At 33.0% G+C, this 115,731-nt stretch overlaps 6 protein-coding genes, 2 long non-coding RNA genes and 1 other non-coding gene across 22 annotated transcripts; 4 read left to right on the top strand and 5 right to left on the bottom strand.

Annotated features, from left to right (window-relative positions):
- Window positions 1–3,366: 3,366 nt before the first annotated feature.
- LOC110665347 (UPF0496 protein At1g20180-like) lies at window positions 3,367–4,710 on the bottom strand. Its single transcript, XM_058138393.1, has 2 exons — window positions 4,557–4,710; window positions 3,367–4,433 (listed from the first exon to the last, which is right to left on the bottom strand). The coding sequence occupies exons 1-2, from the start codon at window positions 4,585–4,587 to the stop codon at window positions 3,367–3,369; spliced, it is 1,098 nt and encodes a 365-aa protein (XP_057994376.1). The 5' UTR covers window positions 4,588–4,710.
- Window positions 4,711–30,284: 25,574 nt separating this feature from the next.
- Window positions 30,285–30,391, top strand: LOC131175129 (small nucleolar RNA R71). The gene has a single exon (XR_009145290.1). It is a non-coding gene; the product is annotated as a small nucleolar RNA R71 (small nucleolar RNA).
- Window positions 30,392–40,796: 10,405 nt separating this feature from the next.
- Window positions 40,797–42,691, bottom strand: LOC131174501 (uncharacterized). Of its 2 annotated transcripts, XR_009144823.1 has the most exons (4): window positions 42,346–42,691; window positions 42,086–42,243; window positions 41,580–41,637; window positions 40,797–41,009 (listed from the first exon to the last, which is right to left on the bottom strand). It is a non-coding gene; the product is annotated as an uncharacterized LOC131174501 (long non-coding RNA). The 2 variants fall into 2 exon arrangements; XR_009144822.1 differs by lacking the exon at window positions 40,797–41,009 and having other exon boundaries at window positions 41,378–41,637.
- Window positions 42,692–43,511: 820 nt separating this feature from the next.
- Window positions 43,512–49,437, top strand: LOC110665375 (G-box-binding factor 4). Of its 9 annotated transcripts, XR_009144693.1 has the most exons (6): window positions 43,513–44,687; window positions 44,812–44,883; window positions 45,306–45,391; window positions 46,538–46,567; window positions 48,592–48,668; window positions 48,779–48,809. XR_009144693.1 is itself a non-coding variant. In XM_021825446.2 (5 exons), the coding sequence occupies exons 1-5, from the start codon at window positions 43,833–43,835 to the stop codon at window positions 48,801–48,803; spliced, it is 1,059 nt and encodes a 352-aa protein (XP_021681138.2). In that variant the 5' UTR covers window positions 43,513–43,832; the 3' UTR covers window positions 48,804–49,437. The 9 variants fall into 9 exon arrangements, 3 of the variants coding, with proteins under 3 accessions (XP_021681139.2, XP_021681138.2, XP_057993519.1); XR_009144695.1 differs by having other exon boundaries at window positions 45,246–45,391; window positions 48,592–49,437; XR_009144692.1 differs by having other exon boundaries at window positions 45,306–46,567; window positions 48,779–49,437.
- Window positions 49,438–52,902: 3,465 nt separating this feature from the next.
- Window positions 52,903–55,143, top strand: LOC110665376 (early nodulin-like protein 18). Its single transcript, XM_021825449.2, has 4 exons — window positions 52,903–53,215; window positions 53,349–53,464; window positions 53,755–54,171; window positions 54,774–55,143. Exons 1-4 carry the CDS (start codon window positions 53,083–53,085, stop codon window positions 54,837–54,839), a joined length of 732 nt encoding a protein of 243 aa, XP_021681141.2. The 5' UTR covers window positions 52,903–53,082; the 3' UTR covers window positions 54,840–55,143.
- Window positions 55,144–61,470: 6,327 nt separating this feature from the next.
- LOC110665394 (uncharacterized) lies at window positions 61,471–63,171 on the top strand. The gene is made up of 2 exons (XM_021825481.2): window positions 61,471–61,662; window positions 61,735–63,171. The coding sequence occupies exons 1-2, from the start codon at window positions 61,515–61,517 to the stop codon at window positions 63,159–63,161; spliced, it is 1,575 nt and encodes a 524-aa protein (XP_021681173.2). The 5' UTR covers window positions 61,471–61,514; the 3' UTR covers window positions 63,162–63,171.
- Window positions 63,172–65,031: 1,860 nt separating this feature from the next.
- Window positions 65,032–68,740, bottom strand: LOC110665377 (protein ROH1). 4 transcript variants are annotated; one of them, XM_058137710.1, is made up of 4 exons: window positions 67,256–68,740; window positions 66,603–66,667; window positions 66,256–66,374; window positions 65,032–65,425 (listed from the first exon to the last, which is right to left on the bottom strand). In XM_058137710.1, exon 1 carries the CDS (start codon window positions 68,526–68,528, stop codon window positions 67,356–67,358), a length of 1,173 nt encoding a protein of 390 aa, XP_057993693.1. In that variant the 5' UTR covers window positions 68,529–68,740; the 3' UTR covers window positions 65,032–65,425; window positions 66,256–66,374; window positions 66,603–66,667; window positions 67,256–67,355. The 4 variants fall into 4 exon arrangements, with proteins under 4 accessions (XP_057993693.1, XP_021681143.2, XP_021681142.2 ...); XM_021825451.2 differs by having other exon boundaries at window positions 65,032–66,374; XM_021825450.2 differs by having other exon boundaries at window positions 65,032–66,374; window positions 66,603–66,692.
- Window positions 68,741–78,904: 10,164 nt separating this feature from the next.
- LOC131174396 (uncharacterized) lies at window positions 78,905–84,206 on the bottom strand. The gene is made up of 2 exons (XR_009144659.1): window positions 84,033–84,206; window positions 78,905–83,911 (listed from the first exon to the last, which is right to left on the bottom strand). It is a non-coding gene; the product is annotated as an uncharacterized LOC131174396 (long non-coding RNA).
- Window positions 84,207–88,932: 4,726 nt separating this feature from the next.
- Window positions 88,933–93,525, bottom strand: LOC110651585 (tubby-like F-box protein 8). 2 transcript variants are annotated; one of them, XM_021806956.2, is made up of 6 exons: window positions 93,371–93,525; window positions 92,913–93,017; window positions 91,645–92,102; window positions 91,339–91,426; window positions 90,558–90,690; window positions 88,933–89,989 (listed from the first exon to the last, which is right to left on the bottom strand). In XM_021806956.2, exons 3-6 carry the CDS (start codon window positions 91,990–91,992, stop codon window positions 89,284–89,286), a joined length of 1,275 nt encoding a protein of 424 aa, XP_021662648.2. In that variant the 5' UTR covers window positions 91,993–92,102; window positions 92,913–93,017; window positions 93,371–93,525; the 3' UTR covers window positions 88,933–89,283. The 2 variants fall into 2 exon arrangements, with proteins under 2 accessions (XP_021662648.2, XP_021662649.2); XM_021806957.2 differs by lacking the exon at window positions 93,371–93,525 and adding an exon at window positions 93,143–93,353.
- Window positions 93,526–115,731: the final 22,206 nt, after the last annotated feature.

The raw sequence follows: 115,731 nt of genomic DNA on the forward strand, positions 1-115,731 counted from the left end.
TATTTAATCTACTCAATTCTAATCTAATTAGGAATTCCACTCAATTTAGAAATAATACTATAATAGGAGTTTTACTCTGTATAAAAAATACTCCTCTATTCAATTGAGAAATATTTTTTCTACTCAAATTAGAAACAAAAAAAGGTATCTCTTCATGTCTCACTAGGATTTAGAGTCATAAATTTAACAAATTGTATATTAGATGAAGAAACTAAAATAGTTGGATACAAAAGCTTATGATTGGATGATGATGTATGAGCCATGCATTTGGTATAAATATTTTCCTCTAATTTATTCTCTTTTCTCTCATTTCCTTCACTTTCATTTTCATTTTCTTTTTCTTTTTTCTTCCTTTTCGTTTTAACCTTATATTTTACATTTTCATTAATATATTTTTCTCCCATTTTAGTTTCTCATTTTTATTTTTTTTTTTCAAAGACTACTTCTTTTCTCTCATTATAATGTACTTATAATAATTATTAGTAATAAAACAAAGCATATTTATAATAATTAAATAATTTTAAAATGAAAAAATAATTTAAAAATAATAATAAAATTTATTATTTCATTTGATTTTTTTTAGTTTGACAATAGATTCGAGTCCATTACTAAAATAGCAATGGATTTAGTAATCCGTTGATAAATAAAATTTATTAATTTTTAAAATTTTTCTGCCATTTTATTAATAGTTTTGAAAATTCATTGCTAAATTCATTGGTATTAACAATAGATTAAAAATTTATTACTAATTGCCAACAAATTAAAAATTCATTACTAACTTATTTATCAACGACGTTTGCTAAAATCAACTCATTACGTTTTAAATCCATTCTTAAAATGGATTAGCAACGAATTTTTCAATTTTGTAATGAATTTTTCCATTGCTAAATTGTACAATTTTTATAATACTGCATGTAGGTATCTGCTATTTAAATCCTGTTATCTAAATAGATTTGGATAATAAATACATAAAGATAGTAAAATTATTATTTTTTTAAAATTCAAATTTACCTCAAATTTGATTAAATGTTCTCCGAACTCATTTCAATAGAGGTTTATCAAATTAATTATCCAGAAAAATAATAATTAACAACACACATTACTAATTTCAGAATTAAAATATGATAAAAAAAAGGTTTACTAAAGAAGACATACTTGAATGGATGAATAAGGTTTTCTCTTAAAAGAATAACAAATAAATAAAGAACGTGGTTTTAAATTTACATCTTTCTACCATTCTTTAAAAGAAATTTTCATTTTTAAAGTTTCAATTATTTTATAGAAAATAATTTATTTATGAAAAATACTTTTTTCCAAGAAAATTATTTAAACAAACAACTTTTTTTAATTTAGTTATAATATTAAAATAAAGAAAATTTATTTTTAATGTTTGAAATGCATAAAAAAGTATTTTTCTTTATTTATTTTTAATGTTTGAAATGCATGAAAAAATATTTTTTAAACTTATAATACTATAAAACATCTTTTTGATGTAATTAAAATAATAATATTATACAATGAAAGGGAAAAAGGAGCCCACACTTAGGGTCTATTTGGATGGAGTAAGGGAAGTGTAGGTAATAAAAGGGTAAGAAAGAGTAAGGGAGGGAAATGGTGAATAGGATTATAATAAAAAAAAATCACATGTTTATGAAGGGGTAAATTAATGGAAAGATAAAGAGGGGTAATGTATATTTTTTTATATTTAGAAAAAAGTGAATGAGAGTAAATTTAAGGGGGCGTATAAATAAAAATATTCATAATTCTCAATCTCTCCCTCTTTACCTCTCCTTACACCTCAAATTGGGGTGTAAGAAAAATTGATATTTAAAGGGTAAGGGAGAGTAAGACTTACCCTTACTTATTCATACCTTCCATTAACTCACTTCTTTACTTACTCCTCTTTACCTTTATCCAAGTAGACCCTTAAGGTATGAAACAAGCCCATCCAACAACCAAAACTGAACCAATCCAAGAAAACCAAAACCAAACCTATCTAATTCAACCAAATCAAATCCAACCATCCCAAATTGACCCATCTCCTTCCTAAATCCCTAGGTTATAGAGAGAGAGAGAGTCCAATCTAATCTCCATGCCATTAGGCACCTTCATGGCTTGCCTTCATCAGAAAGCTGAATAAGAGATTGAAACCAGCTATACATTGCCAACTACCATGGTTGCTTGTTTGTGATGGTTATTGGTGATAGAAAGACTATTAGTATTGTAAGAAAGAGTAAGGGAGGGAAATGGTGAATAGGATTATAATAAAAAAAAATCACATGTTTATGAAGGGGTAAATTAATGGAAAGATAAAGAGGGGTAATGTATATTTTTTTATATTTAGAAAAAAGTGAATGAGAGTAAATTTAAGGGGGCGTATAAATAAAAATATTCATAATTCTCAATCTCTCCCTCTTTACCTCTCCTTACACCTCAAATTGGGGTGTAAGAAAAATTGATATTTAAAGGGTAAGGGAGAGTAAGACTTACCCTTACTTATTCATACCTTCCATTAACTCACTTCTTTACTTACTCCTCTTTACCTTTATCCAAGTAGACCCTTAAGGTATGAAACAAGCCCATCCAACAACCAAAACTGAACCAATCCAAGAAAACCAAAACCAAACCTATCTAATTCAACCAAATCAAATCCAACCATCCCAAATTGACCCATCTCCTTCCTAAATCCCTAGGTTATAGAGAGAGAGAGAGTCCAATCTAATCTCCATGCCATTAGGCACCTTCATGGCTTGCCTTCATCAGAAAGCTGAATAAGAGATTGAAACCAGCTATACATTGCCAACTACCATGGTTGCTTGTTTGTGATGGTTATTGGTGATAGAAAGACTATTAGTATTGGAGATGGATATATATTTATATTCTATATTTGTAAATTTAATTATATTTTATTAAATTTATAAAAAATTTTAAAAATGATTTAATTTTTTATTTGATTAGAAAAATACTTTTTATTAATTAGTTTTTTAAGATCTAAACATAAAAAAATAAAGAAAATATTTTCCATCCTCATCTAAAATCTCTAAGATTTTAAATTAATATTGAGTACTTAAAAAAAAAATATATGTGCATATACTTTTGTTCAAAGGCTAGCCCAATGGAAAAGCCTATTGGGAAAGAGATCCAACACAGAAGCTTTACCTTATCTAACTCAATTGCAATATTTTTAGCCAACCAAGCCGAACTGGAAATTACTTGTGATTTATATTTAGAATTTGAGTTATATTAGAAATTCTTGAGCCAATAAATAAGAAAAATAATCAAGACTTACAAAGCTTTAAATTTAATTAATTGTATATGTACAAAACAAGCAATAGATTACAATTTTCATAAAATTCTTGCATTAAGTCACAGATGCTTTCTCAAACTTTCAATGCCTGCAGAAGTAGTCATTTCTTTAATCACTAGACCTCTTGCTCTATTAATGGTTAGAAGGCAAAGGTAAACATGTTCTTCAAGCTCCTCTACTTGCTCCCTGATCCCAATATCACTCTTGTGCAGCTCCTTCACTACTTGCAGGGAAAATTTATCTTCCCGACTCTCCAAACAGAACTGAATCATTGCCTTGTTGTCTTCAACCTCATCATGAAGCCTGGCAACAAGTCTACTCATTGTGTCAAAATCCCTGTTCAGTATATAAGTTCCCTTAGCTGCCATATCAAGTTGTTGAGCAACTTTCCTGAGAAATGTTCCACTTCTCAGGAATCTGAATCTCAGGATTTTTTTCTTCAAGCCCTTTATTGGGAAGCTGAAGACGGCTGGCCCCATTACTATAGCAGTAAGTGTGTGTGCTGCTAAAACAACAGCTGTAATTGCAATTAAGCTACAAGCTGCTGTTATACAAACCCCACTTGCCTTATGGATACAAGAAATTAGCTTCATTTCCCTAGCCAATTTCTTCCTCTTGGATTTTAAATGGTTTAATACTGATGAATACCTGTCATGAATCAGCTTGAAGTCATTCTTGTTAGGAGTAGAAAATGGATTCTTTTGGTTGATGAATGAGTTCAGCTCTGAAGCGATTAGCTTGACCTTATCGGGGGAGTGATCGTTGATTGTGCTATCAAGTACTTGTTGAATATATTGGTAGTTTGATTGGATTTGGTTTATGTTTTTGAGGAGGTGACTGCAAGTTCTTGAAGCCTCAGCACTTAAATCAAAGTAATTAAGCATAAGGCCTTTGAGTTCAGGTATTTTAGAGAAAATAGCTGATTCAAGAATTGCAGGTATAGCTTCTTGACCTGGTTCAAGAAGAACTTCAGAGAATTTCTGATGACAGAAAGATGGAAATGATGACTTGTTTACAAGTGATTGAGCTTTAGCAAAGAAATCAGTATAGGATTGTGTTCTTAATGCACTAACATACTCTTCATCGACATTCAAGCTTTCACAAGCATCTACCAGTTCTTTCCCATCTGAAAAGTGACAGGAAAATCTCCAAATTACATATTGCAAATATACAGATCTGAATTCTGATAGTTGATTATACAAGTAATGAATATTATTAACAAGAAAAGAGATGATCATGCATGACATACCTTTTCTGATCTTTCTAAACTTGGCCCACATCTCAATAAATCTGTATATAAGAAGAAGGAGGAGGTGGGTGGTGCTAGACCAAGAAATGAAAATAGCTGTCAATCACTTCCAATAGAATTAATTTTTCATAGCTAGATGGTCTCCAAGCTTCAGGTTTCGTCTTAATTTGTTCATTGATTTATGCATCTATATTGCCTTATAAAGCCCTCTAAAAGGCATTTTAAGTACTGTATTTCACGTCATCTTTTCATATATAACTCTAATCATCTAACAAAGACTCAAAGAGAGATAGAGAGGGATTAATATTACTTCTTCCAATTTGTTTGCAATTAGCCTTAAGGCCAAAATTGCTCAAGAGACCTCCTCCTCTTCAGGACCTTTATTGCAGAGGGTAGGGCTTTCGGCCTTTATATCTTTTGTCTTTATATTGTTATACCTGTAAACTTGTCCTTGTATTGTTCCTCCAGTTTGTAACTTTGCACACAGTTTTCTATTTCTTATCATATGCCTATAACAAGTGTATCATAGAGCCTAATCGATGCAAACTCTTCCGTACACTCGAATGTATACACTCAATTAATTTACAATTTTATATTAACTAAAATCATGATATATCCCATGTATAAATACAAATTGATAACTTTCTTTTAGTTGGATATACAAATATCCTGGTGTATTTTGAAAGCAATTTCTGTTTTCTTTGTATTTTTTATATGAGATTTCACTACAGCAAGTGTGGTAAATTAAGACACACAAGCTATGTATATTACTAATTTTTTTTTACGTAAACTTAATTTACTCTAAATTCAAGATACAAATATGATCGGACAATTTATGAAATGGATAATAAATTTCATTTATATGATGGAGTCCATTCTTAGAATATTTAAATTATTTCCACCATTATAATTATATTATATAATTCACACCCTAATTATAAGTAGTAGGACTTAATCATTTAGAATTAGTGCATGCACATATAGATTTTTCTGCATGATTAGTGGTGGAATATGATTTTAAAATCAATATATATGTTAAAATTTATAATAATTAGAAATTATGATTTAATATTTGAGTGTTAGTCTTATAATGTCTTTTTCAATTTTTTCTTAAAAAATTATATAAAAAACTCTTCAATAATAATAATAATAATAATAATAATAACAATAATAATAATAATAATCCCTACAAGATACTCAATCCTCTAGAGTATTAGCTAGTGTACATATGCGTGGAAAGTTGAATGACGGCTCAGGATGGATTGTATATATATATATATATATTTGAATCCTTTCTCACACATGTTTAATATTGTATAATTTCCTGGAAATTGCTTAGTTTTTATAATTTATTTTTTTTTCTTTTTTATGGTATTAAGCTATGTTTTTCTCACAAGGTTACATTGCTCTCTCATTCTACCTAAATTAAAGTAGACTTAACATTCATATAGCTCCAATTAAAATTCAAATTTAAATTTTATAATTTTAGATATGGTTTTTATACTAATAAATTAAAATTAATTAGTCTATTTAAATTTTGTTTAATAGAGAAAATTTTAATTAAGTTCAATTTTATTAATTTATTAAATTTTTTATATATATATATTTTTTTAAGTTAGGGAAGGCAAAAGAAGAAACAAAGACAAACAAAAACTTAAACATATAGGAGCCTAGCTCCCACAACATTAATTTGCATCAAGCGAAGCACCAATTTTTCTTAGAGGAGAAGATCAAATAATGAAACCAATATCAATGGACTGACCTATATGGGCAAGAACATCATCTGCAAAATTGGTTTCTTGAACGCTGTGGCTAGCCACACAATCCCACTTCCCACATGGGAGTAACCATGACGGATTGCAATAAATTATGCAATAACAATAGTGGCACAACACAATTAAATGAAAAACTTGATGTGATACAAATAACACAAAGCAAGTGTAATACTCGTGGTTAAGTAATATAACTAGCAATAAAAATAAAAGCAATAAATAAATAAATGAAACTTCTTGTAATAACAGCATTAGGTTAGACTTTTCGTTCACTTATGTATGATAATTAATCTATAGCAAATTTTATACTATGAGATGGTAGGATTCAAATGGCCAATTGTGGATTCAAATGGTCAATTGTCTTTGTTCAGGCAGAATATTCATTTAAATTAATAGTCCATATTTGGATATCAAAAATCAAGATACATAAAGAACAAGAATCCCTTGCAGTTGATTCGTCCTATTCAGTTAAGAATTAAACAGACCATACACTATTTTTAAGGGTTATTCAAGTAGCCCAATTTTAATGTGATATGAAATATCTTTTCTAAAAATCAATTATATATTCAATTGAGAAATAAATTTTAACTTCTTTATTCGAATCTTACTAGAACCATTAATCAATCAATCATACAGAAAACATAAAAAATCAAATATTGCATAACCTCATGGAAATAAAATCATTGCATTGAATTAAAATAATCAAAACATAGTTTCAAGATCCTTTTTTCACTGGCTAAAAGGGTTTACTCCAACCTTGAGATGGAAATACACAAGAAAAGAAGAAAATACATCATAAAACTCAAAGAAAATAAGAAAAATTAAACTCAAGTTGTAGATGCCTCTTCAAGCTTCAATTTGTAGAAATATTCTCCATCTTGTTCCAAACTGTGTTAGGGTCCTCCCTTTTGTGCTTAATCTCTCCAAAATATATATCTCCCTTTTTTCTTTTTTTTTTCTTTTTTTATCCATTGGAATCCTACTCTTCTTTCTTCTTTAGGCTTCCTCTTGTTGTGAAAGTCTATTATTTTTGGATAGGGAGAGTCCTAGCACAACAAGGATTCTACCCAAAATTCATCTCTGCACATGGATGGGCATACCTATTTCTACACACAGGCTTAACTGTGTGTGACTGGTAGCTTAGCACAGCAGGCTCCTATGCAAATCCCTCTTGCTCTTTCTTTATCATCAGTAGATTTTCCATGGTTATCAAGTCACAAAATGATTCTATCTAACCAAATCAATAAACCAAAATAAATTTCCTAAAATAAACCAAAAATAACCATAATTACCTACTAAAATAAAAAATACTAAAAAAAAGTTAATTATCTAAATAAAATATGCAATAATGTTAACTTAAAAAGTGCAATCAAAACACACAAAATTAAACATAAAATATGACACATCAAACCCCTTTAGTCATTTGCATAAAGCATCACAAATTAAACGGCTAGGAGAACCCTACACTCTCCAATCATCATTAACCTTTACCTAACATGCAGAAGGAAAAACCACCCATAAGCAGTCCATATAGAAGGACCAATTATAGAAGAAGTATCCAAATTATAGGTAGTAGAAGCCATTTGGAAAACTTATTCCGTTATGGTACCTACTGAAATCCAAATCCCTTCCATAACCTGTTTACATCGTCACTTCCACACAACCAAACAGTTATAGGAAAAAAAAATGAAATCCCAATCTAAGCCGCAAAATGACCAATCTTGTAACATCCTCACTTTAGCTAGACCGTACAGTCTACTGTCCCGGTGACCAATGTCGGTCCGGGCAGTTAAAATGTTTGAAATTATAAATAGACTAGAGTGAGGAGTTATCAAGTAACTAAATAATGCTCATAAAAATCAAAGAAAAATTTTAGAAATCAAATACACTAAGGTTAAACGAGCCGAAACACCAGGGATGGGTAACCCGAAAGGGAAGGGACGGTGAAGGCCGTTAGCAGCCCTAGACCAGGGAGAAAAATTATAAAATAATTATTGAGACTCCGAAGAAGGGTCATTGAGGTTCTTATGGCATTAGAATGCCAAGAAAATATTTAGAAAAATCTTTCTATCGGTACACACAATTTTGGCTCAGTAAGCCAAACGGAGGGCATTTTGGTCATTTCGTCTTCAGAGATGATTTTTGACCAATTTGTCCATTTATGTAAATGAATTATATGACATAAAATATGAATAAATGTTGTTAAAAATTTAATTGAAATTAAATAGACAAGAAATGGTGAGAAATTGAAAGAAAATGGAATAATGACATCATCATGATGTCATTAAAATTCTCCCAACCAATCCAAGGTTGACACATGGCCTAAGCTAATTTAAAAGAGACTTAATGGGCTGGAAAATGAAGAAAAAAAATCAGAAAGCTTCTCCCACCTTCCTTGCCGTCACCCACCTCTTCCATAGCTAAGCATATTCAAGCTTTTCAAAGCTTGATTCACCAATTTCTACCCAACAAAATCATAACTTAGCAACACAAAAAAGTGTTCTTACCTCTTGGCAAGTCTTTTGGGAGCAAAAAGAAAAGGAAAAGAGGAACCCTAGCAAGTGAGAAATCTCACTCCATAAAAGGTTAGTGACCAAAACCTTAAATTTCAATTCAATTTCATGTTTAAGCACTATATTGGTGATTAAATGACAAAGAAACTTGATGAAAGACATTGGTATGCCATCCATTATTTTTGGCAGCCATGGTTAGGGTTTGATGGTGTTGAGTTTAATGAAGAAAAAAGGGTATTAGGGCTGCCCATAATATGTATTTGCTAAGTAGATTGATGAAATAAAGTGAAAATGCATGATTTTGAATTGTTGAGTTAGGGTTTGAGTTGAAGAATGAGATTTGATCTTGTGATGATGGAAGTAGATTTTAATGGTCAATTAGTGACCATTTGGTTTGGTTTGAACCAGAAATGAAGTGAATTGGGTTGTGGGATTTGAGGTTGGAGTGGCTGCCTTGTGTGACCTGCAGGTTTGGCTGTGAGTCCAGCTTGTTTGGACAGCCATAACTTGAATTGTAGAGGTTCAATTGGTGTTTGGCCAATTGAACATGAAACTAGACACATAATGGTACAACTTTGATTGAGAAACCATGCCCAGAAAACCAAACCAACTTGATCAAAAGTTTGCTCTAATCCGGGTGACCTGCACTCTGCCTGGGCAAAATGACCAAATGAACAGTGTTTGGTCAATTGGCCTTAACTCAATGTAGAAAGGTCCAATTGACCTGAAATTTTACCAGCAACAAGGTGACATATAGACCAACAACTTTCATGAAGAAATCTGACCCAAATTATGACCATAACCTATTCAAATTGCTAACCAAACTTGAGTCACCAAATCTGGCAGAATCAGTTTTGCCCAGAATTTTGGAATCTGCCCAATCCGGCCAGTTATGGTATTTAGGTCATAACTTGAGCTACAAAACTCCAAATGGAGTGATTCAAAAAAGAAATTCATCTAGACAAAATAAGGAACAACTTTCATGTTGATCACTTTTCCAAAATTCTACTGCAAAGATGACTAATGGAACAGTAAAGACAAAGCATGAAAACTGAAATTTTTGTCTAATCATCATTAAGCTTAGAGATGGTATTGGCAACCAATACCAACGAGTTAAAAATGCAAAATGTGGTATGTTGATGATATTTAAACTAATTTACCTATTGCCAATGCAAAATTCAACATTTTAGTTGACCAATGAAGTGAATAGTAATCATAAAAATTCAATTTCAAAGAATTACATAAATGAAAAGTGCTAAATGCCCTAGTAGACCTAATGTGATTGGGTTGGATAGGTTGGCATGCCAATAGGGTTCTGTTAGCAGTACTGCGTATGGCTTCATGCCATTATGTATTTCATGGCTTCCCATGCCATTCTGTGACATAATAGCCTTTGGCTATGATATTGAGTTGTTATACTTGGGTTTATTCCCCGATAATTATTACAGCTTATTAGCTGTTCTGTTGCACACCAGGAGACACAATGTGACCGATGGTGTGATGGTCCGAGGTACTTAGTACCCAGTGCCAGTTTACCCGTTTGTCCAGTCCAGTTGACTAAATTAGGTTACTCGGGCAATGTTAATAAATCTTACCTAACTTAAATTGAATAACACTACAATAAATATCAGAAACTAAGTCTACCCAGAAATGTAAGCATACATTCTGCATAATTTATTTTATATTTTATTTTTTTTATATTGTCACCACTAAGCAGAATTGCTTAGCGCGTCGCTTTTGCCACGCGCAGGTACTGGAGACTTAGCTGGGGAGTCCAGCAGGCCGCATACTGGGTGAGCCATCATATCTGTACTCAGAGTTCAGAGTCACCTCACATTGCAGTGCATTTGGTAGGATATTAGGCCATCTGAGATATTTTAATATTTTGATATTTTGTATTTCGTAAACTCTTGTTATGTACATTATAAACTCATGTAATTATATTTTTGCTGTAATTATCTATGAACTGTGTTCAGAAATAAATATGAGTATTTCTCATGGAATTTGGTGTGATATGAGATGATTGTAAATTTTGAGATACTGAATTGATTTGAGAAATGGTTGAAAAATATTGGTGGTTGATTGAGATTGGGATTTTAATTATATTGGAAGTGTTTTTAAACAGGTGCAGAAGAACTGTTTTCCAAATTATAGCCGGCACTCTGCCGGATTTTCTATAAAATTTGCAGAAAAATTTAGATTTATCAAAAATTGTAAATAAAAGAATAAAAAGGGATTAATTGAAATTGAAACATGAATTGATGTTCCGACATACTGAGTGGCATAACTTGCTCGGCTACACTGTAGACGGGTAAAGGGTGTCATAAATCTAGAGACTCCAAGACATCGTGAAACAATACGAAATTAACATCCCACACAACAAAGAGATCTGAAGCATCATCAAGCAAAAGGACAAACCCAAATGTCGTAGATAAGGAACATATTATAATATGCACGCGAATTTAAGGCACACATACAAATCGCATAATCACACAGTATAGAAAAAAGAAAAAGAATAATATAGGATTTAATGTGGTTTAACTGTAATGTCTACGTTCACAGGCAAAATAAGAGAAAAAAGATTCAACTATGATGAAAAGAGCAAGATACAATCACTCAAAACTCTCAAACCCTAACCCCAGTTTGTTTCCAGAATATCTCACAACTCTACCGCAAGTAGTAGGATATTATAATATTTATATTGATCCACACCACAAGGGGCTCGGGCCTGAAGTCCACCACTAATCTCACTTTTTATCTCAATCGGGTCGCAGCATGAAACTTTCGGGTTGGGTCACAATTTGGGTCCATGAAGACATATCTAAAATTTAAGCTATAAAAAAATACAGAACAATCATTAAGGGTGTGAAGAACCATCTCTGAGAAAGAAGAACAATGAGTAAAATATATGAGGAACTTAAATTATGAACCATCCTCACTTTATTAGTGAAAAGACACTCTTGCCCTAATAACCAAAGGAAAAAAGCATACGCTAGGGAAGCAACTAGATTTTCAAACCCAACTAGAAAAGGAGTCATATACATCCAAGTAAGAGGCATCAAATAATGTTATATAACTCACTGTTAGAATTATGACTCAAAATCCTAGTGGGATTTGGAGAGACATTTTCTTAATTTGAGTGGGAGAAATATTCTTCAATAGGATAGAAGAATATTTTTTATACAGAGTAGAACTCTTATTTTAGTGTTATTATTAAATTGAGTGAGACTCCTAATTAGATTAGAATTAAGGGAATTAACGCTATAAATAGGAGAATGGTAGAAAAAGTTATTTGGCTTTCAGCTCATAGAGTGAGATTGTCACCCATTGTAGATAGGAGCTTTGCCAATTGCTGAGAATTTGGCTCTACACATTGATAAGGGATACTTACCCATTATAGTGGAGAGAGGCTTTGGCTTAAGGAGGAGTAAGGACATAGAATTCAAGAGGAAGGAATTCTTGTCCATTGGTGAGAGGGCTCTTACCCATATAATTAAAGGCTCCCTTTGTGGTGCAGTGTTATAATAGTAAATATATTAGGTTATGTCAATAGGAGACCGAGAGGGACTAACTAATATATTTACTATGAGTAGTTATGCAGTATGGGTTCTCTTAGGTGTAATTGAATTTATGGGTATTATAGCTTTGAGCTTATAATGATAATTTATTATTATTGATAGTGAAAGATGGCATACTCGTAGATGTAGCCCTATGTTAAGAGTGTGAACCACGTAAATATTAGTGTTTTGTGTATTTCCTTTATTTCTTTATAGTTTACATGCATCCGCGGTACACAACAAATAGATATCAGAGCATGGAGATGATCTTGGTGAGTTTGGTTGAAGATGTAGCTGCTACGACATGTAGAAAGTCGCTCATGCAATAATGGTGATGGTGGATAGTTGAAATTGAGGTAGAGCTCTTGATACAAAATCAAGAAAGTGGATGACATGAAGATTTTCTGAAGAAAGAAGCAAGTTACACCCAAAATGAAGATTAGAGAGATTGATGATTTGAAGGGTTCAAGCTCAAGCATGGAGATTTGACAATTGAAGGCACCCAAGAATTTTAGATATGTAATGGTTTATGGATTTTGAGTCAAGGTGAATATTGTTAGAATTATGACTCAAAATCCTAATAGGATTTAGAGAGACCTTTTTCTAATTTGAGTGGGAGAAATATTCCTCAATAGGATAGAATAATATTTTCTATACAGAATAGAACTCTTATTTTAGTGTTATTTCTAAATTGAGTGGGACTCCTAATCAGATTAAAATTGAGGAAATTAACACTATAAATAGGAGAATAGTGAAAAAAGTTATTTAGCTTTCAGCTCATAAAGTGAGATTGTCACTCATTGTAGACAGGGGCTTTGCCAATTGTTGAGGATTTGGCTGTGCTCATTGATAAGAGGTACTTACCCATTGTAATGGAGAGATGCTTTGACCTAAGGAGGAGTAACTACATAGAATTCAAGAGAAAGAGATTCTTATCCATTGGTGAGATGGCTCTTAACCATATAGTTGAAGACATCCTTTGTGGTACAGTGTTGTACTAGTAAATATATTGAGTTATGTTTAGAGGAGATTGAGTGGAATTAACTAATATATTTACTATGAGCAGTTATGTAGTATGGGTTCTCTTAGATATAATTGGGTTTATGGGTAGTATAGTTTTGAGCTTATAATGATGATTTATTATTATTGATAATGGAAGATGGCATACCCGTGGATTTAGTCCTATGTTGAGAGGGTGAACCACATAAATATTGGTATTTTTGTGTGTTTGCTTTATTTTTTTGCAGTTTACGCACTTTCGCGGTACACAACACTCACATTATAGGGAATATACACCATTAGAAGCAAAATTCCAAATGATCTTATTCTGAAGCACCTTAAATATTGAAAAAGGAACCACTTTAATAGAGGTAGCTAAAACCTTATGCAAAGAACTACGTAAAGAAGCAAACTCCCATAAGCAATTCAAAATAATAGAAGAGACTGTACAATTTAAATCAAACTGATGAATGTCAAGGTTTGGCCACACCAATACAGGGGAGGCTCCCAGCCAATCATTAAGCGTTAAACATAACTAGGGGCGAGAGAATTCAATTCAAACTAAAATAACCAATCGAGTAGAATCAAAATAAAAATTTGGTTCGATTTATAATGTAATTTAGTTCTTTTTTTAAGTTGATTTAATTGGTTCGATTTGAGTTGATTTTTAAAAAAAAATGGAAAAACCGAACTGAATTGATATATATTAAATTATTAAATACTATTAGATTTGAACTCATTGTGGCATGGTGGTTTATAGTTTGTTCGCCCTAACCTATTCTTTTTCTTCTTTCTTTGTGATGTTCTCTCTCTCACTCTCTATACACAGGCTTGCCTTTCAATCCCATTAATCCAATAATTTCCCAAACTTAGTCATATTCATTGATGATATCCTACCTACCCTTATAGCTGAAGCTAGTTTTAATTGCCCTTCTTTTTTCTAAGATGATTAATTATTGAATTTGTCTCTATATTTTAAGAATACTTGAATTCTCTGTTTCATTTTTTAGTTTCTTTCTCTTAATTCTTTTTCCCCCTTTTTTATGGCTAATATGGATCGAAATACTGTAATCATCTTTGCCTCTTCCATTAAATACTTATTTCCCTCTTGCTTGGTTACTAAATGAGATTTGCAGTCATTTAAAGCACTGTTCCATAGCTTTATGATTTCATCATTTTCTACATGGGCTTTAGTTAAGGTTTTAATCGTTGAAAATTTCAATTTGTCAGGTCTGATTGCAATGTTAATTTGAGTTTTCTTTCGAGTATTCTTTAGAGTAATTATTCATAAGATTTGTTTGATTCTATCTCACAACTAATTTTTTTGTTTTGATTTTAAGGATTGATGAGAAAAGGAAAATTGATTTTGTTTTTTCTTGGATTTGTTTGGTTGCTTGCACCTATACCACAATTGTTTTTATTGTTTTTAAAACCAAACTAAACTGAATAAATTCTATTTGATATGGTTCAATTTTCTATTTTAAAGGATTTGGTCTAATTGGTTCGGTTCGGTTGTTCAACCCTATGCATAGCCCACATCAATTTTCCAAGTAAAGAGATGTTTACTAGACAGGATAGGCAAATATCCAAACCGCCTGATGGTGAGGTTGAATAATTCAGTTCCAATTAACAAGATGCATACGACGAGCTAAAGTAGAAGAACCCTAAATAAAACTCCTGCTTACAGAATTTATTTTATCACATACTAGGGAAGCCAACCATACAGTATGCATGCTATACAAAGGAATTACAAAAAGAGTGGATTTTACTAAGGCTTTATGACTACTCGGACTCAAAATTTTAGACTTCCAACCAGTAAGATGAGATTGGAGCTTCTTAATAAGGGAGTGATAAGCCTCTTAAGCAACTCGACTTATCTCCAAAATAAGCAAAGTAACTAAGTAAGTTCCAACAGACTTCATCAAAGATATCTACAGAATCAAATGAAGTTTGTTAAAAACCCTTTTCCTAGTATTCTAAGGCATTCAAAATTTGGATTCATGAAACTAACTCTCTGACCAATAGTAACTTTGCTAAAAAGAAGCAGGTCATTAGCAAAAAATAAGTGAGATATTTTTTGACCACCACAATAAATAGAACAAGACTTCCACTTATGATGATCCACCTTTTTCTTAATCAAGTGAACAAGAAGCTCAAGGCATGAAACAAACAAATAAGCAGGTAAGGGAATCACTTACTAAAGACCCAATAAGGGAAAAACCACAGAAGAGGAGAACAGTTCAGGAGAATTAAAAGAGAAGAGGAATGGATGCAACTCATAATTAGACAAATCCATATACGAGGAAAACCAAAACAATGAAGAGTCGTCTACTCTAGGAAATCCAAATTTACCTTGTCATAAGCTTTCTCCAAATTAATTTTAACTAACATAAACCCAACTTTAGCCTTACTTTTATGAAAAGAATGCACAACCTCGCATGCAATAATGATTTTTTTTTTTTTAACATGATCTATCATGAATACAAATGTTTTGGAAAGGACTCACCAAATCATTTAGAAAAAGCCTTAGGTGGTTAACCAACACCTTAAATAAGGATCTTATAAAGCACATTACACAGACTAATAGGACAGAACTAAGAAATGGAATTAGGGTTCTATACTCTAGGAACCAAAAACAATAGGATCTATAACTCCTCCACAAAAAGCAAATTTAACAAAATGAAAAACATTATCCCCCACAACATCCCAAAATTATCAATAAAAAATGGGTTGAAAATCATTAGGGCCAGGAGCTTTATATGGCTTCATGCTAAAAACAGCCACCCATAACATCGTATAGCTGAAAGACTTGGACATTATGCTTGAAAAGAAATGGCAATGCAGCCACCTCTTGGGTAAAGAGAGATTGAAAGAATTATTACATTATATCCAAAATAACAAAATGGTCCTAACATCAAGCACCCAATGCCACAATCAATGCATTATGAGTTAGAAAGTGGAAAAAAATTTTATGCATTTATCTCCATACAAAAGTTGATCACAATGAAAATTTTGGAACCACATCATCTCTTCCTGCTAAAACACTTAATTGTGGTCTCGAGATGGACTGCGCTTCACACAGATTAGGGATTTAGAATCGAACATTGCCAGAAACCTTTGAACACCTCCAAGTCTTGCTTGAAGATGACGTTTATGTCTATAAATATCACCAAATATCTCCCTACTTCACATAATAGTAGCAAACTAAACAAAATGTATAAAGAAACAAATATCCAAACCATGATCCTAAGCTGAATGCACCATTTCTCTAAAGAGGACATCACTTTGCTTCACATATGAAAGGTCTACTAATAGAAGAAACATGCAATACCAAACAAAATAATAAAATAGTACAATTATCATAAAATTTTACTTCCTTGTATATCGTAATCTACAATAACAAAAGGAAATAAAATTTAATAATAAACTGAGTAAATTATAATTAAAATGAGTCTAGGGAAATTTTTGCCTACACTTAGTCCATCATGGACCCAAGACACAAATACGTGAAATCCATATATTTAATAGATATGTCCTACGATACATTTTGTTTTTTAGATTCATGATAAATCAATTTCAATTTGGGTTCACGATACATAATTCAATTTCAAAACTCTTAATTAAACTATTTATATACAAAAAAGAATGAATTTCCTTATTCTATATTAGCTAACTTGATTAATTTGTGTATAGAGAAAGAAATTTTGAATTTTAATTCTTATTATAATAGAATATTCATAAAATTATTTGATGAAATGAGGCTTAAACAAAAAAAAAAAATCAATAAACTATCTTTGAATTATTATTATTATTATTATTATTATTAGATAAAAAGGATTGAAAAATTGAAAGATTGAAGATTTAAATTTAACTCTATCAGATTGAGCCCTCTATAATTTAGGGTGGTAAGTGAAGCTTCAAATAGACAAAAGAATATTTCAATAATAAATAGAAGTGAAAACAACGTGAAGAGAAAAAGGCTTATGTATGGAAGAAGGTGGTGGAGTAGGCAGCTAATGCCTGATAAAACCTTCACTAGCTACCTGCCTTCATCATAACTTACGCACAAAGCAATGAAATCCAAAAATATTCAAAAAAAAAAAAGAAAAGGGAAGGTTGTTATGTGAATATAATTTATAGTTTGTAACGTCTAAGAATCTTTCAAACCCTACTTCCCTAAAATTGGTTAGGGAAATCTATCCGTCTCTCTCTTTGTTTCCACACATTGTTCATGTATTATTATTATATATACGCATACAACGCACGTCATTTCATTGGGTCCCATCTCTAAAATTTTATCAATTTGCAATTTAAAATTAAAATTATTTTTAATTTGGATTTTTTCCCATAATTCAAGTATTTTTCTTTTGTAAATTAATATTGTTTTCTTTAAAAGAATTATTTATAAAAGATGTAGTATTGTAATTATGCTAAGGATAAATTATTATTTATTTTTTATATTTTAATGAAATTAATTATTTAATTTTTATATTTTAAAAAATATATAATTTAGTATCTGTATTGTACTTTTATTAAACTGTTTAATGCATCCGTCAATTTTTTCGTTAGTCAATATTGATTAAATTATTATTTAATCTCTCTATTTTAGTAAAACTAGTTAGTTAATGCTTATATTTTGAAAAAACACATAAGTCAGTCTCTATAATTTTACTCCGTTAACTATTTAATCTTATAATTATTTTTTATACTTAAACTGCTCTAATCCTCTCCCCTTATTTCTCTCTTATCTTCCATTATTTTTCTCTCTCTATGTTTTTTCTTCTCTATATCCATATCTTTCTCCTCTTTATTTTCTCTTAGTTTTCATATGTTAACAAAAAAAATATAAGTTGTCTACTCAAAAAGGTTAATTAATTTCTGATGCGTCCCTACCGCAAGTGCACGGGTCGTACAAGTAGTATAGAAAAATATCGATCCCACGAGGAATCGTGTTAATGATTGAATTTTTGATATAAAAGTTGACTAAATCGAAGTATCTATGAAATTAAAGAAGTGAATTGATGAGTAATGGAGCGTAAAATCTATATGTGCAAAATCAATATTCTATTTAACAATGTATTGCATTAAACTAAAATTGCATCAAATTGAAATAGGCAAGTTTAAATATGGCAATATCGAAAATGGCAATCAATTAAATTCAATTGAAAATTAACAATGGTAAAAAGGCGATTCCGGGGTTCGGGATTTCATATTCGAGCTATTTTGGGATTTAAATCGGTTATCCAATTTTATGAAACTTATGGGTTTTAAAGAGATTAATTCTTAAATCCTTTGAATTCCCTTTCGAGTGAGACAAAGAGTGCCTTAATCAAACTAATCCTACTTTCGTGGAGTTAGAATTAATTAAGACCCATTAAGTTCTTTAATTAATCTGTGAATCCTCTTAATCCTTAGCCTATTTCTAGGTCTAAGTTAATTAAGTCCAATTTCTTGATTATCTATCACAAGGCCTTCTCCTTTCGGTGCTTCAACCATGGATTAAGAACATCACTTAATGGGATCCTACATTAAGCATGTCATTAAGCATACAAGAAATGAATAAAACTCATTAAGACCACAAAATATGGATTACCCAATCAAAATCCACAAAATATCTCAAATATTACAACCCTTACTCCAGAATCAAAAGTAAACTATTCACTATCCATAATGCTTACAAGATATGATGAGTTTAAATGGAAATAAAGCTTTAATCTAAGCTAAGAAGTAAGAAATTAAACACTAGAAATGTAGAAAAATGTAAGGGAAGAAAGAAATCTGCAAATCTTGGTTGAAAATGGTGTGGAAGGTGAAAGTGACTCCTCAAATTCTGCCTCTCTTCTCCTTTCCTTTTCTGCTCCTTGTCTCCTCTCTAAAATGGGAAAATGGGACTATTTATAGCATTTTTCTGACATGGAGCCCTAAAATGGTATGTTCTAGGAGGAATTAATTGAGGGAATCTTCTGCCAGCTCATTAATGAACTCTTTATGGGACTGCATAAGTGGACTGCATAAGTTATGCAGTCCCTTATGCGCTGGCCGTTCTGAGTCACTTATGCGAAACTGCATGACTTGGTGCATAGGTTATGCACAATTCCGTGAAGGTGCATAAGGGAGGCGAGAATGTGCATAAGCTATGCAGTCTCCTTATGCACATTTCGGCTGGTTCTGGAACAGTGATCTTTCTCCTTATGCAGATCTGCATAGCTTATGCGGCAAGTTATGCACAATTTGGTCAATGCATATTTCAGCTTGAAAACTTGTTTTTGACATCTTTGGCTGTAGAAGACACTCCTCAATGGCAAAATTCTCTTCAGTCCTTCAAAAACACCATTTTTCCTACAAAACAAAGTAAAAATTACAAATTAATCCAAAATCGACAATTATGAAAAACTAACTAATTTACTAATGAAATTAGCTAAAAATAACTAATAATAGAATAAAATGGCTATAAAATTAGACCTAAATGACTATGCAAAATGTATGCATCAAATACCCCCAAACTCAAGCTTTTGCTTGTCCTCAAGCAAACTTTAAAATGTGGTGCAAAGTTTTTAGGGGTGCCTTATCCAAAGAGTTATGAAAATTACCAATTGAAGTAACTTAACACACCTTCAGCTATACCAGCAATCCATATACCCATCCTTCAAAATGCAAAGAATTTAATGCTTATCCAAGTTTTCACCGCTTAGCCATCAAGTCAATTATCATTCAAAATCTCCAAACCAACCAATCAAAAGAGAGGGTCATGCTCAAAAGGAATTCTAGAACAATTAATAGTCAAAGTGTCTCTATATGGAATGATGGAATTGAATGAATAGATGAATAGTTTTCCAATCCCATAGGCAAATTCCCTACTCCTATCTCCACTAATGTAGCAAGTACTATCAAGAGATCAAAGGTCTTTTTAGGGATATAATAGGGCCATGGGATTCAAAAAGAGGCTAAGAAGAAAAATGGGTAAAAAGTATTCAAAGCATGAGAATATGTTGCAATTTTGAAACATAAGGTACACTTTATTATATCTTTTTCTCTTTTCTTTATATATATATATATATAGGAGAGAGAAATACATAATGAGGATTGTCAAGTGCTAGCATATTTTACAAGACACATAAAATGGAGGGACATTTTGATACTTTAGACTTGTATTTTGCATTTTCTTTTGATGATTGTCCCTAAAAATGCCACCCCCAAACTCATTTCTTTTAATACTTTGGGTGGATTTCTTTCATTTTGAATGACAATGGTGAAAAGCACATATACTAGCACTTTTACAAGGTGACAAGTATTTCTTCTCCCTTTTATTGTATTTTTATTTATTTATTTATTTATTTTTTATGTACCTAATATTATGAATAATTATTCTCATGAAAAGGGTTGGAGTGTTTGGTTCATTGGCTAGGTAGTAATAAGGATTTCAAGAAAAATTAGGGATAAAAAGGTTCAAAGGGGTTTGCAAGGGTAAATTTTAATTGGGAAAAAGGGCCAAAGGTTTTAAATCAAAGAATGCCTAATCATCTCTCTCTTCAAGTACAAGCTGGTATTTCGCCTTGAAAGGTTTAGAAAATTTGTTCTAGGATTGGTGAGACATCATTTGACTATTTTATATCCAATAACTCCCTCTAAACACTTTCTTCTCCAAATGACTAGTTGGGTGGCTTTTTGGCTAAGAAGATATAGGCAAGGGATAGACACTTCAAAACCTTGCACCTTTTAGGAAACTTTCAATCCACAAACCCAACTAAAGGGTGAGTCAAATCATTCTCATAGGCACATTTTCAATACTCAAGGGATTTGGCAAAAGATTTTAATGCATGATGCATGATTCCTAAAAGAGTAATGCATTAACTAAATGGAGGGAGTCTATTTGTATGCAATGTGTACAATTTCTAAGTGATGTATAATGTGTGTGTAAATGTGTTATGTATATGTATGTGTGGAAATATATGTAAAATATTTACAATATATGTAAATGAAATGGGATGAGATGTTCCTATACTCAAAATGTGAAAAATGAAGCAAAAATAAAGCAAAAATCAGAATGTGCACCCCCAAACTCAAAATTGGACATTGTCCTCAATGTCTCATGCAATGTGTTATCAAAAGTCAAAGGAAATGGTAATTACCAGGAATTGTAAAGATTAAGAGCAAAAAGAAAGAGTTACTTGGTATGTAGCAGATGAGAATTCAAGATAAAGGGATGCATAAGAAACTGCACAGGTTATGCACTAAGTCTTTGTCCAGAGCATGTGCATAGGTAAGGTGCATAAGCCATGCGGTGCTGCATAAGAGGCAATATATGTTGCATAGGCTATGCAGGACAGTTGCATAAGGGGAATACAACCTGTGCAGTGCTGCATAAGTAGCAGAAAGGGTTGCACAGGCTATGCAAAACAGTTGCATAAGGGGAATACAACCTGTGCAGTGTATACAAAAGCTGCTGCATGGGAATTGGCAAGGGGAATGTACAACCAGCAGTAGAAGTATTGAAATATATACAGAGTATGGGCAAATATGTACAAAAGGGCAATAAGTGCAATGAAAATCAAAGAAGACTAATGTAATAGCTATCTAATAAAACTTCAAGAAAAACAGAATTTAAAACAAACTAATTCAGAATAAACAAACATAATCCAAAACAAACTATAAATGTTTGAACATATTTACAAAGAAAAGGTCCTACAAGATTGAACAAAAGTAAAACAGAAGCTAATCTATGTCTATTGTTTTGCCTTTGTCCAATGATGTTGCTAAGGGGCTGGTGGCTGCTGCTGGCTGTCGAAATGATGGTGCTGGAGGAGGTGATGGAGGTGGGGGTGGCATGCCCAAAAAGATCATGAGTTGCTTCACCATCTCCTTCAGTTCTTTCTGTTTGTCCCTGGTTTCCATGACAAGGTCAAATAGTTGATCATGACGATCCTTGAGTGTATCAAGACCAGTGTCAAGCTTCCTATCCACAAAGTATATGTCATCACTAAGCCTTTCAAGATAGGTGAATAAGGCTTTAGTGTTGAATGCAGGAGGTGCTGTGGATGAGGAAGGTTCAGCTGTAGGAGGTATGGGCTGAGCAGAGGTAGCTGGAATGTCCTGAGCAGGCTGAGGGGGTGGGGTAGGTGTAGTAGGGTGCTGTGGGACTGATGTGAAAGGTTGGGTTTACGGTTGTGCAATAGGCTCTGGCCACGCAGGTGGACAGATCAAAACATGACAAATTGAACCCTATTTTGGTTAAGTGTGCAGTATCAAAATATGAAGTGTCCTCAAGTGCTGGTATTGAGTGCTCTGCAGGATTAAAACCAAAATGCTTGGCTATGACAGTGATGAGCCCACCCAAAACAATGTCACCTATGGATTTGGTGGCAATATGCAGCACATGTTCACAAAAGAAATAACCAGGAGATACCTTAACTTTGTGAAATACACACCATAACATAAATAGTTCAGATTTTCCCACAAAGAACTAGTCCCTCTCGCCCAATATGGTGCTAGCCATCACCTATGAATAAACCTAAGTGTGGTCAAGTATTTGGGATGTTTTTGATCGTCCAGCAGAGAAAGTTTGAGGTTGGTTTGTGATGATTCTCTAAAATTGGGCAGCATTCCAAATGCCCTTGTTGGCTACCTCTACTCCAATATGTGGTACTCTAAATAACCCATCAATTGCCAAAACCGAAAATGCTATGAAATTGGTCTAATGACAGCTCTCTATTTTGCCCCAAGCATCTAAATTTCATAATTGGCTTATGGTTTACATCATGCAAGTTGAGGGTAGCAGAGAATGAAGAAATAAACTCCAAAACTAGAATTGGATAAACTATCTCTTGCTTATGCACAAATTCTGTCCAACCCATACCATCAAGATATGCAACTACATTGTCAAATAAACCAAGAGATTGTAAAGCATCAGCAGATATATACCTAGTGGGTTGTACCTTCCTATCCTTAAGTCGCTTAAAAGCTGCTTTTTGAATCGTATCAGGGAGAGGCCAAGGTAGCTTTGATACAAATGAGGTTGCCGAAATTGTCTTTTTGCTGGAAGAGGGTGTAGAGGCTGGAGCTTTTGGCTTTTTGGGAGGAGGTTCCGACAATGGGGTGGGTGGGTCTTTGCGTTTGGACAGAGGAGGGGCCGAGGACATGGGTCGCACGGATTTTGACCGGATTTTGCGTTTGTATGTGGTTGGGGGAGGTGGTGGGGGCGTCGCTTGTGGAGGAGAATTGGGAGTGGGGGGTATCGTTGACAATGGCGAGACTTCGAGAGGAGAAGCTGGACGGGAATGGGGAGGTGACTCCATTGCCGATGGAGAAGATGGAAGAGATAAGGGCGGAAATGAAGAAAATCGAAGAAGAATGAGAATTAGGGCAAGTGTAGTGAGAATCGAAATGGAGAAGAAGGTGTGAGGAGGAGTTATGCCGGGATGAGGATTGTGAGAGAAAAAATGACAGTGAACAGGGTTTATCGGGGTGAAGGTGGGAAAGAGAAAGGAAAAAAAAATTGATTTAAATGGGTTTTGTAAAAGACTGCATAAGGGGAAAATGCATGTGCATAGCTTATGCAGTAGCTTATGCAAGTGTTGCCCTGTTTTGAAGTTCAGAAAAATATGTCATGCAGAAGTGCATAGGCCATGCACGCTGCTTATGCAGGTCTCGGCAACTTTTGAAATTTGGGAAGTGAAGTCATGCGGGAGTGCATAAGTTATGCACTCCCCTTATGCACCTCTCGGCAGAATTGGTTTTTCAGAGAATCAGGTCATGCAGAAGTGCATAAGTCATGCACTCTGCTTATGCACCCCTCGGCAGGTTTGGTTTTTCTGGGTTTCTGGTTATGCAGAAGTGCATAAGTCATGCACTCTGCTTATGCACCCCTCGGCAGGTTTGGAGATTCAAAGTTTTTGGTCATGCGGAAGTGCATAAGTTATGCACCCTCCTTATGCATTTCTGCAGAGAGAAAATGCAGAATTTGAAGATGTGCAAATGTGCATAAGTCATGCACTCACCTTATGCAAGTTTTGACAGATATGAAATTTGACAAAATGAGGTTATGCAGAACTGCATAGGCTATGCACTCTCCTTATGCACTTGCAATAAGGGTGAAAAATGGCAAGAATTTTGGTTATGCAGGATTGCATAAGCTATGCAGTTGCTTATGCACAATTCAACAAGATTAAGATTGCAATGTAACATGATTTGCAAGGGTGAAAAATACCCTAGAATGAAGAAATATAATTCCATGAAGTATAAACCATGAGATATTTTCACCAAAAACACATCAATATATACAAAGTTCATCAAAAATGCATCACACAAGCATGTAAAAATGGATCCTACATAAAAGACCTTTGAGAACTATGCCATTTTGAGTCAAATTCTGCAAATCAACATTTAGCACATAAAACTCCATAAAATCTGCATAAAGTTGCATCTAACCACAAATGAGAAATGAACTCTCCAAGTTTTGCCAAGAAAATGCAGCATTTCTACCTTGAATTCTACAACCCAAAGAAGCTCAAAACTGCAAAAATGTCTCACTTACCACCATATTAACATTATAAGCACAAGTATTAAAAAAAATACACACCCAACCTCACCAAGAATTTAAGTGATCTGCTGCAGATTCTATTTTTCTGCTCTGCATAAACCAGATAGCAACTTCAGCAGTTCACCAACCTTCCTCCATTGATATACATCCAACCTCACCAAAAATACAAGCCATTTGCTGCAGACACCCTTTTTGCTGCAGATTTCATTTTTCCTCTGCATGAACTAGATTGCAGCTCCTGCACAGATTATGCAGCAAAAACTTATCAGTTCTTTTGAAGGACAAAATTTTTCAAGTTAAGAATTACTTCCCCAACAGTTCACCAGCCTTTCTTCATTGAATTACATCTACAAGGGACAAGATTTAACAATGTCAAAAATTGAATTTGGGGAGATTTAAGATAAAACAAAATCAATGAAAATGAAAGTAAATTAGCAAAAGCAAAATAAAAGGACTTGGGATGCCTCCCAAGAGGGCTATTTTATAGTCCTTAGCTGGACTCTTCATGAATTTCACTGAAAAGAGGTGAGGGATTGGAGAGCTTGTAACAGCTTGCTCCTATTATTGGGTCTCCAGTTATGTAATGTTTCAATCTATGCCCATTGACCTTAAAATTCCCAGATTTTTCACTCCAAATTTCAATTGCTCCATAAGGGAAAACCTTAGAAACTCTATATGGACCAGTCCACCTTGACTTAAGTTTTCCAGGGAATAATTTCAATCTTGAGTTGAACAACAAAACTAAATCACCTTCTTTGAATTCCTTTTTCCTCAGATGCTTATCATGCCAAACTTTAGTTCTTTCTTTGTAAATACGGGCACTTTCATAAGCATCTATCCTCAATTCCTCAAGCTCATTAAGTTGTAACAACCTTTTCTCACCAGCTTGCTTAAGATCAAAATTCAAGGTTTGAATGGCCCAATATGCTCTATGTTCTAGCTCCACAGGTAAATGACAAGACTTACCATACACCAACCTAAAGGGAGTAGTTCCTATAGGGGTTTTGTAGGCAGTCCTATATGCCCATAAAGCATCATCTAGTTTGATAGGCCAATCTTTCCGAGAATTGTTCACTGTTTTCTCCCAAATATGCTTGAGCTCTCTGTTAGAAATTTCAACTTGTCCTGAAGTTTGAGGATGGTATGGGGTAGCTATCTTGTGCACTACACCATACTTCCTCATTAAGCTCTCAAATTGCTTATTACAAAAATGGGAACCCCCATCACTAATTATAGCCCTAGGAGCTCCAAATCTGCTCAAGACAAATTTCTTTAAGAATTTCACTACCACTCTAGCATCATTAGTTGGAGTTGCAATAGCTTCCACCCACTTTGACACATAGTCAACCCCAACTAAGATGTATCTATTACCATATGAAGGAGGGAATGGCCTCATAAAATCTATTCCCCAAACATCAAATAATTCCACTTCAAGAATATTATTTAGGGGCATTTGATCTCTTTTTGACAAATTTCCACTCCTTTGACATTTATCACAATCCAACACAAATTTCCTCACATCCTTAAAAAGATTTGGCCAAAAGAAACCAGCTTGCAAAATTTTACTAGCTGTCTTAGAGATTCCAAAATGACCTCCATAATCAGAAGCATGGCAATGATGCATAATACTCTGTACCTCCTCTTCAGGAATACATCTTCTAATTAGACCATCACAACATCTCCTAAAGAGTAAAGGGTCATCCCACCTATAAAATTTTACCTCATGCAAAAACTTTTTCTTTTGTTGCCATGTCATACCTAGAGGTAAAACTCCACAAGATAGATAATTCACAAAGTCTGCATACCAAGGTAGTTTAGCAACAAGAGAGAAAAGTTGTTCATCCAAGAAAAACTCATCAATAGGGATTTCATCCAATTCTTCATCATCCAATTTCAGCCTACTAAGGTTATCAGCAACTACATTTTCAGCTCCCTTCTTATCTCTAATCTCCAAATCAAATTCTTGTAACATCAGAATCCACCTAATGAGCCTAGGTTTGGCCTCCTTTTTATGGAGCAAATACCTGATGGCTGCATGATCTGAAAATATAACCACCTTTGAGTCAATAATGTAAGGTCTGAACTTTTCCAATGCAAAGACAATTGCCAAAAATTCTTTTTCAGTTGTTGCATAATTTGTTTGAGCCTCATCCAGTGTTCTACTAGCATAATAAATAGCATAAGCCTTTTTGTCCTTTCTTTGACCAAGAACAGCCCCAATTGCATAGTTGCTAGCATCACACATAATTTCAAAAGGTAGGCTCCAATCAGGTGATTGCATGATTGGTGCAGTGATAGGAGCTTGCTTCAACCTGCAAAAGGCATCCAAACACTCTTGGTCAAATACAAATGGTGTATCATTACTTAACAAATTAGACAAAGGTTTAGCTATTTTAGAAAAATCCTTGATAAAGCGTCTGTAGAACCCGGCGTGTCCTAGGAAACTTCGAATTCCCTTGACATTGGTAGGAGGAGCCATCTTCTCTATCACTTCAACTTTGGCTTTATCAACCTCTATTCCTCTGTTAGACACCAAATGTCCAAGCACTATCCCTTCCTGAACCATGAAATGACACTTTTCCCAATTTAACACAAGGTCAGTATCTGCATATCGCTGCAAAACTTTAGAAATGTTAACCAAGCATATATCAAATGAAGATCCATAAACAGAGAAATCGTCCATAAAAACCTCCATTATGTCTTCAATGAAATCTGAGAAAATTGCCATCATGCACCTTTGAAAAGTGGCTGGTGCATTACACAACCCAAATGGCATCCTTCTATAAGCAAAGGTTCCATATGGACAAGTAAAAGTGGTTTTCTCTTGATCATTTGGATGGATAGGGATTTGAAAAAAACCTGAATATCCATCTAAATAGCAAAAGTAAGAATGCCTAGCTAGTCTTTCCAACATCTGATCAATGAAGGAAAGTGGAAAATGATCTTTTCTAGTGGCAACATTTAATTTTCTGTAATCTATGCACATTCGCCAACTAGTCACTGTTCTGGTGGGAATTAATTCATTATTTTCATTTTTGACCACTGTTATTCCACCCTTTTTTGGGACAACATGTACTGGGCTCACCCAAGTACTATCTGAGATAGGGTAAATGATCCCTGCATCAAGCAACTTCAAAATTTCCTTTTTAACAACTTCTTTCATATTTGGGTTCAACCTCCTCTGATGTTCAATAGATGGCTTACAATTTTCTTCCAAAATGATTCTATGCATGCAAAAGTGTGGGCTTATTCCCTTAATGTCATCTATGGTGTATCCCAAGACTTTTCTAAATTGTCTCAACACTCTTAACAACCTATCAGCCTCTAAGGTACTCAAGTTTGCATTTACAATTACTGGATAAGTGTTATTAGTGCCAAGAAATTCATACCTGAGCTGAGAAGGAAGTTGCTTAAGTTCTACCTTAGGTGCATCTTCTTCCTTGAATGATGGTTGCTTAAATTCGACTTTTTCCTTTTGTGTGAGTTGAAAAACTGGAGCAGAAATGAATGGTGGACTTCCCTCTAAGTGTTGAGCATATGCAGCTACATGAGGGTTGTCATAGTCTATGCCTCCTCCATGAACCAAACAATTTTCAAGTGGATCTTCTGGATATTTCTTTCTGAAGTGTTCTTCAACCAGCTCATCAATGATATCAACTCTCAAGCAAGTATCAGCTTCAGAATGATGCTTTTTCATAGTGTTATTAATATTGAAAACCAATTGCTCTTCACTAACCCTAAGAGTTAATTTTTCTCCCTTGACATCAATCCATGCTCCTGCTGTAGCCAGAAAAGGCCTTTCCAAGATAATTGGAATATTAAAATCTTCCTCCATGTCCAAGATGACAAAGTCAACACGTATGTAGAACTTCCCAACCTTCAGAGGCACATTCTCTAAAATCCCTTCAGGATACTTAATTGACCTGTCAGCTAACTGAAGAGAAATGTGGGTTGGTTTAAGATCTCCCATGTTGAGCTTCTCATAAATGGAAAGGGGCATAAGGCTAACACTAGCCCCTAAATCACATAAAGCTTTTGTAGAACATGATTCCCCAATGTGGCATGGAATTGAAAAACTCCCTGGATCCTTGAGCTTTGGGGGAAGTTTCCTTTGAAGGATAGCACTACATTCTTCAGTTAAAGCTACAGTTTCATCATCTTCAAGTTTCCTCTTGTTTGAGAGAATTTCTTTCAAGAATTTTGCATAAGAGGGCATTTGTGAAAGAGCATCAACAAAAGGCACATTTATGTAAAGTTTCTTCAAAACTTCTAAGAACTTCCCAAATTGCCTATCAAGCTTGGCTTTGTGAAATCTTTGTGGGAAAGGAAGTTGTGGCTTGTAGGGTTCAGGAGGTATATATTTCTCTTCCTTCTCTTCAATTTCCTCTTTACATTTTTCTGCACTCTCTTGTTTTTCACTCTCATCAGTATTTTTCTCATTTTCTCTCTTCTCACTGTTTTCACTCTTCTCGTGTTTTTCACTCCCATCATTATGTACAACTCTCCCACTTCTTAAAGTAATAGCTTGACATTGCTCTCTTGGGTTTTCTGGTTGACTTGGCAGTTTTCCAAAAGATTTAGCACTTGAGGAAGATGCTTGTTGTGCAATCTGGTTTTCCAAAGATTCTCTATGTGATTGCATCTGTTCCAGCCTTGCTTTCATCTCTCTCATCTCCTCATCATGCTTATTTTGGTTAGCAAGAATCTGTTGCAATAAAGCTTCAGTGATGGAATTTCGTTCTTGCTGTTTTGGTGGAGGGTTCATATTTTTCTGCTGAAAATTAGGCAATGGTTGCCTATTTTGCTGATATGGAACTTGACTTTGCTGTTGTGGTTGAAAATTCTGATTTGGAACTTGACTTTGCTGATTTCCCCATGAAAAGTTGGGATGATTCCTCCAATTTGGATTGTAAGTTTGAGAATAAGAATTCCCCATTTGTTTGTTTCCATAATTACCAACATATGCTGCTTGTTCTCCATAGTCTACTCCACAGCTGGTAGTTTCCTCTGCATAAGCCACTTGTTGTGAACTTCCAGCTGATGATGATGAACTAACCAACATACTCAAATCTTCCATCTTCTTAGCAAGGACATTTGTAAGTGCATCAAACTTTGCATTAATCATGTTGAATGGGTCAAGATCACACATTCCAGCAGCTTGCCTCTTTTGAGTTGGAGCTGGTCCTCTTGGACTACTCCAAAGATGAGTATTCTTTGCAATTTTCTCCAATAGCTCATAAGCTTCATCTTCATGCTTTATAATAAATTCTCCTCCTGTTTGAGCATCAATAATTCCTCTGATTGCAGGAGTGACATTTGTGTAGAAATTCTGATTTATCATCCATTTTGGAATGGCATGATGTGGGCATAATCTCTCTAATTCCTTCCATCTCATCCATGACTCATAGAGAGTTTCATCTTCTCTTGGTCTGAAAGCTGTCATTTGATTCCTCAGCTCTTGAGTTTTTCCAGGTGGAAAATATTGTGCAAGAAATGCATCAGTGAGTTGCTCCCAATTTGTAATGGAGTTGTGAGGTAAAGAATCAAGCCAATCCAATGCTCTATCTTTCAAAGAGAATGGGAATAGCTTCAATCTTGCTGCATCATCAGACACTCCAGGTTGTTTTTGCATGTCGCAAATCATAGCAAACTTCTTCAGGTGTGTGTGTGGATTTTCAGAAGGATGTCCTCCAAATTGAGAATTTTGAATCATTTAAAGAACTCCAAAATCCATCTTGTAGCTATTTGCATCAATTCTTGGTCTTGCTATACTCTCTCTCAAGTCATCAAAACGAGGAAAAGCATGATCCATCATACTTCCCCTAAGCACGTTTGCATTAACAACTTCTTCTCCGTGGGCTTCATTTTCATTGTTTTGACCATTTCCAGCATTACCAACACCAATTCTAATTCTTTCATCAGCCATGTCTGCTTCAATTTCAATCTCTCTCAAAGCTTCCTTCCTTTTTCTGGTTTCTTTCTTGTTGGCTTTACAAAACTTTTCAATTTCAGGATTGAACAATAAGGATGTGTCACTTGAGCTTCTAGCTCTTCTCATAAAAGATTAAAAGTACCTGAAAAAGAACAAACAAACACAAAATGAAAAGATAACAAAGATAAACTATAAACAACTAAAATAATCAAAAATTCAATATTAAACAAACAACTCCCCGGCAACGGCACCAAAAACTTGATGCGTCCCTACCGCAAGTGCACGGGTCGTACAAGTAGTATAGAAAAATATAGATCCCACGAGGAGTCGTGTTAATGATTGAATTTTTGATATAAAAGTTGACTAAATCGAAGTATCTATGAAATTAAAGAAGTGAATTGATGAGTAATGGAGCGTAAAATCTATATGTGCAAAATCAATATTCTATTTAACAATGTATTGCATTAAACTAAAATTGCATCAAATTGAAATAGGCAAGTTCAAATATGGCAATATCGAAAATGGCAATCAATTAAATTCAATTGAAAATTAACAATGGTAAAAAGGCGATTCCGGAGTTCGGGATTTCATATTCGAGCTATTTTGGGATTTAAATCGGTTATCCAATTTTATGAAACTTATGGGTTTTAAGGAGATTAATTCTTAAATCCTTTGAATTCCCTTTCGAGTGAGACAAAGAGTGCCTTAATCAAACTAATCCTACTTTCGTGGAGTTAGAATTAATTAAGACCCATTAAGTTCTTTAATTAATCTGTGAATCCTCTTAATCCTTAGCCTATTTCTAGGTCTAAGTTAATTAAGTCCAATTTCTTGATTATCTATCACAAGGCCTTCTCCTTTCGTGCTTCAACCATGGATTAAGAACATCACTTAATGGGATCCTACATTAAGCATGTCATTAAGCATACAAGAAATGAATAAAACTCATTAAGACCACAAAATATGGATTACCCAATCAAAATCCACAAAATATCTCAAATATTACAACCCTTACTCCAGAATCAGAAGTAAACTATTCACTATCCATAATGCTTACAAGATATGATGAGTTTAAATGGAAATAAAGCTTTAATCTAAGCTAAGAAGTAAGAAATTAAACACTAGAAATGTAGAAAAATGTAAGAGAAGAAAGAAATCTGCAAATCTTGGTTGAAAATGGTGTGGAAGGTGAAAGTGACTCCTCAAATTCTGCCTCTCTTCTCCTTTCCTTTTCTGCTCCTTGTCTCCTCTCTAAAATGGGAAAATGGGACTATTTATAGCATTTTTCTGACATGGAGCCCTAAAATGGTATGTTTTAGGAGGAATTAATTGAGGGAATCTTCACACTCATTAATGAACTCTTTATGGGATCGCATAAGTGGATCGCATAAGTTATGCATCCCTTATGCGATTTTCAATTCTCGAGTCACTTATGCGAAATCGCATGACTTGGTGCATAGGTTATGCACAATTCCGTGAAGGTGCATAAGGGAGGCGAGAATGTGCATAAGCTATGCGATCTCCTTATGCACATTTAATTTGGGTTCGAACGATGATCTTTCTCCTTATGCAGATCTGCATAGCTTATGCGGCAAGTTATGCACAATTTGGTCAATGCATATTTCAGCTTGAAAACTTGTTTTTGACATCTTTGGCTGTAGAAGACACTCCTCAATGGCAAAATTCTCTTCAGTCCTTCAAAAACACCATTTTTCCTACAAAACAAAGTAAAAATTACAAATTAATCCAAAATCGACAATTATGAAAAACTAACTAATTTACTAATGAAATTAGCTAAAAATAACTAATAATAGAATAAAATGGCTATAAAATTAGACCTAAATGACTATGCAAAATGTATGCATCAATTTCCTTAATTAACGAAAATTATTTTTCAGTAGAAAAAATAAAAAAATAATGTTAAAAAATTAAAAATTTAAAAAAAATATATAAATTCAAATTTATTTTTCACAAGTAAAATTTCTATTTTATCCAATAGTATATTTTTCAAAACATATGGACCAACTAATTAATTTCATCAAAATAGAGAGACTAAATAGTAATATTTTTTCAAATATAGAGATCAACTAATTAGTTTCCATAAAATTGAAGGATAAAATAGTAATTTAAATGACATGAAAAATAAAAAAAAATTGACGAATAGACTCAATAATTTAACAAAAATAAATACATCAACTAAATAATATATTTTTTAAAATATATTGATCAAATAATTAATTTTATTAAAATATATAAACTAAATAATAATTTTTTTCTTATGCAAATTAAGAATGAAGAATGCCAACTATTGATTTATGGTGTGCAATTGATTAGTTTGATTTTAGATTAAATTAAAATACATTTTACAATAAATTGAGGAATTAATTACATTAAATTAAATCAAAATAAATTAAAAAATTTATCGGGTTTCTTCTCATTTCAACAACTAAACAAAAATTTCATTAATTTCTGAAAATAGAATCCAGAAAAAAAAATGATATACCATATTTGATTATTGTGATTGTCACGACCCAACCTATGGGCCGGACCGGCACTAGGACCTGGGCCAGCCTAAAGCCCCCGAGGCCCGTAGTAAGCCTAACTGTTCATTAACCCAACTCTAAGGCCCATTTGGGCCCAATTTCAAGAAACCAAACGGACAGAGTCCGGCCATAAAATGGACTTACCAACGGGGAGTTTTCGACTCACCCGACCTGTAAACACAATATATAGTCAATTGGGGAGCTCAGCTCACCCTCCACATACTCATCAACATAATAATAAATGGGAGCTCAGCTCCTTCATCCAATCCATCAAACATGCATAGCATATTAAGTTTACAGGTTCCAAAATAATAATTTAGTTTACAGACCCAAATCAAATAACATTTCTAACACATGCGAAAATTCTAAGATTTAACAAGTTTATACAAACAGTAATAATTGACCTGCGAGGGAGAAAAGCAGGTTAACCAAAATAAAATCCTCCTCAGAGTCTGAAAAAATATTGAACAGGAGTGAGCGTTCGACTCAGAGAGTAAAATATCAATTTTAACCATAATCTCTATAACTATCTAGAACTAATGCACCCTGTAGAGTGAAATGCAACATCAACAACATTTTCACATCATAACATCAAAAAGGTAATTTGGAGCACTCACACACCCTGTAGTATCAATCATAACATATGGGAGCTGATCCCCTATACAGCTCTCTTAAATCCAACCTGGTGCCAGCGAATTACTCAAGCTCGGACTTCCACTTAATAACCAAATCGAGGGTCCCAGCGAATTACTCAAGCCGTGACTACCCCTCGAAGGATCGGGTCCCAGCGAATTACTCAAGCCGTGACTGCCCCGTCCTATCCATAGTCCACACCACATCACACTCACGCCAACGCACGCACACTGCTCCAAATTACCACAACAACATCCATGGCACATCAACAGTTATGAATGCAACATAAATCGTGCCTAGAGTTTAACTACATAAATATATGCATATAAGTGATGCATGGGCATGCTGAACATATAATAATATCGAAATTACAATTAAAATTAATATTTTACTCACAGACTTGACGATGGTTACCGAGTGGCGGAGGAAGAAGGTCATCGGCTCACCTGACAATTATATTACAATTATTTAATACAATCTGACTCAATACAAACAAAGAAAAAGACCAATACGTCCTAAGTCGTGCCGAAAATCTGGCAGAGTCTCCCATATATCTAGGACCTACCCAACCTGCAAAAGAGCTCAAAACACACTTCTATATTCACAATCCATATGCCCACAACTCAATCACATCACACAGCCCCTCCTGGGCCCATCAAATCAGTCATCCATCACAATACGCAAAATTTCAATTTAGTCCTTATTATTGATCATTTTTGCAAAAACTGCCCAAACAAGCTCTAAAAATTATAAAACTTTGCCCCGCGGTCCTTAGCAATATTACTAAGCTATTGCAAAAAGAATCGTAATTTTCTAAGCTACCACGAATATTTTATGGATTTTTAATCCTATTAAGCACTAGAAAATTACGAAAAAGCAAGGTTCGGGTTTACCTTTGCCGATTCCGACTTCGGGAACGCGCTCGGGACGTCTGACAATGGGGGGCTAGCCAAAACCTCGGTCCAATTCGGAGACTTTTCCGGTAACGGGTCTGTCTGGCCCGAAATTTGCAGACCCGGTCAACTGTCGAATTTCCGCGAATCGAGGATACCTACACGAAGCCCATAACACGGGGGTTAGTACATAAATTTTTCAGAATTTTCTAAGCTCATTAAATGCTCGAAAAAACACTGCGAAGTTCCGTGGGACCCACAGAAAAACGGTGTCGAAAAATTCAAAATTTATGTCGTTGCGAAGCTCTCGACGAATGGAGCGTGCTGGTGGCCTCGGTTTTCTCGTGGGATTCACGGTTTTCGAGAAATCTAGCCCAAAAGTCGAAATGGGCTAAAATCTTCCCGAGCAAAAATCGGACAAACCGCTCGATGGATTTCGGCGTTCTTGGTGTCTATGGAAAGCTCTCGCCGAGTAGATGATTTTAGACACAAGACCCGGTCCAATTGGTGGCCGGATAGGCCGGATTTGGCCGGGGAAGTCGAAGCGGCGCGCGTGCGCAGGGGGGCATTTCGCTCGCGTTTTCCATTGCGTTTAGGGCGCGCACTGGGAGGGTCGGGCGCGCCGGCCTACCGGGGTCAAGGTGGTGGCCGTGGGGTGGGGAGGAGAGAGAAACGAGAGAGAAAAGGGAGAGGGACGACGCGCGCGGGGAAGAAAAAGGGAAGAAGGAAAAAGGCCGGTCCGATTCGACCGGTCCGATCCGGTCCGATTCGATTCGGCCGGTTTGATTCAGAATACAAAATTTTGAATTTTTACTCTGCCTCGGGACCGAAAACGAGGTCCAAAAATTCCGAAAAAATTCCAGAAAACTCAGAAAAATACATAGACTCCAAATATATTTTTAGTTTTGCCACGTGGTCTTTAAATTAATTTTTAAAAATCATTAAAGTTTATTTTTTTCGGAAAATCTAACCCGATTTTTAAAATCCGAAAAATCTCAAAAAAATTCCTAAAATTTAAATAAAATTAAAATACCAAAAATGCTCATAAAATTTAAAATTTTGTGGTGTTACATTCTTCCCCCCTTACAGAAAATTCGTCCTCGAATTTTACACAAGGCAGAATAAAACACATGATTATACATTGAACAAATAAGGGTACTTGCTACACATGTCCCGTTCTGACTCCCAGGTGCACTCTTCCACTGACTGACTCCTCCACAAAACCTTAACCATAGGGATTTGTTTGGATCTTAGCTGTCTCACTTGGTAGTCCACTATGGCTACAGGTTGCTCCTCAAATGTCAAGTTCTCTTTTAGCTCTATCACATCCGGCTGCAGTACATGAGAAGGATCGGGAATGTATTTCCTGAGCATGGAGATGTGAAACACGGGATGAACGTGAGAAAGGTTGGGTGGTAGCTCCAACCGGTAAGCAACTGCTCCAACTCTATCCGTAACCTCAAAAGGTCCAATATACCGAGGTGCCAACTTGCCCTTCTTTCCAAATCTCATGACTCCCTTCATTGGAGAAACCTTCAGGAATACATAGTCGCCCACTGCAAACTCCACATCCCTCCGTCTGGGTCCGTGCATAACTCTTCTGCTTCATCGAAAGTGTCTTGATCGTTCCTCGATTAAAGGAACTACCTCTGAAGTGTACTGCACTAGGTCTACATCATGCACCTTCGCTTCCCCCATTTCTGTCCAACACAGAGGAGACCTACATTTTCTTCCATATAATGCCTCATAGGGTGCCATCCCTATGCTGGAGTGGTAACTGTTGTTGTAGGCAAACTCCACCAAAGCTAGCTGCTCATCCCATTGACCTCCAAAATCCAAGACACTCATGCGAAGCATGTCTTCCAGTGTTTGGATTGTCCTTTCTGACCGTCCCGTCTGCGAGGGTGGAAAGCCGTCATGAAGTTCAATCAGGTGCCAAGTGCCTCCTGCAACTTTCTCCAAAACCGAGAAGTGAATCGGGCCCTCTGTCGGATATTATGGGCGGAACTCCATGCAATCGACTATTTCTCGAATGTAGAGCCGCATCTTGTACGAGTATGTAGTCTTTACAGGCAAGAAGTGAGCTGATTTGGTCAAGCGGTCTACAATTACCCATATCGAATCATATCCTCGCGTGGTACGAGGCAACCCAGTCACAAAATCCATAGTGATCATTTCCCACTTCCATTCTGGGATAGGGAGCTCTTGCAGCTTCCCTGACGGTCTCTGGTGTTCAAACTTCACCTTCTGACAAGTCAAGCACTTGGACACAAAGTCCGCTATGTCTCTCTTCATGCCATTCCACCAATAGCTATCTTTCACATCATGGTACATCTTGGTGGAACAGGTGGACACTGCATGCGATGTGTAGTGTGCCTCTCGCATGATTTCATTCCTGAGGTTGTCCACATCGGGCACACATATCCTAGAACCTTGCACTAGGGCGCCATCATTAGCAAATCCAAACTCACCACCTTCACCTTGCTGTACTCTTTTTATGATCTTCATCAATTGTTGGTCTCTGTGCTGGGAAACTCTAACTCTGTCCCTCAAGTCTGGCCTCATTGAAAAATGAGCCAACAATACCCCCTCTCCTGACAGATCTAGGATTAAACCTTGATCCATCAACTCATGTACCTCATGAATCAATGGTCTCTTCTCTACTGAAATGTGCGCCAAACTGCCAGAAGATTTTCTGCTCAAGGCATCTACCACAACATTGGCTTTTCCAGGGTGGTACTAGATGGTGCAATCATAGTCTTTCAGAAGCTCCATCCATCTCCTCTGTCTCAAGTTCAAGTCCCTCTGCTGGAAGATGTACTTCAAACTCTTATGGTCGGTGTATATCTCGCACACTTCACCATACAGGTAGTGTCTCCAGATTTTTAGTGCAAAGACTACAGCCGCCATTTCCAAATCATGGGTGGGGTAGTTCTGCTCATACCTCTTCAGCTGCCTTGAAGCATAAGCCACTACCTTTCCATTCTGCATCAAGACACACCCTAGGCCAACTCTGGAGACGTCACAATACACGGTGTATCCTTCACCACTCACAGGTAGTGTCAACACGAGGCGGTGGTTAGACACTCCTTAAGCTTCGGAAACTCACCTCACAATCATCTGTCCAAATGAATGGAACATTCTTCCGGTCAACTTAGTTAGGGAGCCGCTATCTGGAGAAATCTTGTACAAAACGCCTATAGTAGCCACTAAACCCGTAAAACTTCGCACCTCGGTGGATTGTAGGCCTAAGCCAATCGCCATGACTTCAATTTTCTTGGGATCCACTTGAATGCCATCACTAGAAACCACGTGTCCCAAGAATGAGATGCTTTCTAGCCAAAATTCACATTTTGAAAATTTGGCATATAGCTGTTGCTCCCTCAACGTCTGCAACACCATCCTCAAGTGCCACACGTGTTCTTCCTCGGTCCGAGAGTATACCAGAATGTCATCTATGAATACGATGACAAAACGGTCCAAAAATGGCTTGAACACCCTGTTCATCAAGTCCATGAAGGCTGCTGGTGCATTAGTGAGTCCAAAAGACATCACCAAGAACTCATAATGACCATATCTTGTCCTGAAAGCCGTTTTGGACACGTTCTCATCCCTGATTCTCAACTGATGGTAGCCTGATCGCAGGTCTATCTTGGAAAAGAATCTAGCTCCTTGGAGCTGATCAAACAGATCATCGATCCGAGGAAGTGGATACTTGTTCTTCACTGTCACCTTGTTCAGCTGTCTGTAGTCAATGCACAACCTCAATGACCCATCCTTCTTTCTCACAAATAAAACAGGAGCACCCCAGGGTGAAGTGCTCGGACGTATGAAACCCTTGTCCAAAAGCTCCTGTAGTTGCTCCTTCAGCTCTTTCAATTCTGCTGGTGCCATCCTGTAAGGTGGCATGGATATGGGGTTCGTACCCGGCACAACATCAATACAAAACTCTATTTCCCTTCCTGGTGGCAACCCTGGAAGCTCCTCTGGGAAGACATCCATAAATTCTCTGACAACAGGAACATTTTCCATGCTGACACCTTCTACAGATGTCTCTCTCACCAATGCCAAATACCCTTGGCATCCACGCCTCAACATTTTTCTGGCACTGATTGCTGACACCAAGTTATATGGAGCTACGCTCCTGTCACCATCAAAGCTAAACTCTTCCACACCAGGTATGTGGAAATACACCTTTTTGTTCCTGCAGTCTAAAGTGGCATAGTGAGTTGCCAACCAATCCATCCCCAAAATTACATCAAAGTCCATTACTGGTAGAGGAACCAAGTCTGCTGGGAGGATCTTTCCATCCACTAATACTGGGCTACCCAGAAAAACCATATCTACATCTATGTTGTCACTAAGTGGGGTAGCTACCGACAAAGGACATTCTAAAGTTGTAGGGTTTCTACCCAACCTCATGGCCAACACAGGGGAGACAAATGAGTGCGTAGCACCTGGATCTATCAAAACACGAGCCTCATAAGAACAGACCAAAAGAATACCTGCCACAACTGCATTTGAAGCTTGAGCATCCTGGTGGGTCAGGGTGAAAACTCGAGCTTGACCCCTACCCTGAGTGGCAGAACCTGCATCGACTTCTACCTCGACCGCCTCCAAATCCACGCCCCTTGTCCTCGGCCTGTTGGCCACATCGAATCGATCTGCCATGTTGGAAGTACTCGGATACAATCGGCGAGGAACATTTGCAATGTAACTCGTGACCCCATCTCGTGGCTCACAACATGGGGCATTCCTAGCAAAGTGACTGATTGGCCACACACAAGCATACTCGACCCCATCAAACAAGGTCCTGAATGTCCTCTTCCACACTGTGCACACGGTGCAAAGAGGATCTGAACTGCACTGAACCGCCAGACTTCGAATCGTGACCACCGCCGATCCGCACTGGTCTGAATCCTCGTGGTCTGTGTCTAAAACCACTTCTCTTGCTCCTACCCTTTCCTCTGTAATTACCCCGACCACCACTGTCCGGAGTTCTCATGGAAGGGACACTGAGAACCTCTCGCCTGCTTTTCTTTGCTCTCCCACTGTCATCCGCAGATAGCTAATCTCAATCTGTCTGCTCGATCAACCACCACATCAAAAGATCGATCCGACATCATGGCCGAGTTCACATACCTCTGTCAAGCCCCTTTAGGAACCTCTTCACCTTCATAGTTTCGTAGCTCTGCTGTAGGGGCATATCTGCTCAATTCCGTAAATTGCAGAGCATATTCATCTACAGACCTGCCATTCTGTCTTAAGGCCTCAAAGGCCCACTGCTTCTGATCTTTGAAGCTTTCTGGCGCAAACCGATTGATAAAAAGTTCCACAAACTGAGCCCATGTCAAACCCTCCATCCGGGGTAACACGTAGTCATTCATCCATTGTCTAGGCATAGGCCCCATGACATGCTGCATACACTCTATCAATCTTCTATCACCAATCAGATTTCTGCCGTCTGCAGGAATCGTAAACCGATATGCATCGTCTGACACATCATAAGTACCAGGCACCAACTTCTTAAAATTTATGATCTGTTTGTAAGGTTCCCCTCTTGGTGCGGTGGACTGCTACTGCTGTGGAGGGTGGACCATATTTGTCACGACCCAACCTATGGACCGGACCGGCACTAGGACCTGGGCCAGCCTAAAGCCCCCGAGGCCCGTAGTAAGCCTAACTGTTCATTAACCCAACTCTAAGGCCCATTTGGGCCCAATTTCAAGAAACCAAATGGACAGAGTCCGGCCATAAAATGGACTTACCAACGGGGAGTTTTCGACTCACCCGACCTGTAAACACAATATATAGTCAATTGGGGAGCTCAGCTCACCCTCCACATACTCATCAACATAATAATAAATAGGAGCTCAGCTCCTTCATCCAATCCATCAAACATGCATAGCATATTAAGTTTACAGGTCCCAAAATAATAATTTAGTTTACAGACCCAAATCAAATAACATTTCTAACACATGCGGAAATTCTAAGATTTAACAAGTTTATACAAACAGTAATAATTGACCTGCGAGGGAGAAAAGCAGGTTAACCAAAATAAAATCCTCCTGTAGCCTGAAAAAAATATTGAACAGGAGTGAGCGTTCGACTCAGAGAGTAAAATATCAATTTTAACCATAATCTTTATAACTATCTAGAACTAATGCACCCTGTAGAGTGAAATGCAACATCAACAACATTTTCACATCATAACATCAAAAAGGTAATTTGGAGCACTCACACACCCTGTAGTATCAATCATAACATATGGGAGCTGATCCCTATACGACTCTCTTAAATCCAACCCAGTGCCGAATTACTCAAGCTCGGACTTCCACTTAATAACCAAATCGAGGGTCCCAAATAATTACTCAAGCCGTGACTACCCCTCGAAGGATCGGGTCCAGAATTACTCAAGCGTGATCGCCTGGCCCTATCCATAGTCCACACCACATCACACTCACGCCAACGCACGCACACTGCTCCAAATTACCACAACAACATCCATGGCACATCAACAGTTATGAATGCAACATAAATCGTGCCTAGAGTTTAACTACATAAATATATGCATATAAGTGATGCATGGGCATGCTGAACATATAATAATATCGAAATTACAATTAAAATTAATATTTTACTCACAGACTTGACGATGGTCACTGAGGCGGCTGGGCGGAGGAAGAAGGCTGTCCCGGCTCACCTGACAATTATATTACAATTATTTAATACAATCTGACTCAATACAAACAAAGAAAAAGACCAATACGTCCTAAGTCGTGCCGAAAATCGGGCAGAGTCTCCCATATATCTAGGACCTACCCAACCTGCAAAAGAGCTCAAAACACACTTCTATATTCACAATCCATATGCCCACAACTCAATCACATCACACAGCCCCTCCTGGGCCCATCAAATCAGTCATCCATCACAATACGCAAAATTTCAATTTAGTCCTTATTATTGATCATTTTTGCAAAAACTGCCCAAACAAGCTCTAAAAATTATAAAACTTTGCCCCGCGGTCCTTAGCAATATTACTAAGCTATTGCAAAAAGAATCGTAATTTTCTAAGCTACCACGAATATTTTATGGATTTTTAATCCTATTTAAGCACTAGAAAATTACGAAAAAGCAAGGTTCGGGTTTACCTTTGCCGATTCCGACTTCGGGAACGCGCTCGGGACGTCTGACAATGGGGGGCTAGCCAAAATCTCGGTCCAATTCGGAGACTTTTCCGGTAACGGGTCTGTCTGGCCCGAAATTTACAGACCCGGTCAACTGTCGAATTTCCGCGAATCGAGGATACCTACACGAAGCCCATAACACGGGGGTTAGTACATAAATTTTTCAGAATTTTCTAAGCTCATTAAATGCTCGGAAAAACACTGCGAAGTTCCGTGGGACCCACCGAAAAACGGTGTCGGAAAAATTCGAAATTTATGTCGTTGCGAAGCTCTCGACGAATGGAGCGTGCTGGTGGCCTCGGTTTTCTCGTGGGATTCACGGTTTTCGAGAAATCTAGCCCAAAAGTCGAAATGGGCTAAAATCTTCCCGAGCAAAAATCGGACAAACCGCTCGATGGATTTCGGCGTTCTTGGTGTCTATGGAAAGCTCTCGCCGAGTAGATGATTTTGGACACAAGACCCGGTCCAATTGGTGGCCGGATCGGCCGGATTTGGCCGGGGAAGTCGAAGCGGCGCGCGCGCGCAGGGGGGCGTTTCGCGCGCGTTTTTCCGGCCGTTTGGGCGGCGGCCGGCTGGGAGGGCTAGGCGGCGCCTGGGGTCAAGTGTGGCGGTGGTGGTGTGGGGAGGAGAGAGAAACGAGAGAGAAAAGGGAGAGGGACAACGCGCGCGGGGAAGAAAAAGGGAAGAAGGAAAAAGGCCGGTCCGATTCGACCGGTCCGGTTCGATTCGGCCGGTTTGATTCAGAATACAAAATTTTGAATTTTTACTCTACCTCGGGACCGAAAACGAGGTCCAAAAATTCCGAAAAAATTCCAGAAAACTCAGAAAAATACATAGACTCCAAATATATTTTTAGTTTTGCCACGTGGTCTTTAAATTAATTTTTAAAAATCATTAAAGTTTATTTTTTTCGGAAAATCTAACCCGATTTTTAAAATCCGAAAAATCTCAAAAAAATTCCTAAAATTTAAATAAAATTAAAATACCAAAAATCCTCATAAAATTTAAAATTTTGTGGTGTTACAGTGATTTTTTTTATAAAATTAATAAATTAAAAATTTTAAAAATATTAATCAAAATTGAGTCTATTTATTGAATAACTGAATTAATAAATTAAATTCAATTGCTTTAATTTAATTTTTGGGTAATATCCAAACTGTGCTCAGCCCAACTGTTGGCTGTTGCTGCAAATCAAGAGCTGATTGAAGGGATTCTTCACGTTCAGGCTGCCATAATACCATTCGTCTATTTGGAATCCTGGCCTAAGAGGTGTGGAAGCCCATATGCCGTCCGTCACGCGAGCCGTATCACAGCAACCATATGCCGTCCGTCACGCGAGCCGTTTCTCCAATTAACCAACAAAAAACCGAGTCAAATGCTTCAATAATAATAATAATAATTAAACAAAATTTATCACGCGCCCACGCTCCCTCAACCCAGTCTCCCTGATCCCAACAGACTAGCAGAGTAACAAACCGGAAAACCCAAAATTCCGAAACCCTAGACTCAGACATGAAATAAATGTCCTAAATGTTACACACACAGAATCCAAATGCAGACCGTAGCTAGAACCTAGAAGAATATAGCAGAGTCAAAAAAAAAAAAAAAAAAAGTTCCTGGAATTGTAAATCCTAGAGAGAGAAAGTGTGTTGTGGAGAGAGAGTGAGGAGATTTAGAAGAAAATCACACTGAAACGACGTCGTCGAAGGTGATGGCGTCGTCGAAATCGAAAAGTTCGCATCTTACGTCATCATCAGCAACTGCTCGATCTCGACGTGCTTCTTCTTCTTCTTCTTCTTCTTCGGCTTTGGCTTCGGCTTCCGCTTCTGCTGCTGCTGTTGCTTCTTCTTCTTCTACAAAACCACTAACTGCTTTTTCTTCTTCTTCTGATCAAATTAAAAGCATCAATCGTAATCTGAGATTATCTTCGTCATCATCGGCGGCGTCTACAATGACCGTCGACGGCGTCTTAAGTAACTTCTACGCCACTCCCTCTGCTGAGTCCACTCTCCTCGACGCCCAAATTACTCTCATTGACACCCCTGCTCCTCTCCTTCCGGAAACACCGCCACCACAGCCGCTGCCGCCGGCGACAATTGAGACAAACCATACTAATAGTAGCAATAATCAAGAAATGAACAGTGACATTCCTCAGGCTAGTAAAACTGTGGACGATGTATGGAGGGAAATTGTGGCGGGGAGAAAGGAGATGAAGGAGGAGCCCGATGAGATGATGACGTTGGAGGATTTTCTGGCCAAGACTGGGGCGGTCGAGGTTGGGGAGGATGAGGTCAAGATGCCACCGCCGGAGAGGTTAAGTGGGGGAGTTTATGCGTTTGATCCCGTTCCACCCAGTGCATTCCAGATGTTGGATAAAGTAGAGGGGTCGATTGTTGGGTTTGGCAATGAGGTGGAGGTGGCTGCAGGAAGAGGCGGAAGTGGTGTAGGCAGGGGAAAAAGGGGAAGGACCCCTGTAATGGAACCATTAGATAGGGTGGCGCAGCAAAGACAGAGGAGGATGATCAAGAATAGGGAATCAGCTGCCAGGTCTAGAGAAAGGAAGCAGGTAAGTTGAAATATGTTTGTTTTTTGGCTACATGCTGAGCTGTGCTTTTTGTGTTCTCTTTTGATTGAATTTGGTTGCTTTTAAGGCGCATTTTCTTTCTAAATTGTGGTTTTCTGGGTTTTAGGCTTATCAAGTGGAATTGGAGTCTTTGGCAGTAAGGCTAGAGGAGGAGAATGAGCAGTTGCTGAAAGAGAAGGTAACTTCTCATTGTAATTGTTTTAGGAAAAAAAAAAAATTGGAATTTTAGGTGCGTAGAATTCTTTGCTGTAATCAGAGTATACTTCTAGTTTTGCATGGAGATAGTTAACACATTCTAGAGAACTACTTGTAGCTAAGCTATGGTATAAAATAAAATAATGATAACAATAACAAAATCAACGTCATTTTTTTAAGCACTTTCTCAGCTGGCTATTTGAAATTGGCCACTTTGCACTGTTTCAATGTTTTGCCATTATGTTGTTGTTAAAAAAAAAAAAAAAATTGTGCTGTTGATAGGGTTTTCCTATAAACATGGTCCCTTGCACAACTTTAACATGAATTAACTTGCTCTATCTGCAGTGGATCCAAGGAAATGCCTTTAACTAGTGATTTATCACTTGCTGACTTAATTACTTGTAGGCGAGCTATAGGGAAAAAATAGAGACTTTGTGATTGGTTTGGCTGCTTACTTTGAAGTGAAGTGTACCATCAATTCAAGTAATGAGGTCTGCCATCATTGTTAATATCATGTTCTTGGTGTTGTCTACCTGAAGCAGTGCATCTAATTTTGTTCTCATTGTTATCATCAGAGATGTATTAAATTAGACTAGTGTCTAATACATGCGAGTTTTAATTGTCTTTCCTAGAATGTGAAATACTTTGATTTTCTCCAACTTTTGGAGTCATTAATGAAAAAAAAAATATATAAGTAAATTAAGAATCCCTGTGCATCACTGTACATCTAAGGCCAATTGTCTTATCTTTTAGCTGCATTCGTGTGTCTATTTCAGACTGCTTAAGTTTTAGTCCTATTACTTGTTCTCTTCTACTTTGTTTTTTTAGTTCTCTGAAACAGCTTTCAAATATGTAAATGAGTAAGATTGTGTTATTCAATGTTTGTTTTATAATTGGTGTTTCAACTCAAATGCTAAGGTTGTTTAATCTGGTTTTATTTATTGCTTTTGGCAATTGGTGTTAGTTACTGTTTCCCTACCTCCTGACTCCTCTTTCCTCCTTCCTGATATCTCTTCTTAATGTTTTGATTTACTCACTTGCACAGATTCTCAGTACTCAACTCACACTGGTTATGGCATTCATATAGATGATATTCATGGCACATAGATCACTACTTTAAAGGGGAAATATCTCAAAAAGCATTTTTCCAGGGCCTAATCTTAAAAATGGTTAGGATTTCATATTGTGCTGTGGAACAACTTAGTTTCCATGTTTAGGTGCAAATGGAAAATATGGCATATAAGTATTGTTTACTTAAAAGTAATATTGTCATGGCATCAATTAGTGACAACATTGTCATAGTGCTTTTAAGTTAAACATCAACAAGTATTCGCCATATTTCATTTAGCTTGGGCTTTTGCGGGCAAGCTATTTCTTGATTCTGTTTATATTGAAAAATTGGTTGGATCAAGTAAATACAGTTGCTACACCTTTTAGTTTCTCCTACTGGATTGTATTTTTATCTTTAATTGTCAATGAGTATAAAAGAGAACATTTAATATTTTATTTAATATTATTTTATAGTCTCTCTGTCTTATATTTTCTTTACAAGTTGTAGGCATAATGATGATTTACTTTTTCTACATTTCCTGAGCAAAGTATTTTATGTGTTCTGGCCAATGAAATTTGTTGTGCAGGAAGAGAGGACCAAAGAAAGGTTCCAGCAGGTATTATTATTTTTATGTTATTTGTTTTCTGGAATTATGGACAATGCTTGCATTTGATTAGTTTAGATTTTTTGGAAAAATAATAAGAAATAAGTAAATAAATAATGAAAAGAATAACATGTTCAAGTTTATAACTAACTGAGATGGAGGAGCTAAACTACTGGATTATTAGGCATTGACCATAAAAACAAATTTACATGCATGAAAAAGGAGAAAGAAGCCTAGTATAGTCTAACTTATGGAGGATATTTTTTGCAACTTAGATTTTGTGTCTATCATAGAGGTACTAGTGATGCACTTGTTTCTAATTTAATACCCAAAAAAAATGTTTATGGTTCTCCTTGCAATAGTGTGGGCTTGGGGCTGACACTGGTGTGCAAAAGGATGTGTTTGTGTTTGTGTGTGTGTGTATGTGAAGATATGAATATATGATTATATAGAAAAAAAAAAAAAATATATATATATATATATATATATATATCAACACAATTTAAAGGCCTCTAAAATTTCATAAAAGAATAAGTATGAATGTCAATAGCTTATTTTTGAAGTGTTCAGAAATATATGGACTCTTTAGGGACATGTACTGCGACCATTCACATGTTGTAATGGAATTCTGTGACAAACTTCCTATTCTATATTAACTACAAGCATAGAGACTGTTCTAGCCCTTTCCTTTTACAAAACTGAAAGACAAATCTCACAGTGTTACATAGAAGCATAGACTATCTATTCTTTTGTAAAATTGAATTGCATTTATAAGGTCCCATTTCTTACCTTTTCTTTTTGAAAATATCTAAGAGAAAAAGGGATGGTGGGACTATCTTTTGTTTCTGATGTTGATGTACTGAACATAGAAACTAAAGGGAAGATCTAGATTTGTTTAGCAAAACAGGCCCTAATAAAATTTGCTGGTACAAGATGGAATTCATTTGGATGCCTCTTTCTGAATGAGTTTCCACCATACACGGCAAGTTTTGAGAGAGTTCCTGTGGATGGCCATCACATCTGAAAGCAAGTCCTTTGTTCATATATTTTGTTGCATAAAAGGATGAGAGCAATTAAGATTCTGAACCATGAAACTTTTATGGCTTTTATCGTTTAGGGAAGTGGAAATTAATCAGTCTAATAATTTTAAAGAGCAAAAATGAAATTTGTACTCTTTTAGCAGAATGTTGCATAGCTAACTTGGGTATAGAAAACTAAAAACCGGATTCATAAAGATGCAGGAATTAATTAAATTACTTTTAATGCTGAGCTGTTGGTTGATAGAGGTGATCTGTTTCCTTTGAAGTCCCGTTTTATATCTTGTACAAATGAAAGGAAATTTTGTAATTGAAGTCCCAACTTTCAATTATTCTTACACGAGGAACTTGGAATTGCAGTAAACAATTTTCCTTAATGAGTTTGAAGTAAGAAAAAATTTAAATGAGTTACTAGTGGAATATGTTTTAGAATCATAGGTAAAAGGGGGGGGAAAAAAAGAAAAAAAAAATGGTTCAGTTGGTACATTTGTCATGGTTTTGAGTTGAACACCCAAAACCGCCCATCGAAGAACCATGTAAAGAAAGAAAAGAATTGTACGTAAATACAAGATGTGTTACCGCATGAAGTTCTTTGAATTGTCTTGTGCATAAGATCTTCTGAGATTTCCTTGTCCACTATTTATGTTGTAAAGAGAACTGCCAACTTGTTTGTCTCTTTACAAAGTTACAAGAATAAAGTTTTAGAGATGAGTTGAACTAGAAGCAGGACTTGACAAGGGTAAAATGACCAAGTATTTGTCTCATTGTTTGTCTATAACTGTGTAACAACGCCATTTATTTAATCAGTTTCATGATATAAAATTTTGAGTAATGGAACAATTACTTAAAGATGATCACTTGTTTCTTTGTTTTAGTTTAACATGGTTCCGTGGATTTTGTCATGTCTGCAAGCATATAAAATTGATAGAGAGGAGACGAGGAAAATAGGTTAGTAAAGCATAAGCCATTAACTTGTAAGTTGTTCTTTTACCCCTGCAGCTTATGGAGAAAGTGGTGCCTGTTGTTGAGAAGAGAAGACCACCTCGAAGGCTCCGGAGAGTTCACTCCTTGCAGTGGTAAGAAAATATTTGCTCAAAGTGTGATGGAAGACAGATATCCTTTGCTGACATGGAGAGTAAATGAAAAGCAGCATTGTCAGTAAAATTTCATTTTTCTTTTAAATTAGGTATTTGAACCCAATTGTTGTCTGAGAGCAATCGTGGTTTCTGATATAAAAGGGGGGGAAAAAAGAAGGGAGGGGATTGCAACCTGAATCATGAAGGGAAAATTCTTTTGTTTAACTGAATTTAGGAAATTTCTATCATGGGAAGATGGATGGCAAAAGAGTCTAGTTATTTATCTAGTTAGCAGGTATAGCAATCCAAACCTTTGTTACTCCCAATTGCTACCGTAAAAGTGGAGGAAGAGGAAGGGAGGGCGGTGGTGCTGTGGCGCGCTGGTGTTGGGGTTGTGATAGAAGGGATTCTGGACTGGCATAGTGTATTTATGTGTTGGCAACATATGATAGCCCTGACAAAATATAGATTGGTGGATGGTGACTATTTATAGTAAAGCTCGCTCTGCATTATTTTCCTGGCAAAAATTGATCCATGTTTCTGATCACTGACATGAACTGGAGCTGTCTTGTTGGGAATCTCTCGTTCTTTGAGGCATGCGTTGATGGTGATATGATGGAAGAAATGGTCCTTTGGTAGGGCATCCTAGAAAAGTTGCTGCTTGTAATAGTTTGGGTAGTCTGCAAACTGCATGCTCAAAACATCTTGGAAAAATGACACTGCACACAATTATTCCAATAAGTGAATTGAGTTGGGCTTTTCATCGGCAGCTTTGAATTCTATAAAGGACGAGTATATGCAGAAGCATGTAAAATTCCATCAATCAATATAACTCATAATTGGCTCTCACTCTAAATTTTTTATTCAAATAAACTAAACCCACATTCCCAATAAAAAAATTATTGGGTAACTATTAGCTTGAACATTTTCCTGCCTTTTTGCTATTGAAATTTCTTCTTGTGTTTTTTAAATTCAAATAAATTTTTTTTTTTAATAATTTGAGTAGCAATTCATGAGTTACATGATATAAAATAATTCTTTTCTTTTTATGATAAATGTTTGAATGGAATCTTAAAATGTACATGAAGATCAATCAAGTAGTTTTTGGTTCTGAACAGTGTTTTCATTTAAGTATGTCCAGATCAGTTTTATGTCAAAATGAACAATGAAATCTATTTAAAGGGATTTTAATTTTCAAATGATATTAAATTAAAATTTAAATCTTTTTATAATGTAAATTAAAAATAAGAAACGGGAGCATGAAAAATCCTTAGAATTTGTGAGACTATGCATAAAATTAAGCTGTGAAGTAGGGGAAAGGGGGATGCTAATAACAAAGAGTGAAAATATGTCTTGTGATTTGTGATATAGGCATGCAGTTTAAGAAAATATTTAATGGTCGTCGAGGTCTCTCTTTTGAGGTTTTGGAAGTTGCTGCTGTTTTGTCTTTTAATGCTTGTCTCTGTGTCTCAGATCTTTTTTTGTTGACATGACAGACTTGCCCCACATCGAAAATTACAGACAAAAGCTACTCTTTGAGCACCTTATTCTAGCCTCCAATGCCCACAACCTCTCTCTCTCTCTTTTCTTTTCATACAGCTAAGGCGTTATTTGGTTAAAAAAATACTAATATTTACCGGATCCAAAGAGCTTTACTTCTTGATAGGTGACATATGTGTTTAATATATAAATTAATTTTCTTGAAAGTAATTTATTTTTAAAATGTAAAAGATAATAATTTTTATATAATAATTTAAAATGTAATAAATTAAATAATAAATAAATAAATTACACTTAATTTAAAAAATATAAATTATTAAATTTTATCTAAATAAGTTATTTTTTTTCAGATTAAATAAGATTATTTTTTACAATTCTTAGAAAATTTTTATTTATTTAGACCTTATTTAATTTAAAATACTCTGCTTGGGAAGTATACTTCCTCAAAATTATAGTTCCAAGAAACTTGCCCAAAATCAAATAAGACCTTAATTTTCCCTAAAATCAAGGTAAATATGGTAACTTTTAATTTGATTCATTAATTAAATTTAAATTTATTGATTTTAAAATAATTTATAACTTATTTTGATTTATAAAAATTTAAATTGACTTAAATTCAAATTGACTCGTAAATTTTAAATTTTTATTATGGATCCATCTGAATTATTTTATATAATTTAATCGCAATTTATACTAATTTGATCCGTCTAAATTTTAATTAAAATTAATGATTTGAAAATCTTTTTCATGGAGACTAATTCAAATTAATATGCAATTCAAAATAATTAATTCAATCTGAATTTATTTAAAAATCAATAACATCTGTATAATCCTTATATTAAAATAATTTAAATTTATCACCTTTAACTTTTTCTTTTTTACCAGAGAACCTCTAGTGATTTGATTTGCATTCCCAATTCCACAATCCAAAGTATCCAAGTTATAAATCTTTATAATAATGTTAGAATTATCATTAAGCTTAGGGTATTTTTACCAAAGTTATTAAATTTTAATTTTTTTTATAAAATTCGTTAAATTTTAATTTGATTTCATAAAAATCATTGTGAAAAAAAATTAAAAATTTTCAAGTTAATCTGCTAACTGTCAACTATTTTACAAATAAAATTACTTTATTTTATTAAATTTTTTTAAATGATACATAAAACGCATCCAGCTACCTCTCTCGCCATCAAACCCCTTCGTTTCTCTGTTTTTTCTCCATTAGCAATCACTAATTAAGTCAACAAGTTAATTTGAAAACTTTTAATTTTCGATCACGATCATTTTTACGAAATCAAATTGAAATTCAATGAGTTTTATAAAATAAATTTAAATTCAATAATTTTTATAAAAATATTTATAAAATTGAATAACTGCACGTGATAATTACCCTTCCAAAATTCGATAAACAGAGATAATGAATCACACAAATTTCAAATAATGTTGTCATAAAATAATTTACACTTTCTCTGAATTTTTCATTTATCATCATAAGACTTCTTTTTTCCTAATCATTAAAAAAAATTGAATTTTATTTTATTATAAACAAATATAAATTCTATAGAATTCAAAGTTTCAAGTGATTAAGTAAATTATTATAAAGTTAAGCCATTTAGTTGCAGTGCCTTGGCCTTGGCAACTAAGCATGCATGCAAGTTCTTCACCACAAACAAGGACTCAATTGTGACTATGTTTAACCAAATTGTATGTATCTAAGAGTCTAGAGAATGAAGAAAGTGGACCACCATTCTATTACAATTATGCCTTCCAAATCAAATTTAATAGAGAAACCCTAACTATGATTCCAATTACATAAGGTTTTTAAGGATTGATTTTTTTTTTCCTTTCTCAGTTATTTTAATATATCAATAATAAAAAGTTAATCTACTAAAAACAATGTATAAAAGATTATTAATTTCATAATATAAATTCAACATTTATTCAATAGTATTCATGAATGGTGTATCAATTTAATCTCGATTTAATTTCGATTGAATTAATAATTATTAATTTAATAAAAAAATTCACTATTAATGATGAAATGCAAGAGAAATGACACTCCTAAAAGTAAATTTTACATAAAATTAAGTAAAAATTTGAAATTAATTCACAGATGAAAAATGAGTATCCTGAGCTTATAAGCAGATAAGGATCTTTAATTTTCCCATTTGTGTCATTTCTTTCAATGAAGAATTTTTAAAATTTTCTTGATAGAAATTTTTTCTCTTCTTTACAACTTTACTTATTCCCTTAAGCATTAAAATATAAGCAATTGAGCATCATTACATTGTATAAATTAAATAATCAAATGGCTTTTTTTTTAAAGAAAGAGATTTGATGAGAGAAAGTAAATTTAGATTCCTCATCTTCCAAGAAAAAGAAAATTATATTGTGCTTTTCATAGCTAAAGGATTGCAAGCTTATAATCACAGACCTAATCATTTAATAATAATAATGCCCATCATTTTTTTTTTTTTTTTATTGAGAGCCAAACCCTCACCCAAACCAAAATCCAAAATTTCCTTCTTGATTCCATTTAATTATTCCCTCTCTTTTTTTAAAGTCTTTTGATGATGGGTTAAGATTTTCTACAAACAAAATCATTCTACCTTTTACTGTATAAAATAATAAACTAAACACAACCTCCAATGTCCCTTCTCTGTCACCCATTCAAAGCTCCTCTCCTCCCACCAAAGGCCACACACATCTGACATTTTAACAGTCTCTCCCTCTCCACTTTCTCCAAAGACCTCTCTCTCTCTCTCTCAAATATTTTTAAAAGCAAGACCTTCTTTTGCCGCTTATAATGAGTTAATGACCCATGCCCAGAGGACTAGACACCAAAGACAAGGTCTTGAAAGTCTAATAAGCTCTCTTTTAATTGATTCCCACCGCCTAATAATCTTGAACACCCATGAAGATTTCTTCCATGCTTCTCCTTCTCCTTCTGCTCTCCCTACTCTCTCAACCTTCTCACTCCACCACAATCCTTGTAGATGGTGTTTCAGAGTGGAAAAACCCCATTGTTCATGTAGGAGACTCAATCAGTTAAGTACTTTATAAAAGACCCTTCATGCTTTTTTTTTCTTTATTATTACTGATTTATTGCTTTTTCTTTCTTTGGCTACCTACCAATTACTAACATTCCTTTGCTTTGTCTTCTTCTTCATCTTCTTTCAGTTTTTAAACACAAATATCACTACAATCTCTACATTTTCCAGAGTCAAAGAGCCTTCAATCTCTGCAACTTCACTCAAGCCTCAATTCTCACCAAGCCCAACTCTACCTCCTATACGGTATCTCTCTCTCTCTCTCTCTCTCTCTCTCTCTCTCTCTCACTGTGCATCTTAGGCTAAGAGAAATGGCTTAAAAATCTTTTGATATTTATCATTATAAATTATCTCTAGGTTCTTGAATAATTGGCTCAAGTTTCTTGCTGCCTTGTGCTTCTAACTAGAATCTCTTTACAATGCCAAGAAGAGCTCTAAATTTCTTGTTTTTCCCATTTTTGTTCTCCTTCTAAAGTTTGGAACTTTTTTTGAAAATGTCTAACAAATTTTCTGGTCACGAATTAATGCAAATCAAGTGGTACCTATCACGCCCTGGTTTCTACTATTTCGGATTCAACAATGGCTCTCAGAAATCTTGCAATCAAGACTCTCAAAAACTGTTCATAAAGGTCTCTCCACAAGCATCACCACCACCAACACTACCCCCATCAGAATTCTCTCCAACAGCAACTCCAATTCCACCACCCATTTCCGGTGGTGAAGTGTCGTCTTCTCCAGCTTATCCATGGCCATTCCGTCCTCGAGAAGCAGCATCTTCACCAGCTCCAGAACCCAGTAGTGGCCCAAGCTCTTCACTAACAGTGCCAACGGTGGTGCCGGATAAAGGTGGCGGCATGCCATTTATCAATAGTAATCCAGCCGTTCCTTTGCCTACTGGTGAAGTTGATTCCGCTACCATACGCCCCTTGCCCGCCTCTGGTCATCATCAACAGGTACCTCTCCTCCCATGCACACATATATATTTCATTTTCTCTTCTTTTAGAAATTCTCTTAATTTTCTACATTATAACACAAAAATTTGATTATTGAATTATTAATATTTAATTTTTTTTATTAAAAAGTTCTTTTATAGTTTTTATAAATAAAAAATAAAATTCAACTTTGATAAAATTGAGAAATCAGCATACCATCATGTCACTAACAAATACTTCTCACATACTTGTTAAAGAAAATTATTTCATCTTTCACTTTCTTTAAAAAAAAATTTTAAGATTCAATTTTTTTTATAAACTTATATTAATAAATAAATAAATAAAACACTCCATCATAAATTAAATATCTTTTCTATATATTATACATAATTTTTTTCTTTTTTACTATTGATATCAAAATTCAAACTCAAAATTTTACGATTACGAAGACTCCAATATTATTAAATTAAAATTTAATGTTATATTATACATAATCTTTTCACAAATGACATTTCATGAAAAAGAAAGAAATATAAACAAAAAGGTTATGTTAATAATAAAAACATGTGATGAGGTAGTGGTTTTGAAAGGAAAATTGATTTGGATGGGAATTATATATGCAGGTGGCAGTGGGTTTACTTGGGGTTCACATGACTCTATTTTGTGTGGTAATGCTGGTGCTACTGTAAAAAAGAGGAGAGACAAAGGGAGGGCTGCAACTTGGTGTAAAAAGAAGAAAAAGGGAAGAATGGTTTTGAGCCAAATATGCACCAAGTACTTTGGTTAAAGAGTTCAAAGTAGCTTTAAGTATGATGATTATGATGCTATTTGGACCATACTTTTGAATCATATTTGTCACCTTTTGATCTTTTGTTTTAGCCATGCAATTGATGATTGCTACTTTTTATTTGTTCTTCCCCCACTCCTTTAATCCTCTCTGTGTATATTTGAATGGAATTTTTAAGCCCCATCACCAACTGGCTTTTAGCTAAAGTTTTTGTTCTTTGACTCATTTCACTCAATTGGTATGATTGTTAATGTAAGTGGTTTATGCCCTTAAATTATTATTTCATTCTTACGAACTTATTATAATGCCAACCGATTGATATTATCTTGAAAAGTGTTAACCCAAATGATGTATGTAAAAAAAATTTAATTTTTTGTTGAGAAAATTGAAAATTTAATCTTAAAAATTTACATTATTATTGCATTAACTCTAAAAGTAGTTTTATTGATGAGTGAGTTTGCTCTCTAATTTATTATTTAAGGTTTTTTTATAATATACATAATGGAAGTTATGTCATTCCTTAAATATAATCGGATATATGTGTGTGTATTTTTTTTTTTTTATTAACCTTTAATCTCAATGGCTTCACTGAAATAAATTACTTGCACAAAAAGAATATTATTGAATTATCTCATAATTAAACTTATTTTTATGTTTTTTAAAATAATTTTTTTAGTTAAAAAGAATTAAATTCCTTAATTTTAAACATAAAAATTGATAAAAAAAATCAATTGAATTAGATTTTTTTAAAATTCTGATTTTTAAATAGAGGAAATATGATTAATTTGTGAGATATTAACTTAAAAAAAAAAAAAGGTAAATAGATATGCAATCACATTTTTAATATTGTGTCTTTTACATCCATATTTGAAAATACCCATTGCACTTAGGCTACATTTAATAGAGTGTAATGTAATACAATGTAATCAATTACGTAATGTAAATAAAATTATAATATAATGTAATTCTTATTACATTCTTATATTTGATTGTAAAATAAAAATATAAATAATGTAATGTAATGATAATTTTTATTTTAATATTTAATTTATTTATAGTCTTAATAATAAGTGATAATTCTTGCAATGATTAGTAGTCGAGTGATAGTGGTAGTAGCTAAGTAATAGTGACAGCAGCAATAGTAATAGTTATGTTGTGATAGAGATGGCAATAGTTAAGTAGTGATTGCAGTAATCAAATGATAATGGTGCAGCGATAGTGGTTACAAGGTAGAGGTAATTATGGTAGTAGCAACGGTGATCAGGCAGTGCTGATGATGATAGTGTTAACAATAAATAAAAAAATCAAAATAAATAATTATGATTACATCTATTTTTTGTATATAATAATCATTATATTACTTTAAGTATAATTAATTACATTATATAATTACTATTTCATTACATTAAATTTTTTTTGTGTTATCAAATAACGTAATCAAATATATATAATATAATTATAATTGCATTACAGCTTTAATTACACAATATTAAATATAACCTTATATCAAGCTAAAATTTAAGATATTTTTATAGATAGATTAAATTGCACATATATCAAAACTTATAATATATTTTTTTTAAAAATAATTATAACATATCTAAAAATAGAATATTCAAATCTGAAATGGCCCAAATCTTAAACCACTCCAACCAACACAATTATTGCCAACTCAAAATGTGAATGAGTTTATTATCATTAATCATTTTTTGCTAATGGGAGAGTCAACAACAATAAGCAACTTTTGCTAGTAATAGTTTCAATACAAATACATCTAACATTAGTTAAGGTTCATTAATTAATGGAAAGTGAATCACAATACATGGAGTCATTGGATGATCCTTACTTCTATTCTCTTTTAAAATTTGATTAATATTCTTTGACCCATGTTTGCAATCATATATGGAGAAGTGGAGAATTAGTGATTTGATGTATTACATTATATAAGTACATTATGTTCTATTATGATTTTTCAAATATATTTTACATGTTAAAAATAGGAAAGTTTACATGTTAAATATAATTTTTATAACTATCTAAGTCTAATGCATTCCTATATATAAAATGCAATACGTTCATATAGTTCAAACAACTCAATCAATATTCGCATAAAAGATAATTTGAATCATACATGCACCCATGTGTCACATCAATACATATATGAAAGTTAATTCCTTATACAGCTCTCTTAATCCAATACCTGCCAGAGAAGTCAACTCAAGCCAGACTTTAGCTTAACAATCCAAGTGTGGGGGCTAGCGAAATCAACTCAAAGTCGTGCTCACTTCGATTTATTTATATATAAGAATCAGGTCCCAACAAATCAAGCTCCAGCCGTGATTACCCGTCCTACCAATATCCATATCCACACCATACTCACGCCAACACACACACATACAGCTCCAAGTTATCTTAAGGCGACATCTACAAATAAATTCAATAACATGTGCAGCAAAGGAGCATGCCTAGCATTTAACTAATTATATACATACATATAAGTGAATGCATGAGCATGCTTTGAATATAAATTAATAATATTGAAATTACAAATAAAATCAATATAAAACTCATAGACTAATCGACTCTGCAGCTAGTCTGGCTAGAAAGAGAAGAAAGATTGATCGACACGGATTACTTAGACAGACACATTAACCTCTATCAAATTTACTGACATAATAAATTAATTAATTAATTAATTTAATCAAAGAAGCAAGAATAATTTCTAAGGTTTTACAGAAATTTTGGCAGAGTCTCCCCTAAAATTGGACCTAATCCACCTGCAAGAAAAATGAAACAACAGCAACACACAAGGCCTCAAGCCCACAACAAAAATTATAATGCCCATCCGGGACCTATAAGAAGCCCAATCTAGGTCCAATTTTCCAAACTCCAGCTTGGATCCCTAACTTCTCTACAGTCCAAATAATTATTTTTAGCAGTTCAAAAATTGTAAAAAATATTCTTTTAGGTTTTTTACATCATCCTTATATTAATTAAAATTTTTTTACTTAATTTTTCTAAGCTAGAAATATTTTACAGGTTTAACCAGCTTGCTTAAATCAGAGTGAAAACTGCACAACTTGAATTAGGGACTACCTTTGCAAATTCTGCTACCTGCAACACATTCAGAACGTTTGGAAACGCTGAAAATGACTGTAAACACTATCACCTTTTGAGACAGCCTATCGAGCACCCAAATCAGCCCGAAAACTCGATTCTGAGTGCCAGTGAGCTATCACCGATCTGATCACACCTAAATAAAGCCCAAAAATTGTTACTAATTATCATAATTATTTTTAATTTATGAGAATTGAAAAGGCTCCAAAATCTCAACGTGTGATCTAGACCGTCCGATGATCGCCTTTTTCCAACCTAATATGATCGGAGCAGGGTAGGTCCCATCTTAAATATTTCATCGCGCTGATCTCAACGGTGGTCTCAGATCACCAATTCGACAATCAGATCATCTGGAAACTTGCCAAAAAGCCTTAGAGAGACCCATTTTCTCTCTCTTTGGTTCTCTCTCCTCCAACCACTATTGGAGCTGCTACTGGTCAGAAAATGAAGCCCACGGGTTACTAAAATAGTTACCACCTTCCTTTTGTCAAAATGTCACTGGAGATAGCCCGAATCGCAGCCTGAAACTCGCGCACGCTCTTTCTTCCTTCCGCGGCATTTCACGGCCAATCCTCACCATTCTTGTCTCCTGGGGTGTTGGGTGCCTAAGGCCGAAAGATGTGCTGGCCGACGTAGGTTGGTCTTTGGCCGGAGGAAAAGAGAGGGAGGGGAAAGAGATGGAAGTGGGAAGAAGGGAAAGAGAAGAGAAGGGCGGGGGGAGGGGGGGGTGACTGGGTATTTGAAAAAAAATTGAGTTTTTTTCTTTACTTTTAATTACTCTTTCAGTCCTTTAACTTTTTCAGTATAATCAAATAGGTACAAAATTTTTTTATTATATTTAAATTAAATAAAACTTTGATAATAATAATAATAATAATAATAATAATAATAATCTAAAGAAATTTAATTATTTTTACATATAATGTAGTTCAATCTTAAGCAACTCTAATTGATTTTGATAATAACAATCTTATAAATAAAAATTAAAAATAATAATAGTAATAATAACACATGTAAAATAATATTCATAAAATAATAAAAAAATATTATTAATATGAAAATACTAATTTAACACCATGAATAAAATAGTAATAAATTAATAGTCTAATTAAAAATACTTTATATATATATATATATATATATGATCAGGTTGTTACAAAGACCTTAATATTTCAGCGAGAATTTTTATAGTAATTTTTTTATAAAGTAAATTTTGCTTGATTTGCAACTATCATTGAATGTATCATTAAAGTCTAATTGAAATAAATAAATCAAAAACAAAATCAATACAGAAAACATCCTTATATCTCTTGTCATTAGGCTAACGCTCAATTTTAACAATTTCTTTGTATATATTTATTTTATTAACTAATTGTAAATAATTTTTATTATTCCAATTACATTTTATAGAAAAAAATAATAATAATGTAAAATTTATTAAATTGGTTTAATTTTCAATAACTTATATAATTTTATTGTGATAAAAAATTTTAATGTAACTATTTTTATATCAAATAAATTTATAATTTGAAATTATTAAATTCATTTTAATAATTTACTTAAAATTTTAATAAATTTACTAATAATAATTTACTTAAAATTTTAATAAGTTTACTAATTTAATTTTAATATCTTTTGCATTTTATAATTTTTAATAAAAATATTAACCTGTATTATTATATTTGTTATATTTTTATTTGATTTCTAGACGCTTCAGAAATAGAGAAAATTTTAAAACCTTGATTATTAGTGATTTTCAATGCAATGAGCAGTGTAGGTGAACATTTACATTTAGAACATGTTTGGTATTGATGATGAACTATGGTTGAGAAAGATATTTTTCTAAATATATTAATTAGAGGACATTAAAAATTAATTTTAAAACTAAATTTAATATATTCTAGTTATAAAAACTTTAAAACAATAAAATAATTTTTACGAAACTAATTTTTTTTAATAACATTTAAAATGATATATTTTTAATTTTTTTTTTTTTTACCTAGGACCTCAATGCCAAACAGGGCCTTACTCACATAAATAAATACAATGCTTTGAATAATGGATATGAATATTTATGTGCAAATTCCTTTTATTCATCTTTTTGGATTATCATAATTATATTCATCAAGTTCACCATGAGTAAGTTTCACATACAAATTATATTACAATTTATAGTTTGAATTTATGTTAATTTTTATATTTGAAGGGTTAATTACGAAATTAAATTATTATTATGATTATTATTGAAGTTTATGTTAATTTTTTTCAAAATATTTCATAAATTTTTACATTAAAAAATTTTGAGTTTTTTAGTTTATTGTTCAATATATTTCATAATTGAAAATTTTAATTTGTCAAATACTTATTTTTGTAATAAATTAATTATTTTAATATTTATTTTATTATTAATTAACATAAGAATCTAATTGTTTAATAATGATAAGTGTAATGTTTTAATATTTTTATCAAAAATTACATAATTTTTGGGAAAAATATTGAAATTGAAATTGGACCGCACATACTTTGCTTCATCTATAGTTCTTCATCCATCATGAGGTCCACAACAAAAAAAGCCCATTAGGTAAACTTGACTTGGCGCTTTTTTTTTTTTTTTAATTTAGTAATTCATTCATAATTATAGCATAATTTTTTCATTAAAAAAAATGTAAATATAAATAATTAAAAATTTATGTTCGCAGATAATCTTAGCAGAGCAGAATAATCTTATTTTTTTCATGAAACTTTTTACAATAATGTATTTTTTAAAATTTATTATTTTGTAACGGCATTGCTGATTAATGCTAAGTTGATCCATACAGCATTATTAATAAATATAACTTAAATTAGAATTTTTTTAATAAAATATTTTATTAAATAAATTAAACTTTTATAAAATTATATCACTTTCAATATAAATTAATTTCTTTTATTTTTTATATTAAAATTAAATTTTATTAATTTTAAATTTTACAAACTTGAAGATTGATTAAATGAAATTTTATTAATTTTAATCTTTTTCTAAAAGTACTTAATTTCCTGATATTTTAATTTTGTAAAATATAAATGCAATAATAAAAATATATATATTTGACTAATATATTTCACTTCGCATAAACTAAAAATTACAGAGAAATTAGATATTTATATCCCTAAAAACCTTTTTTTTCCATTTAAAAACATTTTTTTTTTATCTATAATACACGTGATGATCATGTTCCACATTACAGCATCAGTAAGAGCCGTTAGCTTCCCGCCAAGGGAAAGAAAGCAACCGACTTTTAAACTGTTTTAACAACCCTGACAATTTAATATTATGAAGCAATGAATATGTGCCTTTCTCATGTGCACACACCAAAGCCATTCCTTTTCAAATGCCTATGCTTAATTCTCAGAATCAACCCATTCTTTGTCTCAATCTCATTTATATTTTCTGAAAAAGGAAAAGGGGAAGAAGATAGCTATGGAGCTGGAATTGGGACTCAAGATCACCCACAACAAGGATGATATCACTTCTGTTACCGAGCTGCGGATTGCTAAAGATCACACTGGTCCTCTCTTCTTGTCTAGAGAAACTGAGACAAAGTTCATTCTTATTGCACATCTCAAAGGTTATTACTATTAATTCTTGTTCTTGTTCTTGTTCTTGGATATATAGTAAATCTTAAAACTATTAAATGCAGGTTTTAGAAGAGAGAATATTGACATCAAGATCAATGAAGATGGGAATCGGATTGCGGTCAGTGGGAAGAGGGCAGTCCAGGAGATGGTGTTATCTGGGTGGATTATGCACAAGAAAGATGTGGAGTTAAGGGCATTTAACAAGGTTTTTCGAATTCCTGATGGGATTGTTTTAGATCGAATCAAGGCCAAGTTCAATGATGAAGAGTCAAGCTTGACGATTATTATGCCCAAATTGGAGAAAGGAATGCGCGGGCTGAATATTGAAGAAGTGAAGGAAGAGAAGTTTGATAAGCCTCCTGAAGGAGAAAAGAAAGAGTCCAAGATTGAGCAAAAGGAAGAAATTGAGCATGTTGTGCAGAAAGAGATTGAAAGAACGAAACTTGAAATGCCACAAGTTTTAGCTGATGAAGTTCCTACTGAAGAAAAAGATAAAGAGGAACCAAAATCAGAAAGAGAAGAAGGTGATCAGGTTGTTGATAAAGGACAGATTGAGGCAACAAAAGAGGTAGCTCAAGTGTTTTCTGAAAGAGACAGTACTGGAGGGATGCTACAGGAAAAATCTGAAGAGCCAAAAATTGAAAACAAGCAAGAGGTTGAAAGGGTTGTGGAAGAAAAGTTTGTTGAAGACGAATTCAGGGAAACGCAAGATTTGGCTGAACCAGCAGTGCCTGAAAGATCTGTTAACATGAAATTACAAGAGAAACCAGAGGCTCAAAGAGAATCAAAAGAAGCCTCTCCTGAAATGGCAAAACCTCCTGCTGCAATAGCTACTCATCCAGATACTCCAACAGTGGAACCTGAAGAAGCTGAACAGGAGAAAAAGGAACCAACTGCAGCCACGGAAACTCAGAGAGAAGAGCAGCAACAGGAAATTCCAGAGGCAGAGATTGTAGAAGAAGAAAAAGTTAATGGAAAAGAAAGCGCAGAATTGACAGAAGCTGTCATGGATAAAGCAACTCAACAAGCAGAAGAGCAAAATCTGTCAACTCAATCTAAACAAGAGCAGGCAACAGAAGCAGTGGGAGATGAAATGCCAAAAGAACCAGAAAAGAAGGAACCCGATACAAAGGTTCAAGAACCATACCAACCTGTGCCTAGTCAAGAAATGAAACAACCTGAAACAATGCAGCCTGCAAACCTACCAAAGAAAAATGAAAACCAAGGACAAGAAGAAAGTCCTGGAATAGGAAGTGAAATCGAAGAAGAAGCAAGTGATCAAATAAAACAACCAGAAGGAAAAGAAGTGGAGGAGAAAGAATTGTCAGAAGTAGAGAAAAAGAAAGATCTCAGCGAAGGAGCAACTAAAACTGAGAAAGCTGTTTCAAAAGGATCTAAGCTATGTCCACCTCTTGTAGTGGCAGGGTCAGCTATCCTCGTCTCCATTATAGTGTTTGTAATTAATTATATTAGATCTAAAAGAAGATGAATTACATGTACCTACATTGTCTTTATTGATTTGCTATTATTGAAAACAATAAAATCCCACATTATTGAGTTACAATCGTTAGAGATATTAGAACTTATTCTTGGATCCTCGCTTGCAAACTTGAATGAAGTTCTTCAATGTGCTTTCAGCTTCTACTTCAGAAAGGTAAAGGAGGGACTCACAGTTTTCAAATACGGTACCGTATGAGCAAAAGAACTGTAGGTAAAAGGAAATGGAAAATTCTTACTAATGTATGCCCTATGTATATAACAAACCAATTATCTTTTGTCCATTTCGATTTTGTGTTAAGATTTTGGGACACAATGTTGAAGTGGTGAAAAAAGATGAATAGTTTGATGCATATATTTCAATCTGATATATCTCAACCTAGACTGAGAGTTAAAACTGATATATATGAATTTTAAATATTTATATCTTAAATTTATAATTAAGCAATTCTAAGCAAAAATTTCCATCAAGACAATCATTTTGTTTCAGAGGTGGGGACTTGGGCCCTCTTCAACAGGTGCCCAGTAGTGCCTCTGTATGAGTGTATTAGGCCCATGAACACTTGAGGCATCACAATTTGTGAGGGTTTATGAGAATATTTTAGCCGGCGATAGGCGCCACCATGGTCCGGTTCACATCCAATATTAGATTATTTTCTTTTCCTTTTTTTCTTTAAATTAAACCATAATTAAACTGACCAATTATTTTTTTCTCTTTTCAGATTGATCAGTTTCAGTTCAGTTCTAGTTCACGACTAAATTGATTTTTTCGAACAAATTAGAAAAAATTTTAATTATTGAATTGAGGTCAAACTAAAATCAAAATTGGAAGATTCTGTGATCTGATTCTAGATCTCTAATTTTAGAAATCAGACGGTGGTCTGGCGGTGCCAGCGTTTGAAATGGACAAAATTAGCTGGATATAAGTTGAAAAATAAAAAAGAAAGCTGAACATTTATAGATTGGGCCTGCACTATTGACCCCATAAAAGCACCTACAACGAAAAGTGGGCAACGTCTGGATAAAATAGCTGAGATAACTCCAATTTATAGGTATGTTTGGACAAATGGATGGAGAAGATAAAAGTCAGAAATTGGATCACAAATATGCAAGTTTTGATCCCCTATAAGCTTTAGACGTCTAAAAGAAAATTGGTTAAAACTTAAAAGGAAAAAACATAGAAAGGATTTGAAGGGCCTTATTAATGTTAAATAATAATGCCTATCATTTTCACAAGCAAATTGGAATGCCTAGCTACTAGCTCTGGATAAATTGACCATTCAGGATCTACATATTCTTAAAACTGTTTCGCGTACCCTATAACTTTTGGTAATTAAAGCTTATTAGTTAAGACAGCTAATTTAGAAGTTGTAAGGACGACCACAGCCACAGGCCACTGAAATGGCAGGCTCTCCAATTTCTTTGGTAGGTATGCAAGTGACCGACCTGCTCTTGTTAAAGGATGTTACATTTCACCCACCACGCCTGTGCGGCACATAAATGACAATGTAGCCATGGATTGTCAGAGAATTGTCAGAATTTATTTTCTTTTATCTAACATTGACATGAGAAAAAATAACTGGAATCAAGGCTTCCAAGTACGTTATTTTTGGACCAACTGTTTACAGTGGAGAAGCATTGTGTACCAACCACTGGCAAAACACAGGACACAGGTGACAACTACTTTTCTCCAACTTCTGCTAAGCCTTCTACAAGTGTATGCAGAGACTAAGCAGAAAAAAAAATTACATACGTACATTCATGAGCTTCAGAATCAGGACATGCAACAGAACAAATTGCTATTGCTGACAAACAAAAGAGAATAATTAACGATTACAAGCTGAACTACCAGTGGCTAGAAATTCAGCTATGAATTCTATGAATCAGTAACATTTTGCTGCATGTTAGACAGCAACAGAGAAAACCTTGTGAACCAATAAAAATTTAAAGTTACTTCCATGACCCAGTGGGAATCTATTATTACTTACATTATCCACAGAAAAGGTAAAATAAATATGGCAACAGTTTTGTCTGGAATAAACCTGGCACAATCCTGTAAATTTAACAAAACAAATTTCTACACAAAATCTTCAGATGTGCCAAGAGCATCACAGTGCACTCCTAACTTTTATAGGTTGCTTCAACAACAAAAAACGAAAAACATGAAGGACAAGCCATATGCACAGATATTCAACAAAGCATTTCCTCCCTTGTAATGATAGCACCCAACCCGCTTGTCAAGTGCATTTGCTTCCACTATTTCAGTAGGAAAGAAGATCAATTTTTCTTTTGAAAAGGGAAGCACATATTGGACAAGGATGAAGAAGAATAATGCCAAAGTAAAGGGTGACTATAGATCACAATAGACAAAAAGAAAAGGGGGCTAAGGAGTAATCATGGTAGAGAAATGTATGATGGAAGCTTTGTAAACCATAAATTGAAGCAAAGCATCACAAATTTGCGGTCAAGTTAGTCAAGCATATTACTACTAGACAAGTCAAAAACCAAATAGATTTTAGATTGCAGCTATTGAAAGGAAATCTCAATCCAAAATTCTAACTACCTCAATAATGTTTTCTCCAATGTGATAAAAGCAAAAATCCATTCAATGCTAAAAAATTTTCAATGGTTCCATGTGGCTATGCTTCTAGACAGTCAAGAATTATCATTTGATGGAGATCCATGAAGTTAACATCCTACAAGCTGGGTTAAACAGCAGAATGTTGCTTCAGGCATACATTTCACACAAAATAAAGCATGCGGATAATCCCAGAGGACTTGGTCGATGTGATCTTTTCCTCACAGAATAAGATTCAATGGCATTTGAAGTATACTATGTCCTTGTCAAGAAAAGGAAGCTTGAAAAAGTAATAAAAAAAAATGTATCCCATCACAAATAGAAATTCTATTCTAGATGCAATAACTACAGAAATTCTTTTCTAAATGCAACTGAGGGACATTAAAAGAGACTGAATAAAAGTCAACAGAGATGTTATAGAATACAGCTCAAAGATATCATACTCAGAAATTGGACCCTTTTTTTAAGTATTTAAATAAAGAAATAAATATGATGAGACTGAGATGACCTTCATTCATATGCCAGCAAATCAAAGTCAAATGAACTTCCCTACTTAGGGAAAGCTGGAGCTTTGAATGTAATAGGTAAGAGCCAGCATTGCAATAATGCATGGAGAAATTCCAAATCCTGCAGTAATTTATTAGGGGTCAGAATCAATTTATGAAGTTTTGAGGAAAGATTCAAATTGAATTCTTTACTCCTAGTATGCAAAAAGGGGATTGAAAAAAAAAAGTCACTAGAACTATAAAAAAATATAGAGAGGACAAACAAGATCTGTCTCTGTCCTCATCCATGGAGACAACAAAGGTAAGATAAGACATGAACATCCACTGAGAACTTAGGCAAATGCCTTACAAGGCCAGTTTATGGACGGAGCATTCCCCAGTTAAGTAATCCTCCCACGGTTCAGAAAGAAGCAGCTGCATAAATGATTTAGCCAATTACCTATAAATGAGATAGCTGGAAATTACAACATTATATAAAACACAGGTCTCTGAATTTTTGCTGAGCAATGAGATGGGAAAGCACGACTTAGAGAGGAAGAGAGGGAAATTTGACCACATTCAAGCTCAACAAACAACAAATTGATTAGAAAATTTGATCACACTTAATAATGCAAACCCAGTTTCTGATTATAGCATCTTTCAACCATCACATTCTTCGGACATTAGCAAACATGGAACAATTTATCATTAAACTAGTTATTGCATTGAAAACCAAAATGTACAATAAAATAGCAATAGCCTCCTCTCTCGCAATACACAAAACAAAAGTATGTATACCATTAACAAACAAAAAGGAAAGAAGCCAAAATCAGTAACGCAAAGTCAGCTACAATAACAATATGAAATTTACTGGGAAATTTTGATTATACAGTCACAATGAAAAGCTGGAGATCAGCACCATGGACCACAAGAGTTTGAATTTCCATATCCTACATTTCCTTTACAAAATATATTTGTTGATAAATACAAGATATTTTTTGTTTTTAATTTTTTCTTCCTTACCCTTTTATTTTGAAAGCATGCCTTAAAGCATGCCTTAAATCATCCTCTGTGTGTCTCTTGTTTAGCACCCAAAATCATGCCATCCTTACAAGCAATGATATCAATCGTTGTGGTTCACTCTACCCAGAGAGTCGAGCCCTTCAGTCCGGCTATGAACAATCCTGTGAAACACATCTCTAACTTGTCTCTCCAATGGGTCCAACCCCTCCTTCATCACCTCACAGACCTTTCCCAACTCTTGCACTCTTAGCCTCACCTCTGCCTCTTTTTCCTCTGTCAAAGGGAACTGAACAGAATCAGCCAATTCAGCCAACGCTTTAGTACACTTGTCCATCTGATAAATCTCTCTTAACAACCCGGAAGCATTCCTCCTATCCCGCCTTCTTGACTCCTCGAGAACCCTGTCGTGCAACGAAAGTACCGCCGCAGCCCAGGGAAATTGTCTAGGAATCGAGAAATGCACTTGCAACCCCCTGTCTTGACAAGGTATCGCTGCCACCAGAGCCCACATTACAAACAGCAAAATTGTGTTCATGGTATAAACAGCCACCGCAATTCCATTAGTAGCGACAATTTCACTGGCTTTGGGCGCCGCTAAATTATTCCCAATGGCCTGGAGCTGCCTGGCGGCGGACCACGACCGCGACACGCTCCACGACAACGATCTAAAATGGCCAAAATTCCGATGATGCTGGTCTCTAGACGAAGCAGCATTTTGGCGGCCAAAGGAGCGGTTCCGGTGAGCCAGAGCTGCAGTAGAATCCCTCTCGTCGAGCATTGAAATGGCCAAATCAACCAAAGCCTTTTTGGCACGACGGAACTGTCCTTCCCCAAGCATTCTCTGATTGTCCAAAGCGCAGAGAACAATCTCAATTAGCTTCTTCCACTCTCTGATCTGTTCAATCCCATCTCGAATCGCATTACAAAGATCCAAAGCCTTCACACTCCGCTCAAAAAACTCGTGGATCCACCGATCCAAAGGCGCCTTATAAACATGCGATCTGTTATTAAACAGAATAACTCTAAACTCCTCCTGACAAGAAATGAAGGAGTCGAGCAGCTTCCGGATCCACGATAGCGAAAGCAAATCATCCGGCCCGGCCGAAGACAGATCCAGGAACCGGTCAGCGACCTTCCTTTGAAAAGCTTCGAGCTCCAGCTCGTGACTGGAGGCCTCATGCGTGGCTTCCATGGAATGAACCTGATCACGGCGGAAGCTTAAAATCGAACGGCCAAAAGACGCTGATGATCCCTGATAATCAGTGGCGGGCATTCTCACGTGAGAAGAAAAACCTAACCACGGACACAAATGGTGATTACAGTGTGTTCAATTATGTTCAAATTGAAGATAACCCTAATCAAGCAGCCAGGACATGCATGATGAGAGCTTGAAGGCTGAAGCAGTGAAGAAAAAGAAATCAACAAATGGCTGCGAAACCCTAATGGAAGGGGAAGGGCATTTTATTGGTTATTTTTTGGACCGCGTACTGTGGTGGGTCGGAAAGAGACAGGTCTTAAAAGAATGGAGATGGTAATTAGCAAAATTAATTATTATTAATTAACTTTTAAATTTATAAAAAGAATTATTAATAAAATAAATTTTAATTTTATTATAAAAACTTCCATAAAAACAAACCTTCTCCGCTTATTAACAAGCAGGGAACACGTAATACCTTGTCAAAGGTTTCAGTTCAATATGGGCCGCCGGATTGCTTAAAATGAGGGACGTAACGACCGTTGGATGGGAATATTCTGTCCTTATCCACTAACAGAGAGAGGTGGGTGCTTTTGCCAGGTGGTTTGTTAACGTTACGAGACTGTGAGACGGGGGACGCGTGGAGAGTGAGAATGGAGAAGACACTGTCATATTTTTTGTGGGTGGTGCACAAGTGGGGGCTGAAGCGGTCTTCGTTGGCGCGTACAGTGAAGAGTGACTTGGTCTGATAGAGTTGGTTGGGTGCGCTCTCTGATTACTTGTACTCGCTCGCAGTCGCGACTCTGGAATAGTTTCAGCGTGACGTGCATGTGGCCTTTTTTTTTTTTTGGAGAGTTTTACGAAATTGCCCCGTACCTTTTTAAAATTAAATTCTATAAATTATAAAATAAAATATAAAATATAAACAGATAAAAAATTATAAAATAAATTAATTATATAAAATATAATAATTATTATTTTAATTTAAAAATTTTAATTACCTCATTAAAAGATAAAAATTTTAATTACCTTATATTGGAGATTTAAGCTCATTCATGTACCGGTCCTTCTAAATTTAATACAAAATACTATTATTATTATCTCAATGATTGGTTTTTTTTTATATATAGAAAATATAAAAGAAAATAATATAAACTCAAGAGATCTCTTTTGAGATTCTTTTCTTGGAATCGAAATCTAAAGTTGGCTAATGAAAGTACTTGAAATTGGACAATAAATAATTCTTATATCATATGAAAACAAAATAGTTCTAAGATATCCGTTTTATTATAATATGTTCATCTTATTTTTTTTACATTGTAATAATTGTTTTTTTTTTATGTTGCAATAATTGATTTCTACTATAGAAAATCATAATAATAAAAAAAATAAAATTTATAATTCACATTATATTCCATATAAAATTTGTAAAACATATATAGAAAATCACTTAATTACCTTTTACCCTAATATATTAATAAATTTCTCATTGATCGTGCAATTATAGTAATATTTTTATTATTTTATTTTTACTTAAAGCTTAACTATGCTTTTATGTTTATTAGAGAAGTTTAATTTAATTTTTTTTAATTTTTTATTTTATTTAATTCAAAATTTTTAATTTAAGCTAAATTTAGCTTAAAATTGAGAAAATCAAGAAATTTAATTTTTTTAATTTTTGAGTTTAAATCAAGAAATTAATAAATTTAGTTTCAAAATCAAGAAGTTAAACTTGTTGATTTTTTTATTTAAATCAAAATATTAAGAAATTTAGTCAATAAATTTTAATTTTTGAATTAAATTGAGTTTAAATTAGAATTTTTAAAATTAAATTAAATAAAAATTTAAAAATAAATTAAATTAATCTAAATTTTTTCAATAAATATAGAGACTAAATTCAATAATTTGTCATTTTATTTTGCATAATTTAAATACCAAATAATAACATAAATATTGATATAAACAATAAATAATGGATTAATGGTCAACTTAAAAAAGCAATAATAATTAAAAAAAAAAAAAGAAAATCCATATGTCTATTCTTAATTAGTAAGATCATTATAAATAGATTAGGGAATAATTTTATTAAAAAATTATAATGAAATTTCAAAGTTGATAAGCTTAAAAATGGACGAGAGACAGACAACTCTCACCACCAATAAGAAAACGAGCACCGTCTCCGTCGTGCATGCATGACTCCCTCTTTATTTTTTTATTCACACAATTAATTATACATTAACCTAATTAATGCGCACCCATTATTACAACATCAGCATGCCCTACGTCTTCTTCATATTTAAAGCCAAATAATTGTTATGGTAGCTGCAGTTAGTTGATTGGTATAAGCTGACTTATTCAAATAGATGATCCTCAAATCATGTAACTATCCTGATATTGTGTAACAGCTGAGATATGATATCTCCTCAGCATCTGTGTATATATACTAGTATAGAATCAATAAAAAAACATAAGTTTTGAATCACATTTACATGGTATCAGAGCCTCCATTTGTAATCAATGGCAAACACTTCTTCAGCTTTTGTTCCTGCCTCTTCTGTCCCCAATGTTTACCAGTTGCTTTCTGTAAAACTCACTTCTTCTAATTATCTACTGTGGAAAGGCCAAATCTTACCGCTGCTCAATGGTTATAATTTGGCCTCACATGTTTCTTCATCTTCTACTCCTTCATTTTAATATTATAAAATTTTAATTTTAATATTAAATTTTATTATTAAAATTTAATAATTTCATATTATAACTTATTTATAAATTTTAATTGATACATAAATTTTCACTAATGGTTAATGAAAATAAGAAAAAGGTAAATAATAAAAGTGAAGAAAATGATTAGAAATATGAGAAAATGAGAGAAATAATAGAAGACAAATAAGAAAATTGAAGAAAAGTGAAGAAAATGATAGGAAAAAATAGAAGAAAATGAGAGAAAATTTGAAAAAATGATAAGAGAATTAAAAAGAAAATGAAAGAAAAGGGGAAGAAATTAATGATAGAAAATAAAATAAAAAAAATGAAAAAAAAAGTAAAGAAAATGAAAAAAAAATTGGAGATTTAAGAAAATGAAAGAAAATAAAATAAAAGAGAAAAATTAATAATAAAAAATCAATATAAAGGTAATAAAATGAAAAAAAATATAAAATGATATAATTAATTGAATATATTGTTTTAATTTGATTAAATCTAGCTTCTTTTTTTTTTATTTATGGGTTGTGCCTTATGTCCGAAAACTTATAAGCTGCAGCTGTTATATGTGAATTCCAACTCTTTTAAAAATAATTTAATATTTATTATAAAATTTAATCTCCGGTCCTTTAACTTGATTACTCAATGGAGCTCCTTAATCAACCATGGCAGGTCCTGTTCGATACATCTGGTAAGTTTAATCCTTTTGAGTTCTTCCCTCCTTTGCACTCAAAAAAAAAATATATTTATGTTTAATTAAAATATATATGATTAGAATAATGTATTTTTAATTCTATTTAAATCTTATAATAGAAATTTGATATTTTTATATATTCTCAAGTTCACAATAGCTGCATTTAATTTTTTTTTCTTAAAATAAAGAGAATGAGCAATTTTTTTTTATTAATCAATATTTAAATTTGGGTAATTATATCATAAAGAATATTTTATTATTATATATATATTTAAACTTAATGATATATCTTTATTAATTAGAAAAATAAACTTAATAATAATAATAATAATAATAACTCCTCTAATATTATAGTGAAAGAAATTCTTGTAATTTATTTTAGTGAATAATAAATCACTGTAATTTATATAAGTGAATAATAAATCAATGTATTTCGATTTGGTATATGATTAAATTTTTTTAATCTTAAATTAAAGTCGTTATTTTTACATTAGTTTGGATGAGAACTCGGTGCTAAATATAATATTTAAATAATTTTTTTTCCTTAAGCTAATTTTGAAACAGAGTTAAATTCGATTTATTTTTCTCTGTATTATATTAGAATATACCCTACTTCATTGATCAACCACTCGTAACCTATAATTTCATGTTTTAAATATTCATATCTAACTATGAATATCTAAATATTCATACCTACATAATCTAGCTTAATATTTATGCAATATTCGTCTTAATTAGGCATTCTTTAAACATTTGTTCCCAAACAAATTGCAGAAGCGCATGCAATAAATTTATAATTGATTACTAAAATTAATTGTTTGATTTATAATTAATTGTTAGAATCAGTTACTAATAACAATCGATTTTATAATTGGTTCTTAATCAACAGTAGAAAAACTTTAAATATATAATTATTAATTGATTTTAAAATCGGTTGCTATTAATAATCGATTAAGAAATCGATTGCTAAAATCTATTGCTAATAATAACTAATTTTAAAATTGATTACTAACAGTAACTAATTTAGGGAATCAATATTAAAGAATTATTTTAATTAGTTTTAAAATTAGTAACCGATTTGTAATCAATTACAAAAATTAGCAACCGATTTGTAATCGGTTGCTAAAATCGGTTGTTATTTGCAATCAATTTCTTGTCGGTTACTAATAACAATTGATTTTTGCAACAAATTGTAAATCGAATGTAAAATTTTTTTCTCTAAAAATTTCTGCTCAATTTTTTTTTTATTTGCAACCGATTTGTGAATTCGTTACTAACAACAACCGATTTTGCCCTCTAAAAATTTCCGTTTAATTTTTTTTTATTTTATTTTTTAATTTTCAACCGATTTGTGAATCGGTTATTAATATTAACTGATTTTTATAATCGATTAAAATGAGTTGCTATTAATGACTAATTTTTTATTTCCAAAAATTTTCTTCCAATTTTTTTTTTTATTTACAATCAATTTGCGAATCAATTGCTAATAGCAACCGATTTTTAAAATTAATTAAAAAAGTTTATTATTAGTGGCCAAATTTATAACCGATGTTTTGCCCAAAACATTTTTGCCCATTTTTTATTTTATTTTTTTAATTTTGATTAGCAATCAATTTCAATTGATTGCTATTAGTAATCGATTTTTACAACTAATTGTGAATCGATTGTAAAATTTTCTCTCAAAAAATTCATAAATAAAGAAATTAGCAACCGACAATTGACTACTAAATTCAATTGCTAATTCATTTGTATAAACTACTACTCATTTTCTTTCTCTATTACTCATTTTTTTTCTCTTTATTTCATTTTCTCTCATTTTCTTCATCTTCATTTTCATTCTTATTTTTCTTTTTTAATATTTTTTTCTCATATATTTTCTTATTTATTTTTTTTCATATATTTTTTTGTTCAATATCTTTTCCTTTTCATCTATTTTTTTTCTTCATCTTTTTTTTTGTTTTTCATCTATTTTCTTCATCATCATTTTCTTTCTCATCTTTTTTCTTCTTTTTCTTTCTCATCTTTTTTATTTTATCTATTTTTCTCTTACATAAAATAAAATTTTTTGTACAAATATATTTTTTGTTAGTAAATTATTTATAGTGTTAATTTTTAGTAATTTTTTTTGTTATAATATATATATATATATATGATAATTTTTTTAGTAATTTGTCTTATAAATATGTTTTTATATTTATTTTTTGGTTAATATTTTTATAATAGTTGTTATTAGTAATTTTTCATAATATTTTTATATTAATTTTAGTACTAATTTTCATTAATATTTTATTATTTTAGTAATTTTTGAATTTATTTATTTGAACTTTTTATTTTTTATTTGAAATTATATTTTTTTATAATTTTTTAAAAATTAACAACAAATTTTTCAGTTGCTAAATTAATTACAAATAGCAACTAATTTATAAAATGGGTGCAAATTGCAAAACTAAAGATACTAATTTTTTTGTAACTGATTATATTTTGATTGTTAAATCGGTTGCTACTAGCAATCGATAATTTTTTACTAAAAATTTTATTTTTTTAAGTTTAAATAATTTAATAACTGATTTAATTATCAATTATTATTTACAATCGATTTAATTGCTAATTATTCTTTACAATCGATTTAATTATCGGTTGCTATTTAAAACCAGACTCATTGCAATTAATTAAATCGATTACTAAATTAATTAGAATCAATTTTAGCAACCGATTCAATTGACTGTTATTTTTTTTTTTTTTTTTTTAGCCATCAAATCGCCATGGAGTCTTAGATGAAATGCGCACACTGTAAACAAAGAGTTGCACGAGCTGCAATTAACGAATTAACCTATGCAACTCACTCTAAAGAATATTATGCAATCTGCCATTTTCTTTTATTTTGGCTTTTAATTATGAATTCTCATTAAATTTGAATAAAATGACTTTATTTATTTTAATATATTTAATTTTATTTTTTAATAAAATAATTATGGCAATCATATTTATAATTCGTTGATGAAATATTAAAGAATTGTGATATTTCTTTTATATAAATGAAAGAAATATTTTATTAATTAGAAATAGAGTAAAAAAGAGTAGTACAAATTAACATATCATATTTTTATAGAAATAAAATAAACTACTCATATAAAAATAATATAAATAATTTAAAAAATTTGATAATATTGACATGTATATTGATTAATAAATGGATTGCGTTATTCACCCTTAAATTTTATGATCTTTATATGAATTTATTAAATAATTTTTAAATTTAAATATCTTATTAAAAAAAATTATGTCTTACAAAGAAATTTTCTCAAAAGAATAAAATATCTTAAAAATAAAAACACTTAAAAACTCCATTAATTAAATAAAAGAAAACACTATAAAATTTTAAAATTTATTAATAAAAAAATTAAAAAAATTAAATTAAATATTTTACATTATAAATTAAGTTAAATGGTTAAACTAAAATGACATGAAAAATAATAATAAAAAAAATACAGATAAAACAAAACTAGGAGCATCTACTTTGCTTCAATGGGTTGTGGAAATTTACAACTCACAAAACCAAGATAGGAACACAAATTTCATGGAGAGAGAGAGGCTAATGGCTATATTCTTCTCCATTCTCCAAGAAAGCTGCTTTTGCTTGATGCCATCAAAGCAGATTGCACAGTCCCACTTGTTGGTCTCAACTCCCAATAAGTTCAAAAATCAAAACAAAATGGAAAAAATTTTGATTGTTCCTACTAGCCTACTTGTTACATAATAATAATAAAAATAAAATTATAAATTATTATTAATTTAATATTATATATTTTTTCAATTAATAAATATAATATAAATTATTAATTATTATTAAATAATATTAATATAATAAACATCATATTTATTAATAAAATATTAAATATTAAATAAATAAAAATTAAACAATAATTTCTCATGTATCAAAGGAAAAATCCACAAACTTTTTTTTACTGTTCCCTTTAATTTAATCTCAGTCTGTAGTTAAGTTATATTATATTATATTATAAAGTTGTGGTCTAAAAAATGTTATCTTTGGACCGACAAACTCCACACATGGCTGGCACAGTCAAATGTAGAAAATTGCCTCTTTCTACAAGTGATCTTTATATATAATTTATTTATTTTTTATTACATTTTTATATATAATAATAATAATAATAATAATATGTCATTAGCTTTAATAAGCAAGAAACCTCCATACACTTTATAGATTATGGATTTTCTGTTGCAGAATTGTTGACATCAAATTCTAGCACATGCTTCTATGAGATTAAAAAAATAAAATAATTATCTCAAATTTTATTTTATTAATATTTTTAAAAAATAAATATTCTGATAATATTAATTATATTGATTCATTAAAAATATTGCTTTCTTTTTTTTTTATTTATGAAATTTAAAATATTATTTTATTATATTAATAAATTAATGACTGTAAAATATTGATTTTAAAAATAAAATAAAAAATTGTTTAGGGTGATAAATTTCCAAAGGCAAAACTTGAGAATACTTTTTATATTTTATTATTAATTTTTTAAAGTATTCCATAGGCTGTGGAGGCTCGAGATTTCACTTCCCTAGATTTCATTTTCTTGCTTCAAATTCAAAGGCCGATGCACAAATTAGACTGCTTCCGAAGAAAGAATCTTTCTTTTTATTTTTGGATTATTGGGGCGCTGGTTGCAGGTTGTGGGGGTTGGCTTGCGTGCATCAGTCTTGTCAAATTATTTGAGCAATGGTTTGGCCTATGGATTCCCCTGTAATTAATGGTCTAAGTCTTGTTTGGTTGGGATAAAATAATTAGAAAATTCATTTTATTTAATTCATATTTTATACCAACTTCTTAAAAAACTGAGAAAGTAATTTCTTATTTTTATCTGCATAAATGTATATGTAGTAAGTAATATGAATAAATTATGTTTATAAGATAAAATAAATAAATAAATTTCTTTTCAAGGGGTTCGACATGAGTTATCCACCCTATCACTTTTGACTTCCCCAAGTATTAACCAAATAAAATTCCATTGAATTATTCAATTTTAGCTTTCATTGTCAATATGACCTTTTCTGTTTCTAAAACTCTTAAATATCCAAAATTTTGCTTAGCAATCATATATGGAATTCAAATTATCAACAAATTATCAATAAATTTTGAGTGTAGCAGAAGATTTATAATAATAAATTTCATTCTGCTTTTAAAAAGAAAATTTAAGTTTAATTCTTATAGAAGGTATTATTAAAAAGAACAATTATAAATTTATATGACAAATTAAAAAAAAAATGTATATATATATATATATGGAATCTAAATTGGGAAGTGGGTATTGTTTGGTTATCAAATATGAGGTGCAAATAGGAGATGGACATAGGAGATGGGTTGTTAATTATTGAAGAAAAGATATACAAATTTAGCAGTTGCCAGTTAGTGAGCTTCTGTAGATTGAACTCATTATCTCATGAACAATGGGACCCTATTTTCTGGTCCCCCATCAATCACAACCAACCAACCAAAACCCATGAACTCACTTCTACCAAGAGGGCAATGCAGGCCCATCATCTATCTCTTCTTGCCAGTTTTCTTGATCTTGACCATCACTTTGAACAATTCATCAGAATATGTAGCTCTCAAAGGGGTAGAGGTCCACAAATCCCAGCAAGATGTTACCCTCTACCTATGCCAGGTCAATCACCTAAACTCCAAAAAAATATAACCCAAAAAAAAAAGAAACCTCATTGTTCTAGATAGTCGTTGACAAGAGACGGTAACTTGGAATCATGTAAGCAAAATAAAAAGATAGTTTTTTTTTTTTTTTTTGCAAATTTTTTACACTGCAAGGCCGTAGGGGCATCAAAAAAAACAAGGGGCCACGAATACATCTTAAGCCAATTTTAAGGCAAAGACTAGGTAAACCTGAATTTGCACTCCTCTTCACTAAAGAGAAATTAAGCTGTCTAAAACAAGAGGCATAAGATAGAATAGCACGAACCGTGGCCTTGATTTCTCAAAGAATTTCCAATTAAGACTTTTGCACTGCTGAGAAGGGAATTGTTGAATCAGTTTCCAAAATAATAACAGGGGCAGCCATTGAAAGCGCCAGTTGAACTCCTTCCAGCATGGCCCGTGCTTCCTCTGCTAACGGTGAGTTGCAACACGCTACATTAGCCACTCCATCTAGTAACTCACCCCTATATAGTTTCTTACAACCATCTCAAATGCTGCTGCATTTTCCTCATCTTTCCAAGCAAAATCACAGTTTAATTTAAGAGTGCCAAACGGAGCTGGTTCCCATTTGTCCGACCTTGGAGCATTGCTTGCAATTATCATCGAAGGGCCTATTATAGATGGCAGTTGTTGCTGTGAATAGGCAACTGGGTCCGGAGAGTTATGCTAAAAAATGACTCGGTCGCGCTCCTTCAAAATTGCCCAGAGAGTTGGAGCAACGGAGAAGAAAATGTCCTATGTTTCAGGGATTTCACATTATCATTACACATTGGACAAATGGAATCCAATTTTTAACACCCTGCACCTGCAAAATCCACCTCTTCGTCCACAGGATTGATGGTAGCTGGTGAGGCTGGTGCTCGTTGCCCTCCCTCAACCGGTGTAGCTCCTTGTAGATCATGAGGTTATTAACACACGAAACGGACAGAATAGCAACCAGATTTTTCAAGATGCCAAATCAAGGAGCCTGCACATCCAGTAAGAGCTATAGGCATAGAAAGAATAGCCGGAAAATGCACATGGCCAAATAAATTGTAAACCAGATCTGTTCACTCAAGTCTACCATAATCAATTAAATCCGCCCCTGAATTGACGTCGAGTAATATGATATTTTTTATTTTATTTTTACAATAATACAACTTTCATACAAAATCCACTAATTGTAGTGATGATTGTAGGATTACAGCGATGGATGAAGTTGAATCACTTTGGATTATTGGTTTTTATACAACACATTTTCTTTTTCCTTTATATAAAAATCAATTTTCATCCTCTTTGAATTTGCTTTAGAAGACGGGAAAAAAAAAGTCTAGATAATAGATCTTTGCAATCAAAATCTTCAACATCACATTAAATTACTGTACTATAACATCCAATAAATTATTTCTATGGCCATCTCGCCCTTACAACTTTGTAAACCATTGTTATTTAGCCTAAATCCCCAAACCTGGAATGCAGGTGTGGCATGTACTCCAACCCAGGCTACCTTGATTTCATCCGTACTTCGCTATACAACATGAAAAAGCTCACAATTTTGCAACTTCTAAATTTCATCTAAAAATCAGAACAGAAGAAAAACAAAACTTCAACAATGACAAACTTGGGAACTAAATGGCCTTCATAACGAAAAAATATGCAAATTTTAACATCTAATGAAAACTAATAGCATGACAACTGCAGATCCATTTGATGAGATCAAGAGAAGAAAAATCTGGAACCATTTGGATGCATATAAACCAAAAATAGCTATACCTACTCATCAAGGATGCACCTAACTGGTGTTCCCTGAGAACCTTTCCACAATATCAACCCTTGGAGAGAGAGAGAGAGAGAGAGAGAGAGAGAGAGAGAGTTTATAGTAATGCTGATAGTAAGGTAAAGACGGAAAAAAAATGCTCCCAGTGAACAACCTAGCAAACATTCCGCTAACTTTTCATTGTGCATCATTGGGCAGAGAAACATGAAGACAACTCAGGATATGCAAATTTAGGAGCTAAATGACCTTCATAACTAAAAAAATGCAAATTTTAACATCTAATGCAAACTAATAGCATGACAACTGCAGGATTAAAATTTATCTGAAATAAGGAAATAATTAGATTCCTCATCAAGCGTTTTAAAACATGAAGGATAAAACTTGTAATTGCATGATTTCAAATCCTATTCCAAATACTATTACTATATCCTGAAAAGCACCACACATAATTCAATAATAAATCACCAAGGACTTGGGCTACACTCAGAAATAGGCGCTGAGATCTCATAGCTTTAACAGATCATATGAGGTTAAATGCAGACTTTTCATCAAAGCCTTTTCACAAAGGACACACGCAAAGGTGGTAGCAAGACCAGTGACAAAAAAACCATGCAACCACTCAATTCAGTTGATTTTTCCATCATTAGGCATAATACACTTCAATGGTATTATTTCTAATTGTAAACCTACATGCCATTGACAACAAAAAATGAAAGAACAAAACAGCTAACCCATGAAACCAACTCGACGGTTATCATACTTGCCAGAAAATTAAAGAATAAAGAACAACTACTAATGAAGGGGCAATATATAAATTGATCTTTCTGCGGCACAACCTTCATTAGCATTTGCATTTAAAGTATTCACCCACCCAAATACTATGGTAACATGATCTGCCCTCAGATCTCATAGCTATAACAAATCATAGTTGGTGAAGCCCTTGTTTTTCATTTAAAGCCTCCTCGCCTCTCAAAATGATAATGGAAACACCACCACCACCACCACCAATAATAATAATAATAATAATAATAACAATAAAAAGAAGAAGAAGAAGAAAAAGAAGATGCTGAATTAGCTCCAGCCAAATGATAAGAGGGGCAGTAAGAGATAGCGGAGGCTTGCACTGAAAAACAATGTCACCACTCTGTGTAATGAGTTATCATCACTGAGCAGTTTACTAGACAATTAAGAAAACAAAATCTTTGCGGCTCCTAACTGGAATAATTAGTTCACATCAATAACATAAAAGCACAGAAGTGAAAATGACTAAAGAAAAGTTGACATCTAACACATACCTAAATGGCTTCAGAAATTAATTATCTGCAAAAATATATACAGGTGTACAAAATTTATGACTCCAAGAATCAGCTCCATTCCTTCAGCAACAGAACAAAAACTAAATAAAAAATGTCAAACGGAACGAAACGAATCAATTGAAAAAAAATCCAAACTCTTTTAACTTTTTCAAATGGGAGTTTTTGTAGACTAAACAAATATAATTATATCCATGTGATGAGATCAAGAGGAAAGATAAAATCTGGAACCATTTGGATGCATATAAACTAAAATTGCCCTCAGATATCATAGCTATAGCAGGTCATCAAGGATGCACCTAACTGGTTTTCACTGAGAACCTTTCCACAATATCAACCCTTATAGATAGATAGATAGATAGATAAAGAGAGAGAGAGAGAGAGAGAGAGAGAGAGAGGTTATGGTAATGCTGATAGTAAGGTAAAGATGGCAAAAAATGTCCCCAGTGAACAATCTAGCAACCATTCCACTAACTTTCATTGTCCATCATTGGGCAGAGAGACATGAAGACGACTCGGGATACCTATATCTGAATATAGCACAACTGCAAATCACATTCATTTTGGAGTCAAAAAGAATATAGCGCATACAATTGTTGTCTATTAAGACAGTAATACCCAAGAACTCTCACTAGAGTACAAGTCATGTTATGATAGCAGGAAAATTTTACATAACTTATTACCAAAAAATTCAATTAGAGCATAATTATATAATTTTAGTTTATTAAGTTTACCAGTCGAAATTCCCAGACATCATCTACTAAGAAAAAATCTCCTTAAATATGTTGGTATTAAAAATTGGCTTAAAATCAAATTTGACATATTTTAATCATAAGAATTCCAAAACTACTAAATAGCTTTTTTCTTTTTCAAAAGCTTTTTTTCAACAGCATTTAGAAAGGCCCCTTTACGAAAAATGCTTTCTGGAAAACCAACCTCGACCTCAGCCTCAATCAGGGACATACAATGAATACAGAGATAAAGTCAATATTGCTGAGCTCCTTGGCCTGCATAAAAATAAGTAGTCCTTGATTCAATTAAGCTCAAAGTTAGCTTTTGATTAGAAATGGCACAACAGAGTCAGATTACAAGTCCAGGAAAAAAAAACCCATTCTTTTTGTATTGGCCAATAAAAGATGAAGGATGTCATTCCTTCCAGTGAATATGTGATATTTGATGCTAATTGCACACCATAAAAACTTTTGCGCCACATTATTGACACACTTAAATACAATACTGATGAAGAAAAGCTGATGCAGAAGATATAACAAAGTTGATCAACTTAATTGCAAAATATAATATTCTGAAGCACTACTCAAATAAAAAACAGGAATACTAATGTGTCCACCAAAAATGGCAAATTTGAATAAATTTAAGAAGCCATAGAAGCCATCAGATCAAACCTGTTGCAACTTTGGGAACATATAATTTCATTAAAAACCAATCCACATCTTCTCTGATAACAGAACAAAATAGAACATTACCACTACCACAACCAACAGCCAGTATTCCTCAAGACGCAAGTGCTCATTGTGATGACGGAACCTCATAGTTAGAAATCTGTGTCAATCAATATAAAAGACAAAAACGACCAATTGAAAATTTAAAAGCAAATATATTAAGTCCATCAGACCAAAGAAAGCAAACATTCAAAGCCAATATGAGCACACGTTTAACATATTCACCGTTTCAGGCAAGATGCAGACATGGGTTTCCCTCAAAGAAACTGTTCAGGCAACATGCATGTATGGGTTTCCATTAAAAAGGAAAATTTTGATAAAAAGCCCTCAGATCTCATAGCTTCGAACCATCATCCACGGTTTTAGCGCAAATGGCGTCCATCGAAAGCCTTCACAGACCACTACAACGCTTATATGTGTGTGTGTGTATATATATATATATATGTATGTATGAATAAAGAAGAGAATGAGGAGGAGGAGGAGGTAGTGGTGGTGGTAGAGGTGGCGGTAGAGGTGGCGAAAGTGATAGTGAGTGAAGGCTAGCGTGAACTAAAGCAAACATTTGCAACCGTTCAACAAGTTTGTGATGTACATCATCGGGCAAAACACAGAAAAAAAAATATGAAAATCAAAAACAGAAAACACAGCCTCAGATCCCTCAACAAAAGGCATAAGAAAGGAAGACGAAAGATGAACCGGCGAGCGGCGAGAATCTGCTTTAATGGAGAGAGAGGGCCAGTGCCTGGAAAGTTTAGGGTTAGCGGACTCGACGCGCTCTTGTTTGGATCATGTTGGGTTATGAAAATGACTGAAATGCCCTTATAATATCCTTCTAGTTGGACATGGGCCTAGAGTAGATAGAGGTTTGAGGGCTTCATAAACTCATCCCGAAAAAGAGAGGTCCAATTAGAGCCCAACTTTGGGCTTTATAAATATTCAAAAATCATTGCTAAAGTAGCTATCCAAAGAAAACTGGGTAAAGTAGAGAGTCCAATATCAAGAATATGCAATTTGATTTTGCAGATGACTAAAGAAAGTGAATAATTCAGCGTTCACCTTGGGTAGCTTTAAAGCCTCTGGTCCCAACGGTTTTTCTGAAGTGTTCTTCCACAGAGCATGGGATGCTCTGGGTGTTCGAAGCTGTCAAACTCCAGAGTTTCTTTGACTCAAGTTTTCTGCTCATGCTCAAACAATCAAACCAAACCAACATTTTATAAAATCTCTAAAATCCCAGATGCAGAAAAGGCAGAAACAATGGGTCAATACGGTACGATTTTATATGTCAAGAAACTGATCACTATGGAGATTATAATAATATGTTTTATAATCTCTTTTCTCATCTCTACCATACAATTGGCCCAAGGTCCACTAAAGAAACCCTCGAGCTAACTGAAGGAGAAAAGAGAGAAGGCTAAACAGTGCCGTCCACCACCCTCTCCTTCTCCTCCGTCCTCCTTCGCCTGAAGAAAACTTCTCAAGTTATTCCCAAAACCTCAATCAAATCTTTTACACTTACGAAACGTCCCTCCAAGGAAATAAAGGAAGGCCTCAAAAGACAAGAAACCACAATGTCTGATGATCCACGAAAGAGTGACGATTAGAGCTCCTACAATTTTAGAGCTTTCAGGGGATAATTGGTCAATCAGAGAAGCCGAGCCAGCTATGGGTCCCAAAGATGGTCGTCCTGACGGCCAAAAATTAGAAAGCGCCCTTCTATTGGCTGAGAATCAGAGAGTTTAAGGCATCTGTGTAATAGAATCCACCACATGCAAGAAGATCCTCTATGGAGAAGATTAACCCCCTGCATGAAACACAAGCACCCAAACTTGGAAACAAAGAAAGCAACAAATCTGCATTGCAGGTCTCAAGATTCCTTCACCATGAACACAATAACCTGCAAGCAAAAACTCAAATCAAAATACCTATTTATAGCCTCATCTAGAGAAGAGGAAGGAAACCCACATTCGAGCGGGGCATGGAGGCCGTCCCTCACCCAAGAACGGTAGAGGGCGCTCGCTAGAACTGATAGAACAAAGAGACTCTGGTCTCAGAAGCTCAACCCGCTAGAGAGAAAACTCTTCATGCCAGTGTTGCTTACGCCCTTATAAGATTATAATAATAGTTTTATATCTCTAATACAGTTTATACAAAAATGTCCATTAAACTTTAATAAATACAGATATTTAGTTAATAACTTTGAATTTTTTTATATGATAAATTTTTTTTTTGTTTTTTGCGATAAAAATTTGATAACATATAAAGAAGGAAAATTTATAATTTAGTTTCTGAATTTTAATTTATATTTTATCTTAGTTTTTAAATATTAAAAAATTAATTATTTAATTCATAAATTTTATATTATATTATATTTTAATTTTTAAATTTTTAATATTTAATATTTAAATTTTATATTATATCACACTTTAATTCTTATTATTTTAATATATAGGGCAATTTAATGTTTCTATTAATGAATGAAATTATTATAAATGTTAAATTTACATGAATTAAATCATTTTATATATTAAAATTAAAGAAATTAAATAATTTATTTTTTAAAATTTAAAAATTAAAGTATAATATAGAATAAAATTTATATATTAAATAAATAATTTTTTAAAATTTAAAAATTAAAATATAATATAAGAATTAAAGTATAATATAATATAAGGTAAAATTTATACTGTGCATCTCCCTAGGTTTGCTGATGGGTCTCCTGAAAATACTCATCAAACCTCAGGTGAGTCTCTGTTCAACTACTGTTCTTGGTTTTTATTTTTCATATATTTTTTTTTATTTTGAAGTTCCAGGAATTTGGTAGAATCTTTTTGTAAAAATGATTGAAGGATGTTAAATTCCTAAGCCAAATTGTTCTTGAACAGACCTCTTCTCCATCAAAATGGGCTGCAACCAACATTATCTCTTTCTCTCTCAATCTTTTTTTTTTTAATTCACTTTTCATTACAATTTTTTTTCTAATTATGTAAAAGGCATTTGTTTTGACTTATTTCTGAAAGTAGATTTACCTATTTATTTATTTATAATAACTTTTAAATTTATAAATTCAATTTACAAGCTTAAAAAAATAATAAAATTTACTTTTTATTTTAATGATTATAAATTAATTTAATTAAAATTTTAATTATATTAATTTTATTTAATTTTTAAAATTTCTCATTTAATATCTTTTTTATCATTTTAATAATAAATATACTTATGATCTATTTTTTTATTAAATACATCAACTGTTCATCAATAATTTACGATCACTTTAGCATTTAAAATTTTAATACTCTCTAATATATATATATATATATATATATATATATATATATATATATATATATATATATATATATATATATATGCTATGTTATTAATTTAATTAGTAAATTACTAAAAAGTCTAATTAAATTAGTTTAATAAATTTATTATATATTTATTAAATAAAATTTAATTACTATATTTAATAATATTATAAGAATTAAATTTATGGACTCATGACTGAATACAAACTTCCATAGTTATATACCCATTATAACTATTGTTATTTTCATTTATTGCATTAAATTTTAAGGATGAAACACATTGTACATTTCAACTGCAAATTTTAATAACCATTATGTAAAATATGTTTTTTTTTAATTAATTCTAATGGGTTTTAATTTCTAATTTTTTTTCCATATTTATTCTTTACTTTGTAGTAATATAAATTATTTTTAAGAAGTAAAACTTTTTAAAAGAGGAGCAGATGAGTTCATAAAAGCTTGTAAGAAGCAAGGACAATCGTAAGAGTGGGAGTAATTAATGTGTGCTGTACATTCAACCTTAACTTAAAGCTCCACTACTTCTGCATCCAAGATGCTGAACCTCATCAAAGAAGAGATTAATTTCCATGGTTATTTGGTTAAGATCCAAGTAAACTATGTTAATATTTAGTAGCCAAGCTTTCAGTCAGATATTTTCATTCATTATTTAAACCTTTTCATATTTACTTGTCTTTCATAAATATAAATATAAGACTTATTTAGTATTATTGTTAAAATTATTATTAAAAATTAAAAAATAAATTTAATTAATTTTAATTATAAAAATATTAAAATAATAAAATAATTTTATTTAAATTATTTTTTTTAATAACATTTAAAATGATAATTTTATTTAAAAAGCGCATAGTCAAATTCTTAAACTCAATACTTAGTATGGGGCTAAAATCTTATGGGATTACGGCAGCCTTTAGAGGGATAATGGTAAAGCTCACGTGTCTCAATCTCGTATAACCAATGGGTGTACGGCCTCTAAATGAAGCTGGCTCAAGGGCCTAGAGATATCCACCATCATACATGCAAGAAACCCTTTTAGGAACACGACGAGCTCAACACAAGGACAATCAGAACAGAGCCCCTAACGCAAATCTTCACAGGTGCCCTCTTGATTTTGTCCAAATCTGCAAAGACAAGCAATCCAAAACCTATATACTTCCAACACATATAGGGAAAGAGCTAACCCTCAGCTAGGCTAGAAAACCATCTTATTCCCCTGCCCAGAAGGACAGGGGAAGCCTACAGTAGATGTGTGCTTTATGCTTATTTATACAGAGCATGTATGGCATGGGCTTTATTTATATGCATAACTGTATATGTGCTGAGAGAGAGAGAGGAAGAGAGATCCTTATCCCATGTCTTGGCCAGCAGAAGTCAATGATGGTCTAGACCGTCATCATCCAGTCCACAGGCGAAGTATGAGGGTACTGCATCTGTATTTTCCTCCTTAAGAGGACCAACCAATACCCATAGTTCCAGAAGTGCAGCTATTGGCACTTGGGTTAGGAAACTAAAGCAGATATAATAGAAAAAGAAGTGCTCACTTCTCAGAATCTGTCAATCTTCTTCATCATCTGTCCCAGGGATGATGAGTGAACCAGCCACCCACTGCAGAGGTATTTGTTCAAGAAATCATGATGGGGTCTTTTTTTTTTCCTGTTTAATTAGTCTTGGATTTTTGTTTGGCTGATGGGTTTCTGGAAAAAATTAATATAACTCCGGCGAGCTCTCTCTCTCTCTGTTCAACTACTGTTGTTTTTTTTTTCTTCTTTTTTTTTTAAGTACAAAGAATTTGGTAGAATCTCTTTGTAAAAATGATTAGACGATATTGTTAAATTCCTTGCAGAGACCTTCTCTGTCAAAACGGGCTACAACCACCATAAACGCTCTCACTCCCAAGTGTTTTTTAAGAATATCTATAGGCATCTTGTCTTGTTCCCTTTCCATTACTTTCTTTTTCCTGTTTTTGTTTGAAGTGTTTGATTTACATTATAAATTGGTCCAACCTAAATAGGTAAAATGTTATAAATTAGTGTTTAATTTAATTTATAAATTTAAAAAAAAATATTTAAAATAAATTAAAATTATCTTTCTTTATAATTTATTTATTTATTTTAAAATTATTTTTTATTAAATATAACAATATATTATTTTAATAATTTTTTAAAAATATTAATATTTTTTATTTTAATAATTATAACACTTAATTATATATATTTTTTATAATTTTAAAAAATTAAATTATTTTAATTATATTTTAATCAAATACTTAAATTATTAAAAAGTTATTTTTAAATTATTTTATTATAATTAATTAATTATTTTTAATTTAATTTATAAATTAAAAAATATATTTTAAATAAAAATTAAAAATAAATAGTCAAATTAAATTCTCTTATACGAATATAAATATATCACATTATTAATTTAATTAATAAAATATTAATTAAATTAGTTTAATTTGTATCTTTATAAATGAATAAATAGATTTTAATTAATATATTTAATAATATTATAAAAATTAAATTTTACGGACTCACTACTTGTCTATGTACATACTTACATATTCATATACACTTATTTATTTTTATAACTATTATTGTTTGTATTACTATTTTTATAACTATTATTATTTTCAATTATTACATTAAATTTTGAGGATGAAAATATTGTTTCAACTGTAAATTTTAATACCCATTATATAAATTTTTTTATTAATTTTAATGGGATTTAGTTTCTAATTTCTTCTATATTCATGTTTTACTTCTATGGGATTAAATTTTTTCAGTCTAGGCAAAAGTTTTTAAATTAGTAACATGATTTAAAATTTTCATTAACATAATTACGTATGAAATTATATTGTAAAATCTTTCTCTATTTATAAAAAAAAGTCATGATCCTTCGAAGTACTGACTTTTGAATATCTTATCCTTCAAAAATTTTATCTCCTTTAAAAAAAATTTGCTCCAAAATAAACATAGTAATTTAAAAATCCATATTTTACCTTCAAGGTGATAATTCTCAAACAACTGACCGAAGCAAAGGAGGTTAGGTGAATCCAAAACGAAAATGTTGCTATAGAAAGTTTCTTTAATGGCTGCAATAACCGTGGAGGAGAAGAAAGAAAAGTTAAATGAGTAGATGAGCGCATAAAAGCCTGCAAGGCGCAAGGACAATAGTAGGAGCAGGAGTAATTAATGCGCAGCATACATTCAACCGTCTTAAAAAAATATCGTTGAAAACTTAATGATTCCAACTGCTGAATGAAATAGGTGAAAGCGTGGAGGCATATTCACATGGAATGGGATGACAAACTAATGAATTAAAGAGGCCACAGACGTACCTTGTTTGACGATGCTTATTGTAATACTATATGATTGCAAAAAGTGCAAGCAAGTTAACCAAATAGAACCTCAGAACCAAAACAAAGGCAACTGATCATCATCATCACCATTAGGATGTGGTGCATAGAGTAAGATAATAGCCCTTTAGAATCAAATTGTTCAAAGATGCCGTCAATCACACTTTCCATATTGAATCTTTTTTCAACTTTTCTTGTGAAAAGTACAAAGTTAACGCTTAAATGGTAGCAGATAAGAACACAATGAACCGTTCAATGCAAACTAAAGCAAGGAAAACAGCGGTAAAAGGGTGAGAAAACGAAATAGTCCTCTCCAACGTGCATAGAAGATGTTCTTTGCACTTTCCAGTTGACAGTAGTTAGTTGTACAGTGACTGCATGCAACACCTCCCTTATCTCTCCCCACCCTACCATCCTATGAAACCCTAGAAAAGAAAAGGCTTAGCAACTACTAAATGTTTCTATGTCTTGCCGTGGTCTCTTTTCTTTCTATTCACATGCCAATTTCGTGTCAAAGCTGCTCAAGCAGATAGCAAAAGCCTGAAATGCAGACAAAGGATACCGATAATCCATGGTAAACATATCCTTGCCAACCTTACCAAACTGCAGAATTATCTTGTCATGGTCAGATGGAGCTGGCTGCGATGGTGTTGGTGCACCAGCAGCAGGTTGCGTTGCAGCAATCAGTTGAAAATTTTTGACAGAGGCAACAGTCACTCTTCCACGAAAATTTAGGCACCAACATTGCAACTGCTCGTGCCATCTTGGTGGCTTGTTCCGGAGAACCAGTGGTCTCTCCTTGCCCTCATCATCCTCATCTCGAGGTCCAACAATGTCTGAGAACCTGGCACTGCTAAATTCAGTTGAATTATCAATTGATTTTGAGAAGGAAATGCTCCTAAATGAGTCTTCAAGGGAACGTGGTAGGAGCTCAGGTTGGCCTGGGACAAAACCACCTGGCTCAAGCGATGAGGCAGGGATTGAATGCATTGTACAGTGCATCCTACGTGGACCCCTTGTGCCCAGCACATTCAGCTCATATGTAACCTGAGCAATGTTGTAGCTTCCTGTGGGGACCTTAGGAGATACTTTTTTTGAATAGAACCTTCGACTCCGGCCAGGTGGGGAAAGTTGAGCGTTGTTGTAAGGGGGCTGCGTGTCATAAATTATGAATTTGGTGCCTAGAAAATTTGACCTGAAACAAGGGCAAATATGATTACAATCCAATATATGCATGCAAAAATTTATGAAACCAACAATGATGAAATATTGGTTGGAATTTAGATCTAGAAGCCAAGATCCCATTTATGCACCAATTATAAAGACATCAAATGTAAGGAGCCTTGACACAAGCTTATACAGTACATACTCTTATCTTTAAAATTCTTATTAAAATCCTAAAATATAAAGCGCACACATGTTACATTCTTACATATGCATATTGGAGAAACTAGCTTCAAGGAGATGAATTAAATGTTGAGCCCAATGGTTGGTTTAAAAAAAGTAGAAAGCAATGATGAAATATTAGTTATATGATAATGCCATGTTAGACATGTTACTGCTGTATATTAGATCTGGAGGAAACAACTATCCATAGAGAGAGCCACCTTGGAACCACACGTCACTTTTTATGCTTAAAATCTGTAATCTGTCTATAATAAAGGAAATTGCCACAATTATGGACAAGATAGTTTAGATAAGTGCAGGATAAAGTTGTATGCAATTGCAGCTAATCAAATGCAGGACACAAAGTGAACTTCTACCTCAGTTTTCCAATATAAGTGCTGCTTGACCTTGATATGTTATCTGCATCCATTGAGATTACATACTCGGTGCAAGTAGTTCTACGGGTCCTTTTTGCAGACAGCAGAAACTTCCCATTTTCAACAAGCAAAGCTGCAAAAGCATGGCATTAATCAACAGATAGTCAAGTAAGCAGCAAGGTAAAATGACAGGAGAAACAATCACGCAGAACATCTCAGCAGCAGAATCAGAATAATGTGAAACATTATTGCCTTTTAATAACATAGTCAAGAGCTGTTGGCAAGGATAAAAATGAAAGAGAAAATAAAAAACATGTTTATATCTCACTTGGATAATTATTAAAAATTGCTTGCAACAGTCAAACTGTTCTTTCCATGACATTGAAAATAAATTATAACTGGTAAGAACTTATCAATCTCACAGCTGCTCAGACAAAACACAAAAGCAACTATTAGGTTAGGGATGCAACTAGAAAGTAAAATTCATAACATAGGAATGTTACATCATCGCCATTAAGAAGAACAATCACAGAAGCTACAGATTATGGCACATAAAAGTTATCTATACTTCTATAGTGATTCAGAAAGTACAGTACCCTTCGCAATCAAAGTTGAGGCTAAAAAATCCATATGTGACTGAAGGCCATATATTCGGAAAGAAAAAACTATAGCACACTAAGTTCACCAGTTGTAATATAAGATCCCAAAAATGACAATACCAGGCAGGTCATGCAAAACTCAACGGAATCAAATCAAACCAAATGTTGAAAGAAAAGCTCACCAGGGCTAAGGCATAGGAAAAGATGGTAAGTTAAGTTTGACTTGTCCCGCTTAATAAAGCACTGAATGGTTCCATCCCTGGGCCCTGGCTGCAAGTGACGACAAAACAAAACCAAGCCATTTCATTATGTATTTCACAAACCCCTTCCTTGAAATAAAATAAGTACATCCATGTGTTCATGTTCAGATGGGTAATCTTGCAAATATATAACCTGACTATATGCCTTAAACAATGCACAAACATTTAAAAGAGAGTACCTCATATAATGATGTTATGGAGGTAAAACAAAAATCACAAGAATCTCACCTGCTTAAGGGAAACTGGAAAGGTAATTTTCCCAGAGAACTCAGGACTTGTAACTATTTCCTTGCACATTTCCCTCCATGACCTGCACACAGCAGCACAGGCAACAACATGCTTCCGAGCAGGCCAAGTACTCTCACTCGCCTCCAATCTCTTAATCACATCGCGCAGTAACTCAGGCGGGAGGCTAGCCCAACAACTGTTCTGGATGACCACAGGCTGGTCATGCAACTCACTCATTGAACTATGAGATTTCCCTCTATGATGACCTGACAGCCTCAGATCAAAACTCCGCCTTGATAAACTCCCAAACCCATCTCTCACGTCACGAACTATACTACGGAATGACATTGCTGCAAGACTCTTGTAGCCCTAACTGGATAGATCCTTTAATATGGTTGCATAAAAGAAATTTACACTTGAGTCAACAGATGACTCCAGACCATATCAATGGTGCACAACTGCAAATCAAAGAAATCATAGTTTAAATTTTAGCACCAATACTTAATAACCAAGAAAGAACAGACACAGAAGACAGATAAGGAAAAGCACAAAGCAAGTAAAGAAGATTCTCATAAAAGAAAAGACACGCATGGACCAAAAGCACCTTAAATACAAGACTTTATCAGAAACATCTTTTGGCGGGTTTTAAACATAATCTTTTAAACCCAAATTACTACTAATTCAAACCTACCTTCCCATTAATTGCACCCCTATTCAAATTAGGAATCTCAACAAAAAAGGAAAAGAAACAACTACCTATACTTTGCAAACTACACTTTAGAAGGGCAAGGAAAAAAAAAGACCTAACTAATTCGATCAATCATCTAACTTCTGATATTGTACAATCGTATTCAAATGAAGAATCTCACTACAGAAATACAACAAAGAACACATTTAACCAAACCCATATGCAAAAACCATAACCATATACTAGGTCCAACTTGGTTTGAAAAAAGTATCCACTATAAATTTTTGAGATCACAAACTATCATCTTCTAGTTAAACCGAAAAAAAAATCTTTTAAAAAGGAAGAAGACGCAATTTATCATGTTGCCCAACTATGTCTGGACTTGTTCTTAATTTATGTTTTGGTCCCCAATTTTTTTATCAAATGTAGAATTAACCAAGCCCATTAGGCATTTTTCTGGAGCAGATTGTAAAGCTTAATCTTCAACACGTCAAACCTAAGCAATTGAGGTCTGAAATGGAGGAAAATAAAGCCCAAAAGAGAGAAAGAGAGGGAGAGGAAAAAAAAAAAAGAAACTAACCTTTATACCACAAGCACTGCAGAAAAAATCGATGTTTCACCTTAATCTTCAGTTATTCACTGAGCGGGCAAATGGAAACCAAGATCCCTTCTTTTAACACGAACTCTGCATCAAAACACACGCTTTAGCCTCACAAATGCCATAAAATACCAATTGCTTGCTCCCCACCCCTAAAAAAATTCAAATCCACAATATAAAAAAAAAAAAAAAAAAAAAACAATTTTCCTCACCCCACGACAAAAAAAAAATCACACTAGCAAAGAAGGGAAGGGAAGGGGAAGATGCAGAAGATATGCACTCAACACGAGATTTAGTACAGATACTAAAATCACATGACAGAAGCACAAAATTGAGGAAATTTACAGAAAAATGTATCCAAAGAAACAAACAGAAAAACAGCGAATCTGAAATAAATAGATCTAAAAACTTAAACAAAGGGAAGTGTAAGCATATCTCACCACCGTCTTTCTCTGTGACAGATCCTTAGCTTTACCACACGGTTTCTCTCTCTCTAGTTTTTTTCTCTCTCTAAAGAAAATTGTACAGACGGACTTGAAATTTGATTAAATTCAGTTCACAAGCTAGCATAAAAGGGTGCCGCTTTAATTAAATTAATTAGATAATTAATTATAGTTGCATAGGAGAGCACATTATTTTTTCTTTTTTTTTTTTTTTTCAGAGTGGACTGAGGCCTAAATGTTGTTTATTGCCCGCTTTTTTTCGAAATTACTACTTTGGCCCTGGAACGGTTGACCTCAAAATTTCCATAAAGAATGGGAAAAAAATTCAGTGTCATTGGTTGACCAGCGGCTGCCTTTATTATTTTGCATTCGGCTCCCTATTTTTTTATTTTTTTTCAATTTTAGAGAATATTTATCGTTGCTATTAAAGCATTAAAAAATATATTTTAAAATATTTTAGTTAGATAATATTAAAAAAATTAAAATTAAAATTGATATTTTAATTATAAAAATATAAAATAATTAAGATTGTTGCCATCAATTTAAATTTGGTCCTTGAGTTATTCATGACATACACTTTGATTTTAGAGAAATTAAAATTTTTAAAATTTACACAGCTGCTTAAAGAAATTATAAAAAATTAAATTAATTTGACATTAAATTAATTTGGTCCTTGAATTTAAAAAAATTAATTTAATTTATTTTTATTAACGTGGAAAATACCTCATAAGTTATTTTTTCAATTCAACGATGTGCATATTTTATGTATTTTTTCTCCCTCTATAATGTGCATAATTAGTTGAAATTTAAGATTTTAAGTATTAAATTTATTCAATTTTTAAATTCAATAGGCAAATTAAAAATGTCATTTGTGATTGGAGTTTTTTTTTTTGTATACATTAAGAATTTTCCAAATTTTAATTTTACATTTTCTTTGTTGAATTCTTATGGGCTTGTGAAAAAATATATTTTTTTGATAAATAATTTATTATGAAATATATTAATATAATTTTTTATTAATAAAATTAAGAAAAATAAATAAAAGACTTGAAATAAGAGCAAATTAAAACATAAGAATTTTTTAATTTGTTAATTATGATAGAACATAACAATATAAAAATAAAATAAAAAATAGAGGTAGGTCATGTGAGCAAAATTATGACATGGGGCACGCTGCAATGATCAGGTGTGGGGGGTAGGCTAAATGACTATATTACCCTTATTATAATTAAATAACGAACGTGTCCTCGCTGCACTTCGAGGGGCGTGTCCCAGTACGTTTGCCATGCGGTTTTCAACTCTTCAGACTTGCAGGAGATGAGGGGGAACGCGTTTTCGAAGCTTCCTTTTTATATATATATATAAATTATTTTTGAAACATTTTAATTTAATAGATTATTTTTATCAATTTTTCATATTTAAAATTAAATAATTTAATTTCTTTTAAATTTAAAAAATAAAAATAAAAATTATAATATAAAAATTTAATAAAAATCCTTTTTTCCAGTAATTTATTTTTAATGAAACTAATAAAAAATTTCATATTATACTTGTGGTTCTGTAAAATAGTGTTCTGTTTGGTCAAAGAGGAGGAAAGTGGAGAGAAGGTGCCGAGGTAGAAACGAGGAAGGTGGAAGGAAAGCTCCTCGAAATATAGGTTTTTGCTTAGAGGTAAAAAAAAAAAAATTTTGGGGGAGGGGGGGAGGAGAATTTTCAATTGCATAGCTTGTTTGGTAATATAAGGATAATTAAAAATAAAAAATAAGAAAAAAATTTAAGAAATGCATGCATTTTGCAAATTCATCACTCTCAAGCTAAATTGGATAAATTAATTTTTTAAAATTTTATACACTGATTAAAAGCTAATTAAATTCTAATAAAATTTTTTATAATTTAACTAAATTATTCTTTATCTCATTTAATTAAGAGATATATTTATATAATAAAATAAATTATAGAAAATTATAAAAATAATATTTTATTTAGTAGATATAATAATAAATTTAAAAAAGAAAATAAATAATGCATGTTAATTTTTTTAAAGTGAATGATAATTTTAGATAAAATAATTTTTAAAATATAACAACTAAAACCCTGTTTAACATTGAGTTTCAAAGTTTAAAATTACTTTTCTGAATAAAAATACTATTTTAGATGTTATTGAAAAAGTAGTTTGGAAAAAACTGTTTTGTTATTTTAATATTTTTATGACTAAAACTAATCAAATTTAATTTTTAATTATTTTTTAATACTCTCTTACTAGTATATTTAAAAAACTAATTTTTTAACAGTTATTTTAACAAAAATACTAAACAGGCCCTAAAAATGGATAGGTATAATAAATTTTAGTTATCACTTTCACATGTAAATTACCAATCAATAAATTATATAAATCATTGGGTATGTATAGACCGTAAAGAGCTAAATACCATAAGTGATTTTTTAAAATATATATATATATATATACTTTTTTAAAACTCTAAGCTTTATTAATTAAATTAATTTTTATAACTTGCCTGTTATTTTTTGAATTTAATCGAAACCAGTCCTTGGGGTTTGATGAAAATATAATAAATTTTGATGCCTTTTTTCTAGTGTCTAATATAAAAAAAAAAATTAAAGTGATCTGATACAAAGTAATTTTTTTTAAATCAACTCCGATTCAAGTTCAATAAGAAGGATTGGAATTCGCCCTTCGATTCCAAGCTAATTCATAAACTAAAATGATTAACTCGGTCCGATCCTAATCTTATTCACGACTCTAACCGACCCATGACCACATTTATCTATTTATATGATGTTTTTATATTTTTTTTATTTATTTTTATAAAGATTTTGTGTTATATTAGAGGTTTTAAAATTTTCACATTTGAGTTTCTTTTATGGTGATGGTTTTTAAAGACAAGAAAATTAATTTGCGGTTTATAATAATTATTGAGTTTTTTTTTTATTACATATTTAAATATTTTATCAATACAAATGCATGCTTTATTTTTATTTTTTTTTAAAGATAATGATGTAATTATATTTTTTAAAAATAAAATAATTTTTTTAATAACAACAAAAATCCAGTCAATTTTACAATAAAGTTAGGTAAAAATTTGTCGAAGCCAATGTCGGGTAACCAATATCCTTGGATTTGGTAGGTTTTTAGAATAATGGGAATGGATCCAATATTGGTTGATTTTTCAAGTATCAAAATACACATTTAGTTTGGTTTCCGATATTAAAATTATTTTAAATATAAAATTTTGAATTTAAAAATCTTAATTAAAGTAAATTATAAAAAGTTGAAAATTTTATATTCATTTTTTCTATCTGTCTTACTGAGTTTTTTTTTTAATATTTGTTGCATTTAAAAAATTAAGGAGTATTAATTTTTTTTATATAATTTTACCTTTTATCTCTATTATATACTAAAATAAATATTTATATAATTTTTTAGATGAAATAAAAGATAATTTAATAATTATTAAGTATATCTTTATAAAAATAAAATTATTTAATTATTTTCTTAATTACTATATAAAACTCAAGGGTGACAAATAAAAATAATCGAGAGCAACATCTTATTTATTTAATATCTTTACCTTTTATTGCATCCCATTTGTTATATAAATTTTATAAAATTATAAATATTAAAATCTTAAATTTATAAAATTTAACGAGTAAATTCTTAAACATTATAAAAATGTAATAAAAAATTAAAATGCATATAAGTTATGTATATACATTCGTTAGTTGCAGACTAAATAGTTATACTTTTATAACATTGAACAAGTATTAAGTAATTTTTAAGGGGTTAAAAGTTATGAGATGAGGGATCTTAATAAAATTAATAAGATGTTGAATTTTATACCTAACATTGAGCACGTGTAATAGAAAAAAAAAAAAACTTTTAAGGGGTTAAAAAAAATGCATTTAGCCTTTAAAAAAAACATTTAATTAATCATGCCCATGTGATGATGTAGGCCATGACATTAACATTTATCTCCTCCTCAATCCTCATCATCCCTTCTATTATGACTTAGTTTATTTTTCATTTTCCACATCAAACTCTTTTTAAAAAAAAATGGATAAATTAAGAATAATTTCGTTCTTATTTTTTTTATTTATATTTAAAATCACGTTCCGACTTAAAATGAAGATACGTGTTATAATTATTTTATAATGAGAAAATAAATTTAAAAAGAACAACTCAAAAAACTTTATGTAATAATCAAACCAATTGCTCAGAGGTAGGTGGCTAGAGAATAATCTCTCTCTCTCTATATATATATTAATTATTTTTTCTTACATGTGGATGGATTAGATCTTTGGAAACAGAGTCAATGTAAATATAAATATCTTGCTCTTTTTTTTTTTCTTTAATGATCAATCTGTTATATATATTTATAAAAAAATTAATTATTGTATATAAAATTTAATTTTCTTAAATTTAAAATTAATAATTAAAATTTTATTTATTAAAATATAGCAATTTATTTTTGAAATTTAAAAATTAAGTTTTAATTATTTATTTTAAATTCAAAACTCAAAATTATTATACAAACATAATAAAATCCTATTTATAAAAAAATAATCAGTTTCACAACTGATTAAATTAATTATTATTATTATTAGATTTCATAATTAATTTATAATTTTTATTTTTTTAGTAAAATAATTATTTATTTTATTTATATTTTTTTTCTTTTTAACATATTTTTTTTTTCATTTTTTTCTTTTTTATTTATTTTATTCATTATTTTTGTCTCAACTATTTTCTTTTTCTTATCTTTTTTATCATATTTTTCGTTTCATTTTTTTATTTAATTTATTTTTTTGTATAAAATAAAATATTTATGCAAATATATTTTTGTTACTGAATCATTTGTAGTATTAGTTTTTAGTAATTTTTTTATAATAATATATATATGGTAATTTTTTTAGTAATTTGTCTTATAAATATCTTTTTATGTTTAATTTTTTGTTAATATTTTTGATAAAGTTATTATTAGTATTTTTATAATATTTCTATATTAATTTTTTGCACTAATTATTTATTAGTAATTTATTATTTCAATAAATTTTAAAAAATATTTATTTTAATTTTTATTTATTATTTGAAAATTTAATTTTTTATAATTTTTAAATTAGTAAATGATTTTTTTATTACTAAATTAATTGTAAATGACAGCCAATTTACAAAATGGTTGCCAAATTATAAAATTAAAGATATTAAATTTTTTTAATTAATTATATTTTTGTTACTATTAATATTCAATATTTTTTTGCTAAAAGTTTTTATTTTTTAAAATTTAATTAATTTAGTTATCTACTACTATTATTAACTAGTCCCATTATAACTGATTGAATTAATTGTTAAATTAAATAATAATAAATTTTTTATAAATTAGTAATCGATTCGGTTCAGTTGTTAATTCAATTTTTTTTTAATGATAATAATAGTAATAATGGAGGTAAAGTGGGGGATAGTAATTTAATGAAAAATATGCAAAAATATATCAAGGCACGGAGAATTATGAGAAAATCCCAAATAGATATATGCCAAACTAAAACATCACCAACAAATTTGGCATAAGTAACCAATTCGTGAACGATTACATTTGCTTGATTACAAGAATATATCAGCAAATAATTGACCTAAATCTTTGCAAACAGTACCTAAAGAATGCCTGTGGTCAAGACACAATCCCATGGATGCAATCCACTATTTTGATTTATATTTGTGTTCTAGCTATCATTGGGATCATTAATTAACTCATTTAACTCAAAGAAAATGAGGCTATTTAGAAAGTGTACATTAATTAATTATACATTATTGAGAGAGAGAATCCAGAAAAAAAAAATATAAGAAATCATCAAATAAATTAACCCATCAAATACTTCTTTAATATATATACTCATATCAAAACCCTAAAGCATGAAATAATTATACTGTGAAGCGATTATTTTATGTAGGATATCTTACATGTAATAACAATCCAATAATGAATGAATATATATGCATGAATATATATATATATATATATAATTCATGCCTAAACCAAACTTAATTTTAAGTGAATAGAGACCTTCTATTTTTATATTTAAAGAATAAAGAATATGTTTTGATCTTTTATTTTTGAACGAACATGTTGTTGGTGGGTATGGGCATTTGGCCGAATTTCATGTATACATGACATTGGTATTATACATTAACTACTTAAGGTTGGGTGGAACTAGAAGTTAATTTTTGGGGAGATTAAAAAGAAATTAAATTAAATCTTAATAAAATTGTAAAAATTAAAATAAAAATATAAAATATTAAAAGATTAAAATTAAATAATATAAAAATATGAATGAAATTTATACAAAAGTGTAAATAAAATATTGGGGGAATAAATAGTATTTTTTTTAAAATAAATTAATAGGTAAAATTTTAAATTTAAAAATTATATGGAGGGGGACAGTAATATTTTTTAAAAAATTATTAAAGTTTATGGGTAAAATTATAATTTTAAAAACTTTTAGGGTTCCAGTATAATGTAGTTTTGTCCCTAACTTAAGAAAAAATTATACAATGAAACTAATGTATATACTGAGGTTATGCATGGTTCTTAGGGTCCCAAACCGAATCCAACCAAAGTTATTTTAATACTTTGGTTCGGTTCTGAATCTTTAATTGAAACCGAATCAAAATCGTATTGAACTGGAATCAAATCGAGAATCAAAATTATACATATATATATATTTTTTAGATGCATTATACATTTTTAATATAATTATTTATATTTATATATGTATATTTAATTATAAACTAAATACAACCTAATATTATTTTTTATTTCTCTATATTTTTTTTAATAATTTTAGTTATAAAATTATCTTACAATTTTTAATTATAAATGTGCTATTATATTCTATATATATTAATTCATTATTATATTTATATCTTATACTATTATATTATATAATATACTTAATCATAAATTGTACATGTCCGTTATAGTTAAAAATTATATAATTTAGCAATAGCTAAATACATATTATATGATATTTTACATGTTAATAATTTAATTCAAAATTTAAATGCTAATTCAAATATAACTTTTTAAGGAAATAACTATATAAAATGTTTCAAGAACTGAAATAATACTGAATCGAACTGAAACTGAATAACTGAGAATTGTACCAAATCAAAATCGAAACAACTAAGAATTAAATTGTAACCTTACCAAAATTTTAGTTTGGTTTCGGTTCCTAGACAAACTCTGAATCAAACTAAAGACGCACACTTCTAATATATACAATGGTTTCATTACAATCGTTGATTGTGGTGGGTCCCATGTTGGGCTAAGTGAAGGCCAAAGTATGGGCTGTCATCAGAATATGAGTCTGATTCCGAAGTTGAGATTTCTGTGTCAAGGAACTTAAACTGAAAAATATATCATGTCCAGCTAGGGCACCAAATACTCTTTATCACTCCGTCCTACACGGGCCCACCAGTCTTTAAACTATTTTTCCACCACCTTTCACTTGGCGCAGAGGGCAAGATCGAACCCGAGACCGCACGAGCTTTCCGAGGCTCTGATACCACTTGAACTAAAAAGGATATCTTGTTCAGTTATGGCACCAAATACTCTTTTATCACTCTGTCATACACGGGCCCATCAGTCTTTAAAGTTGATTCCTTCTCCCTATACGTTGAAAATATGTACAAAGATCTTCAATCAAAGATTTATCATCTTGATAAGGATCTTTGTTCTATGATCCAACAAAGACGGTTCGAACTTGAATTCAATCAGAAAGAAGCAGAGATTATCCTATTTGGGCATCTTCAGGAAGGGTAGATACTTCAAAAGGGCTTGCAGCCTGAGAGTACCTAGGAGTGGGAAGCGGCACTGAGCATGAGTATAAGTATACATAGCATATAGTATGAGGCTCCCGGACCCCTATTGGCATCAGAGCCTGATTTACTTCAAATAGTATGTACTTCGAGGAACAGTAAGAAGGGAAATTTCTATATACCATGAGTTGTCAAACACCTACTCCCTCTGCATAAACTGTATTAAAATAGCCTACACCTTCAGATATAATTAATCTTTCTTCTTCTCTTTCCTTCTCTTCCCCTCTTCGAAGAACACTGTATTCTAGGATAGATAACCTTGTTGAAGTATCTACCCTTCCTGAAGATGCCCAAATAGGAGAATCTCTCTTACCTCTCCAGAGTCCCTACAATATCTATAGAAGGTTTGGTTCTCTCACCAAAGGAATTAGATTCATTTTAAATTCCCGGAGATCTTTACCCAAAGAATATGTCCAAGCATCTCGCAAGGACTAGTGCAATCTACACGCCACTTCCTCAGAACAGTATGTTACATTGGAAATACCTTCACTTCTTGTGCCCAAATGGAAGAATGAAGGATACTCTCAGATTGATCCTTTCTTTACATGGAAGACGAAGACTCTCAATCACTACCCGAGTCTCTCTGTTAGACACTCGTTTCTTACAATATGAACATGCTATCATAGGCACTTGCCTTACTACACTTCATGCTGGAAGTGTTGTTCTCACCTTTTTCCCCAACTATAATATGTCTCTATGAGACCCCAATCTTTGTATTGCTTTACAAGTACAAGTGCAGATCACTGGTGCAGAATAAGTAACCTCTTCAATGATGGCTACCCTTCATCATCAGATCATTTATAGATTGCAGGATCATGCAATTGATTTAGCTCAGGCCTCAGTTTCCTTAGATGCACTGCTTATCCTTGCAGATACTTAGCAAACACCCACAATAGTCCAAATTCCTAGTAAGATTCCCATATCAGAACTTGAATAGCTTATTCCTAAGGTCTAGCTTACAAACTATGAAAAGATTCACACCACTTCTCAGCCCATTTAGATTACTGAATCGTCTTTTCGAAGACAACCTGATGGGACTATCCAGACCACATTCCAACCAGCAAGACATTCTACCAGCTCTCTTCCTATCTTTCAGTCCATAATGATTACTCCACTCTCTAAAGAAGAAAAATGATGTCCCATTAGAGCAGTAATTGAGGACAGCCATTATGTCTACCCAATGAAGATAGATGGTCACTGCCCCTGGGATCTCTCAGGCTCAGGATTATGTGATAGTAATTGTGATTGCGATGAAGATTATTGGGAGAATGAGTATGAACATCCTCTATCTGGAAAGTATTGGAAGAAGCTGACCAAGACAAAGAAAATATCTTGTCGGCTACCATTATGTTATTCATCTCACCACAATAATGATCCAAATGACAAACCATGGATAGGGATTTATGAAGAAACAACACGAAAGAAGCCGTTACCCATTTACCAATTGGCATTAGAAATTCTAAGAAAAGAAGGCTATCCTCCTCCTCCTCCTCCTCCTCCAATTCCAACAAAATGTTCACCTCCTGCACCACCACCTGCCTTACCAGTTGTTTCCCCTTGCATGATGATCTCACCATCCTCTTATGGAGCAGACTTTCCACCTCTCTCCCAGCAGATGGATAAAAAATTCTGGTGTCTCCATTAGACTCTTTGTCCAGTCTACCGAAGTTACTCCTGAAGGACACCCCAGTCCTTTAACTCATGCTGAAGAAGTCCTCAATTGGCACACCAAAAATGCTACAGCTCAAAATCAAACTATTCAAAAGCTTGGTTCCAAAATTGATCGAGTTCTCTCTCAATCTCACAACATTGAAAAGAAGGTTGATTCCTTATCCCTGTGAATTGAAAATATGTACAAAGATCTTCAATCAAAGATTTATCATCTTGATAAGGATCTTCATTCTATGATCCAACAAAGACGGTTCAGACTTGAATTCAATAAAAAAGAAGTAGAAATCAGGAGACTAAAGAAACAAATTGCCCAAATTGAGGCTGATATGCATTGTCCAGCAGAACATCAATAACCAGCACCATATAGTCTATTTACCCTTGCAAAAAACCAAAATCCCTTTTTAGCCACTCCTGCTCCAGCATATTCCCCCTTCTCACCTATTCTCCTCCATCTATATATTTTCCCTCTCCTTTCCTGCCTAAACTAACTTCTACATTTCAAACGCGACCTTTCCATCTGGAACCTTCCCATTCATCCTTTAATGAATCATTACCCAGATATCCAGCAAAAGGCAAAGCTCCTGCAAGCTCTGCTCCTCCACCTCCACCACAGCAAATGCTTTTCTAGCATCCTCCCATTTTACCACCTCAATTAGCCATAACACCAGTTGAACAATCATCCTCAGATGACTCTGATGCATATGATTCTTTTGATTATGAAATACAATTTATAGACCTCACTGGTTTGCTTATGGCAGACCCCACTGCCACTTCTGCCTCTGTAACTACACTCCTGGTGCTATAGGACCTCCTCTTCCACCAGGACCAGCAGCAGAACCTACTGTTAGCGCCCCTTATGTTGAAATTCCAAATGATGATACAGAAAAATTGTCTTTTGCTCTTCCCAATTCTCAACAGCCTTCCCCGCCTGCTTCAAGACCCTGGTTCACTATAGATGATGTACTGCCTTCCTAATGGCGTAGTCGTCTTGCGAAATTTAAAGCATGGATTGAAACTCAAATTCTTCGTACCGACGTTGATTCCCATGCAGTCTTTAGAGAATTTGTATCCAGAACTATTAGAACGCTTCAAGATTAGAGAATTTTTATAGTTCTACCATGTTACACCTCTTGCTGCAGTAAATGCCATCTTTACTAAATTTCTTGGAGATGCTTATCTTTACAACAAAAAAACTCAGACAAGAGTTCTTTGACATGTGCTGCTGCTCTCTCAAAAAGACTGACATAGAAAGGCACTATCAAAGAATGATGCAATGCTATTATCTACTTAATGGGTTTAATGACGTGAACCTGTGTCATACATATATTGCCTCTCTGCGAGAGTAATTACAGCCAGAACTCCATCACTCTATTGTAGCTACCAGAAGAGATTTCAATACAATCTTTATCGGAGAAATTCACCAGCTAACGCTAGCCTGCTTAGAAAAGATGTGTGACCAGCAGAAAATGTTCAGAGACATTATCGATAATATTAAGACACTCAAACATGTCTGCCAGAAGTCCCATTTGTTAATCAAATGCAAAGACAAAAACTGTGAATGTAAGACAAAGAAGAAGAAACATCACAAGAATTTTCACAAGAAACAATGGTATCCTTCCAAGTCATCCTCCCCAAAGAAGCACAGATAAAAGGTCAGATTTTTAAAAGAAGAACACGCAGCAAAACTGCCTCCAAATATGATCGTTGTTACATATGTGGCAACAAGGCCATTATGCAAAAAACTACCCAAAGAATCCAAACAAGGCTGATAAACTCATCCAGCATATTCAACAAATTTGCCCCTTTGATGATGATGATCATGATGTTGAATCATTGTTTTCAGAACAAGCAGAGCCTAATGATGGAACAGTATTTGCATTGGACAGCCTTGACATAGAAATCTCAACTTCGGAATCAGACTCAGATTCTAATGACAGCCCATACTTTGTCCTTCACTTAGTCCAACAAGCCTAAATCCAACAAGATGTCCACCAAGCCATTCCCGTTCCCCTGGTCTCATTATCCATCCTTACAGAAAAATACTCATGGCCCATTGTTAGCTTCCTTAACACTAGTGCCCACAAGAGCATGATGAACCCAGCCATTTTACCTTTGGAAGAATAGCTTCCTCATTTAGAATATTTCAAAATTGCAGACGGCAAAGTTTTTAAAACCAGCCTTATCTCAAGACGACCCATAGGAATACAGTTCTTTCTCAATTACACAATATGGACCAAAATCATTGGTTTAGACCTACCTGACAAAGATATTCTTATTGGGTTCGATATATATCAAAAGGCCCAACATTTAAGAATTCTGTTTACTAGCTTGAAATATAAGAGACACTTCAAACCCTTCACTACAATCCCTAAACTGTTCTCATTACTGGAAGCTCCACCAGAATTCCAAGAACAGAAAGAATCTCTCCTACATTTGTGTGCAGACTCACATGCTAATTTTCTCCATCCTAATCCCCTTTGGAAAAATTAAAATTTCTTCATCCATTTACCTTTCAAACTAAATGAAGATATCAATCCTACCAAGGCATCACACCAGGCATGACTTCCTCTGATCTAGCCTTAGCTCAAGAAGAATGTAAGCAACTACTTCAATAAGGCCTGATAGAGCCCACAAGCTCCCCTTGGGCTTGCCAAGCCTTCTATGTTGAAAAAAGATTAGAAAGGCTTCGAAATAAGAAAAGGCTAGTCATTGATTACAAACCCCTTAACCAATTTCTCCAAGATGACAAATTTCCATTACCCAAGACTGATGTCCTTTTTACCCAACTCCATGAAGCCCATATCTTTTCCAAGTTTGACCTTAAAGTAGGATTTTGGCAACTTGGCATCCACCCCTCAGATAGGCCCAAATTGCTTTTGCATCCCTACAGCCCAATATCAGTGGACTGTAATGCCTTTTGGCCTCAACACAGCCCCCTTACTATTTCAGAAGACCATGATTCACGTTTTTGAGCATATCCTACACTCTTCTCAGAAGATATCCATAGCCACAAACAATTGTTGGCCCAATTTCATTCCATTGTCCAAACCCATGGGATAATGCTATCTGAAAAAAAGAGTTATTTAGCCCGTACTGAAATTGAGTTTTTGGGTATGCATTTCAAGAATGGAAAGTACCAGCCCAGCCCACACATAGCCGTTGGACTCCTCAAATTCCTTGACAAGAATCTCACCCACAAACAATTGCAACAATTTTTGGGTATAATGAATTATATCCTATGATTCTTACCACATGTCTCAGTTCACATTAGCCAACTTTTCAAAATGCTCAAAAGGAATGCCTCACCTTGGAGACCATAATAGACAGCAGCAATCAAGGCACTTAAAAAAGAGGCTCAAAATCCTTCGCCACTCCACATCCTGGCAACGGAGAAAGAATCTTACAGACTGATGCCAGTGACACTCACTGGGGTGCCATCCTGATCGAATCACATGATGGTCTCAAAGACATCTGTGGTTAAGCTAATGGACAATTCAAGCCTGTTGAACAACATTACCACTCAGTCTATAAATAAATCCTTGTAGTAAAAAATGGAATCAAAAAATTCGAGCTCTATCTAATTGGTCACCACTTCACTATCATGATGGACAACTCTTCATTCCCAAGGACTTTAGACTTCAAGAATAAGGCACTTCCTGAACCACAGCTCTTGTGACTCAAAGATTGGTTTTCCAAGTATAATTTTAAGGTTCAGCACATTAAAGAGAAAAACAACCTTATCCCTGATCTTCTCTCATGACCCAGTCCCATCCACTTGATCAACTCTATCTCTACTCTACCATTCATCCTCATGGCCAGTTCCTCTAACACGCCCAACTTTCTCGTTCCAACTCTAGATAGCTTTCCTCCTGGAAACTCATCCTCCATGACTCCTGCAAAACTTCAAACCTATGCCAGAAATCACCTTTTTCACTTCTAGAGTGCAAGGAATGTCCTTAGAAACATCATTCCCCCTGTTTCCTATTTCCAACCAGATTGTCCTTTCCTTACCTGTATCAGCCTTCACCCTGAAATAGATTTGCTCCTTGAAGAACTTTAGTTTCTCTGGTGCTTAACAGCCCTTTACTCCATAGCCATTGAATTTTCCACCTTGGGTCTCTACTATTATGTCCAAAACCACACCTCCAGAACTCTACTCTCAAGGTTCTTAGAATGGTTTAAGCCCTTATCAACTTGGGCCTATACCCTCAAAAGACTTATCGACTCCCAAGGCATTGAGGACAGGCCTCCAGCCCATCAACACAAGATTCGATCAATTTTCATTTTCCACAGGCCCTTTTTCAAAAGGCCCGATGGTCTCCTTTGATCACAGAATTCCAATTATGAGTGGAGCACATATGAGGGAACCATTACTGACAAAGACCACATGGGTCCTCTAAGACGACAGCTGGCACATCACTTATGTGAAATCAATAATTACCGCCCAACATTAGATGCTTCAGTCACATGCACTCCCCTAGGCGATGACCCTACTGACTAGTCCAATCCTGCCTTCCAAGACTCACAAGACCCGATGGACATTGAAGCACGTGAAGTTTTAGAAAGTGTTGTCCCCTCCTCATCTGAAGAAAGAGAGCCCTGGTATTACGGCTTTTATGGTGATGTTGACCCTGACAGCTCATACTACAGGAATTACAACCTATCAAGGTCTCCATAAAGCAGTAGCCCGTGATTTCTCTTATCTTTATCTTTTATTTTGTCTCCCACTGAGAGTGTCTGTCATGTAATTTTACTTTATATCTGTATTCAGCTTTCTTTTGAAAGTCTGTTTGTTTAATTATCATAGTTTGTCGTGTTCCTAAGGCTTCTCTTCTATAAAAGGGAGCCCAATTCAGTTGTAACTCAAGAACCATCTTAGAGAAATAAAATATTGTGTGTTTCTCTCTATGGCTTTCTAAACCTCTTCTCTTCTCTTCTGAAATTCCAAGAATGTATACTATTTCCTGTAACTCAGTTACACATATGCTCTATACTTGCCTCTTATGAGGATCCTTTTTTAAATTATATTAGATAGAAAATATTAAAAATTGAGTTAAAATTAAATTTAATAAATTATAATTAAAAAATAATAAAATAATAAAATAATTTTTTTAAATTACTTTTTCAATAATTTCTAAAATATATATATATTTTAAATATTTTTTAACCCTCAAATCACATTGTAAAACGGATTACAAATATGGCTATTAAGGAATCTCTCTTTCTTCATCAATCATTACGATCATATGCGTTACGAGCAACTACTTTTTTTTTTTTTGAAAGAAATTAAATTAAATTAAATTAAATTATTGTTTGCCTCTCTTCACCTTCTGGACCTCATAATTTCTTTCTAAAACAGAAATCATGCATTCACATTAATTATTTCTTAGAACACATTATGACAAGTTTAATGTAAATAGTAACTTTCTTTTATATATGTTGCTTCAAAAGAAGCTAATCTATATATGCAAAAACATATACATTATGATGACTTTGCAAATAAAGGTAGATGGGGTGGTTTATGAGATGATTATTAATTAGGGTAATATATATTAATTGGTAGGTAAAGATGATTTTTCATTCTTTAATTTAATGAAATTTAAGCATTCGATTAACTAATTTTATTGTATTTTCTTGATTGAATTGCATGCTATGTCGATTTGTACCTTTTTGGCTTGTGTTTTTCATGGCTAGGCTAACCAAAGAAAAAGAAACAAAGGATGCTTAAGAGAGTTGCTAACGTAAATTATTTGTATCCTTTGGCACCTTCGAACTCAACAACTCAATAATGCCATTGTCTAGTTTACTCGGTACTTTAGGAACTTACTAACACACAAGTATGCAATTATAGTTAATTTATTCGATATTTGTCATTTCCGCGACTGTAATATTTTGAGCTCAAATTTTAATTAAAATTAATTATATTAAAAAAATAGTTCAGTAATATTAAAAATTTAAATTTAAATAAAATGAGTTAAAATTTAATATAAAATTTTAAAAAATAAATTATTTATAATTGATTGTCAAAATTTGAATTTCGACTTAAAAAATATAAAGCATAATCATTAATGCTTTATATTTGAAAGCTGAATTAATTTTAAGATTATTTAATAAATTAATTTAATTAATAAAAATTAATCTTTCTCCTAAAAAAATTTAAATCTTCATACAAAATATTTTAAAAATAATATTTATAAATACACTGAGACTTATTAGATAATAGTTTTCTAGATAGTGCTTAATATTTTGATACTAGTTAAAATACTACTTCTCTTATTTATACAATTTAGTGACATGATAATTATACTAGTATTTAGAATTTAAAGGAGTGGTTCATGAAAAATTACTCCTCTAATTTTTAGAGATTGATAAAACATTTTGATTAAAATAACTAATGACTATCAAAATAGTTAATATTTTCAAATAGGGAATAAGTTAACGTAAAAATACATTCTTAAAATTTTCTTAAAAATAATTTTAATGTGTGTAGATTAATTTAAGAATACTTTGACAGTAAATTTTATAAAAAAAGACAGTAAATTAAAAAAAAAAAAACTTGAGATTCCTTTAGTAATATTCACTCCAAGTATCTGCACTAATAATTAGCAGAAGAGGTTGCATTGTTGACAAAGTTCTTGATCTTGGTAAAATTACCAACAGATTTGCTTTGGAAAAAGCAAAAAAAAAAAAAAAAAAAAAAGACATTAGTGATGTAAACAAGAAAGTGGCGATAGGTGAGGATTGAGAAATTCTATAATTTTCATGTTATTTTGAGATGCCCTATGTGACTGGTGACCCAAGTTGCATCATTGTTTGCTAAGTAAGGCTGTTAATTTATACAATTTGGATTAAGACATACGTATGAAGATGTTGTTAATTGCCAAAAATCAATGGCTTTTAAGAATTTCCTGGATATGCCACTTTTACATATGCATATTTAATTTATGTGGGAAATCCTATAACTTATTGTTATTTTTGATGTTCATGCAACCACTTGCCAAAAGTGAATGCCAAATAATTTGATTTGATTTTATCCTATTTTACTTTTTTAAGTTGGATTTGATTTTCTTTTTTTAAGTAATTAGGAGAAAGGGATTATTTTTTTTTAATTTCACCTATAAAATATTAATAAATAATAACAACATAAATAAATAACATTGAATAATAAAAGTTAATATCCCACTTGTCTTTTTTTTTTAATTATAAAGTAGGATAGATATTTTATTAATTAAAAATATAAAATTAAAGTATAAATCAATCTATTATATTTACTTATAAATAAAGTTAACTACTTATATAAAAAATAATATAAAAAATTTAGAAAATTCGATAGTACTGATAGAGTATGTATATTAGCTAATAGGTAGGCTATGTGTTCCATTCTTTGACTTTATTGCCTTTTTACGAATCTTATTAGATAATTTTCAAATTTAGATTTTTCTATTGAAAGAATGATTTGCACTTTGTCAAGTATTTTTTTTAGAAAAAAAAAATTCATCAATAAAAATATATAATAATTTTATTAAAAAAATTCAAAAAAAAACTCCATTAAAAAAGAAAAATATGACAAAACCATATACTTAAGATTTATCAACAAGATAAATTTCTATTAATAATGATAGATCTTATGAAATATGTCTATAATCCAGTTTAAATAAATATAGATATGAGAATTATCTAAAAAATAAAAAAAGGAAGGTGTTAGGAATATACAAGTGTGGAATTCCCATATTGGAAAAAGATGGGATGAGTGAGAGACATATAAGTGGGAAAGACCCATAGACTCATTGCTTTAAGGTTTTGGGTTGGATGCGGTGTCAAACTCATGAGTATGTTCTTTCATAAAACCAATCAAGAAGGATTCTCCCCAGGTACTTTGAGCTCCCTAGATCTCTAACAAGTGGTATCAGAGCTTTGCACACGGATGGCATCATCTTCAACGAAGTATGAGATGGAAAAGTTTGATAGTGGATTGAGTTTCAGTCTGTGAGGATCATGCCCTTATTGTGTTATGTTCTTTGCCACCCTCCAATGAGACTTTTATTGATGCTCTATTGTATGGGAAAGACAGTATTTCACTAGACGATGTTAGTAATTCTCTAAAATCGAAATAGTTGAAAAAGAATTTTCCATATAATAGAGAAAGATTTGAGGGGGAATGTTTGGTGAGCAGGGGAAGAACATATTCAAGGGAGGGTTCTTCCAGCAGGAAGAAATCTAAGGCCAGATTTAAAAAGAATGAAAAAGGCAAACTATTTTGAGTGTGGGAAGCAAGGTCACTACAGGAGAGACTATCCCAAGTTAAAAAATAAAAAGGGAAAGCAATCAAAAAGTTCTGCGAATATGGTTGACAATTTTATTGATTCTGATGGTGATGACAGTGCTAGAGAAATCTTATCTGTGAGTTCAGATCATGGACAAAATTCTTGGATTCTTAATACTAGAGCTACTTATAATATGTGTCCACACAGAAACTGGTTTGTCACTTACAGATGAGTGACAAGGTGTTTCTAGGCAATGATCATGCATTATCTGTAGAAGGAATTGATAACATTGGATTAAGGATGTTTGATAGCGTTGTCAGAACTATAGAGTGTTGGCATGTTCCAGGACTAAAGAGAAACCTGATTTCTCTTAATACACTTGACTCTCATGGATTCAGATACCATGCAGAGAATGGAGTTCTCAAAGTGTGTAAGAGCTCTGTGGTACTTATGAAGAGCAGTTTAGTTTCAGGATTGTTTTTTCTTCAGGGCAATACAATTTCAGAGGAAGCTGCAGTAGTATTCGGAAGCAATAATCAGAATCAGACTCAATTATGGTATCTGTATCTTTGTCATATGAGTGAAAGAAGATTATCTGTGTTGAGCAAGTAGGATTTATTGAATGGGCAGAAAACAAAATCTGTGGACTTTTGTGAATACTGTGTGTTTGGCAAACAAACCAGGGTGAAGTTTAATAAAAAGGCAATGTGCAAGAGCAGAGGAACGATGAATTATATCCACTCAGATCTATTGGTCCTAACAGAATCCCTTCCAAGAGCGGTATCAGGTGCTTCATGACTTTGATTAATGATTACTCTCAGATGGTATGGGTGTATTTTTTGCAAACAAAAGATGAGACATTTTCAACCTTTGTAAAGTGAAAGACGATGATTGAGAAGCAGATAAAAAAAAAGGTCAAGTGTCTTTTAAAATTGATAATGGGTTGAAATTTTGCAATCATGAGTTTGATGCATTCTGTAGTAATGAAGGTATAGTCAGACACCGTACTTGTGCAAGGACACCACAATAGAACGGTATTGTAGAATGCATGAATGGAACACTTTGTGATAAAGTACGAAGCATGTTCTCACATTCAGGATTAGGAAAGCATTTCTGGGCTGAAGCAATTAATATAGTTTGTTTCTTAGTTAATAGATCTCCATCTATAGTTATTGAGTGCAAAACTCCTTTTGAGATTTGGTCCGCTTCACCTGCTGATTACTCTCAGCTGAGAGTGTTCAGTTGCCCTATTTATGCTTATGTGAGGGATGGTCAGCTTGAGCTGAGGGTAAGAAAATGCATATTTCTAGTGTATGCATCTAGAGTGAAAGGCTACAAGTTATGGTACAATGATCCAAAGTCTCCAGGATTAATTATCAGTAGGGATGTGACATTTAATGAGTCTGTTTTATTAGATAGTTAGAGGGAGAAGTCAATTGCAGAATCAGATCACGGTGTCAAAGAACAGGTGGAGCTTGATATTGATACTTTGACAGTTCAGTTCAGTGATTTAGAGGATGAGGTGCAAGATCCTGATCAACAAAAGAATGCACCCGAGCAATAGCAACAGGAACCATATAGCATTGCAATTGGTAGAGAGAGAGGACAGATTAGACCATCGTAGAGATATGCATATGCAGATCTAGTTGCATTTGCCTTGTCAGTTGCTGAGACAGTTGATGTGCATAAACCCAACAATTATAGAGAAGCTATTTCTTGTTCAAATGCAGATCAGTAGGTCAGTGCTATGAGTCAAGAAATTGAATCTCTTCACAAGAATAAGACTTGAGAGCTTGTAACATTGCCTAAGGGACTGAAAGTGATAGGCTGTAAATGGGTGTTCAAGAAAAAGGAAGGCACTCCAAGGGTTGAAGCACCTCGATATAAGGCACGGTTGGTAGCAAAAGGCTTTACTCAAAGGGAGGGGATTGAATTTAATGAAGTATTTTCTCCAGTTGTGAAGCACAGTTCTATCAGAGTCTTACTTGCTATGATTATTCTTTATAATCTAGAGCTTGAGCAACTAGATGTGAAGATAACATTTTTACATGGTGAGTTAGAGGAGCAAATTTATATGAGTCAGCTTGAGGGATTTGTCATTCCAAGTATGGAAAACCATGTTTGCTTACTTAAGAAATTTTTATATGGTCTGAAACAATCCCTTAGGTAGTGGTACAAAAGATTTGATACATTCATAGTTCGTAATGGCTTTAATCGTAATTCATATGATAGTTGTGTGTATCATAAGAAGCTTTCAGATAATTCCTTTGTTTATTTGTGCTTGTATGTGGAAGACATGCTTATTGCTGCTAAAGCATGTCACAAATTAACATTCTGAAAAAGTAGTTGAGTGATGAGTTTGAGATGAATTGGAAATAGAAATTACCAGGGATAGAAGTGTTGGGAAGTTTTCTTGTCTCAACAGGCCTATGTTGAGAAAGTGCTTAAGCATTTTAACATGAATAATACTAAGCCTGTGACTGTTCCATTTGCTACCCATTTCAAGTTATCTGCAGACATGTCACAAAAAATAGATGAAAAGATAGAACACATGTCCAGTGTTCCCTATTCGAGTGCTGTTAGTAGCATCATGTATGTTATGGTATGCACCCAACCTGACATTTCACATGCAGTTAAAGTTGTGAGATATTCGAAAAATACACTGGAGTTAGGGTTTGAGAGTTATGAGTGATTGTATCATGCTATTTTCATCATAGTAGAACTTTTTTCTCTTATCATGCCCATAAACGTAGACCTTATGGTTGAAGTACGTTAAATCCTGTGTTATTCTTATTCTCTTTTCTATACTGTATGATTGTGCGATTTGTGTGTGTGTCTTAGATACATGGCGTGTCTTAGAAAAGAACATTGGCAGGTAGTAAAATGGATTTTGAGGTGTTTGAAGGGTTCTACAGATGTTAGTTTGACATTTGACAGGGCCAAGATAAATGATTCAGTTATTGGCTAAGTGGATTCAGATTTTGCAGGGGACTTAGACAAGAGGAGATCTTTGACAAGTTATTTATTTACTCTTTCTGAAAATGCTATCAGTTGGAAGGCAACCTTACAAGTTACAGTTGCTTTGTTTACTACAGAGGCTGAATATATGGCCTTAGCAGAGGCGGTAAAGGAAGCTTTATAGTTACAAGTTTGGTGGGTGATCTTGGGTTGATACAGAAAAAGCCAATAGTATTTTGTGATGGCCAGAGTGCAATACATCTCATAAAGAATCAGATGTACCATGAGCAAACTAAGAACATTAATGTCAGATATCACTTCATTTGGGACATTGTATCTCAGGGGACTGTAATTGTGCAGAAAGTGTCTACACATAATAATTCAGCAGATATGATAACCAAGGGAGTCCCAGTCGGCAAGTTTAGGCATTGCCTATACTTGGTTGGTGTTTGTAGTGCTTAGTAATGCCCTTGCAAGGGCATATGGCAAGACAAAGTGCTTCTGATTATTTTATTGATGATGGAGGGAATTCAAGCCAAGGGGAAGAATTTTTTTTTTTTTTTTATGTGGTTTGAATTTTGGATATGTTTTCATGGACCCGAATTGTGACCCGACCTGAAAGTTTCGTGCTGTGACCCGATTGGAATAAAAAGTGAGATATATGATGGTTGCGGGCCCCGTGCCCGAAACCCATTACTGATCTCTTTGGGGGTGCGGGGCAACAACCCTACAGTATGGACTAGTATAAATATTATAATATTCTGCCCTTTGTGGTAGCATTGTGAGATTTTTGGGAAACACACTAGGGATAGGGTTTGAGAGTTCTGAGTGATTTTATCTTGCTCTTTTCATCATAGTGAAACTTTTTTCTCTTATCTTACCCGTAAACATATACCTTAAGTTGAACCACGTTAAATTTTGTGTTATTCTTCTTTTCTTTTCTATACTGTGTGATTGTGCGATTTGTATGTGTGCCTTAGATTTGCATGCTTATTCTAACAAGTGGTATGAGAGCCTTGATTTGGCAAGGGATGAGTATGAAAACGGTGGTTAGTGATTCTCGTGATACTCTGACACGTGGGTGAAAGAGTCAGGTGACTCCTGATAGGCCTAATGGAGTAGGAAGGCACCCTTCTGGAGAAGAGCTGATCGATGGAGTGGAAATTATCGGTACATGTGATGGCTCTGGCATGACTCTTAGAGGTGCATGTGTCGAGTGGGTTTGGTGAAGTAATTAGGGCTCTTGGTTACACCGTAATACTTGAGTTAAGAAAAAAGGCTTTCATTTAAGGGGGAGTAGGCCCAGTGAGCACAATGTAGAAGGAATTCACACTTGAGGGAGAGATTGTTGGGAACATGCAGGTGTGAAATTCCTACATCGAAAAAAGATGGAATGAGTAAGAGACATATAAGTGGGAAAGACCTATAGACTCATTGCCTTAAGGTTTTGGATTTGATATGGTATCAAGCCCATGAATGTGTTCTTTTATAAGAACCATCAAGAAGAATTCTCCTTTAAGTACTTTGGATTCTCTATATCTCTAACAGAAGCAGAGATGTTGCAACAGGTAAAA

Source organism: Hevea brasiliensis, chromosome 16 (assembly GCF_030052815.1).
Source record: "Hevea brasiliensis isolate MT/VB/25A 57/8 chromosome 16, ASM3005281v1, whole genome shotgun sequence".
Classification (NCBI taxonomy): domain Eukaryota; kingdom Viridiplantae; phylum Streptophyta; class Magnoliopsida; order Malpighiales; family Euphorbiaceae; genus Hevea; species Hevea brasiliensis.

Coding starts and splice junctions, on each gene's coding strand:
- LOC110665377 (XM_021825453.2), bottom strand. CDS start 68,528: ATGCCCGCCACTGATTATCAGGGATCATCAGCGTCTTTTGGCCGTTCG.
- LOC110665347 (XM_058138393.1), bottom strand. CDS start 4,587: ATGTGGGCCAAGTTTAGAAAGATCAGAAAAG. Junction 4,434..4,556: donor GTTTAGAAAGATCAGAAAAG/GTATGTCATGCA, acceptor GTCACTTTTCAG/ATGGGAAAGAACTGGTAGAT.
- LOC110665375 (XM_021825446.2), top strand. CDS start 43,833: ATGGCGTCGTCGAAATCGAAAAGTTCGCATCTTACGTCATCATCAGCA. Junction 44,688..44,811: donor GGTCTAGAGAAAGGAAGCAG/GTAAGTTGAAAT, acceptor TCTGGGTTTTAG/GCTTATCAAGTGGAATTGGA. Junction 46,568..48,591: donor CCAAAGAAAGGTTCCAGCAG/GTATTATTATTT, acceptor TTACCCCTGCAG/CTTATGGAGAAAGTGGTGCC.
- LOC110651585 (XM_021806956.2), bottom strand. CDS start 91,992: ATGTCATTCCGTAGTATAGTTCGTGACGTGAGAGATGGGTTTGGGAGT. Junction 90,691..91,338: donor TTTCCTATGCCTTAGCCCTG/GTGAGCTTTTCT, acceptor ATGCTTTTGCAG/CTTTGCTTGTTGAAAATGGG. Junction 89,990..90,557: donor ACTTATATTGGAAAACTGAG/GTAGAAGTTCAC, acceptor CCCTTGTTTCAG/GTCAAATTTTCTAGGCACCA.
- LOC110665394 (XM_021825481.2), top strand. CDS start 61,515: ATGGAGCTGGAATTGGGACTCAAGATCACCCACAACAAGGATGATATC. Junction 61,663..61,734: donor TCTTATTGCACATCTCAAAG/GTTATTACTATT, acceptor TATTAAATGCAG/GTTTTAGAAGAGAGAATATT.
- LOC110665376 (XM_021825449.2), top strand. CDS start 53,083: ATGAAGATTTCTTCCATGCTTCTCCTTCTCCTTCTGCTCTCCCTACTC. Junction 53,465..53,754: donor CCAACTCTACCTCCTATACG/GTATCTCTCTCT, acceptor ATGCAAATCAAG/TGGTACCTATCACGCCCTGG. Junction 54,172..54,773: donor CCTCTGGTCATCATCAACAG/GTACCTCTCCTC, acceptor TTATATATGCAG/GTGGCAGTGGGTTTACTTGG.